This window comes from Myotis yumanensis, unplaced genomic scaffold (assembly GCF_028538775.1).
Source record: "Myotis yumanensis isolate MYYU_CA2020_CCGP unplaced genomic scaffold, mMyoYum1.0.hap1 SCAF_3, whole genome shotgun sequence".
Taxonomy (NCBI): Eukaryota; Metazoa; Chordata; class Mammalia; order Chiroptera; family Vespertilionidae; genus Myotis; species Myotis yumanensis.
Window position 1 is genome coordinate 59,237,584 of NW_027223754.1, and position 144,179 is coordinate 59,381,762.

At 39.3% G+C, this 144,179-nt stretch overlaps 1 pseudogene; it reads left to right on the forward strand.

The window, feature by feature from the left end:
• Positions 1-139,565: 139,565 nt before the first annotated feature.
• LOC139004998 (high mobility group protein B1-like) lies at positions 139,566-140,435 on the forward strand (annotated as a pseudogene).
• Positions 140,436-144,179: the final 3,744 nt, after the last annotated feature.

The window sequence follows — 144,179 nt, forward strand, 5'->3', positions numbered from 1 at the left end:
CTCAGAGAACCAATATCTAGAGGCTGTTTCTATATACCGACTTCCCATAATAGATAGCATGATGGCAAAGGGAATATGGCTACCATACTCTGGCTCTCATGTAAATGACCTAAAATATTCCCTCCTTTTATTTCCATAAGAAAAATATGCATGTGGGTAGCTACATGGGGTAGGAGGGTTCAGTGAAGTACAAGTCTACCATGTAGAAAAGATTGGAGAGTATGCCTGAACATCTCTAAAAATACATAAAATATATAAGTAGAAATGCTGATGGATACTTGAGTGTGTAATCAAGGAGAGGGGTCAGACTAGAAATATGTATTTGTGATTGGTCAGCATGTAGATGGGATTTAAACCTGGATGACATCACCAAAGCAATGAGATACTAAGATTGAGACACCTCAATCTTAGTAGAAAGAGGCCTTTAGGTATGGTGTGAGGTGGGAAGAGAACCAAGAAAGATTGAGCATTCTATTATAAGTGCACACAACTTTCTAGATTTGTTTGAAAGAGAAAGTAGACTTTTTTGGGGAGTGGGGGGTAATGTCTATTTTCTCTGTGAAATAAAAGAAGTTATCCGCTAACACTTAAAATTGGGAAAATGTGAAGGAGGTTAGAGAAAGGAGAAAAGATATGCAGTATTGATCTATAAGAGTAAAGAGTGAATATCATGAGGAAATGGAGGGAATATTTAAGTTAGTCATCATTTAATTTAAAGATCTATCAGAACAGCTTTGTGATTGTTCCTTCACATGGTCAGCTACAGATTTGGGAGCAAATTAAATAAAAGGCCATATTTAACTGGGCTGTGTTTACCAGTCCAGAGTGAAAAGGAGGGCGAAAAACTGAGGTATATATGAGATGGCATTGTAATGACTACCCATGGGACTTCAACTGGATAAGCAGGGAACTGAAAATATGAAAGGAAGAATGAAAAGTAGGGTAAGAGAGACAGTTTGTAGAAGCCTAAGGGCTTTGAGAAATCACTGGAGTTGGGGCAGTAAAGGAAGAAAGCTTAAAGGATGAGAGGTGTCTATTAAAGATTTGTAAGGTATAGGCTGATCACAAGAGTGGGTGTCTCAGAATGGAAGACAAGATCTTTGTGGGAACGAGTGAACAATCTGGAAGCCAGTGTATTGAGTAAATCATTCAACAAAATCTCTAAGTCAAATTTTGGTATTGAAGATGTCAATTTTTGGAGAGAGAGAAATATTGACAAAAGCACTTAAAGTTAGTGGGTCTCCTCCTTAGTCACACAGATTACCACCATCTAGACCAGTGATGGCAAACCTTTTGAGCTCGGAGTGTCAGCATTTTGAAAAACCCTAACTTAACTCTGGTGCTGTGTCACATATAGAACTTTTTTGATATTTGCAACCATAGTAAAACAAAGACTTATATTTTTGATATTTATTTTATGTACTTAAATGCCATTTAACAAAAAAAAAATCAACCAAAAAAATGAGTTCGCGTGTCACCTCTGACACGCATGTCATAGGTTCGCCATCACTAATCTAGATCGATGGAGGATTTGCTTTTGTTTAAAGGAGAATGATACTCCACAGTGGGAGCAAGAATAGAGGGAACAATAATCTGTTCACCTTCACCCTTGTTCTAATGAGGCACCTGTGAGACGCTCAGATGGAGGTGTCTAGTAGGCATTTGGATACACAGGACTGGTGTTCAGATGAGATCATCACAATAAAGTCATATATCTGAATATTCACAACATAGAGGTAGCTGGTGCAGTTATGAGGATAAACGAAGTCAACATGAGAAAATATACAGATTTGGGAGAGAAAATACCAAAGGAAGAACACTAAAAGACAAGGAAATTTAAATGACATGCAAAGGAAGAGAATAAAAACTAGGAAAAGTATCAGAAGAGAATGGTTTTATTAAAACTAACACTTGACTCTTTAGCAGATGATTCAAGACTAAAAGGCTTTTTCTCCTGATCTTTCCTTTGCAAAAGCGAAATGATGATCTTACATCAAATACATGATGAGGCTGGCCTTGCCACATGGTTTTAGCCCTGGCTTGTTCCACTTAGGGATCAGGTGGATTTCTGTACTGCTGCCTAGACATGCTGTGCTGATTTCATCAGACCACACACCGTTAGCAAACAGTGATGCCATCACCTGCACCGGAGGATGGCACTGCTGTGTATGTTACCTTAAAAATCTTGCTAGACCCTGAAATGCCAGCACGAACAGACGATTGAATGCCATAGGAATCCATTCTCTTATTTTCAAAGAGAAGAACTTTCTTATTTTCAAATAAAAGAAATTTCATGTGCTGCAACATATTTTGAGTTATGAATTAAAACCTGATAAACTTCAGTTCAGATGATTGTATGTACTAATGTTTGTATGACATTCTAAAGAAAATATGAGGCTACTGTCAGAAGTTAATCGGCAAAGCCAGCTTGTTTGGGGTCTACAAGCACCATCTTTCTCAGGTTTCATAATTTATCTTAAACTTTCACATATTTCCAGTTTACTAAAACTATACTCTTGTACTCATATTAAAAGGTACTTTTAGGGTATATAAACAGATATGGCTTTAATTTGCTGTCAGCCCTAAAATATCTGAAAAAATCCTGTGACTCCTCTAGCAAGTCCCCTGACAACCAAACTAGTTCAAGTTAGGACAGTAATCATACTAAATTTGCTTAAACCTAAAGTAAATAAGAAAACAGCCTGCAAATTTGTTATGCTATTACCATATGAACCATTGGCAATTGCCTTCCCAATATAAAGTGCAGCATAAGATAACACCCTTAATAAAAGAGTAATATCAAACATTAAAGGGTTAATATTTGTCAACAATACACAAAGGAGTTAGAGGCATTTGTACCAATAAATATAATACAGGGTTGGGCAAAGTAGGATTACAGTTGTTCATATAGAAAATAACACAATAATCTACACTAATAAAAGAGAAACATGGTAATTGGCGTACGACCGCTACCCTTCTGATTGGCTAATCAGCGTATCCTTATGCAAATTAACTGTCAGCCAAGATGGCGGCCGGCAGCCATGCACTGAAGCGAGCAGGGAGGCTTCCTTGCTCCAGTGACTGCAGACTGCAACGTTCCCGCCTCACTTGCAGGCCTCTGAGCTGGCAGTTTGAAACATTCTAACAAATATAGCCGGCTGGGATCTCAGAGCTGAAGTTATACATTGTTTCGATTATAGAACGGCAAACAAACCAGCAGTGGAAGCCTCAGAGCTAGAGCCAGAGCTAAAGCTGGCCCAGAAGAAAAAAAAAAAGAAAAAAAGGAGTGGTTGGGAGCTTCCCGCCAGCCTGAAAGCAGTCAAAACTGCCAGCCTGAAAGCAGCCCTCAGCCCCTCACCCAGACTGGCCAGGCACCCCAGTGGGGACTCCCACCCTGAAGGGTGTGTGACCAGATGCAAACAGCCCTCAGCCCCTCATCCAGGCTGGCCAGGCACCCCAGTGGGGACCCCCACCCTGATCCAGGACACCCTTCAGGGCAAACCAGCCGGCCCCCAGGCCTCTATCCTATATAGTAAAAGGGTAATATGCCTCCCAGCACCGGGATCAGCGGAGCCGAGAGGTCTCCTGGCACCGGATCAGCATGACAGGGTGCAGCGCCCAAACCCCCTGATCGCCCTGCGGCTCTGTGTGTGACAGGGGGTGGAGCCCCAACCTCCTGATCGGCCCTGCTCTGTGTGTGACAGGGTGCGGCGCCCAAATCCCCGCCCCCCTCCACGGGCCCTGCTCTGTGTGTGACAGGGTAGAGCCATAACCTCCCCATCGGCCCTGCCCTGAGTGTGACAGTGGTGGCGCCCAAACCCCCTGATCCGCCCTGCTCTGTGTGTGATAGAGGGCGGTGCCCCAACCCCCTGATCTGCCCTGCTCTGTGCGTGACAGGGGTGGTGCCCCAACTCCCCTATTGGCCCTACTCTGTGCGTGACAGGGAGGAGCTCCCCAACCCCCTGATGGGCCCTGCTCTGTGAGTGACAGGGGGCAGCGCCCCAACCTCCTGATTGGCCCTGCTCTGTGCATGACAGGGGGTGGCACCACAGCCTCCCCATCGACCCTGCCTTAAGTGTGACAGGGGGCGGTGCCCCAACCGCCCAATCAGCCCTACCCTGAGCGTGACTGAGGGTGGCATCACAACCTCCCAATCTGCCCTGCTCTGTGCATGACAGGGGGCAGCGCCCCAACTCCCCAATCAGCCCTGCTCTGAGCCCGACCAGGGGCTGCACCTAGGGATTGGGCCTGCCCTCTGCCACCCGGGAGCAGGCCTAAGCTAGCAGGTCATTATCTCCTGAGGGGTCCCAGACTTCGAGAGGGCACAGGCCGGGCTGAGGGACCCCCCCTTCCCCCCCGAGTGCACAAATTTTTGTGCACCGGGCCTCTAGTCCTATATAATAAAAGGCTAATATGCAAATCAATAGAATGGTGAAACAACCCATCGCTATGACGTACACTGACTACCAGGGGGCAGATGCTCAATGCAGAAGCTGCCCCTTGGTAGTCAGTGTGCTCCCACGGGGGAGCGCCACTCAGCCAGAAGCCCAGAAGCTGGACTCATGGCTGGCGAGCACAGTGGCAGTGGCGAGAGCCTCTCCTGCCTCCACAGGAGCACTAAGGATGTCCTACTGACGGCTTAGGCCCACTCCTTAAGCTGGACATCCCCTGAGGGCTCCTGGACTGAAAGAGGGCGCAGGCCGGGCTGAGGTACCCCTCCCCCAACCCAGTGCATGAGATTCGTGCACTGGGCCTCTATTTAATAAATAATAATATAAGAATAAACTGTGAGTTTCAAATTCTCACAACTGTAAGCCTACTTTTGCCCACAGGTGTATGCTTTACACAGCCCATGGAAAATATTTCTATTTTAAACTTGTAGAAAACAATGTTTATAAGTATTGAGAAAACAAACTGACACACTTTCTTTGACATATTTTTGACATGTAGAAATGAACAATGTTTCTTTCCTTTTGAAAAAAATCACTGTCTTATTTGCTGAACAAAATTATTTGACCCTGAATTTTGCTCAGTTTCTGAGTAGATTCTCAACAGGAGCATTTTTCTTACAATTGCACTGATTTTTCAAGACTAAATTTCTTGGAGTCTGCAGATTTTCATCTGTACAGTCATACAACACAAAATTGAGACTCCCATTTTACTGAATTTTGATGAAAAGTAAAACATTGTTATGTAGAGACTTGAACTAAGCTGTCTCTACAATATAGTTTTACTAAAAGAGTCTGTATTCTAGAGGATAATATTATTCTTGATTAACATATACAGCTGTCTGATTAGGATGGTTATTTAAAGTCAGGCTGATCTATGGTTAGATAAGGCAAGTGAGCTATTTTCAGAGTGTGTTGCACACTTAAAGTGGGTAGAAAAAGAAAAGAAAGAAAAGAAGCAGGAAACCCTAAATGTTGAATCAACACAATGACACAAAAGTGACTTTGCACACACATTTTCTTCAGTGGCTCCAGTACCCTGCTATTTATAGAATGGAGTTCTAAATACTGTCCATTCACTTGAAGATCTTTACCCTTACCTATGGCTGGTTTAATGGTGCTTGTTTGGTCATATCTCCACTCCATCGTAGCTAATTCTCCTCATCCTGTAAGTAGCTGACAGAACTTGAGAGCAGCATTTCCCACTTTACAATGTATTTATCTGCTTCTATGTCTGTCCTCTGACCAGACTGAGCTCTGTTGTAGAGAAAAGAGGGTCTTATTCATTTTGTATCCCCAGTGCCTAACAGGGTTTACATTGAGAAAACCTCTACAAATGCCTGTATAATAAGATAATTCATTGATACAAATACAAATTGTATCTGTGTGTTTCAGGGTCTGGGTATGTGGGAATGAAAAGAGGGAGAGGACATATACATACATATACATGCATACACTTACACATACATGTATGTCCTCATAACATAAAAATTATAAAAATATATTTATAACAGGATATTAAAATACAGAATTTTCTCCCTCAGTTTTAGCTGAAGCCTCAAGACAATAGCTGGCAACAACCAGGACATTAAAAAACAGTAATCAAAAATTATAATCTTTAGATTATGGTCCACAATAGCTACATTAAGGCTATTTAAGCACTAAAGCGGAAGAGTAGAGGAAAATGGAAATGAAGGAGAGGTTTACTTTGGAGAGAGTTGTAAGGGTTTTGCGTCACAGCCCATGGGAAGGGCGAGGGGAACTTTTCTCTCATCTCATCTCACATATTGTGAGGAGACCTTCAAGGAAATCTCTTGGAAGTGGCGGGGGGGGGCGGGGGGGGCTGGATTTCAAGGATGCAATGGACAGATGTCTGACTCATGGGTGAGACGCTGGCTGAAGACATAGGCAGCACCGGAACAGAGGGCTCCGTTTGGGGAATAACTACATCTCCACAGTGGCAGGTCCAAGGTGTGTGTTCCAGATATGTAACCTGAAGGAGAGATATCAGCTCAGGGATGTTTTAAATAATACTCTTCAGGAGAGCTTCCTGTGCAAGGCAAGGAAACCTCAGTAAAAAGAGGCATAATATTAATAGTGCGGGTCTTCTAATGGCAGCCAAAGGCACAGCACCTTCCATATCCACAGTACTCAAGTCAGAGGAACCAAGAGGGAAATCTGAAGGAGCCTACCAACCACGACAAGGTTTGGTTTAAATATTAGCCATGGACAACGACATCCAATGCCAGGTTCATGGGTTTCAGTCAAGTGAAATCCATTCTTTTTTAATTATTATTGGTTGATTTATTTAAAATAGCAATCATAAGCCTACTACATACAAATAGCAAATATCTCTATGGAAAAAACTATATTTTCCAAACTAATAAATTAGTAAGAAGGATGCATTGTTTTTGTTTTTGATTAAGGTATTACAAATGTGTCCTTATCCATTCTTATCAGGTTTCAATCAAGGAGCCCAAGGAAGCCAAAGGCTGGCCAAGCAGAGTCAGAGGAGTGCTCTGAAGTAGAGGAGAAGCTGCCGGGCTCTCTTTCTCACTTGCAGGAGTTCACCCAGAGGCAAGCCCTACCTCTCAGCAGGAGAAACTTGAATTTGCAATAAAGTGCAGAGTTGCAATCATCACTCTGGACTGCATATTTTAATTATTAGAGCATCTTTTTTTTTTTTTTTTTTTGAAACTGACATGAAGAGAGGACTCTGATTTTTCAAGAGTCATAGAGCCACTTCAAAATTTTATGTCAGAGCGGAGTGGGGTGGGAAACAGTCCCTCAGGTGCATTTTAATAGTTAATAGGCAAAAATAAATTCGTATTCTGATTATATCCTATAAGTCCTGATTATTCAGAGTAAACTTTACATGTATGATTTCCACTCAATTTAGGGCAGCGGTTCTCAACCTGTGGGTCGCGACCCCTTTGGCGGTCGAACGGCCCTTTCACAGGGGTCGCCTAAGACCATCCTGCATATCAGATATTTACATTATGATTCATAACAGTAGCAACATTACAGTTATGAAGTAGCAACGACAATAATTATGGTTGGGTCACAACATGAGGAACTGTATTTAAAGGGCCAGAAGGTTGAGAACCACTGATTTAGGGGGAAAAACATATTCCTGTGCAGTACTGGAACTTTGGAAATTTGCTTAACTTATTTCTCTTCTAAGTAGGTACCCTTGCCCTAGCCGGTGGCCCAGCTGTTTGGAACATCTCCCTTACACTGAAAGGTTGCGGGTTTGATTCCCGGTCAGAGCACATACCTAGGTTGGGAGTTCAATCCCTGGTCAGTGTGCATCTGGGAGGCAACAAATCTGTGTTTCTTACATTGATGTTCACTCTCTCTCTCTCTCTCTCTCTCTCTCTCTCTTCCTCTCTCTCTCTCTTTCTCAAAATCAATAAAAAGATAGTCTCAGGTGAGGATTAAAAAAAAATTCATAATTGTGTTTAGTCTATCCACTAGCCCTCTACAAACAAACTATTCTTGTGTTTGTATATGCATGTGTATAAGCTTCTAGAGCATTAATATCATCCATAGAGTCTACATGTATGCTTACTTTATTTATAAATTAAATAACAATTTATTTTAAAACAATTAATTACATATTGAGCTTATGAGAGGCCCAAGACATTCTCTAACCTTGCTTCTCTTGATCTGCAATAAATGATGACTTTAGCTGATGACAGGGTTTTCACTACAAGAAATGTTTTGTAGAAAATGTTTTTAGGCTAAAGCATTTGCTACATAGCTGCTTTCTTAGATTCTCAGCTCAAATTTTCTCATCACTACTTATCATTCTGTACTTTCACCCCTTCATTCACACATTGTTATCATTTAATGAAACAAACATAATCCCAAAACATTTGAGATAAACAGAGTTGGTACTTTTAAAAATAATAAAACTCCTTGAATTTTAACATGATTTTAGGTTATAAATTTTGACTCCTTTAAAATGTTATATGCACATGGACACTCACACACATTCCAAGATAATGTAACTATAATAATTTTGTTCTAAAATATATCTCAAAGGATTTGTTTCATAAAGAAAGCATCTATTTTGCATTTGGTCTTAGCTCTGAGGGCTACATGTGTTCCCAGGGTAAAGAATTCTAATATACAATTCACTTTCAGACATGTTTCTTCTAGGCTGTCTTTTAATTTAGTCTTTCTGTCATCTGCTTTGATATAACAATGCTTCCCCCTGATCTTTAGATAACTTAAATTAACCTTACAAATTGTTCCATATAATTTTTCATCTTTACAAACATTCTCTATCCCACCTCTATTTATCAAGGGCACCTATCTCCTATTTCCAACTAACATGCAAAACTAAAAATAAACAAAAAATTTTAACTGCAAGCAGATTGAAATAGTTTAGCCACAGAAGAAATCCCCATCTTAAATAGATTAAATATTCTTGGAGAAGAGGCATATCATGATGCTAAAAGACTCACTCTAATTTTGTAGGCATTCATGCTCTGTGCAATATGAGACTGTACTAATACACCTGACAGATTTACACCTCTCAAATAATTTTTTATCAAATGTCCTGAGATCATATTGAATATCTTTGAGTTTTAAAAAATTATTATTGCTCAATCTTTCTAGCTATATACATTGTTATTCTCAGTTATTTAAAATAACATACATTCATGAAGGAAAAATTAAATCTGCTTTTGATTTATTTTACATACTCATAGCATAGCACAATGCCTGGTGTATGGTGTTGCTAATAAAGTTTTTTTAAATTCAGAAAAAAACAAAGTAGTGTAATAAATTAAGTAAAAGCTCTCAAATCCAAACACATAAAATAATCATAGTTACATTTTGGAGAATTACCCTCTGGGCATTTCTTTATGTATTTATATGACATGTATATTTTATATCATATGTAAGGATAAAATTGTATAAACTGTATATTCATTTATACTATTTTCATAAAATGGGATCACATTAAACATACAAGCCATTTTTCACTCAACAATGGATGAGATCCAAGTCATTTATATTTATGAGTCAGGGTTAGATAGGTATAGGCAAAATTGTAAAGTAGATAGAGTGCTGTTTAGTTTTTCAGCTTCTCTCTTCTCCTTTCTCAACTGCCATACCTAAACCTAATGTCAGAAAAGAATCTAGTGTATACAAAGTTTTGTTATTGTTATTTTTAGAAGAAGTGATGTCAATACCCTTTACATGATAATAAAATGCCTCTTTGACTCATTCATTTTCTTGGGTCTTCCTCATTTTTTATAGCCCACCTTTTTTATCTTTAAAGGTACATGCAAATAACATTTCTTCCCAATTATTCTTTTTTAAAAATATGTTTTATTGATTTTAGAAAGAGAGGAAGGGAGGAGAGAGAAACATCAATTGGCTGCCTCCTGAATGCCCCCTACTGGGGATCAAGCCCATAACTGGGGCATGTGCCCTGACCCGGAATGAAACTGGTGACCTCCTAGTGAGAGGGATGATGTTCAACCAACTGAGCCAATCCAGCCAGGGCCCCAATTGTTCATTAGACAGGAGAATAGCAATTTATTTAAGCAGATAAACTTTACAGGCAGAATGTCGTTTTAAATACAGTCATTAAAAGCAAATACTGTATCCTGTATATAGGTCATCTATCCCTTAGATTGAGTAAAGTTATTGTATCTATATGACCTTGGGCATTCACATTTTTAGCCTTATTTAATTACTAAAGGCCCAGTGCACAGATTCATGCACTGGTGGAGTACCTTGGCCTGGCCTGCGGGGGCCAGTGGACCTCCACGCCGCCGCAGCCCAGCCTTACCCACCAGCTCATCAGGCTCCAGCCCACTGTCTGTGTCAATCCCGCACAGCACAAAGTAGTGCGGGAAGTGACAGGCAGCCGCAGAGGAGCCTAAGCCCAGGCTGGGTGCAGCACCGTGCCACTCCTGCTCATCCCGGCCGCCCCGTTGCGCCTGCCTCCATTGCTACTCGGGCACACAGTGGGAGTGTCCTCTGGAGATGCTCACGTCACCGCAGCTGCACTAGCCAACCGCCGGGAGCCCGGTGACTTGTGCCCCTTTGTCAGCTGAGTGCTGTTCCCACTGTGGAAGCGCACTGACCACCAGGGGGCAGCTCCTGTGTTGAGCATCTGCCCCCTGGTGATCAGTGCACATCATAGCTCCAGCAGGTCATCCAGTCATTCGATCGGCCAGTCACTTAGGCTTTTATATATATAGATAATGTTCATGTCTCCAACCACCACCACCCACCCCATGGAAGGAATGTTAGGAAAGAGCCACCTTGTCTCCATTAGGCACATACACTGTTACTGCAGTAACTATTACACTGCATGGTGGTTCCCTTCAGGTGCCTTTCTCCCTTCACCACAACTCTTGTTGACAGAACTAGTGCTAGTCATCTTTGCATCTCAGAACCTAACACAATGCCAGGTTCATAATACGTACCAAAAATACTGCTGTTGAATGAATTAAATCACCTCCTATAGGCCTATATATTTTATAAGGCTGGTTATTTCCAATACAATGATTATAGTCTATTATCTTAAATCCAAATTTCTATGCAAAACATTCACCTTCCATTGAGAATATAAATATATTCCTTTTGGCAAACAAACAAGCTAGGCAGAATTTCTGCAGTAATTTGGGAGATGATATATATTCACAGAAAGGGGGGAAGTAATCCAGGAACAGAGGTAAATATTCCATGATTAAACTGAAAGCCAAAGGTGTTTAAGGTGACTTCAAGGGAAGCATGAGCCCTCAAAAAGGGAAAATTGATGTTTTCTGGACTGAAGCTGAAAAATCAAAGGGAACTACAGAAAGTTAGATGATTCAAGCCATGGCAATCCTGAAATAATCATTAAGATAGAAGTTCGGCTACAGGGGAAAAAGTTGCAGCATTCATTTTTCTGACCCCTAATTAGAGTTAGTGGAGTGATTCGGGAAAAATATCTGTAGCATTTCTCTAACAGAAATCTATCTATAATTGAGACATTTTCATAGAAATGAAAAATTGGAGCTCAGTCCTAATAAATGCAAGACAAATGCTTGACCATTTGTGCCTCAGAAATTGGCTGACTGAGGAATTCTCCCATACCCATCAGGAAGGCAGAGCTACTACCGATGAAACATTCTCAGACCTAGAAGCTTCACTTGGCTATTCTCAACCTGAGATAAAGCAATCGAGGGCTCCAGATATTAGTCATGTTTCATCAGTGGAAGGAACTGACATTACAATTGAGAGTGTGACTTCAACACACTATGGTCTTTAGATTAGTTTCTTGTCTTTTGAAATTCATTTGGAAAAGTTTGTGGGTTATTGTTTTTTACTTTAAATTTACTGTTAGCTATGCAAATCCACATAGATCAATAGGCTGCAAGTCTAAGAGAAATTAGATGAGCCCTACCCTAATGAAATCAAACTGTAGAAAAACATCACTCCATTTGAAATGATACCCAAGGCACTAGGAAAGTACTTTTTTAAAATTCTCTGCTCTTTTCCAAGAAATGCACCATGATGTGAATAATGAAAATGAATAATGCAAAGCAAAATGTGGTACACAATTTGCACATCAGTTACAGTTTTCCTCCTCAGCCTGATCGACTTTGAAAATTACAGTGCTCACTTTGGCAGCACATATATTAAAATTGAAAATTACAAACAAGGCCATTTAAAATCCAGACAAACAGTAGCATGAACATGGACTAGCAGCCAAATGAATACGTAGCCATGAGTAATGGCGCTGTGTGTAGTCATCTGAAGAGAAACAATAATGGAGATCAATAATGAATGTGGCAACAGACATGGGAAAGGACTGGTTTGGAGGATCCCATGACAGAGAGCAGGAAAATCTCTCCGTTCACCCTAAGACAACACAGTTTGGTGGTACTGTGAGCTTGACATTTTGAGTTAGCATTCTCAGAGAGTTTGGAACTAAAACACTGAAGAGAGTTTTTGATTATCAGCAAGATTTTTTGTGACCTGTGATCCCATTCATTATAATTTGGTCAGCCACTTCAACTAGGTCAGGCTTCTAATGTTCTTTTTATGCGCGGATGTAAAAGGGCTTTGATGGCAGAGCTTATTTGAATCTCAGTGAGAGAACCAAGAAAAATCCGAAATCTGTTTTCACAATTAATCATTTCATAGAGACGTATAAAATGATAGCAACCCTCAACTGCTTTACCCTTCATGTCCTTTCAAACATACACCATATTCCATAAAGAGCACTGCACATCTGCTCTTACAAGAAATGACTAATTGCTGATCTGTTAATGGGTCATTTGTCCTGTAGAATTGCCACCCAATTGCCTCTCTGATGATCACATCCTCTTCAGATCTTGTCCATTTCAACCTTTTTTTCCTAAATTATCATCAATAATCCTACCCTGGTATCTCCAAACGTGGGAATGAGTCTAGAGCAGTGATGGCGAACCTATGACACACGTGTCAGAGGTGACACGTGAACTCATTTTTTTGGTTGATTTTTCTTTGTTAAATGGCATTTAAATATATAAAATAAATATCAAAAATATAAGTCTTTGTTTTACTGTGGTTGCAAATATCAAAAAATTTCTATATGTGACACAGCACCAGAGTTAAGTTAGGGTTTTTCAAAATGCTGACACTCCGAGTTCAAAAGGTTCGCCATCACTGGTCTAGAGTAATAACAATGCCTGATTGGATTGCCATCTTCTTTAGGGGAAAAAAAATTAAAGTTTCAAACTTTTCCCCAAAACAAATAAACACACAATAATAATGAAACCTCCAAGCTGGGAACCTGGTGAAAAAGTAAAAAGTCTACTGACAGCTTGATATTGTAAAGACAAGTTTATACTTGATAGAAAATTCTGGACTTGGAAGGATAGTTCCTGAAATACTAAGGAACTTCTCTACAACCTGTGATAATGAATTACATAAATACTCAGTAAATACTCAAGGGAATCCTATCACTTCTTTTGAGCAGAGAGTTCACAGGTAAAGATAAAATAAACATTTTTTTAATTAATTATATACTCACTTTCCCTGGACTTTAACTATCATGGACAAATTTTTAATCAACTGGAGTTTGTTAAAGTCACAAATATTAAAGGTTAAAAAAGGAAGGAAGGAAGGAAGGAAGGAAGGAAGGAAGGAAGGAAGGAAGGAAGGAAAGAGAAGGAAAAAAGAGACTTATTAGCTTCTTTTTTATATAGTTTTATTTTGATGGCAATTATTAAAGTGAGATTATTTCAGGAAAAATAACACTCTGGTCAGATGCAGTTTCCACCTAGACCAATGTGATTTTTTTCTCTGTTGATAAATGAAAATAATACATTTGCATGGTAAAAGAAAATCAGATCATCTTGTATCAGGATTGGAGAGAGAAAACAGAAGCTGCTCTAAGAATTCCAATGACAAAATTTTGATGCAAAAATTTAAAGATTGCATACTGTTGGAAGAGTGAGGTAGCAAAAGTCATTGTAGCTACTGCCACCAACGCCAGCTGCCTGAGCATCAAAGTGGATGTTCCTCGCCAGCTCACCTGGAAGTTTCTGTGAACTTCTATGAGTCCTCAAGGCTCTTGGCAACTGCTGCTAGAGAATAATGCCTTCTCCTCTACCACCTTCTAATCTAAACCAAAAATTTGGGGAGAGATTCTGGTATGTATTTATACAGAGCCTTTGGTCTTCTCTAGATGGCTAGTCATATTCCTGAGAATGAATCTTAGTAATTTAACTTTCAATGAACAGCCTAATTCTTCCTATTTTGCAAATTATTGCTTCATGTGCACCAGTAGCTTTTGATTGGCTCTGCAACATTCCTAACATTTGCATATTTTATTGGGATTTTTTTAAACAGCAATTATGCTCTTAAGATATAAACAACTGATATAGTCCATAAACTGAAAAGAAAAAGCTATATTCTAGTTTCTAAATATAAGGTAATAAAATTTCTGGAACTGTAATTAAAGTATCATGCCACTAAAAAGAAAAAACAGTGTCAGTTCTAAAATATTATGAGTCAATTAATATTTTAGTGTAAGGAAATGTCGTTTAATATAATAATAATATTTCCATGGGAACACCACTGCATATTTTATTGCTATGTAAATTTCAGCTAATATGGTATTTAAGATGAAATATGAATGTACTATAATAGCTAATTTCAAGTAGCTCTGATAGATACTAGAAGTTTCTGTTAAAATTATAACCACTAATTAGATATTCAGGTGACAATTCTGTTGGGAGGAAAACAGGCTCAGGGACAGCCTGATGTCACTTGGTTTAGAGCTCACAGAGCTCATAATGTCCACTTCACATCACTGGTTTTCCTTGGCCTGGCTAAAAATCACAGCAAAACTCAAACATCTGGCTCTTCAACAGGAATTGCGTTGACACGCTCTGTATAACAGCCTGAAAGTTTACAAGGTACAAAATAGCGTGGAATTGTTTTTCATTGACCACATAATTCCTATAACTAACTCCATTCCTGTTTTTATGCAGCACATGACAGGTACTGAGAGCCAAAAGGATTTGTGAAATACAGAATCAGATTGGATTCTACAGCCTCTGATGAAAAAAGCTTATATTTATGTTTATAAATATTCTTTAACCAGGAACAGCAATTTTTGTAAGAATGAGAAGACAGGGCCTCTGGGAGGTACTCACTTGGAAAATACAGCCAGTTGTGTGCATTTATTAGATACATAAATTTCTGCCTACATTTGCATGCCTCACTGTTTGGTTCACTTCTTTTATTAAAAGCGTGCTCTTTCAGCTTCTGTTAAAGAGGTCCTCAAGGCTACAGAAGCACAGGTCGCTGAGAATTGGGATCCCTGAGGGAACTGAATTCAGCATGGGTGATTTTTAAAAGGTCAGTGAGTGTCTCAAACATTGGCATGTGCTAGAGCAGTGGTTCTCAACCTGTGGGTCGCGACCCCTTTGGGGGTCGAACGACCCTTTCACAGGGGCCGCCTAAGACCATTGGAAAACACATATATAATTACATATTGTTTTTGTGATTAATCACTATGCTTTAATTATGTTCAATTTGTAACAATGAAAATACATCCTGCATATCAGATATTTATATTATGATTCATAAGAGTAGCAAAATTACAGTTATGAAGTAGCAATGAAAATAATTTTATGGTTGGAGGTCACCACAACGTGAGGAACTGTATTAAAGGGTCGCAGTATTAGGAAGGTTGAGAACCACTGGTCTAGAGAATATAAAGCCTGGATCCCTAGAGTGAAGGTAGCCTGAGAGCAAGGGACACCCAGATGATCTGATTTAAGGTAAGAATAGAACAAAATCGGGGCTGAAGAAAAGAGTTCAATTCACATTTCTATCTGGGGCCAATCCTAAAAAGCAATATTGAAAAAGGAGACAAATTGAGCAAAAAATGAAAAGGAAAAGTTGACTGTGACAAAGATAAGAATTTAAGAACAAGGCTATTCATGAGAATACTATACCCCATATTGAGCCTCTCATTGTACCATGTCCTGTTTGTACATGTCAACCTGTGATTTAATCCTTGTGCCTCTTGCAAGATCTCATGTATATTCCTTGATAAAAATCTTATCCATCAGGAACTGTTATCCTATCTAATAAAGAGGGAATATGCTAATTGATCCTCACACCACTACAAAGATGTCAGTGCCCACAGCCAATAAGGAGGGGATATGCTAATTGACTGTCCCACCCTCAAAGATGGCAGTGCCCATAGCCAATAAGGAGAGAATATGCTAATTGACTGCCCCTTCCTCAAAGATGGTGGTGCCCACAGCCAATAAGGAGGGAATATGCTAATTGACTGTCCCACCCTCAAAGATGGTGGTGCCCACAGCCAATAAGCAGGGAATATGCTAATTGACTGTCCTGCCCTCAAAGATGGTGGTGCCCACAGCCAAGAAGGAGGGAATATGCTAATTAACTGTCATGCCCTCAAAGATGGCGGTGCCCACAGCCACAAGATGGTGGCGCCCAGCCCCCTCAGCCCCACCACACGCCTGCCTCCTGAGTCCCCCAGTCTCCTCAGCCCCCCAGCCACCCAGGGCCGGCCCAAGGCGCAGGCAAGCCTCAGATGGCAGCTGCCCAGCCACCCAGGGCCGCCCAAGGCTCAGGTAACCAGGGCCAGCTGAGGCTTGTACCACCGGCAGTGGCAGCAGCAGAGGTGTGATGGGGGTGTCGCCTCCCACCCCTGAGGGCTCCCGGACTGTGAGAGGGGGTAGGCCAGGCTGAGGAACCCCACCTCCAGTGCATGAATTTTCATGTACTGGGCCTCTAGTCTAATAATAATTTTATTAAAGTAAATGACACTTTTTATATCTTGAGTATATTTTGATACAGTTTTTAGGAACAGAAATTATTTGATTGTGAACATATAGATATACATATATATGCTCACATATATATGTATTCACATCCAGAGTAAGATATATATATCAAGTATTGTTATTGATTAACTAGTTGAAATGCAATTAAGTTTCTATGCTTGCTAATTAATTATATTGATCAATATCTCATTAGTAGTTCCAAGTATAGCAAATGAGTACTCTTTCAGGAGCAGAGTTGAATAAAGTGACAGAGTGGGCATTAAGCTCCTAAACATCAAAATCAAAACCTTGCTCGAGTAGAAAAGATAATCAAGGTCTCCAACCAGGCAGTTATTGTGACCTCAGGAAAGGCCTTTGTAGTAGGAAGCGTCAGTCACTTCTGGGCTTTGATTAAAACACAAAGTAGGGTTTTTTTTTTTCTTTTCAATGAACCCTCTTTCTAACAGTTCACATTTACAAACACCTGTTCTCAGAGGAGTCGTGTGGTGGGGTCTCACCTGCTTTCAGTATTTAAGTATCAGTAGACTCAGAAAGAGCTGTGGTCCTAGAAATGGAGTCACAGTTCGTTTCACTAGCATGGAGTTCCTGAAGCTGCAGACAGGAAGTCTGAGATATAAAAGGCTCAGGCTCTCACTGCCTCCTAGGGTCTACCTGTTCTCCTAGTTTCCTAACCAGGGGCACCTCGTTACACGTAGTTACCTCTGGATATTACTTTAAATTAGCTGGAAAAAGTTGAAGGTTCTTGAGCAATGGTTCGCAACCTTGGCTGCACATTAGAATCACCTGGGAATCTTTTTAAAATCCTGATTTCTGGACCTCATCCTCCGGAAATTCTGTTTCTTTGTTATGGGGTGGGGCCACAACATTAGTAACAAAGAAATAGAATTTCCAGAGGATGAGACCCAGAAATCTGATTTTAAAAAGATTCCCAGGTAATTCTAATGTGCAGCCAAGGTTGAGAACCACTGTTCTTGAGGGTGGGACTATGTAAATGTAAAAAAATAAACAAATTAATAACTATTACATGGGATGGGTTGTGTTCCAAATTCTTCCAATATATGTCTTTATGAAATCTGTGGTGAAAAGAACTCCTGACAGGTTCAGTTAAAGAGTCATATTAATTGGGTTAGCCTGGCCTGGATGTGGAGTCATTATCTTGTGTCCTAACTAGGTAAGCAAAGTTTTTGAAAATAGCACCAGAACTAGGACAGTTCCCACCTTACCTGACACAGTACAGTTTGATGTGTGTTGAAAAGACAACAATGAAAAAACTAATGGGAGCAGTAATTGTCCAAATTTATAATTATAACCTGCCTCACCATTCTTTTAACCTTATTTCTGTAAATGATGACCTGCTAACTAATATGTGACTGCAGATAAACAGCCTGTTTGCTTTGGAATTCTAGGAACTAACTTCAAAAGGAGCACACACTCCAGCTTCGTGAGATTTGCTGACCTTCAGCCAACTAGTTATCTAAACAGACTGTGTTGGCTTGCACGTAGTCCCCTAAATGGAGAGCTCTCAACCTCTCCTTTTGATTCCTTTGTTCTGTTTTTTTTTTCCCCCTTCTTTTTCCTCCTTACAAAAATCCCTGCCATGTCCCGTTAGTAAGATAGTCTTTGCTACGTGAGTCTTTCATCTTCTCAAGCTTCCAGCTCTTGGATACACCTACTTTTCTTCCACTAGTCCTTGTCTCTTGATTATTGTCTTTGGAGCAGCAGGCAGCTGAACCTCGGTTTGGTATCACTACATTTTAAACAAATGGGCCACAGTTACTATTGGATATGCTCCTGTAAGGTTGGAGTCATTCAAGGATATAGGCGGACCCAGCAAGCAAGAAGGGAGTTTATTAGTGGGAATGGGGATGGAGCCACAACGAGGAGAGGTTAGGACTAAATTTTCACTGTCCTTGGGGTTGAATTTTATGCGCAAAAACTGCAAAGGGGGGAGGCTGAGGGATGTAAGTGTTCTAGTCTGATTAGATGGAGTTCATTGTCCTTCAGACCAATTTGTGCTGGCTGTTGAGGCTGTGGGCTGTAAGCAGCCGTTGTTATAGGCCTGCTATCTTGCTCTCAGTGCAGCAGCCTCCTGTTGTGCGGGATAGGGTGACCGCTGGCTGTTCCACGAAATGAGGCTGGGGCCACTTTCTCATTCAGGACTTTCTAGTCCGCCTGAGCCAAATGTCCTCTGCTGGCCTGTCAGCTCCATCAGTCCTCCAAAAAGGTCTAGTAGTCTCTAGACCAGTGGTTCTCAACCTGTGGGTTGTGACCCCTTTAGTGGTCGAACGACCCTTTCACAGGGGTCGCCGAAGACCATCCTGCAAATCAGATATTTACATTATGATTCATAACAGTAGCAACATTACAGTTATGATGTAGCAACGAAAATAATTTTATGGTTGGGTCACAACATGAGGAACTGTATTTAAAAGGCCAGAAGGTTGAGAACCACTGCCTAGAGCAGCCGTGGGCAAACTACGGCCCACGGGCTGGATCCGGCCCGTTTGAAATGAAAAAAAAAAATAAATAAAAATAAGACCGTACCCTTTTATGTAATGATGTTTACTTTGAACTTATATTAGTTCGCACAAACACTCCATCCATGCTTTTGTTCCAGCCCTCCAGTCCAGTTTAAGAACCCATTGTGGCCCTCGAGTCAAAAAGTTTGCCCACCCCTGGCCTAGAGTCCCGTGGTCGGCAAACTGTGGCTCTCGAGCCACATGAGGCTCTTTGGCCCCTTGAGTGTGGCTCTTCCACAAAATACCACGTGCGGGCGCGCGTACAGTGCGATTGAAATTTCATGGACCATGCGCAGAAGTCAGTTTTCGGCGTGGGCAAGTCTATTTTGAAGAAGTACTGTTGATATTTGGCTCTGTTGACTAATGAGTTTGCCGACCACTGGAATAATCTGATCCATACCAATCTGAGCTCACCTGGTTGGCATCTCATAAACTCCTCCTGGCTTTCTCCTCTTTTGCCTGAGAGCATCACACTACCCTGTTTAGTTACTGCTATCCAGAGTTTGAGCCTGGCCCTCTTTACCCTCACTGGCCAGGCTTTGGTCTTCTCAAAATCTCCTTGCAGGTAATCACGGTCCATTTCCAAGCTTTAGCCAACTTATTCCCAGTTCATTGCTAGAAATGCCATCCCTCATCCTAATCCACACTGGTAATAGAAAACAAACTCCACTGTGACACTCGGTTTCAAGGGCAGCATTGCTTTAGTATCTCAACACACTGGTGTCACTTTTTAAAATATTTAATGTTGACATTTGAAGGACTTGGCACATGCCAAGAGGTATGTTGTCCACATAAGGACATCCAAACCTACAGAAAATTTTTATAAAAGTTTACTGGAGTGTATTTGAGCCAAACCAGAGGGTATACCTGAAAGCAAATCTCAACAAACTGAGAAAATGCTTCTCAGAATGGCAGTTTGCAGCTTCTTAATGCGTTTGGAATTAAGGAGGGAAGGTAAGGAAGATGACACTAAGGTGGGAGAAAACAAGGTAGGATTGGATTATAGGATGGATAGTTAACAAGATTATGTGCTCCCTTAAGGGTAGTTACTTTGAAAAAAAGGCTTTCCAAAGGTGAGTTAACCTAAATGCACAGAACAATGAACAGGGTTTGCTTAAGCCTTCCACTGAAGGTTATATATGCCTGGGGCATGGCTATCCCCCAGGGCCTGCCCTGTGAGAACCTTTTTAGGTCCACAATCTGTGTGTGTGTGTGTGTGTGTGTGTGTGTGTGTGTGTCTTTAAAACTACTAAAGCTCACCTGCTTTTAACTTTATTAACAAGCTTGAGTGATGAAATTATTATACTTTTGTATTAGTAAATCTTAACTACAATAGCAAAGTACATATTAATTAGACTAAAGCATAATATTGATTTGAATATTCTGTTCCTAACAACCCTTATTTCCCTGCTACTTTGTCAGCATCTCAATTATTTTGCTAGTCTAACTTTCTACCACAACAGATTGCTTGGCAGTCAAGGAAAAAAGACTTTACTATTTATTGCCGTCTAAATAACCCCTTTGTGGTTTTTAAAAATTGGATTCAAACAGTAAGAAAATAATGATGCCTCTCTTCTAATTGGCTTCAGGTGCAGTTTTTATTTTAAACTTGAACTTCTTTGTATTCAACACAGTAATCAGTTATAAAAAAAAGTGTGGAATTATCATCCTGTGGTTTCTTTTCTTTTTGCATTCTATTTAAGAATAGTTCATCTTGAATGATGTAGGTACACCCAGGGGAAGTAGTCTGAAGCCAAACTCCTGTGTCTCAAGGAAATCACAGATTAGAACCCTTAATGACAGGACTAGATCCTCAGTCACCGCCAGAATTCTCCTCTCATCTCCTCCCAAGTGGAAGTATTTAGTTAAAGAACTTCTCTATAATTATGACCCAATTTAACAGACTGATACTCAACATGCTTGGGGAATGGTTGACCCAGCCTGTGTCCTCCGCTGGGCAGACAAGAGCACATCAGTCCTTTTCTTCTCCTGGGTACTGATGTCCAGCTGTTCTGGAAGCCACCCATACTCACCCCTTCAGGCTCAGATCACATGTCCCAGGCACAGTGGGGACAGTGATTTTCACTTACAATAGCCTCTCCTTAACCCATTACTTTCTAAACACAAAGAATATATCAATCCTCTTATTCCATGTTTAGGTACTGTGACTGTAACTAAGTGACATTCTATTGTATATGACAATTCAAAAATGCCCTCCCCATATGCAAACAATAATACTTGGACTTTGTGTAAATACTTCAATGAAAAAATTATATTAATGAAAATATAAAAGATAAGTTCTCATAGCATTGTTCAGCGGAATATACTCTATTATATTAAAGACTCTTTAATTAGTGTTAAAACCCTATATGTATAGCCCGACCAGCATAGCTCAGTGGTTAAGCATCAATCTATGAACCAGGAGGTCATGGTTTGATTCCTGGTCAGGGCACATGCTCGGGTCACAGGCTTGGTTCCCCAGTAGGGGGCGTACAGGAGGCAGCCAATCAGTGATTCTCTCATTGATATTTCTCTCTCCCTCTCACTTCCTCTCTCTAAAAAAAAATTGTAAAACCTGTATGTATAGAACAAGAGCAGAGCAGACTTTTTGAACACTTCTGATAATCAATATGGAGTCACTGTCAGCCATGAGAGCTATGTCAAGTGCTATGTCAAGACAGGTAATGGGGTGCAATAAGAACCCTTAGGAGGGGCCCCCAAAGGCTCAAGGACACTTAGGTAAAGACTCCATCTGGACACCAATATAGTTGGACCTCCACCCATTGTGAGCTATAAGAACTCAGAGTTCTGACCACCTGACACTTGAGCTGGCTTTACTACAGGTCACACTCAGAGTCCTGCCAAACCTCCACTCCTCTGGACATGTGCCACCACTCTAGCCACCTGGCTTGAGATCTCCACCTGTCTCTCCACCAGTGACCTGAACTTCACACCAGATGCTCGCTCTGCTAGCGTCTATCACATAAGCTCTCCCTCTCTGTGTGTAACCTGTGTATGACTTCAGTGGCTTATTGGGGGAGATCTCTTCTAATAATTGTGGAAAGACACAAATGGGTGGGAGTGACTCCTTACAGGAATGCTCCCTTGCTCAAGACAATATCCATATGCAATGTGGGTGAGTTCCCATTGCTAAGGAAACCTTAACAATCACATTTCCTGGACTTGCGTGGTTTGACATTAAGCAAAATTCATATAGCATCATGTGAATTCATTTGGATATATTAGTTTAAATTGATTATTTCACAAGTTGATCCCATTAGCTGTCCTAAGCTTCAATGAGATTCTCAAGGGAGAGCTTTGCTGTATATGTTGATTTCTATACATGACACAATGCTCCAGTAGACAAAACCCATGGCCTAAATCTGCTTTAAAAGTTATATAGAGCATTTATTTATTAATGAGACAAAATCTCTGTCTTTAAGGACTTTATATTCAAGTAGGAAACTAAGTAATGCATTCCAGTGATCTCAATATAAGATAGTTTAGTCCCTTTGAAAATATAAGATCTTACAGCAGTATCATACAAGATAAAAATTTAAATTCTTTAGCAAAGAATATAAGACCTTTTATGATACTGTTTGCTTATGCCATTCTAGCCTTATCTTCATCCACTCTGCTTTATCATACATCAAGCCCTAAGGATAACAATTTTGAGAGTTCCCTTAGTAATTTGCTCTCATCTCTATTATAATGTGTGTGACATAATTCAATAAATGCCATATGAACAAATAAATGTTGTTTAGGGAAGAGATCACTTCCATCTGGTGTGAGCAAAGAAGGGTTAATGGAGGGTATGGCACTTGGGCAATAAAGGATAATTAGGATTTTGACAGAGTTGAGGCTGGAGGGTATTTGAGATATGGACCAAAAGGCTGGGAATTTCAGCTGCAGAAAGTAGAGCAGGTTTGGTTTCTGCAGCAGAAAAATGAAGGCCAGACTGAGAAGGCAGATTGGAACCAGAAAGAGATAATCTATTTTGAAATGTTAGAAAGCATCATTGTTGATATAGCTGCAATATGAGATTATTATTTAAGGGCAAAAATTGGAAGCTTAGCTAGAGATTTTGAAAGATTAGATTTTCTTATACCCTAAAAGAAATGAATTCACAAAAAGTGCTATTCAATATAAGGAAATGGATTTTATAATTGGAAAAGTTGGTCAGGGGATTGCAGAAGCTTAGGTTATGCATTGCTTTATTTGTCTATGAATTTTTCCCTGGATGTTTCATGCACACATCCTGCTTCCTCTCAGCACAGTTTGTGATTGGCTCAAGGGCAGAGTCTTTAAATTTCCCATGATACCCAGTCCAATAAAATAGCTGCTTGCTTATAATAATTATATATAATGTATAATAATATTATAATAATAAGCCATAAAGTAAGTTCTTGCTTAGTACAGCAAAACATTTTCTTTCATAGAAGGCATAAATTTATTTCCATGACCATTAACATCAGAGAAAAAGGGTGCATGAAGTAGAATGAAGATCCATCCAATGTTTCATTTCAGAAATTTCTTTCTTCCTGGCTTCTTCCCTAAATATGAGGTAGAACTGGATATGACCAGATTATGCGCACCTAAAGAAATTTGACTGGACAGGGAAACTAAGTTGATTTGGATAAAGTTGGTGTTTCTATCCTTTCAAACTGTCCTGATATCCTCAGGAAGAATATTATCAATTCAGAAATTGATTTTCACAAATTCCAGAGAAACAGCCAAATATGCAGTCTACATTTGTTGTCCCACCACTAACCTTTTGATTTTTTTTTATTTCTTCAGTCTTCCTAATGACGTATATATGTTTATGTTCTTTCTGATTATGAAACTTTCCCCTATTTAGCCATTCCTACCCTTTTATTTTATTTTTTTAATTAAATCTTTATTGTTGAAAGTATTACATAGGTCCCCTTTATTCCAAATTACTAATAGGTGTTCCTTATTCCAATAAAAAAGTTCTACTCTTATGAAATAGATTAATACTAGTATTACAGTATAATCATTCTTTCCAGAAGATTTTGTGTTGAAAAAGTCCAATCTTTGGCATATTTCCAGGGGGACATAGGAGAAAAGACAGAACAGAATTTAAATGCCAGTTCTGCTACTTACTAGGTGTGCAGTTTTTATCTGTTTATTTGTTGTTTTGCTTTGTTTTACCTTTTTGAGACTTTGGATATTGTGAGAAAAGGAGATTACATATTTGTATGTGTAAAATTTGCCACAGGTGTATACTAAGTTCTCAATAAATGGTAACTATATTGTTATCCTGAGTTTCATATTTTCCTATATAATAAAAGCCTAATATGCTGTGTCCGTTCATTCAATGTTCGACCAGTTGCTATGATGCACACTGACCACCAGGGGGCAGCCGCTCTGACCAGTAGGTTAACTTGCTGCTGGGGTCCAGTTGATCGAGACTGGGCAAGATGGGCTGGACATACCCTGGAGCCCTCCTGAGGCCCCTCCCTAGACCCAATCATGCACCAGTGGAGTCCCTCGGCCTGGCCTGCACCCTCTCGCAATCCAGGATCCCTTGGGGGATGTCGGAGAGCCAGTTTCAGCCCAATCCCCACAGGCCAGGCCCAGGGACTCCACAGTGCATGAATAGATGCACCGGGCCTCTAGTACTTATTATAAAAAAGGCTGAAGAATACAATGACTAAAAGCTGAACTTGGGAACTAGATGAGATGTGTTCACATCTACGAGTTGATACTACTTAGCCATATGATCTTCTTAACCTCTCATTTTTTCTAACCCATAAAGAGAAAATAATATTTGCCTATGGGGTGGTTGGAAGGATTAGAGTAAGTGTATATGAATAACTTGGAATAGTGCTCTGAATAATGTTCATAGAAGTCTTAGCATTATTATCTTCTTTTTTTTTTTTTTTTTTCAGCAACCCACTCTCATGACCACTCCCTGGACAAATCTATGCCCCAGAATCACTTCATCTTTAAGATCTTAAGCTCCAATATCTCATTTTCTAAAGATAACCTTTTATTGTTTCAGCCCCCTTATTCTCCAATTTATATCCCACTTTCTTATAGATCTCATAGTTCTCAACTTTGGCTGCACATTAGAATCACCTGGGAATCTTTTTAAAATCCTGATTTCTGGGCCTCATCCTCCAGAAATTCTGTTTCTTTGTTACTAATGTTGTGGCCCTACCCCATAACAAAGAAACAGAATTTCCAGAGGATGAGGCCCAGAAATCAGGATTTTAAAAAGATTCCCAGGTGATTCTAATGTGCAGCCAAGGTTGAGAACCACTGCATTAGAGGTTTCTTGAACTTCCTTTTCTCTTGCTGTCTGGGTTTCTCCTTGGTCTCTAAGTTCACTTTCTTTTTTTTTTTTAATCTTTATTGTTGAAAAGATTACATATCTCCTCCTTTTTCCCCCATTGACCCCTTATACCTTTCCCCCCACCCTGCCTTTCCTCTGAGAGTCAACAGTCTCTAAGTTCACTTTCATCTTATCATTGCATCACTCCACACAATTCCTTTCACCTTCCCAATAAGGCAATATAGAAATAATAAAATTCAAGTTCTTCTTTTGTAATCAAAATAGTTCTACACATTCTTTGCATACTTTTTCCATTTCTTTTAATAAAAACCATCTATTAAAAGATTTCTAGGTGTTTTTTTTAGATAATCATAATTCATGTAGATGGTACTTTATTTCAATAAAATATGAAGAGCTTTCCCTGAAGTTGGCAAAAATGTGAATGCAATAATGTTAGATATTACTTGGCTAAATACAATCAATAGATATTTATCAATATAGACACCCCACTCCTTCTTCTTCTCCCTGCTAATATTTTAGTGGCACAGTTAGTGAGGGAATGGAGCAGATCAGCTCTGTTGTGTCCACCTCTTTGTACTTGCCTTTTTGCTTTATGTTGTTCACCATTGTGGGAAAAACTAGGGACCAAGTAATCCTGGATTGAGAATACACTTCAAACTTTCATCATTTTGATTCTTTTTCTTTCTGCCTTTCTTTCTTTAAAAAAAGATTTTTTTATTGATTTTTAGAGATAGAGGGAGAGAGAAACATCCATGTAAGAGCCAGATATTAGCTGCTGCCTCCTGCATGCCCTGACAGGGAATCAAATGGGCAATCTTTTGGTACACAGGACAACACCCAACCAACTGAGCCACACCTGTCAGGGTGCTATTGTACATTTTTTAATGTTCAATTTATTAAACTCATATATCTAAAACTAATTGTTGAACAGTTAACATTGATTATAAATGTTATCAAGTAATTTTTATTAATTTATTTAAACTTTAATAGGTTTATTATAGCTGGTGGTTTTGATCATTTCGGTGCCTTAATATTATCCAAACTTATGAAAATACAGTAATTTAAAACATATTACATAGCCTGCCCGGTGTGGCTCAGTGGTTGAGCATTGACCTATGAACCAGGAGGCTACAGTTTGATTCCCCTTCAGGGCAAATGACAGGGTTGTGGGCTCAATCCCCAGTAGGAAGTGCCCAGGAGGCAGTGGATCAATGATTCTCTCTCATCATTGATGTTTCTCTCTCTCCCTCTCCTTTCCTCTCTGAAATAAATAAAAATATATTTATAAAAACATATTACATAAACTTGAACTTATACTAAAACATGCACATTGTGTGTTTATTCAGTTTATTATTTACATACTTCTAAAATATCTTCCAATTTTTAATTTTTATTTTAACTTCCAGAGTTGCATTTTGATAGTATTATTTGGATCCTAAGGTGGCAGAGTCTTACCAGACCCTAAGAAAAAGACAACATTTCACAGTGCCTGAGGTTATGTGTTTATCAAGCAAGTAATTCTTGGTTGGAGTATATGACAGGATTTCTGCTCTTCAGGTAAATTTTTTGCACTCTTCCTTTAAACTACATATACCTTTAACTTCACTTTGAACACTTGGTGTAATTCATTGACTTGTTAGGATTTTTAGCTTTCTCTGTTAACATTATTAAACATGTACTCTTTATTAATACATTATTATAATTAGTAGAGCCATGTAGAGCTTTTATAAGCTATGTGCTGAGAGATGGGAACTACACAGTTAATGCACTTTAGGGCTCTCTTTTAGTTTAGTATTATATGTAGCCTTTGCTACTAATCAATCTGCCAGGTCTTGATACATGCATTGTCTCTACAGCTGGAGACATGCTTGGCTTCCACACAGTTCTTTTTGTTTATTATTTACTGCTTATGTAGATAAAAATAAGTACAAAATATGAATTTAAATAATATAAAATATAATTTTATAAATCATTATATTAACTACAAGGTATTCCAAAAAATGTACACATACTTTAACAGATGATAACTCAATTTTGAAAATGAAATGTAATTTAATAAACACTGCCTTTATAATTATTCAAAGTGTGTATATACATATATATACATACTGAGTGGCCAGATTATTATGATCAGCCAGATTATTATGATCACCCCATCAATATAATGAAGTGAATTAGTTATGCAAATAATAATAATAATAAAATATTGAGAGTATTTGCTTAGGAATTTTACAATATTCAGTATTTTTGGAAGTGTCAATGAAGTACTGATGGGGTGGTCATAATAATCTGGCTGGTCATAATAATCTGGCCACTCAGTGTATATATATGAAAAAAATCCACATATTTTAATCAGATGCTACAGAATAAATTTTAAATATATCCTGTTATATTCACCATCTTTGCATATTACAACTAACATTTCCTTCAATATCACTTGATTTTTATAACTTTTGCAGTTAATAGCCAGACATTTTTATTAAAAGTTTTTCATTTTTTATAATTCAGAAAAGTTACTTTTTTCTAAAATGTATTTGAATATACTTTTTGTTCCATTCTCTCTGTTTCTATATAAAAATTTTAGCTATAAATTTAAATACAATACTTCTTTTGGCTCCATCTTTATTTTTTCCATATTCTGGATGTTTTAAAAAATGGGTTTATTGAGGTATTGCATTGACATACAAGCTGCACTCTTGTAGCATGTGTAATTTGATGTAAATTTTGAAATAAGTATATACCTGTGGAATCTTAACCATAATCAAAATAATTAACATTTATTACTGAAGTTTTCTTGTGTTGCTTAGTAGTCTTTCTCCTGCCCTTCCTTCCTTTCTCCCCTTTTCTTCATGCTCAGGTTAACCACTGATCTACTTTCTAAAATGATAGATTAGTTTGCATTTCCTTCTGTTGAAATCACATAACATGTACCCTTTTTTCTGGCTTTTTAAACTCATCATAATCATTATAAAATTCATGGGTTTTCCTTGGTAAATCAATAGCTCAGTTATTTTTCAGTAATGTTTTTATTATATGGAGATAGCATAATTGGTTATCCATTTACCTGTCCTCCAGGACTCATTGTTGGCTCTGTTTTCTTTCCATCCACAGTCCTATGACATATACTGTATATTGACCACTCTCAAACCTGATGCCACAGCCCCGCCACTCTCCCCTGTCCCAGGCCCACAATTCCCATTATCTATTAAGCATCTCTTTCTGAATGTATAGTTGGCTAATTGAACTTAACATGACCAGGACTAGCATCTCCTCTTCCCTCAAAATCTGTCTTCTCTCCCTCTGTTCCTTTACATTGGGTCACTGCCTAGTTTTAAAACCTTCCAAAGTTTTCTCAGTGTTATTAGCTATAACACTGTGTAATCTGGACCCTGTATATAGCCCTAGATCTGTGGTTGGCAAACTGTGGCTCTCGAGCCACATGCGGCTCTTTGGCCCTTTGAGTGTGGCTCTTCCTAAGCCTTAGGAGTACCCTAATTAAGTTAATAACAATGTACCTACCTATATAGTTTAAGTTTAAAAAATGTGGCTCTCAAAAGAAATTTCAATCGTTGTACTATTGATATTTGGCTCTGTTGATTAATGAGTTTACCGACCACTGCCCTAGATTAATCATGGCCTATCTTCTTTTCTCCTACACTTTAAACATCCTCAAATAAACTCTATTTCTGGACCCAGGTATGTGTCCTAGTTGGCTTTTGTTTTTACTGGTTCCCTTGTCTCTGTTCCTCTTCCACTGGCTCTTACAAGGCTGAGTCTTCATCACTCTGTTTTGGGCTCAAATATTCCCTCCCCAAATATGGGGTTGGCAAAAGCAGGTTTATAGTTGTTCATATGGAAAATAATATAATTAATAAATAATACAAGAACAAACTATTTTTACATACTCACAACTGTAAGCCTACTTTTGCCCCACCCTGTCTATCTTCCTCACCCTTGCCCTTACAACTAAAATACCATCTCCCTTGCTTTGTTATCAGCCTGTTTATTTCTTAATTGCACTTGCTACTGCAGCTCATGTTGTGTTGTTTACTTCATTAAATGCTGTTTCCCTTCTCTAGGATGTCACCTCCTGAAGACAGAGACTATGCCTGAGCTGTTCAGTGTTACATCCCACACTTTGCACAGTGTCTACCACATGAGAGCACTTGACAAATATTTATGCATAACAATGTATGAATAAATATCACCACCATCCACTTAATAATTCTAGACTGTTATCTTTCTCAAACCTGCATATCTGATTTGTCACTAGTATTCTGAGTCATAAATTCTCATTCCTTGGCATATTCTATTATTCTTTACTTCCTCCTCTCCGATATTCTAATAAGGTGTGTGGCACTCATTAATATCCACATACTTTCTGTACCTCAATTTCCTCTTCTGTAAAATATGAACAAAAAGAACACTGGCTTCATGAGATAACAGCAAGCATCCTGCATATGATAGTTTTGCCTAATGTGACCACTTCCTCCTTTGTGTCCCCTCCACATCATCTTTCATAGTATCTGTAGCTTCTCCCCACATCATTTGCTCAACCTGCAGGAAGTCAGCAAATGCTTCAAGGACAGGACTCTGTCTTTGTGTCTCATCATGAAGATATGCTCAATTAATGTTAGTTAGATACGTGGATACATTCATTAACAATGAAATTACTGCTCTAACTGGTTTGATACAGAAAGAAGAATTCAACCCTCCCCCCTTCGAAAGGACTGCTTAAATTTCATGCTTATTTCAGGTGATCCCAATTACCTGTCTGTCCAAAAATAAAACCCAAAGAATCCATCTAGTAGAAATATATTTAGCATGTTCTCATTCTGCAAATAGCCCATGGGACTATTTAATCTATGGGACTCAAATGTATAAGGCTTCATACATATGCTTGAGTAATGAATAAATTTGATGAATGAAGTGGAACTAATTAGGGCAAGTGCTATTTCTGTCTCTATTTTCCCCAAGTTTTTGTGTGGGTCCCTAGGGAATCTTGCACTTGTCCCTACTCAGGGTATCAGAGGAGCATGTTGGGGCCCTTACGAGCTCCTCCCCTGGGGAACCCCTTATTCCTAAACTGACTGGTCAGACCTAGGCAACAGCTGGACCCATTTAAGTAGAGCTCAGAATCACTGTACCTTAATGGCAGAATCTGAGGCTAACATCTCTCTCTCTTTCATCTCCAGCACTCAAGTATAATGCAAAACGCAGGTACCAGCTGCTAAAGTCTCACTTGCTTCTGGTTCCTGCTCTATGTGGGTGGCAGGGTAAACTGAGGTAAAACAGTGATTCTCAACAACTGCTTCATATTAGAATTTCCTGCGGAGCTTTAAGAATTCCGTACCCCAGGCCACACCCCAGTCTAATGCACAGTCTCTGCAGGTGGAACAAAAGCATTAGTATTATTTTGGGAAAAAAAACAGGTGATTCTGATGTGAAGAAAAGTATGAGAAACACTTAGAAAAATTAGGAGGTCTTGGTCAAACTAGAAGTACCATTGAAACATAACAAATTATGTTGTCATTTAAAGTTCAGCAATTGCTAAACATTAGATGTCTTAGCCATTTATTGACTTGGGTGCAAAAAGAGCACCTTCAGTGTCCTCCCCACTTACTTAGCTTCTCCAGGGACCAGGTGAGCCCTGATAACACTGGTCTGCCTAGTCTGGAAACAGTGATGTCCTCCCTCCAACTTCTCCTAACACAATGCAAGTAGAAAATGATGCAGCGATATCTGGGAATTCGGGTGGGGTCAGAGAGAAAACCATATGTATGTTCCTTGAAAACTAAAAATAGAACTACCGTATGATCCAGCAATCTCACTTCTGGGTAGGTATCCAAAAGAATTGAAATTGGAATCTCAAAGAAATAGCCGCACCCTCCATAGCATTATTCACAATATCCAAGACATGGAAACAACCTAAGCATCCATAGAGTGGATAAAGAAAATGTGGTACAGAGATACAATGGAATACCTTCAGCCTTTAAATTTAAAAAAAAGAGAGAGAGACTGAGAGAAAAGAGAGCCCTGCCATTGGCAACATCATGGGTGAACATGAAGGACATATGCCAAGTGAAATAAGCCAGACACAAAAGAAAAAACACTGCATGACTCCACTTATACGAGTTATCTAAAATGGTCAAACTCCTGGAAACAGTAGAATGATGGGTGCTAAGTGCTGGGGAGAGAGGGTTGCTGTTCAAGGAAGATAAAATATTAGTTATAGAAGGTAAATAAGGTCTGGAGATCTGCTGTACACATAGTTCCTATTAACAATGCATATTATGCACTTAAAAAACTTTAAGAGGCCCAGACAGGCGTGGCTCAGTGGTTGAGCATCAACCTATGAACCAGGAGGTCACGATTTGATTCCCAGTCACGGCACATGGGGCACTGGGGTTGTGGGCTCCATCCCCAGTGTGGGGAGTGCAGGAGGCAGCCAATCAATGATTCTCACTCATCATTGATGTTTCTATCTCTCTCTCCCTCTCCCTTCCTCTCTGAAATCAATAAAAATATATTTAAAAAAACAAAACCTTAAAAGGTTGGATCTCAAATGAAGTATTGTTACCACAAAATATAAATAAAATCAACACATTCTGTTAAAAAGAAGTGTGTCCATATGTATGCTATCTACTTGGCTACCATAAAATTTGAATGAAGAGTGTACTGAATCTGTCTAATAGAGGTTTGTTTTGTTTTATTCTTCCAAAACACTTGAAATAAATAAGATGATGGCCCATTACTAAAAGGAAAAAAATTCGGGCTCTGTCATTTACTCAGAGGGAACACAGCTAAGAAATAAACGACGAACAGCTGGAGCAGACATGCTAGGTTATCTGCTTTCTCTTTAAGAAGCAGTTAGAGCTGCTAGGGAAAAGCAGCAGAAAACATGTCTGGAGAAAGAGGGATTATATTGGGAGAAACACAGAATCACTGAGGGACTTCTGTGCTCAGAGCAGTAGCTGAAACGTGCTAATGATCAATTGAACACCTGCCATTTTAATTAGCACCTAAGGATAAGCTGAAATTGAGAGAGAGGGCTGGAAACAGGAAACTGGCCTGAGAGGCAGCCCAAGGTCAGAAGGAAAATAAAGAACCACTGTTTATGGAAGCAGGTGATGACAGGTTGTTAGCCAGGGAGCACAATTTGTATTTAGGAGCTATTTGATTTCTTTATTAGTGATATGTTCATGATGTAGAATTTGGAACAGAAGCTAATTTGTAAATTGTATCAAGAAAATTAGATTTGATATACACTGTTTTAAAACTTGCCCTTTTTAGTCCAGTGATTTTAAAGAATCAAAACAGCAAAGAGAGCATGAAACCCAGCCTAGTCTTTCAGGAGTCAGTCACACTTCTGTTAATTTGAGCTACTATCCAGCTGATTAGTAGCAAGTAGATACAAACTCTCATGGCTTATCAGCCTGGTGGCCAAAATATATCAACTTTAAATCAGTAAAATCTCATGTATTTAATAATATGTATAGGGCAGCAGTGGGGGTGGGGTGTCAGGGGTGTATTCAGCGTAATTCAGAGTCAAAATGTCACCGGCTTTGGGAAATGTTGCCTCATACTAAGACCTACTGTATGCACCTAATTTCTGACTAGCCGGGCCATTTGATCACTGATTTGCTCCAATCCTTTAGGTCCATGCAGTGCAGTGTAGAACTACTCTGAGCTGGTACCAACTCCATTCACACTTCTGGTAAGCCTTTTCATGCAGAATTGTGCATGTCTGGGGACAGGTACCTGTCACCAACCGTGAACCCATGCTCAGGGAAGATCACCAAAGCAATGCCATGGTTCTCAGCCTTTCTAAGATCATGAGCATGAAGTTTAAACCCCAAGTGAGGTCTGGAAAGTCCCTTCTAAGCAGCACATAAATGGTTTGGTGTGTTCATTGATCAAGTTAGGAGGAGAGAAGGACATCGGAGAATATCACAGGGCTATATCCCTTATGAACTGTTTTCCATATGCAATCCTAGAAAAAAATTGCCAAAATGTTCCTTGTAAGAATAAATGTGAAAGCACTAGGACTTTCACAGTTTTCAAAGGCACATCTCAGCATATTCTCTGTGAAGCAATGTCTTTGTTTGCTTTGGCTCAGATCCAGACACATCAGGAATTTAGGAGAACAATAATAGATCAACTAGTAGAGTTCCTTGTTTTTAATTTATTTTGGTTTTGTTTTATTTTTCAAAGATACTACTTGAAATGGGCAAAGAATAAAGAAACTAAAAAGGTACCTATAGTACAAGTTTATATAACAAATGGTAAAAAAATTCATTGGATGTATATTACAGGTATCTGTGTATGGGTGTATATATATATATATATGTGTGTGTGTATATGTATATACACACACACATATATATATACACATATACACATGTGTGTGTATACATATATGGCCTATTACAATGTAAAAGTCTTTCTCCAATTCTGTGATTCTAGGAGCATTTTCCTATCCTTTTATTCATTTGGGCCCGCAAAATTCTTATATATAACAAATGAGTCTGGTAAAAATTTAAAAATTCATTTATTTGAGTAGATTGTTTCTCTAAAAAAGTTATCTTAAAAAAGCAATTGTACACAACAAAGACTTCTATATCACATGTTTTTACTTAGGTTAAAATGCAACTAGATTTTTACTAACACTTGGGAAGAACAAACAATTTTTTAAAAACTAGAGAGAAATTCCCTGGCCTACCATTTATCTGCTCTGCAAATATACATATCACATCTCTTTAAACAATGGGAGGTGCCATATGAATTAGCACATCTTTAAAAATTTTGAATATGCCAGAAATATTCCAAAACTCTTTACTGCTCCAAGATAGTTAATGGGGAATAAATTATTGAAATAGTATTCTATATGCATGAGTATTAATTAAAGTATATAGATAAAGATTAATTTTTGCTTACATTTAGAAAGTTCTTACAACAAAAGTTTTTTATGATTCTATGCTTTAAATCATAAAGATTCTGGCTTTAATTTTCTCCTACTAAATGCTGTAAAGATGGCCCAAAGTTATTGGGGATTTCATAAGAAATAAATTGATCTTTAAATGTTTACTTAAGTTCAGGGAACCTATTTGAAGCATATAATGCAAGAAACAAAGATCAATAAGTCATGGTCTCATCTAAAATGTTTACAGTATAATAATCAAATATATATAAAATAAAAGGACCCACAAATATATACATGCAGACATGTATCTGTGTGCAAATATTTACATATAAATAATTATATATTAAACATATAGTATATGTAGCTATTACTTTAAATAATTATATATTAAAATATAGCATATATAACTATATATAAAATATATAATATATGATTTTATGTAACTAATTTAAAATATAATAAGATAATAAATTATTTACCTATAATAAAAGGACCCAGAAGAGTGGCATAAATAAGGAGCCATGGAGGTGTGGAGAGAGTGATAGCTGGTTAGAATAAACCAAGGTAGGCCTCTCCAAGGCTGTGGGACCTGATAATGATCAAGATCTTCCAAAATGGTAAGTTATCAACACAGAGATGAGTTCATATTCAGGTATGAAAAAGGAATAAATGAGGCACACATTAAACAGCTAAAATGCAAAAAATGAAAATACACAGTAGTCCAGTATACTGTACTAGTGTATTAGTAATAGTACACTGGACTATTGTGTATTTTGACAAGAGGGTATCATATGATACAGATAGGCCTGACATACATCTTGGCCTCATATAGCATGACGGACATCTGAAAGCCAGGCTGAGGTTTGGTTTTAACCAATTGGCGGAAAGAGCTGAAGGTTTCAGAGCTAAGTTTTGGAACGTTTCTGTTTAATATATATGACTAAAGAGATATAGGAAACAGGACTGCTACTCAGAAAAACTTGTACAACAGTCCAGGAGATTAAGAAGAAGAAGAGGAACTGGAGTGTTGGGAGTGGAAGAAAAAAGAGAGTTTTATAAGAAAAGAGAGAAAGGAGAAAACAAACATGAGGTCCAGATGACTAACATATATGGGGAGCTAATGGTTGAGACATGACTGACTTTTGTGAGCCAAAAAGCAGTGCAATGATTCAAAATGTAACCAGGTCAGCCCAACAAACGTCTCCTGAGCATTTGCTACCCACGAACTGTGCCCACAAAGATGAGTGAGACAATACAGACGGTGCACTCCGGGGTTTGGTAAACTCGTAAAGGAGGAAAGCAAGCAAATAGCTTTTCCTACAGTTCAAAGCTAATCACTGCTTAATAATCAGAGGGGGGATTTTCATGGTGGGCCTGGATCAAGAGTAGGAGCCAGAGATATTGATGTGAGGGGGTAGGGAACATTTGGGATGCATGACACAAAGAAAGAGGATTAGCTAAGTGAAAAGGAATGTCTGGGCCAGATAGATATGAAAAGTATAGGAGGAGAGGCCAAGAAGGAGGTTGGCACTTTGGATAACATGGAAGATGGGATGAAGGAACAGGGTGTTGACAGAAGCAGGCTGGAGGCAAAATCTGTTCATATAAAAGAGTAATGCCAAGTAGGCAGAATTTTGTTATTGAATTAGTCTGCAATAGAAACCACCTCCAAACCAATTTTCTTTGGAATCATATTTTTAAATGTGGGTCTCGACTGCCTGTTCCCCTGCCCTGATGGAGAAGGTGAAGGTTTCAATTATTCCTGGCTGGTGGGGAGGAAGTAGAGTATGAGCAGTAGAAATCTCATGTTTCTCCCTGAAATGTGCACAAGTCTAATTAGCTTCTTAGTATTGATAGCTGATGTGAAAACATGATTTTATAAGTCTATCTTGTTTGCATTTGAAATATAATTATTTGAGTGGTATTTAAAAATTATTTTGGAGGCATTTATAAACCATTCCCCATGAATAAAGCAAAGTAGAATAACCTCAAATTTTATCCTATATAATAAAATTCTAATATGTTAAGTGTCTGATCGACTGTTCAGCTGTTCAACCAATCAAACCATAATATGCTAATGATATGCTAAGGCTGCTCAATCACTCGTAATGACATGCACTGACCACGTAGGTTAGCTTGCTGCTGGGGTCAGGCTGATTGGGACTGAGCAAACAGGTCAGACAGGCCCTGGAGCCTTCACACCCTGGAGCAGGGGTCCTCAAACATTTTAAACAGGGGGCCAGTTCACTGTCCCTCAGACTGTTGGAGGGCCGGACTATAGTTTAAAAAAAAACTATGAACAAATTCCTATGCACACTGCACATATCTTATTTTGAAGTAAAAAAACAAAACGGGAACAAATACAATATTTGTATTTGCATGTGGCCCGCAGGCCATAGTTTGAGGACTCCTGCCCTGGAGCCCTCCTGCCATCCCCCCCCAGCTAGCCAACCTCCTGCAACACTCCCAGACCACGATTGTGCACCCGTGGGTCCCTCAGCCTGGCCTGCACCCTCCTGCAATCCGGGACCCCTCGGGGGATGCCGCAGAGCTGGTTTTGGCCCAATCCCAAAGACCAGGCCAAAGGATACCACTGGTACATGAATTTGTGCACCGGGCCTCTAATATATATATCATGAAACAAAGCAGTTGTTTAATTTTAAAAAATGGATGAGAGGTAAACCATTTGACTTGAAGTGATTTCCACAAAGAAACTAAGTGAAAAACAAGATAGAGAAATGTGACTAATAAAATGCAGTTTTTTGTTTGTTTTAATCCTCACCCGAGAATATGTTTTTATTGATTCTTGGGGGAGAGGAGGAGAGAGAGGCTTGTATGCGCTCTGACCAAGGATTGAACCCCCAACCTAGGTATGTGCCCTGACTGGGAATTGAACCTGCAAACTTTTGGTGTACGGAACAATGCTCCAACCAACTGAGCCACCCAGCCAAAGCTGATGGTGTTTTTTTGTTCATCAAACTAGTGCAAAACTCCCTTTACAACTATGATTACATGAGTTTGTGGAATATGTGGAACACACACGAGGTGTTCACAAGGATTACTGTGAATAAACAGTTATGGGGGTACAAGGAAGACTGGGCTGTAGTCGAGCCAACATAAAAAGAAAAACAAACGACTGCACTTGAAAAGCACATATGCAATAATTCCATTTGTGAATGCATGTAAAGTTTTACATGTATACAAGTATATTTGGGGTGTATTTAAAAGAAATCTGGTTCATTAAATGGGGAAAAGCATAGCAAATTTTAATGAGAGGGTATATTGAATTTCAAACAAGATGAAGGGGGAGCAAAAAACCTGGATTCACTTTCAATTTATTGCCCCATTAGACTATTTCTGTTTCTTCTTGCGTTCAAAGCAAAGTCTTTGGAAACTGAGCTCCCTGAACATGTCAGTTTTGTTTCATGTACGAGTTATTCCTGTGAAATCTCCGTTACGCATCAGCTTTAACTGAGGAACACTGGCTTTCCCCCACCCCAACTGTGACAAATTCTCTTTCAGTGGAGCTCTCATCTCTGTGTCACTAGCTCAATCATTATTTGCATTCTGCCAGCACCTGAAAGGCAGAACAACTTCAGTTGTAGTCACCGTCCCTACTTACCTGCAGATCTTCCAAGATTTCCTCCAAATCTGTATGCTGCATCGATTTGTATTCTTAGCTACACTTCTGTGATAGTACAGAGCCTTCATTAATCTGGTGTTTTTTTTTCCTGCATTTACCAACAAAGTAGTTAGAAGCATCAGACTGCATTAATGAAGAACTCTTGTTCTCTGCTGCTGTTGCCAAGCTGGGGCCAGTCTATGGAACAGATGACTGAGTCAGAGTTACAGCAGCAGAAATAATGTGAAGGTTATAGCAAATACATGAACAACGTTCTTGAGAGTTCTGAGGATCCTATGTGTTATGCCTGTGCTCCGGTGCTAGGATACACTTTCCTTCAGCATTGCATATTCAAGTCCTTGTCATTCTCAAGGCTCCGCTCAAAGGCTCTCTCACACCACGCCCTCCCTTATTCCTCCCCAGCTGTAAGTAATCTTTTATTCTTCTGCCCCTTTTCTGTTCTGCAACAGGAATTAATCTGTACCCTTTTCTGACATGTGTCGCCTTCCACTTTCTATAAAAATTAAGTAGCTTGTGTGCACTTTCAGAGTTAACCTCTAAAAGAATAGGAATTCTTTACCATCAATTGTGTTACACCACCACCACACTATGCACGGTAAGTACATGATATATATTTGCTGACCAAGGGGAGATGGTAGGCCACCATCTTCAAGAGGATCTTGGAGATTTTGCGACAGTTGGATGTTCACGCACAACAGTGTGCTCTATCCAAAGATATTGTGATTGGAACTTTCCTCTTGATCTTCGGTCAGTTCTATCCATGCAGAGACATGATTAGAATTGAACCCTCTCCTCCTCCTCATGGAGCAGAGTTTGCTGTTCGCGCTGTGTCTTTCCCCACCTAGCAGCATAATTAGTGCTGCATTTTTACAATCTGTTGGTATTCTAAAAATGAGAACATTGACCTTTGTGTTAATTAGTTGATACAAGAGCCTGCTGGGACTAGAAGAATAAGACTTAATGGAACTTGAGATTATGTATTCCGATCATAACTGTGGAGGTAATAACTAATGCTAATGATGAGATCAAATAAATATACATCCATACAAATGTGCTTTTTAATCCCCTTCCTCTGACTGAGATGTTCTCAGAATTATCTAACAGTATAATAAACATACAAAAGACTGCTCAAAAAGTCTAGAAACATGAGGAAAATACCTTATTGTAGCAGTTTTTAGATGAACAAAGAGTCATTAATTTTATAAGTGCATCATCTGAAAAAGTGTTCAAAATTTAAAGAAAAAAATAGAGAGTTCTATTTGAAAATATAACTAACATGCTTTTAAAATAAGCATAGTTCATGCTTCACAATTTTTTGCAGACCCTTGTATCTGGTGGTAGTAAGTATTTTTGAAGAAGAAATAAAGAGTGAAATGATATAGAATCAGGGAAAAAGAGAGGTTCTATTTTAGGTAGGGTGTCTGGGAAGAGAAAGCAAGCATAGAATGCTTACAGTGATTATAATTCCTCTAGACCCGTGGTTGGTAAACTGTGGCTCGTGAGCCACATGCGGCTCTTTTGCCCCTTGAGTGTGGCTCTTCCTAAGCCTTAGGAGTACCCTAATTAAGTTAATAACAATGTACCTACCTATATAGTTTAAGTTTAAAAAATTTGGCTCTCAAAAGAAATTTCAATCGTTGTACTGTTGATATTTGGCTCTATTGACTAATGAGTTTGCTGACCACTGCTCTAGATTATGCCTGCTCCAACACCATACATACCTCTATCAGAAGTGTCTGTCCTGAGCAAGGATGGTTCACACTATCAGGACCGAGTGTACAATGAACCCATCTTTAGCCCATCCAGAGGCCTCTGGGAATTGTATGAGATGTTCCATCACTGACTATGGGCATTTTACACAAGAATATAAAAAAGCTTAAGAGGCATAAAGTAGAAGATATACAACAGGATACTTATTTTTTATCCTGTTGTGTAAGCAAGGGGAAATGACCAGTCAACACACACACCAGGCCTTGAAGAACAACATCCCTGGAGACAATCACGAAGACGAGAAGATGTAGGCATCCCCCATTGCCTACTGCATTTCTGGAGCAACAGATAGCGGTGTTTGGGAGAAACAGCCTTGTATTGTTGGTATTCAGCTACATAATTAGAGAAGCACCAACACTCCCCCATGTAATCAAGGTCTGGGGTTCAAGCCTCATGGTCACAGCTGAGTGTCCTGGTAAATCCTTGAGCTCCAGCCCTACTCTGCTACTGTGCCCTTCATTTGTTGGGAGAGGTGGGAGAGGACTGATCCTCCCTCTAATTAAGTCAGATGTAGTCATGAGCAGAGGGAGGGGTGTGTGGAGGGGTATCTGTGCTATGATTACAGCTGTAAAGGAACCTCTGACCTGAGCCACACCTACTGAAAGGTTTAGAAAGAGCAGGGAAGGCTGTAGGATATCATGGGAAAACTCTGGTTCCCTGTTTCTCACATAGTTTAATACCTGGCTGGCAATCTCGGCTTTTGGGGAAAAGCAGATTGTCCAATAAATCACTTGAGTTGTTCTTCATTTCAGGTAAACATTGGTTGTCCTCCTTTCTCTCATTTTGATGTTGCGAGTGTCTAAGCATCTGTCAACAGAGAGAAGCCACGGGCTCTGCCCTTCCCATTCCCACTGTCACAGTCCCTAATGTCACCACCAAGGAAGCTGTTATTATTTATTCATTTAGTTATGTTTATTTATATCCTGATTTAGATCATGAAAAATGTGTGGTGCCCCAAGGGAGCTTTTGTGATAAGAGCTGGCTTCCTAGTGTCTTTGTGTTCAAATGAAAAGGCTAGGAAGAAGCTGAGGAAAGCAGGAGGGGCTTTCAGGGGAATGGCTGTGGGAGCCAAATCCTAGGGGAGCTGATGGTTGTGGTGGCAGCCATGTAACTCTGCTCATATATTATTGGATTTTTCCCTTCATTTTATTCTCTGCCTAACATGCTAATTGTAGGCACCCTCTTTTTTAAATACATAATTGGGTATCTGAAGGAGGGTTGAAGATTAAATTATACTCATTTAGGAGTGAATTGTCTCTCCCAATTTGCAGTGAAATTCAGACGTGTGGGTGGTTGGACAGGGAGAGGAAAGAGAGATTTTGGACTATGAAGCCTTTTGGGGTAGGGCAGACCTGGGAGGTTAGGAAGATTAGAACATCAGCTAGACATTGTTTATCTGGACATCTGGGAAGAGAAACACAGGAGCTGTGAACTGAATGAATAAAAATCAGTGAGAAAAAAAGACAACCATACTTATTTCAGAATTTCACATGGGGCTGGTACTGCCTTATGATATCTAAAGGAATCTTTGTTTTCCTTCTCCCTTTTCATATATCCTCTTCCTCTTCTCCCACATCTTCCTCTCTCTCCTACTCTTCCTGGACCCCAGAACCACTGGACCTTACTGGAGCTCAGGGGAGACTGTTGATGCTATAATCCTGCTACTATTGGTTAAGTTAAATCATTAACGTGTTAAGCAATGGAAGGGGGAACTAGCGAGCATCCGCTCCTCCAAGTGGCAAATAGGGAACATAAAGCTTCAAGAAGGGAAGTCTTCTAATTAGTACAAGGTCATTCTGGGACTAGAATTCAAGTTTTCTGACTCCCAATTAAATGTTCTTTCTACTCCACAATAGAATTTCCTGGGTAAACAAAGTACTATATACCACATATAATGTTATTTTACTCATGATCAAACAATTTAATTGCTTATTTTATGCCAAATTCATGTTAAAAGTTAAAGACTAAGGTGGGCATGATTTTAATTTTAAAAGCACTTTATAGTGCTTTGTTCAAATTCCTTGAAATTATAAAATTAATTGTAATGCATTTTCATTGTTATAGCTGTAGAAACAAAAAGAAGTCAAATATACTTCACCGATAACCTAAAATACAATTTCAGTTTGGATGCCCTGAATTTATTTTTCTTTTTGTTTGCCTTTTCTGCATTCTACTTAAATTTCAAAATGAACTGATCATACCTATGAAAGTGAGATGCTAGAGCAGGGGTGGGCAAACTTTTTGACTCAAGGGCCACAATGGGTTCTTAAACTGGACCGGAGGGCCGGAACAAAAGCATGGATGGAGTGTTTGTGTGAACTAATATAAATTCAAAGTAAACATCATTACATAAAAGGGTACGGTCTTTTTTTTTTTAGTTTTATTCATTTCAAACGGGCCAGATTCGGCCCGTGGGCCATAGTTTGCCCATGGCTGTGCTAGAACCTCCGGAATGAAGCCAAGAAATCAGGATTTTAAAAAGATTCCCAGGTGATTCTAATGTGCAGCCAAGGTTGAGAATCACTGTGCTAGAGGTAAAAGGCAGGAATACAAAATTGAAAAGCCTGTTGTTAATTCCTGGAAATCATATGGTTTGACTTAATTATCCCATCTTTCCATCTTATATGAAAATAATGGCTGCACATAGACTGACTGAGGATAGGCTGAGATGCATAAATATATAACAGATGTTTTATAGAAAATAACAGCCCTGGGTATATAAAACATAATAGCTAACATTAATAATAGTTACAATACAGTATTTATTTGTCTTCATCCCCATTTGCATTATATCCTCCCTGCAACTAAAATGTCTCCCAAATTATTTCCAGGAATGGGTATTGTGTTGGTTGAGTAGAGACAGCTAGGACTTTATATAAGCCCCTAAGAAGTCCTTCTGGTTAATATGTATGCTGGTCCCATTTCCTCTTGTCTATTCAGCTCAATATTAATGCTGCTGGCAATGAGTAGTAATGAGACACTACGTAGCCACAGTACCCATCAGAGCCTAACACCCTGTATCACCATGGTCTATGGGGTAGAAATTAGTATCTCTATTTCAGACTTGGCTCAGAGAGTGTAAGGAACTTGGCTAACATCACACAGCTAGTACCAAAGAAGAATTTAAAAGAAGCCAGTCTGACTCCAGAATCTGCCCTACTAACATTACACTAAATGTCTAAATTTTATGAGTGAATTGGATACCAGCACTTGTCTGGATTTGGCCTTCCCCTTGTCAACTGGCTGTCTGGAGAAGAGCTGCTGGTGCTAATATGTTAGAATAGCTGTGGATATGTGTAAGCCTGGTTATCTTAGCATAACATTTGTTGTCTGAGTGAAGCACTAGCAAATAGAATTATCCTCTACAGAAGAACAGCTAAGGCAGAGAAAATCTCCTTAATACACAAGTTTGGGACAAGGGGAGATGACTTGGCCCCCGTTATACTGATTTGGCAAGATAATACTGCTTGGTTTCAGTAAGCACATCATTCTAAATGAAAGATGGATTTAAAAGAACTCTAACCATACAAGAGACCCCACTTCAAGTTTGAGCATGATGCTTGACCAAATATAGCTCTGGGGAGATAAGATATTGTTCTTTCCCCGCCCCAAAGCCTTCCAGCATAAGCAAGTAGAAAATCCCACCAGACTTCCTATAGGCTCCCAAATCCAGCTCACCAGCCAGGAGACCCAGCAGCCTGACAGACTATTCCTGGCCAGTCTCTGGGGGGCGGTATGACCTTTTCCAGGCTCAGCAGGCATGTTCCCAGTGCTGTGTCAATAAGAATATGCAGGAGCCTGTTTTGAGGAAAACACTGATGCTTATTTTTTTAATTAGATAGTTTCAGTGAGAAGGTTAGAGAAAGATATAGAAGATCATTTATATTCAGGGAAGGCACCTGAGTGCAAGCAGTAAACTATTTTATTAATTACTTTTTAAACTAGTTGGAGAAGTATTTTCAAACTCCTATCTGGGCAGAATTGTTTATGGCTCAATGGAATGAACAGGATTCCATTGCCACTGTGACTTAGTTTTTATAGTCTATCGTAAATACCACTTGTTGAATATGAGATTAAATTCATAGATTAGATGTTCAAGGTATTTATTCCTATTTCTTTAAACTCATGCTAGGCAAACATTTTCCTGGAGAGGAGTAATACCTAAGTTGCTGATAATGCCATAGAAGAACGGACCCTATAATTAATTCATTTTAACAGGGTAAGCAATAAAGCAAGTAACATAATATAATAATAACATGATAGTGATACTTCCACTAATAACTTTATTGTTGCATATTCTTAAGTAAGTCAAAATATTTTCACCTGTATCATCTAATGACTTGTTTTCTCATCTTGTAAATCGACAGAACAAGTACCATTGTGCTCATTTACCAAACAAGAAAATAAAGCTCTCATATAGCTTTTAAAAAAAAAAAAAAAAAAAAAAAAAAAAAAAAGAATATGCAGGAGCCAAAAGTCTTCCCTCATTTTCACCCCTGGACACTGATGAGTATGTTGGGATCCAGGAGTCTGACACATGAAGCTTTGAATATTCACTTCAGGAGGTGAGAGTGAATTCTTTAAGGCACCCCAGATATACATGTAAGTAATATCCATGGTCCACATCCAAAAATCAGGGAAACAAATGTTGAAAATTTCTAAAGTTTTTACAACTTGGAAGATCCGTGACATCTCATCTCTTTATTCTAAAGCAAGACCACTATAAATATGAATTCTCAGGTTGTAAGTTTCATCCTATAGACTTTAGTTTCCAAGCACCACTTCAGATCCCCTTAGAACACTAATGATTCCTTCCACAGACCAGCTGCTATTCCACTCTGCTTTGGCAGTAGTTTTAATTTGTCTCCATCACCCCTGTGCCCCAACATGCTCCTTTCCCAGGGGTGCCAGGAATCTCATTCTAGCCCAGTTGTCACTGGCCTAGGTTTTTGGCTAGGAGCGACGGAAGCAGAGGTGGCATCTGCTCGCAATCTGACAGGGAGTTTCTCTTGAACCATGGGTATTAAGTCTCTACAGACAAAAAGAAGAGTGAGCTAAAGCAAAAGGCAGAAAAGGGACTGGAGTTACTGGCTCTCACTGAAAGCAAGAATGCCAGGTGGGTGGAAACATGAAACCTGTGATTACCTGACCCTGATAAGAAGGTTGGGACTTGTGATAGAGCCTGGCAGGTCTTTTGCTGGTGGACACACCTGACAGAAGACAAAAGAAGGCAAACAAAGAATGTTCATGGTCTCTGAAGGACCATTGTTCCTGTTACAAGTTTTTTTTTTCTTTTTCTTAGTTCATTTTATTAGTAAGTAGTGATCACATTCTAATATCTCAATGCAAATATTATTTTGACAATGTAGTTTACAACTACAAGATGACTCAAAATCTTGTTCTCTTAAGGAAAATAGAAATAGTCTTGGTCATTCTTTGTATTGCTAGATTAAAATAAAGCTTTAAGAGACATTGTACTATGTCACCCTTTTTGATGTAGTTGAATGAATTTGGGTTTTTAAGTCAGGGTACCTGGGTTTAAATGGTTGTATGATCTTGGACAAGTAGTTTAACATATCTCAACCTCAGTTTCCCCATCCAAAAATGGGACCATAGTCACTACTACATCATGGAAAAGTTAAGATTAAATTAGATGAAATTGTAATGCACTCAGCATGATGCCTGGTACCTTGTAGAAGCTCAATAAATCCCTACTTATCTCTCTGTCATTTGAAGTCTAAAGGTACCTACTTGTACAGTGAACAGAATGTGTCCCCCAACTTTCCTACAGAGCTTAGGGTGTGAGCAGGATTCTTATAAAATTAGAAACTTGGAAACAGAGAGAGGAAGAATAGAGGAAGCTGCAGTATCATGGAAGAGCTGTGGACTGGAGTCAGAATCCTGGACTAAATCCTGGCTTTGCTCCTTACCAGCTATAGGATTGTAGGCATAATGCTTAATATCTTAAAACTTCAGTTTTCTTATCTATATCAAGGATATAACATCTTCTTTGCAGACATATATTTAAGACACCCTTCTTATGCACAGATGTTGGGCTTGAGATTGGGTTTCCCACCAAAAGAATAAGACACATTCATTGCTTTGAAAGAGCCTACAGCCTGATAGAGTAATTAGTCACCTAGCCACATAACAGAAGCACACTCACTGAATATGTGATTATCTTTTGAATTCCTTCTCATAAACAGTAGAAGATAACAATGATAGATACAGATTTATGCCAGATAACTTTAATTCAGGCTCTTCTACATTCTAGCTGTCTGAATTCAGGCAAGTTATTTAACCTAATTTTGGAAATGAGGAAAATAATGGAATTGGTGTGAAGATTAAACAAGATAATCAATGGGAGGAAGACAGTAACCATTCAATAAAAACTTAGCTCCTTTTGGCTTACTGTAGGTACCCATTGTATCTGGAACTCAAGGTAACAGATTTGAGGGGCTCTTGTGAATCCTATATGTCTCTTCGCACCAATAATCCATGTAGAAACATCTCCTAGTCTCCACTCTGACAAATAGAATTAACTGTCTTGATAGTGTTAGGTATGTCTACAATTTCAAATTTCCAGACTTTGACATTTGAGCTTTATTCCTTGAAAGAACATAATTATGGGAGTTACTTCTATTTTCTTTTTTATGTAAGTGCTATCTTGCATACTTTATCTTGCCACTTTTTATTTTTAAATCTTCCATTTTTTACAATTTACTGAGAAAAGCACAAACATTACATGCTGCAAGGAAACTATGATATGACAAAGAGCTTTAGGGAGAAACACCACATACAAAGAATTAATTAGGAAAGGGAAATGTTCAGGATCACATTTTCAAGGTCCTTGAAAAAAAACCTATTCCAAAATAAAAGGTACTCTTTTCCCAAATGATAGTTTCAGTCCCCAAATCCTACCTACTCTAACCTAAGCCCCAGCTGTGTTCATTTCCCTTCAAAGTGGAGATAAATAAGGATGAAATACTTCGCATATGTAGCATCTTGTTTCCAAGGCGTCCAGTAGCCTTTAAACATATTATTCCATTAATCTTCCCAGCAGTCTGAGAGAGGGAAGTGACATGTCTAATGTTTCTACTCTTGCAAATGAGGAAACTTAGGAATGACAAAGAGCACTGAATGGCCAAGAACACAGTAAAGGGAGTAACAAAGCAGGAAAAAAGAAATTGGGCCTAGGAAATTGTGGTTCTTTCAAGGGCATAAGAATATCCATAAATTATAAATAATAAGATAAAACCCAACTGCTGATTGCTTAGAGTGCATTTAAATCAAATTAGGGAACATGTGAGCTTGCAAATATGCGCAATAGACATGCTCCTCCAGGTGCCTGAGGTGATGGTAACAGATGCCCTATTGGGCTTCGTCTTTTGGCCCCCACAATTGTATGCCACCTCTGATACTGTGATAAAGTTTCCGCCACCTGATAACTGGCTACAGATTTCTGACTAATTTCAGGGTTTTGTTTTTTAATTATTTTTTTCTCTTATACTGCAAGTCAAACCACATACCTATTTTCTTTCCAAAGTAAACCTATATAAGAGCTGATTAAATTCCTGTCATTTTCCTTTAAGTTAAAAAAAAAGTAAAGTGGTCTTAACAACCAAGTTTTCTCAATACAGGCATAAGTGAAACTTAATTAAATACAATATATAATCTTTTGAAGCTATTTTTTAAATAAAACTAGAGTGGCTTTTTTTTTAGTCCACTGGAGTCGTATTTTATGTGTGAGGATAATGTTATAGCTTGGCTATTAAGAAAGTGAGAGAATTTTTATAAATTACTATTCGGCTAAGAGTGTCAAGGTATCTCTTAAAATAGTGTAAAAGAGTATTAGTTGAGAAGATTAAATTAGAATGGATTTGTAATGCACTTAACAATATTACTTTTATTTCAAAGTCAATTCCCTGAGAGAAGAGTGGGGGTGACTTAGGGATGGGCACAATAGTCAGCTGCTTACTTACAGGGGATTCAAAGGTGCTTTGAAGGAACTTTTGCCCCCAAACTGCCCCCTGTGCCTGTTCACTCACCAATGACCAAGAGTCCTAGACTAAGAAAGAAGTTCTTACTTTTCACAGTTAGTAAAGAGACAGAAAATATCAACCATCTTATAAGACAGCATTAAGTTCATCCTGAGAGTGTTAGGAGAAAGGAGAGGGGAAAGGCACATCACTAAGTAGCTAAGTGAAATGGATGTCTAAAGTGATTTTGGAGGCATTATAGTGTAGTTAAAAGCACATAGAATAAAGGATAGGTCAGAACTAAGTAGAATCCTAGATCAGCCATTTTCTAGCTGAGTGACCTTTCAAGGTCATATAATGGTTAGTGATAATGAATTTAAGTTCCTGGTTAGAACCACGATAAATAGTATTTTAAAATTATTATACTCTACTGTATGTTATTTCCCCTTCCCAAGACACATGTATTATCTCTGTCACCCAAAATTTTACCAATTAAATTTTAAGGATTCAGAGAACATAATAACTAATTGTAATTTTATTTTCAAACTAAATATATGAATTTGATATCTACTGCAGGTAAAGTGTGGCCCAGTATCTTCTATTTAGAGGCCTGAGGTTTAAGCAAGGTAGGAACAGTTGTTTTCATTATAGTACAAAATGTCTAAGTATTTGTCATTACTTATATCTAATATATGTACATGTTTTACTCCTACCTAAAATATGCCGAATATTAATATAATAATCATAATATCCTTTTTGTTTTCATCTTGTCCTTCTTAATCTTGTTTTTCAGATACATTTTGAATGGGTCATCCTGCAAAACAATGACCAGGCAACACAATGTGGCAAAATGTAGACCATCATACCTCTAGAGCAGTGATGGCGAACCTTTTGAGCTCGGCGTGTCAGCATTTTGAAAAACCCTAACTTAACTCTGGTGCTGTGTCACATATAGAAATTTTTTGATATTTGCAACCATAGTAAAACAAAGATTTATATTTCTGATATTTATTTTATATATTTAAATGCCATTTAACAAAGAAAAATCAACCAAAAAAATGAGTTCACGTGTCACCTCTGACACGTGTGTCATAGGTTCGCCATCACTGCTCTATAACCTTGCCTGCCTGTGATAGCTTTTGATATGTCTACTTGTCTGAGCTGAATGACAGTCTCAAGAATTCCCTCTCTAGAATGTTTCTGGTTTGACTGGGCTGAAACAATATTCTCTCAGAAGAGTTGGAGGAAAGAAGGGATAGTGGGCATTTTGCAGCATGACTGGTTATTCAATCAAGCCCTAATCTGGGTGTTGCTGTGAGGAAATTTTGTGGATCTGATTAAAGTCACTAATCAGTTGACTTTAATTAGTTAAAGGAGGAATTACCCTTTATAAGTGGGTCAGACTTACTCACTTGAGAAATCTCTTAAAAAGAGCTTAAGCTTTTCTTGAGTTGAGATTCTTGCCTGTGGAGAACAAACCACAGCTAATGCCCATGGGGTTACAGCCTGCTCATGGTCTTTCCTTCCTGACCATCTGCCTTACCCACTTTGGATTTGCTTTGCTTAATCAGGCCCCATAATTGTAGAAGTCAATTCCCTGTAATATATTTAGATAGATTGATTGATGAGATATTAAAGTAAATACAAATAAATAGAAATGAAGAGATGAGATAGAAATAGAGCTAGAGGGAGAGGGTGAGATAAAGTGAGAAAGAGAGATTAATCATATTAGTTCTCTTTTTTCAGTTGAACTCTGGTATCTTTCCATATATGCTGAGATCCCTGTGGGATCACCTGCTATACCAAATCTTGAACACACTGACCACCCAATGGCTGTTGCTCTCCATCCATAAACTAGCGCTTTCTCTCATTGACACATTTAAAATTTAGTCAATTACTTAAGAAAGGACTTAACGAAGATTAATTTTACTAAATATTTTTGTTATTGTTCCCAGTCCTATTTTCATGGGCTGAACTTAAAATGTCTTTTAAGCCACTTTGCATACAGAATGATTACTTTAAACTTACTAGCTGTCTGACCTTGGGCAAATAATTTAACCTCTCTGTGCCAATTTAATCAAAATGGAAATAACATTTATCTCCTTAGATACTTGTAAGAATTAAATTAATTCATATATGTAAAGTATTTAGAAGAGTGCCATGAATAGAGTAAAGCATATATGTTAACTTTTATTATTATTCAATCAATTTATTTTAATAAACTGCACTACTTTTTTTAAAAAGTTGTATGGAGGAGGATGACAATAATATTTACAAGTCTTTGCAATTTAAATAACCTGAAGAGATTGGCTTTAAAAAATAGAAGAGCAAGATGTCTTTATATATTCAAGGATGGTTACAGGAACAGATTGGTTTTGTTTGGCTCCAGAGTTGCTCAACACGGCCTGAGGAAAGAAGACAAGTGCTGGTGTGAGGTGCACCCAGTGCAATCCTGGTTCCACCCGTCTCTTACTATTTCTGAGCTCCAACCCCTCTGTTGTAAACAGGCTTTGCGGCACCTACTTTGCCCTGTGGGCATAAAGACTGGGGACTGCCATTGTAATAGTTCCTTTATTATTGCAGCATTCTAAGGAGAACTACGTGATAAGAATTAAGATATACTATGTCGCTTACAATTTTTAGATTCTGCAAGTTTCATTAAGTTTCTTTCCCCAAGGGTTAAATCCAATAGGCATGTATTGAAAACCTATGTTTTTCAAGCTCTGCTGAGTTTTGTAAATACATGAAAAGGTCCCTGAAACATTAAAAAAATGTTTGGTTGCCTTTTCATAAATCTCTACACTAGATTTTCTTATATTTGATTTCTTCTCCTTTCTAAGAAACTTTTTAAAATTCTTTTTTTTCCTGTCCTGAACATGCAGATATTCTTCAATGTTCTGCCCTGGAAATTCTTTCTCTGCTTGTATTTTATAATCATGTGTGCCTTTTCGTTTTCACAGCTTCATATCTGCATTGTTGACTCCCAAATAGATATCTACAATTTGAACATGAACCTGTTGGTTCCTGAAACTCCAAAAGTCCAACACAGAACTCTGCTCCCCAAACCAGACCCTTCTCTTGATATGTGTATGTTATTGCTCCAGCACGAAATGTGGAGCCACTGTTGACTCCTTCTCTCCCTTACATAGCCAATTAACTTTGAGGTCTTATGTTTGGACTTTTTTGGTATTTTTTTTTTAACTTGAAGAATGTCATGATCCATTCTGTTCTTTTAATTTTCCCTTCCATTACTCTTGCCCAAGTGCATACTCTTTACTTCTTTTTCAAATATTTTAATAGCCTCCTAATTAATCTGCTCTTTGAGTTTTTCCCTCTTCCCATCCTTCTAATGTCTCATTGCCAACTTAATATTTATAAATTTCAATTAACAATTTAACCAAAACCCTTTTTTAGTTTCACAGCACTGACTGAAGTAAAAAAGAATGTGTTAGTGTACAACAACTTCCCAAAGATATCTCCAGTATACCATCTTAGTATCATCTGGGATGAAGAAGAAAGTAACTCTTGCTGAATATTGACTGTTGACATACATGAATGAGCAGTTATAGCTCTGCTAGTGGCCCAGTGCACAGATTTTTGCACATTGAAAGGAAACTAATTAAATTGCCAGTGCACATCATATGTACCGGCCGGTCAGTCAGACGGATGGATGTTCAGACGTTCGGTCACTTAGCCTTTTATATATATAGATAAGTGTATACAGGTGGCATGATGTGTGTGTGTGTGTGTGTGTGTGAGTGTGTGTGTGTGTGTGTGTGTGTGTGTGTGTGTAAATAGGGAAGGGTGAATTGAAAGAATCAGTGAACCATACATAGGTCAGATAGTTCCAGTAAAACTATTATAATGGCAGAAACAGGAAAGGAGTGGATAGAATTACCATGAGCTAGTGGTAGTTACTATTATAGTACAGGGCATGGACCACAGACTAGATGCCAGAGAGCAATTCCAGCATGACAGCAGGGCTGCATCTGGGAATGGCTAAAGGCATTTCCCCAAAACTGAATAAGATACATTAAATTGATTCTTGGCTGCCAGACAGTTAAAGGACATCTTAATCTACATGTTATTGCCTCCTACTGGCCAAACACCTGAAAAGCCGTAGGCTAATTCCCCCATTCTGACAACGGACTCTGTACAAACCCTGACCCTATGAAGTATATATCTCTGCCTCGCCTCAGGACAAGTTGTGTTAATAAAAATCATGGGGTTCTGGGGACGGAGAGAACCTAAGACCTTAGACTTAAGACCTTAGAACTTAGCTCCTTTGGCTAAGCTCCTCTGACCCCCATATGCTTTTCAAAATTATATTTTGTTTCTGGACTCTTTGTTGGTCCCCGGATTCCTATTTAACATCTACGCACAGCCTTCTCCAGATTCCCGAACCCTTCTTGATGATGGGACAATAACCCCAGCAACTAGAAAACAATTGAAAAGACAATTTGAGCATCAACTTTAAAAGAGGTCTTGTAGTAGGTAGTTGGTTGATAGCAGTGCTAAAATAATGTTATCCAGGGAACAGCATTGGGGAGCAAGGAGTTTCTTTCCTGCTGTCTTTGAATTGAGACAAATAAGAAAAGGAGCAATCTACTTTGCCTTCTCTATGGATGGAGTTTTTACTTTTATGAAAAGCCACCTTTGGTGAAATGTTATTATTTCACTGTCCACAAAGTGACCAACACCTCAAATGCCATGGTAGCTTCAGCAGTCTTCAAGCGTCATGGCCCTATTTTCAGAAAGTGTCCACTAGGTAGAGAGGTTGCATTGTTTCACTTCATAAGATTTGGAAACCAATTTTTCAGCTGTATAAAATTTGAGGAATCACATTTCCTTTCAAAAAAGAGCTTTATTGATAATGCATTGTTAGGGGTTGAATTGTGTGCCCCCAAAAAAGATACATTGAAGGTCTAACCTCCAGTACCTCAGAATGTGACCTAATATTTGGAACGTGAATCATTACAGAAATAATCAAGTGAAAATGAGATCATTAGGGTGGGCCCTAATTCAATATGACTGTATTTTTGTTTTGTTTTATTTTTTAAATATATTTTTATTGATTTCAGAGAGGAAGGGAGAGGGAAAGAGAGACAAAAACATCAATGATGAAAAAATCATTGATCATTTGCCTCCTGCACAGCTCCCACTAGGGATTGAGCCCACAACCTGGCCACGTGCCCTTGACCAGAATTGAACCCGGGACCCTTCAGTCTATAGGCTGATGCTCTATCCACTGAGCCAAATGGCTAGAACAATATAACTAAGGTTTTTGCCAACAGAGGAAATTTGGACAAAAAGACAAACAGACATAGAAGGAAGACAATATGAAGAGACAGAAACACAAAGAGAACACTATCTATATATATAAAACCCTAATTTGCAAATGGGCTGAGCAGCGGAACAACTGAACAATCGAACAACTGGTCGCGATGATGTAAACTGACCCACAGGGGACACTCGCCGAACATAGCAGGCATCAGCAGCAGGCAGCAGAGTGCAGAACATGGGAAGCATTGGTTGCGGCGGGATGGTGGGGCAGGTAAGCGGGGTGCCAGACTAAGGCAGGGCACCAGTTGCTATCATTGGGGTGAGCCTCTGGTGGTTACTGAACATTCTTTGCTCCCAAGCACAATGGTCCCGCCCAGCACTCGCACCTCCTGCCAGGGCCGGCCCCGCTTGGACCTGCTGCTGGCGCTGGAGCCGCCACTCACACCCAGTGATGGCGCCAGGCGATTGGGACCAGCGCAGGGCACCAGCAGTGGGTGCAAGCGGCGGCTGCCAGCCCCAATCACCATTCAGGGCTTCTCCACCTCCCCCTGCTCCCTAGGGGCAAACAGAGCAGCAGCCATCTCTTGCACTGGCCCCAATGGCTCCACACTGACAGCGAGTGGGAGTGATGGCGGCAATGGGAGCAGGGCTGCTGGCAGACAGGGGACCAGGGGGCCCATGGCGGGAGGGGCTGGGTGGGGACACAGAGGATGGGCAGAGACCCGCCCCTGTACCCACCACAGCCTCGAGGCCCACAGTTCCTTTCAAGGTGCACAAATTCATGCACTGGGCCCCTAGTGTAAAGATAAAGACATGATGCAGCTACAAGCTAAAGTGTACCAGCAGTCCACCAGAAGCTAGGAGAGGGGCATGGAAATGTTTCTCCTTTATAGTTCTCAGAAGGAACCAACCCTGTGATTTTGAACTTCTAGCCTCCAGAGATACTACATCTGTTATTTTAAGCCACAAGTTGTTGTTACTTTATTACACAGCCCTAGGAAACCAATATACACATTAATATATAACTTAAATTCTTAGTTTCTAGTATACAAAAAAAATAGACCTGAAGTAAGTTTTTCAAATACCCTGTTTTTATTTCAAACATGAAGCAATTGCTTTTAGTCTCTCAGAAAAAATATCTTTATGTTTGAGCAAATACATTTATGTTTCCACAGGTAAGACTTCTCACCAAAATCTCTCTAGAAATCAAACTATCTCTCCAACTTCCATCTCAGCTACAAACCACCATACATTAACTCCTTAATTAGGTCCTTTGCTGATATGAATGAGTATTCCTTCTTGCTATGGATCCCAATACAGCAAGGATGGCAATATCCAATTCAAACTACAAAGATGTGACTTTGCTAGCCTTCTTATTTTTTTAAAATTTTCAAATCTTTATTGTTGAAAGTATTACATATGTTCCCTTTCTTCCCCCATTGATCCTTCTAACCTCCCCTCCCCCACCCTAGGCCTTTACCACCTGATTGTCTGTGTCCATGGATTATGCATATATGCGTACAAGTTTTTTGGCTGATCACTTCCACCTCCCCTCCTGTGCCTTCCTTCTGAGTTTCTGCAGTCTGATAGCCTTCTTATTTTTGAATTTTCTGCAGAGATGAAGGAGAACCCCAAGTACAGCTTGCATGATTTTAATCTGATTGCTCTTTTTAATGTTAGTCTTCCCAGGTAGACTCAGACAGAAAGTCACTAATTGAGATTTCTGTCGAAACTGCAAGCAGTTTAGCTCACTGGTAGCCAAATAAAATTCCTATTGCAAGAAATGTCTTCATTTTGTTGCTTAAATGTGTACTGCATTCAGAGCACAATGTGCAATTTCCACTATATAAGAAGTTAGCCTGTGTTTTTCCCCTTGAGAGTAATAAAGTTATTGCCAAGAGAATTGCCTGAATGTTTCAGATCAGATGAGAAAGCGAATCCTTCTTTCTGAATGGCTTAATTTTGTCTGTATGTCTCACTATTGTTCTTTTCCCCAGGACTGTGAAAAGGAAGAATTTTATTTTGGTCTTAATCCAATCACAAGAGCATCTTTGCTGAGCCAATTACTGTTGTGTGGGTAGTGTGTGTGACAGTTGAGTGAAACTGAAGACATTTGACACTGCTGTGAAGAGCTTTATTCAATCTCTTGGCAACCACTAAGAGTAACTGCTTGCCAGGGAGGGCTTGCTACCCCGCCCCCCAACTTGAGATTGCAGAGTACTATCTTTGCAAGAAACCCTGTCTTCGGTGAAGGTGCATCTAAGCCCATATTTTCTTTTCATTTTCTACGGATGTCATTCCTTTCTATGTGTCTACCTTCCATGCATATTTGATCACTCTTTTCATCTGTTAAAAAAAAATGTCCTATTTCTTTCTGGGTTTTGATTGTATCTGTAAACACTGACAACATTTTTTGTTTCACATCATTTTCTAGACATGTTCACTTGGCTCTAGGAAAAGTAAAGTTCCCCAGAGAGAAGAAAATGAGTGACATAATGCTGAAAACGGGCCAGCCTAAATTTCAATTTATTAGATCAAATCTATAATTTAAGCAAAATGAATAATAGTTTATTTGCCAGATGAATTGCTATATTTGCATAATTTTTTAAAATCCCAACGTTTCTATTCTTGATTTGGTAAAGATATATGAAGTAGCTGAAAACAGCACATGAATTACTTTTCTATTTTTCCAGGAAAAATATTGTTTCTCCAAGTCTTTCTAAAGTTTCCCAATCAACAATTCCCAGTCACAAACAAATATAAATCGATCTCTGTGAGATGGAGGAATTTGTACAAATTAGTAAGTGATAAGAAGAGGACATAGCCAAAGTCTGGTCTCATATGAGCAACATAGGATTGAGGCAATTGTATATTTCAATTAATGCACTAAAAATAATTAGCCAATACTGTACATATAAGACATACAAAAGATACAGATATTATCCTGAAGACTCTCATATTAGCTTGAAGTTAAAGTTCTGACCTCCCTCCCATAGTCTAGCTTCTATGACTGTCAGACACTTGGGAGAAGAAAGGGCCCCTGGATTTTCTCCAAAGGAAGACAAACATGGTGAGGCTCCCTCAGGTCCTACCAAGGGGAGTGGGTGCTCAAAAATAAATACATGACGCCTCTACAAATTAAGTACATTTCCAAGTACCTAAATTCTCATGAGAGAGAACATTCTATAAATGCTGGTATCCAACTGTGCTAACTAGTGTGCAAATAAACCAAAAAAAAAACCTAATAATTTTGCTAAAAACTTTTAATCCCTAGTTGGTTTGAGGGGTTGAGAAAAAAGATGTAGATGACAAATATATATTAGGAATTAAATGGTCTTGGGCTTCAATCCAGGCTCTATCACTTATAAACTGTATGACCGCAGGAATTTTCCTTATCTTCTTTTTGCACCTTAGTTCCATTACCTATAGAAAGTGGAAAATATCACTATCTACCTCATAAGTTGTGATGATTAAATGAGATAGCACCGCCACCGTACTTAATTTAGAATGTGGCCCATAGTAAGCATAGATCAATATTAACTCTATGTACTAGGAAAACACAATTATTGTATGCACGATGTACAATAAATAATTCAGTTCTGTAATTGACTAGATATAGTTAACTTCCAAAAGGCAGTTTGCCTGGATCAGATGATCAGTTACCCTATTGATAAGAGCCAATCCTATCATTTTCTGTCAAAGGAATAGACGAAAGCCTGGACTTATTTGAGTCAGACAGACCTAAGTTAGAATCTTGATTCAAACCCTTAATACATATGTGACCTTAGGTATAATGCTTATTCTGTGTCCCTCATTGGTAAAAGAAGAATCTCTCTCATAAAGTGTACATTTTTATTTTTTAAAAGAGTTTTTTATTGATATTTATAGAAGAAGAAGGGAGGGGGAGAGAGAAAAACATTGATTAGGTGCCTCCTGCACACCCCCTAGAAGGAACTGTGCCCACAATCCAACATATGCTCTGACCGGGAATGGAACCAGCAACCTTTCAGTACATGGTATAATGCCCAATGAACTGAGCCACAGTTTTAAAATAGGAAATATATATATATAATGCTTAACCCAGAGCTTGGCATATATTTAAACACTCAATATTAGTTACTATTAATTGTTACTATTTTAAAAGTTCTTTGGGTATCAACTTTTTAGGTTGGTGACATAGGTGTTTCTTCAGATGCATCCTCTCTTTACTGAGAAGATCAAAAATCTGGGGCCATAAATGGAATTGGTGGACACTAGCCAACTAAAACACTTTAGCAGTGTCAATGGGGCCAATGGGAAGAAAGGAATGTTATTTCCAAAAATGTTCTGATGAGATGACATATATTTTATAAGGTGAGACAAAAAAATAAATAGGTTGTTTTATAACTCACATGTCAGCATTCTTCACTTCCCTTTGTAGCAGAGGTAGCAAATAAAATGTGGGTCGTGTCTCTTTCTAAAGCAGTCATTATTGAGCAGGAATTTTGTGGTAAGTGTAGTGCTAGGCACTGGAGACAAAAAAAAAATTTTAAAATACCAACTCTTCCCTTGTGGAATTGAAGTCTAATAAGGATGGTAGACACTTTTAAAATATTACACAACTTAAGTATATGATTATAAATGATGTATATGCCACAAAGAAGAGTAAAACTTGCAGCTGGGGAGCAGATTGTGTGGTCTATCTTCCCAGTTTGCCTAGAACTATGCTGGTTTTAGCACTGACAGTCTCATTATCCACAAACCCCCTCAGTTCTGGGCAAATGCTACCAGGATAGTAACACAGAGGTCTACCTGATAGAGGTGGAGGTCAAAGAAAGCCTCTCGGAGAGGTGACCTCATTCTTGGTGGTTGAGCAGCTGTGTAGGGCCTGAGATGGGAAAAAGTTCAGTGAAAGAGGACCAGAGAGGGAAAAGGCCTTGAAAGGCGGCTGGTGGATTTTACCTCAAAAGCAACAGAAAGATTCTGAAGGTTTTGGGGCAGAGGGGCAACCAAGATAAAAAAAATCCTAAGGGGGATAGTTCATATTTTAAGATGTTCATTCTGGCTACTATGGGGAGAAATGATAGTAGACAAGAAATGGATATGGTAAACAGTGGGTGAATTTGAGGGCAATTTTGACATTTTTTTTTTTTTTTGGACCATTTGTTTTTCATCTCATGAGAGCAGAACACCTGAGTAGCAGTACTCCAATCATGGTCACAGCACTAGCAGCAGCAGCTGGAATTGACTAGAAATGCAATTTCTTGAACCCCTGGGCAGACCTACCAAATCAGAAACTCTTGGTTTGGGCAGCAATCTGTGTTTTGACAAGCCCTCCAGGTGATTCTGATACACTGCCAAAATCTGAGAACCATGGCTTAAAAAACACACACACACAAAAATACTTCACAGCCCTTAAATTGCTTTTAAAATTTCTTTTAAAGACAAAACTTAGAAAGGCATGGAAATATAGTGTGACTACACCTCAGGGTCAAGATTCTGGAAAACAAGAGTAGACATGGAAAGAAAACAGAGGCCTCCATTATTTGTATTGGCAAACACAATTCAGATTTTTCATATTCTGTTTTACTAGGGTAGCCTGGAGGGATAATTGGCAGCTTGAGAGAAAGGTATTTAAACTATAGTTTGAAGGACAAGGTAAAAATAACAAGTTTAAGGTTTGTCAGTAATTATTAGGAAAAATAATGATTTTTACATGAAAAGAAAGACCATAAAATAATTTCCAGAACTACCCAAAACCAAAAACCCTTTTAGTCCTGTATTTCTGTGAATCCATGGACACAAAGAGAATTTTGACTCTGGTATTTAACTCTTTAGTAATTAGACCCATATGACACTATGTGAATATTCAAAATTCCAGACTAAATTTTCTATCTCAATGTTTATCCAAAGACGTACACCTGAACAGAGAAATATTATTAAAACTTGATGGATAAAACTCCTGATGTACAACAGTGAAAGGAAGGCAGGGGTGGGTGTGGGCGGGAAGAGATCAATCAAAGACCTTGTATGCATATATGCATAACCCATGGACACAGACAATAGGGTGGTAAAGGCCTGGGGGCGGGGGACAATGGGGGAAGAAAGGGGAAATATGCAATACTTTCAACAATAAAGATTTAATTAAAAAAATAAAAAGACATTTTGAAAGGTCAAAAATAAGAAAAGAAACAGACATAATAGAAAAAGAAAAGAGTTATACACTAGAAACATGGTAGAAAAACTTTTGCATGTCAAAAAGAAAACCAAATGTGAGAGCAACAATGGAAGAATACTACAATCTTCCAGACCAGAGAGAGAATTATGGATGATGCTTTTTTTTTAACAGATAAAATACTTGGAAAAAGTCAAGATATAGTAGCGATGGTGACTCTTAACCCTTACAGCTCCTGGGAGACGTGTTCAGTTCAATAGCAGAGTATAAAATACATGTTTTCCCATCTTACTGGCAATTTTATCCTTCAGACAGAAAAAAAAAAATCACAAACAAACAAGAAACCCTGGGAATCTATTACTCTGGTTCTGATATTGATTAACAGAGAAGTGGTTTGTTATGTAAATCTAGTCAAAATTTTAGAAGAAGCCATTTTGCTTCAAGGGATTACAGTGACAGGAATAAAAACATTCACAAAATATTCTTCAGAAGAGCATTTACTTTTGGATATGGATACTTATGCCATGTCACTCATTATTCTTGGAAGGTTCTTAGAAAAATATACCCATTATTTAGTAAATCCCTACTTTTCTGTCCCCTCAGCCTCTGGAAACCACCATTCTATTATTTGATTCTACTAATCTAACTTAGATACCTTATATAAGAGGAATTATTCAGTGTTTGTCTTTGTGTGACTTGCTTATTTCACTTAGCACAATGTACTCAAAGTTTGCCCATGTTGCTGCATATTGCAGTTTGTTTTTAAGCTGAATGATATCCCATTGTAGTTATATACCACCTTTTCTTTTTCCACCCCTAGGCTGATGAACTTTTAGGTTGTTTCCACATCTTGGCTATTACAAATAATGCAGTGAACAAAAGAGTGATAATATCTCTGTAGAATTCTGATTTCAGTTCTTTTGGAAGTGGGGCTGTTGTATCATATGGCAGTTTTATTTTTAATATTTTGAGGAACTTCCATATTGTAAATCCCTACTTTCCTGTCCCCTCAGCCTCTTTCCACAGTAACTGTACCAACTTACATCCCCACCAACAGTATGCAAAGATTTCAATTCTCCACATCTACATCAATACTTGTCTTTTGCTTTTTTAAACTTATTTTTAAATTTTGTTTTTCAAATCTCCATATTTATTCAAAGTATTGTTAAATAATACTTAAATCAAGCTCTCCATCTATTTATTTACTTAGCCACATGTGTTAGGCCCACCAGATCAAGACTAGTGATTAGAAGATTTAGCAGATAGCATCCCTCTCAAGTCAATAAAATAACCCGAGGCCCATGCAACCTAGTTAATTGAGTCATTTTCCATCAGTTTAGGAATATGATACTACTACAATACGACTACTGGCTAGTAATATAACTAAGAAAAAAAACTACAAAATAATACTTCCTATTCCCTTTCATCCACTCAGCTTTGGTCACGAAGCTCTCCATTTTTAAAAAAATATTTGTTGAGAAAATAAGCAAAAATCTTATATTCAGCCTCCTATTCCAAGGAAACTGGCACAGTGATGTTGATTTGATGAAGAGTTGAGAGAGAGTTGACACTTTCCAAAAGTCAGTGTTGCATAATGAAGGAAAATTAATTCAAATGGTTGCTCAGAACACAGTCACAATTTTTATTTTAAATTTGCAATGCAAAATTTAAACCAAAAAAAAATGTTCTGCAGAATTTTCTTTTCATTCACAGACTACTGTTTAAGAAGGAAAGGAGCTCTGGCCTGTGTGGCTCAGTTGGTTGAGTGTGGTCCCATGTACCAAGAGGTTGCTGGTTTGATTCCCGGTCAATAAAAGTATTTTTTAAAAAGGAAAGAAAGATAGCAATTAACAACTGTTTAACAAATAGAGGCAAATGACAGCACACAGTTCAGAAGCACTGAACCATGGGAATTTAGGCTCACAGAGTGGGCTTTAAATGATTGAAATATACAAGTGCTCTTGTGTGCTATTCTGAAGTGCATTTGTGTAAGCCAGGAATTGCAACAAGAGAATTGCTCTTGGCTTCTATGAACTTTAAAAATCCTATCTGTATCTTTATGTACACAATTACTACAATGGTAATAACAGCAGATAGTGTTTGAACTCTAAATCTCTAACCACCTGGGATTTCTTTTATCCTTAATTTTTGTTATCATAAGCTTTTCATCAATATACTATGTAAACAGATTCCATTTATAGGTATTTGGAGAGCAAAGGGAAAGATTCTATGTAATATCTACTGTCAAAATCTTTTGGCTTGCTTACCTAATTTAAGAACAGTAGTATGTTTAGATATTTAAAACTATTTTGGTGAAGTGATCAAAAGAATGAAAAAGAATAATATAAATCTTCTGAAAGTCTCCATTTTCCTGCTTTGGGGAAGTGTCAAAATAACCATAATATGTTCCTGTATTTGTTTTTCTTCTCTTAAATTTTATCCAGGACATTCTTTTTTTTTAAAATCTTTATTGTTGAGTGTGTTACAGACAGCCCCGTTTTTTCTTCCCATTGTCTCCCTCCACCCTGTTCCCACCCGCCCCAGGCCTTCACCATCCTAATGTCGGAGTCCATAGGTAATGCATATATGCATATAAGATCTTTAGTTAATCTCTCCCTGCCCACCCCCTCTGAGATTTCTCAGTCTGTTCCATGTTTCCAAGCCACTGGTTCTATTTTATTCATCAGTTTATTTTGTTCATTAGATTCCTTGTTCTTTAATTTTAATTTTTAGATTCAATTATTGCTAAATATGTATTTATTGCCATTTTATTGTTCATATTTTTTATTTCTTCTTCTTCTTCTTCTTCTTCTTCTCCTCCTCCTCCTCCTCCTCCTTCTCCTCCTCCTCCTCCTCCTCCTCCTCCTCCTTCTATAATACCATTCAACATTTCATATAATACTGGTTTGGTGCTGATGAACTCCTTTAATTTTTTCTTGTCTGTGAAGCTCTTTATCTGACCTTCAATTCTAAATGATAGTTTTGCTGGCTAGAGTAATTTGGTTGTAGGTCCTTGCTATTAATCACTTGAATATTTCCTGCCACTCCTTTCTAGCCTGCAAAGTTTCTGTTGAGAAATCAGCTAACAGTCATATCAGCTAACAGTCCTATCAGCTAACAGTCATATTAGCTGATTAGTCCCTGGTAGGTAACTAACTGCTTTTCTTTTTTTTAAAAATATATTTTATTGATTTTTTACAGAGAGGAAGGGAGAGGGATAGAGAGTTAGAAACATCGATGAGAGAGAAACATCGGTCAGCTGCCTCTTGCACACCCCCTACTGGGGATGTGCCTGCAACCAAGGTACATGCCCTTGACCAGAATCGAACCTGGGACCCTTGAGTCCACAGGCTGACGCTCTATCCGCTGAGCCAAACCGGTTAGGGCTAACTGCTTTTCTCTTGCTACTTTTAAGATTCTCTCTTTGTCTTTAAACTTTGGCATTTTAATTATGTTGTGTCTTGGTGTGGGCCTCTTTGGGTTCCTCTTGTTTGGGACTCTCTGTGCTTCCTGGACTTGTAAGTCTATTTCTTTCACCAGGTAGGGGAAGTTTTCTGTCATTATTTCTTGAAATAGGTTTTCAATACCTTGCTTTTTCTCTTCTCCTTCTGGCACCCCCATAATGCAAATGTTGCCATGCTTGAAGTTGTCCCAAAGGCTCCTTAAACTATCTTCATATTTTTTTATTCTTTTGTCCTTTTGCTCTTCTGATTGGGTATTTTTTGCTTCCTCATATTTCAAATTATTAATTTTAATCCCTGTAAATAATTCTTTATTTCAGTTAATGTATGCTTAATTTTTGACTGGCCCTTTTTTGTCTTTCACATTCTCACTAAGATCCTTTAAAGTCTCATTAAGTCCCTTGAAGCTCTCATTAAGATCCTTGAGCAACCTTATAACCATTGTTTTGAATACTGTATCTAGTAGTTTACTTCTTTCCATTTCATTTAGTTATTTTTTCTGGAGAGTTCTTCTGTTTTTTCATTTGTGACATGTTTCTTTGTCTCTGCATTTTGTTTGCTTCCCTGTGTTTGTTTCTATATGTTAGGTAGAGCTGCTATGTCTCCTGGAGTTCACAAAATGGCCTTGTGAAGTAGGTGTCCTGTAGGGCTCAGGGCTCAGCCTCTCAAGTCCCCTGTGTGGGCTGTGTGCACTGTCTTGTTGTAGTTGAGCATTGACTGCCATTGGTGCCTGTGGGAAGAGTTGACCTCCAGGCCAATTGGATGTGAAGACCAGCTATGCTTGTGGTGGAAGAGTTTCTGTGCAGGAGACACCCCCATGTAGCAGGACTTGCTTCAGTGGGGTTTTAGTGCTCACTGAGTCTGCCCCTTCAGTGTGTTACTTGTGGATGTATAGAGCTGTAATCTGGTATGGTCTGAAGATGTCCACTGGGTGCACTGGCTCTGGTGCCTCCCAGGAGGTGCAAAGTCAGCCACTGTCTGGGGCCTCCTGGCAGTAGCTACCCAGTGACCTGCAGATGGTTGTTTTTTGTATTGGGCTTAGAAGTGCGCAGGTGAGGCCAAGCTGTGAAGCAAGGCAGGCTGGTGGCAGTGCTGGGTCTCGGGCTTCTTATTGATAGGTATGAGGCATGCTGACACCAGTTGTTGCTCATTTAGGAAATTTTAGGAAAGCCTGAAGCTTGGTCCAGGACAAGCCACTCATATGGAAAAATTCTGCAAACATCTTGGATGGGGCTGAAAGTTGGATGGGGCTGAAAGTTGGATGGGGCTGAGTCTCAGGGAATCACCAGGGCTAAGTGAACAATGTGATGGAAACGCAGGTATGGCTGCCAGTCAGCTCTAAGAAGGGGAAGTCCCAGCACAGGAACAATGACCCCTGTGAGCACCTCTGTCTGGGACTAAGCCACCCCCAAGTTCCTGCCCCAATGCCAAGCAATCCAGTTCCTCTCTATATGGCCCTGGTTCCCCAAATACCACTTCTCAGTGCTGGAGCTGAGAGAAAGTGGAACCATGTAAGTTCTTGCACCGGCCCTTTAAGAGGGACTGCCTGAGTCTCCAGCAGCCTCCATGTCACTCAACCACAATCCTTGCTGGTTTTTACAGCCCAAAGTTATGGGGTCTTTTCTTCCAGCTCTGGAATCCTGGGCTGGTGGGCTGGTGTGGGGCTGGGATCCTTTGCTTCTCACAGGAGGCCCCCACAGACAAGATATTCCCCCCAATTAAAAACACACCACACATAGGTGTTAGACCAGCTTGTTTCATGCCTCTGCCCCTCATACGTCTTAATGCACTCTCTTCTTTACTTCTCTACTTTTAGGGCTTCCATTAAGCCAGCCTTCAGGCAGTTCTGAATAATGGTTGTTCTGTATTTTAGTTGTAATTTTTATGTTGTTGTGGGAGGCGGCAAATACAGGTGTTAACCTACTCTGCCATCTTGGTTCTTTCTATCCCTGACATTAGAGATAGAATTTCCCAATGACCCCCAAATCATGAGTTTTTCTGGGAGATATATAGTGTCATTTCTGTAATGTTAATTCATCTAAGTAATTTTCTAATAAAAGGAGTTTTAGATAGAGCCTGAATGCATATTGAAAACTACACCAGCTTCATACCTACCTAGTGATAGAAATGAAGATGAAGACAGACAGAGAGAGAGAGAGAGAGAGAGAGAGAATTCTTGAGATTGATTGATTTTCAAGGAAATATGTGAAAGCATAGACCAAATATAGTTGGCACCTCTCAGAAGTTTTAGAGTATTTAGGCTTTTAAATTACATAGTATCATTTTTAGTTATCTCACTGAAATAAGGAATTTGTTGAATATGGATTAAAATATAATACTTGCAAGAAAAATGGCCAAAATATGTCAAGATATCAAAAAACAATAATAATAGGCAATAACCAAAAATAAATAGATTACACAATATGCATAAATTTTCTTATCAGATAAGAGAATTTGGGAAGCCAATAATAACATGTAAGAGAAATATTTTAAACTTGAGGCCAGGTGCATGAAATTCATGCACAGGGGTGTGTGTGTGTGTGTGTATCCCTCAGCCAAAACTGCACCCTCTCCAATCTGGGACCCCTCGAGGGATCCAGGACTGCTGGCTCCCAAATGCTCACCTGCCTGCCTGATTGCCCCTAACCACATCTGCCTGCCAGCCTGATCACCCCCTCACTACTCCCTGCCAGCCTGATAGATACCTAACTGCTCCCCTGCCGGCCCATTTGCCCCTAACTGCCCTTCCCTGTGGCCTGGTCACCCTTAACTGTTCTCCCCTGCAGGCTTGGCTCCCCCCAACTGCCCTCCCCTGCAGGCCTAGTTCCCCCCAACTGCCCTGCCCTGCAGGCCTGGTCCCCCCCAACTGCCCTCCCCCTGCAGGCCTGGTTGCTCCCAACTGCCCTCTCCTGCAGGCCTTGTCCCCCACAACTGCCCTCCCCTGCAGGCCTGGTCACCCCCAACTGCCCTGCCCTGTTGGCCTGGTTGCCCTCAACTGCCCTCCCCTGCAGGCCTGGTCACCCCCAACTGCCCTCCCCTGCTGGCCTGGTCACTCCTAACTGCCCTTCCCTGCTGGCCTGATTGCCCACAACTGCCCTCCCCTGCTGGCCATCTTGTGGTGGTCATCTTGTGACCACATGGGGGCAGCCATCTTGTGTGAGGACATGACAGTCAATTTGCATATTAGCATTTTATTATATAGGATGTTCTCTATTTATTGTTATTTATTTACATAACTCTGTAGGTTACAGTCTTGTTTTGGCATATTAATATTTTATATATCTTCAATGAGAACTTTATTATTTCCCAGTAAAATAATTCAATATTGAAATTAACTTCAGGAACAAAATGGAAGAACATAATCCTGATTTCTATATCTACTTCACAATTTTTCTTTTCTTTTGGCTCATAGAAGTATCCCCTCTCTATTTAAGATTAATCCTTAGATGTATTATCTTTGCATGATTTCTTTCCAACTCCATGATGATAATAACCTAGCATTGATTCCTTCTGTCTCCCTCTGCACTGTTGCCTGAAAGATGCTCAAATTCCCCCATCTTTGAGCAATCATTTATCTATCTTTTTTATTTTGCTAAAAAATTTCACTGTGTGTGTTCCTCCTACTTCCAGTTCAAACTTTGCCACTCACTTTTCCTAAAAATTGGTTTTTGCCTCTTTCGCATCTGAGATGACTCTCCATAAACTCTTATTCTAAACATAAAATCCAGTTGCTTTCTAAATCCTCATTCTCTTCCTAAACATTCTTGACAAACCATTTTTTTTCATGAAAAAATAAAAAGCAAACTTTCATTCCCTGACATCATGAAAAATTGCCTTCCACTGGTTCTATCTACATTATTAGGTCTTTTATTTGTTTGCTTTTTCCAACTTTTCTTCTCATTCCATTTCCTGCTCTTGTCCCTTAATTGTCAGTGCCCTTCATCTTTATCCATTGACCTTCCTTTTAACAGTCTCTTCGTTTATTCCTATAATCTTCATTTATTCCTTTAATCTTCATTTAAAGTATGCCCAACTACGTATATCCAGCAGCTGCTGACCCTTCTGGGATGTTGCACTGACATATTGAACTCAGTGTTTTTAGACTATATGTTTTCCCCAAACTGTGACTTCTCCCAAGAATCCTCAAAATTTTCAATTATCTCTGACTCTTCCCTTTCCAGAAATCCTTTCTGTTATGTCCAATAAACACTCAAATATAGTGCATTTGTTTTCACAGTATAATTCACATCCACCGCTTCCTATTTCCTTTTGCTGCCACTACTCACTTTTGGGCCTTTATTAACATAATCTCTAATACTCCCTTCTCCTCCAATGCATCTGTCACTATATCAGATATTCTTAAATATAGCTCAGATTATGTTTTCTTTACCAATTTTCAATAGTTCAAATGAAGTTCAGAATCCATCTGTCATTCACAGACCTTGTTTGTGTATATAACAAAGTACTCCAAAACGTAGTGTCAATGAATAACTCAGGTAAGGAATTGGGACAAGGCATAAAAGAAATGGCCTGTCTCTGCTCCACACAGCTGAGAGCCTCCTATGCAAGACTTAAAAGCTAAAAGCTGGATTCAGCTGAAAGCTCATTCACTCAAAGGTCTAGACCAGTTGTTCTCAACCTTGGCTGCACATTAGAATCACCTGGGAATCTTTTTTAAAATCCTGATTTCTGGGCCTCATCCTCCGGAAATTCTGTTTCTTTGTTACTAATGATGAGGCCCAGAAATCGGGATTTTAACAAGATTCCCAGGTGATGCTAATGTGCAGCCAAGGTTGAGAACCACTGTTTTAGGTTGCCCTTTTTATGTGACTCTCTGCATGGGCTAGTTTGAGCTTTCTCATAGTTTACTGGACCTAACCCTAACCATCACCAGAGTCCCAAGCAAAAGAGAGCCAAGCACAGACTCTATATTTTTCTTTATGACCTAGCCTCCTAAATCACACAGCATCACTTGCACAATACTTCATTGGCTAGAGGAGTTTTAAGCTCACCCAAGTTCAAGGGGAAATAGAATCTACCTCTTGGTGGGGAATGACAAAATTCTGGAAGCCTGGGCACCAAAAAATATCATTGTAATTATTTGGGGAAAATATAATCTTCCCCAGATCTCCACCAGCTGGCCTTAGCCTTCATTATCAGTTGGGCTTTACACTAATTCCATATAGAATTTTCTTTCCCCCACCCTCAGCACCTCCCTATACACATATCTTCATTTTTAGGTAGAGCACAACACCACTCCTTTCTGGAATTCTGGCCCAAACTCAACTTATATAATCAAAGCAAGGACAGAAAAGAGAAATTAACTTGCTTTATAATAATGACCTGGTCTCATAGTAGTTATACAATAAAGAGATTGTCACTCTTTGTCACATAAATGATTTTGGGCTATACATTCTTAATTCTGAGGCTGGGATTAAAATGTGCCTTTTTTTCTTCAACCCTGTTTATCTTATTCACCTAACCTAAAATGACCTTTCCCACCCCCTACTCCAATGTCTGTCCCAAGTCCCTCTGCTGCTCCATTCAAGATAAACCTGAACTAAATCATTAAAATCCCCAAAGAGGTTGAGAGGAAAGAACCATCAACCTGGAAGAAGGAAAGAATCAAAGACCAAGAGGATCATGATAGAAAACTCATACAATGAAGAAGAAAACAGAAATTCAGTGTTCACCTGAATTGAGCTCAATTGTCACCTTGAGGAGAGAAGCAAAGACAGGTTTCAAATTATCCTTGGGACTCAGTCTGTATGCCTGATGGACTAAGAGAAGATACTGTTAGAGATGGGATAGAACATCCCAACATTTTGTAGCTTAAGAAGAATGGCTAAGAGGTTAAATAAATTTCCTTTCTACTTCCAAACTCAGCAGATGCCGGGGTTCTTGTCTCAGCATCAAGAAGGGTTCAGGAATCTGGAAAAGGCTCTGTGCGTAGATGACATAGGAATCCAGAGACTAATAAAGAGTCCGGAGACGAGATATAATTTTGAAAGGCGTTGGGGGTCAGAGGAGCTTCAGCTAAAGGAACTGAAGACTGTCTCCTTGTCTAGGATCCTTGCTTTTATTAACACAATTTGTCCTAAGGCAAGGTGGAGATAATACACTTCAAAGGGTAAGGTTTCAAAGGGTACACAGAAACATTGTCAGAATGGGGGAATTAGCCTATGGCTGTTCAGGTGTTTGGCCAGTAGGAGGCAATAACATGTAGATTAAGATGCCCTTTAACTGTCTGGCAGCCACAATCAGTTTCCTGTTCAGGTTTGGGGAAATGCCTTTAGCCATTCCCAGATGGTGACTACATGTGTGACTCAACCTGTTGAGTCCCCAAGTCTCATCAACCTTTTGATGAAACTCTTGAAATTATGACATGCTGGAATTGGTCGCCAGCAAGCAGATAGTAAACATACTCCTCACTTTCCTCCCTCTTCACTTCAGCTCCATTTGTTTCATCTGGAACAAGTGTATTCCACAAATAAACATGTTTCTCTTTTCAGGTCCTATTCAAATGTCATCTCCATGCAACTATCTCAAAAGGAAGTGATCCTTCCCTCAGGCAAATGTGTACAGTGTTTTCCTGCCTCTGAACTATGTGGACACTACATAACATTTTCCATACCCTCTGCCAAATCGAAAGATCCTAGCAAATATCAGAATCTCTCTTCTTTCCTCCCATTGCACTTGAGACAATGCCTCAAAATATTCACTTCTCAATAGAGAGTTGCTGAATTAATGCATAATGAATTATTCAAATCCATGAATAAAATTTTGCTGCAATCATACTAAGTATTTTGAGTATCATTCTGGCTCGTGCTTCTCATAAAGAAATACACCAAAGTTGAAGGAGTTACAGATAAAAGCAACTACAATGATCAAATTTTTGCCTTTAATAGGAAGATAAAATTCTTAAAACAAACAAAAAGAAAACTAAAAATAAAATGAAGGTTGTAAACACAAGACTTAATGTATAAAAATTCAAAAGACAATATGTTAAGTAAATTTATGTGTATACAATAAATCTCAGTGTATTATTATTTTTAAAAATCCCTAGAAACAAAAAAATCATAAATCAAGATCAATAAAGTAAAAATTTTGATACATGGTTAAACTTTCTCCATTAAGTTATAATTTACTCTGTGACTAAGATGGCCTAAATATCCAACTCATCTTAGTTAAACTTTTTACAGTGTTCCTCCTAGTGATAAGTCCCTGACCTCCCTTTAAATTGTTTAAAGAATTTACTTTAAAAACATGCAATTGGGATCTTTTTTTCTGGCCCTTTAAGATATAAATCTTCTCCCAGCCTCTGGCCAGTTTTACAATTTAGGAATACCTTTCTCATGGACCTGGTAGCTACCCCTTGGAAATGATTATATTTCAGCAAGCAAGATAAAGCCCCTATCTCCCAGTTTGTGTGGAAGGGAAGGAGGCTAAGTTCAATAAGTATCAATGAGCAAAAAATGTTCCAATCACGTTGACCAACCAGCCCCCAACAGTCACCAGTGCTTTTCCACTAGCCAATCCAGGTGCTTGACAACTCTCCCAAGTCTTTGTTTCAAAGTAGTTGAGGTCGATCTCTCTCCCTTATTGCAATAATGTTGAATAAAGTCTTCCTTGCCTGTTCAAAGCCATCAGGTGCAATTTTTTTTTTTATAACTGTCACCTCAAAGAATTATTAGCTTAAATTATGCATGCCAGATTCAAAAAGAGTGATAAAAAAATAAAACTGTTTCATAGCTATTCTGAACTAGTCAGTGAAAGACAAATCCATGTTCTTTAATAACTTGTCCCTTAGTGTTATTATTAAAGAGAGAAGAGTGTACAGAAGTGAACAAATGCTGAATGCAGGATGTAATAGATTTATTCAGTCATTTTTTCATCCATTCTGTAAGATAGTTTTGGCAACTTCTAAAGCACTGTGAACAGGCATTCAGTATTAAAAGAACGATACTACCTGGTCTCTTTCCACATGGACCAAGCAATCTAGATGGGGTAACAAACTGTAAACAGCCATACAGTACAATGTGACAAGTGCTCCTCAGAGCTCTGATGCCAGCAGTTATTCCAACCTCATCCCTGTCACACCCCTCAAACTTCATGTGGTTAGTGCCGCTTTCCTTAAGTGCCTTGTGAGGGTGTCCAATCCCAAAATCAACCAGCAGGGGGGCTTCTAAATGAAGAGAAAGGCAGAATTCACAACTCCTCAGGTGTTTTGCTTCCAGATTCCAGGAGGTCAAAATTCACCATCCAGGTGAGCATTCTTCTCAGCCTTGTTCACTGACTATTCAAATACAAAAGGTTCTGTAAGATACTCTTCTGACCTCTAATGTTTCTTGTTAATTTACATGCCTCTTTCATCTCTTATGCTTTAACCTGCATAGATGAATAGTAATTACCTTTACTTACTCTGCCTTGAGCAATTTGTATATTAAGGTTAGAAGATGATATTAATAGGTGGCATTGCAATTTAAAGCAGTTAAAAAATGGTCTTCCTCAAAACTAATATTCTATCACCTAGCCTATTTTAATTTTTAGGCCAAGGGAATAAAATGCCAGAAAGTATGAGACTCACAACTAATATTAGTCACCTTTACAATAGGGTTATATATTCACTTTGTAAAAGTTGAGTTTGTTGATACCTATTTGCTTGTGGAACAATAAAAGAGCATTTTTTTCTTCTGTCCTTGCTGACTGATTTATTGTGCTTGTTGCCATGGTGACAAATCCATAACTCCCAGGAGATCACTATTTTGAACTGTGAATCTTCTAACCCTCTGAAACCAGCAATATAGAAAAGGTAGAAAAGCAAGCTCTAAAATCCCTCAAGTGGACCAATTTATGGAAATGCATGTTCTGCTGCTATGCTCCAAACTATATCCAGTGTAAATCTCTAGTATTTTAGAAGAGAAAAATACAAATAGGCTCTGTGCCTTGACTTATCAAACTATTGTGAGATTAGTTTTTATGAAAAATTCTGTTAGAACCTGTCCCCAGCTTTCAAACATAACTTTGACCTCAGAAAAGGCATCATGATTAACTTTTTAGACACTCAGTATTTGAGTTTAAAAACATGCAGAAATGTGTACAAAATCGGTCTTTTCCTACAGTAACTTTACAATTAACTAGCATATTAAAATAAATTCCTTACTAAAAAATATTATAGAAAATAAATACTACACCAATCAGAGAGAATATATGCACCCCTATGTTTATAACAGCACAATTTACAATTGCCAAGATTTGGAAACAGCCCAAGTGCCCATCAGCAGATGAGTGGATAAAAAAACTGTGGTACATTTACACTATGGAATACTATTCAGCAGTAAAAAAGAAAGAAAGAACACTTACCATTTGCTACAGCATTGATGGTACTGGAGAGCATTATGCTAAGTGAAATAAGCCAATCAGAGAAAGATAAGCCAATCAGAGAAATAAGCCAATCAGAGAAAGATAAGTATCACATGATCTCACTTATATATAATGAACAAAATAAACTGATGAATAGATCTAGAGACATAGAACCACGAACAAACTGAAGAATTTCAGAGGGAAGGTGTGTGCCTGTGGGGGCGGGGGGAGATTAACTGGGGAACTTATATGCATATATGCATAGCCCATGGACACAGACAATTGGGTGGCAAAGACTTGGGAAGAGAGAATGGGGGGAGGAAGGAGTAAATGGGGAAAAAAAGAACATCTGTAATACTTTCAACAATAAAGATAAGTTTTAAAAAAAGAGAGAAAAAAGAGGGAAGGTCTTTTAAGGTTAAGGTACAAGTTAAGGTACAAATGAATTGACCAGATCATAATATATTTAATTTATTTATGCATTTACTTATTAATTCATAAAATATTTATTGAACTCCTACAATGTGCCAGTATTGTGAGCACTGAAGACATTAAAATTTTGAATTATATCAATTGTCTTTGGTCTTGTAAAGCATCCATTCTGTAAGGCAGAGGAAAAGCAACAATAAACAAGCAAATATGTGTATATATATGCTACTACATATACAGATATATGTATTTAAATGTGCATGTGTACATACTCACAAGACAACTTTGGATAGTCATAAATGATAGGAAAGAAATAAAACAATAACATGATAGAGTTGACAGTAGCAATGTTCCAGAACAAACAAAAGGCAATTATGTCTGGTAAATAAAGTGAGTGAGGGAAGAGGGGGAAAGGGAAGTAACTTGGCCAGAAAAAGAGGAAGGAGTCAGATTATGGAACCTTTAAGGGTATTTTAAAGTGTTTAAATTTACTCAAAGTACAGTGAGAAGTCACTGGAGCGTTTAGAGCAAGAGAATAAACGCAATTAGATTGGCATTTCTAACAGTAGCTGCTGGAAATTTTATTATTTACAGCCATAATTTGATTATATTTTAAAATTATGAAGCAATTTAATTTTGCACAATTTTGTATGTTTTGGACATTAAAATAGACAGATCACCCATGTATAATCCCAATGATTGCTGGAACCAATATTATGTCTAGACACAACATCAGTATGCATCCCCTTAATTTTTGTCTGTACTAAGTCCTGGCTACTGTAAAGCTTATAACAGATGACAACAATGATTATAATGATACCACTGCTAATAGTAGATACCATTTATTAAGAACTTTCCATGCTTCAGGCATCATACTGAATGCTTCACATAATATATTACCTTCCATCCTTACCACACTTAATGTCTATTTTTATAGATGAGTAAACAGAATGATTAAGACTTGGAATGATTAAGTGTCCTTCCTGACTTCAAGAGGAGTGGATAATAAATCAGGATTTAATCCAAGATATGTCCAACTCCCTAAAGCAAACTCTTAGTCATTATACATTTCTGCCTTGATGTGTAATCTGGTGATTAATTAAAATTTCTTTTAAAAAATATGAACACAAAATATGATTTAAATGGAAAGGTTGAAATGTTTCCACTAAGTAGATATGACAGCAATATTTGATTTTGAATAGAAAGCATATCTAGGAACCCATTAGTATTCTCACCGCCCCCCTTCAAAAACATAAGATTGGTACAAATTACAATACTGACACTGCCATTCAATCTACTAAATTTTGGTTCAGACAGTACTTGGAAGTTATACTGATTCACTGAAATGTATATTTTTTAAAGTGGTTGACAACAAAACAAATCCATTATAAATTAATGGTATTTCAAGAAATAAAAAAAGAAAAACACAAAGAAATGAAAACTGCCATGGTGTTTTCTGTCTTATTTACTTTGTGCCAACCTCATAAATCAGGGAGAGATTGATTCACATTTTACCCATTCTCCAAATTCTAACAAGTTAAAATTCTTAAATTGTTAAATGTATCTCTCCTTAATGACTAATTCATCTGGTGCTTTCTCCCAGGAGGATTGGGGCCTGGAATACAGTCAAAAAATAAAAATAAAAAAATCAGTTTTTCCCTTAAAAAAATAGTACTAGCTGCTGTTGCTTCAGTACCAGCTTTACTGGTAAGTTAAACATCTGCTAGACCTCTAACCAGCACATCATAGGGACCACTTTTTGCAGTTTGATTTTCGACTTTTATAAATGCCTTTGAATACTTTTTTATTTAGTAACAGAACAGTATTTAATTGCTTTCTATTTAGCAATAATCTTCTAATATTCAGTACCATACAGTGTCTTTAAAAATAATCTACACTAATAAAAGAGAAACATGGTAATTAGCATACGACTGCTACCCTTCCCACTGGCTAATCAGCATATCCTTATGCAAATTAACTGTCAGCCAAGATGGCGGCCGGCAGCCATGCACTGAAGCGAGCAGGGAGGTTTGCTTGCTCCAGTGACTGGTGGACTCCAACGTTCCCTGCCTGCCGTTGCCGGCCTCTCAGCTGCAAATCTAAGCAACTATGTACTATGTTGCAAATAAGAAGCTAAACAAAACCCCAGAAACTGGCTTTCATTCACTTTCATTCAGCAGGGCTTCAGCTAGCCGGACCGCAACATTGTATCGATGTTTTCAGCAGCGAGGGCTCAGAGCTAAAGCTGGCCCAGAATAAAAAAAAAAAGAAAAAGAAAAAAAGGAGCGGTTAGGAGCTTCAGTCACCTGCTTCCGAAAAACAGTCCTCAGCCCCTCACCCAGACTGGCCAGGCACCCCAGTGGGGACCCCCACCCTGATCCAGGACACCCTTCAGGGCAAACCAGCCAGGCCCCACCCATGCACCAGGCCTCTATCCTATACAGTAAAAGGGTAATATGCCTCCCAGCACCAGGATAAGCGGAGCAGCAAGGCTCCCGGCACTGGGATCAGCGTGACAGGGGGCAGCGCCCAAACCCCCTGATCAGCCCTGCTCTGTGCCTGACGGGGGGAGCTCCCCAATCCCCTGATCTTCCTGTGGCTCTGTGTGTGACAGGGGGTGGGGCCACAACCTCTCTATCTGCCCTCCTCTGTTCATGACAGGGAAAGGCGCCCCAACCCCCTGATCATCCCTGCCATGTGCCTGATAGGGGGGAGCTCCCCAACCCCCTGATCGCCCTGTGGCTCTGTGTGTGACAGGGGGCGGGGCCACAACCTCCCTATCTGCCCTGCTCTGTTCGTGACAGGGGAAGGCGCCCCAACCCCCTGATCAGCCCTGCTCTGTGCCTGATAGGGGGGAGCTCCCCAATCCCCTGATTGCCGTGCGGCTCTGTGTTTGACAGGGTGCGGTGCACCAACCCCCTGATTGGCCCTGCTCTGTGTGTGACAGGGTGCGGCGCCCTAACCCCCCCCGACCCCCCATGGGCCCTGCTCTGTGTGTGACAGGGTAGAGCCATAACCTCTCCATCGGCCCTGCCCTGAGTGTGACAGTGGCGGCGCCCCAACCCCCTGATTGGCCCTGCTCTGTGGGTGATAGAGGGTGGCGCCCCAACCCCCCACCACGGGCCTTGCTCTGTGTGTGACAGGGTAGAGCCATAACCTCCCCATTGGCCCTGCCCTGAGTGTGACAGGGTGCAGTGCCCCAACCCCCTGATCCGCCCTGCTCTGTGTGTGACAGGGGGCGGTGCCCCAGCTCCCCTATCGGCCCTACTCTGTGAGTGACAGGGGGGAGATCCTCAACCCCCTGATCGACCCTGCTCTGTGTGTGACAGGGTACGGAGCCCCAACCCCCCTGATGGGCCCTGCTCTGTGAGTGACAGGGGGCAGCGCCCCAATCCCCTGATCGACCCTGCTCTGTGTGTGACAGGGTATGGAGCCCCAACCCCCCTGATGGGCCCTGCTCTGTGCATGACAGGGGGCAGCGCCCCAACCCCCTGATTGGCCCTGCTCTGTGCGTGACAGGGGGCGGTGCCCCAACTCCCCAATCGGCCCTACCCTGAGCGTGACTGAGGGTGGCATCGCAACCTCCCAATCCGCCCTGCTCTGTGCATGACGGGGCAGCGCCCCAACTCCCCAGTCGGCCTTGCTCTGAGCCTGACTAGGGACTGCACCTAGGGATTGGGCCTGCCCTCTGCCACCCGGGAGCAGGCCTAAGCCAGCAGGTCATTATCTCCCGAGGGGTCCTAGACTGCAAGAGGGCACAAGCCGGGCCAAGGGACCCCCCTTCCCCCGCTAATGCACAAATTTTTGTGCACCAGGCCTCTAGTCTACACTAATAAAAGAGAAACATGGTAATTAGCGTACGACAGCTACCCTTCCCATTGGCTAATCAGCATATCCTTATGCAAATTAACTGTCAGCCAAGATGGCGGCAGGAAGCCAGGCAGCTGGAAGCGAACATGAGGCTTGCTTGCTCCAGTGACTGCAGACTCCAATGTTCCCTGCCTGACTTGCCGGCCTCTGAGCTGCAACTCTAAGAAACATTGTAACAAATATAGAAGCTAAACAAAACCCCAGAAACCAGCTTTCAGCTGGCCGGGATCTCAGAGCTGGAGTTATACATTGTTTCGATTATAGAATGCAAACAAATCAGATACCTGCTTTCAGCAGCGGAAGCCTCAGAGCTAGAGCCAGAGCTAAAGCTGGCCCAGAATAAAAAAATAAAAAAAGGAGCGGTTGGGAGCTTCAGTCAACTGCCAGCCTGAAAGCAGCCCTCAGCTCCTCATCCAGACTGGCCAGGCACCCCAGTGGGGACCCCCACCCTGATCCAGGACACCCTTCAGGGCAAACCAGCCATCCCCCAGGCCTCTATCCTATATAGTAAAAGCGTAATATGCCTCCCAGCACCGGGATCAGCGGAGCCGCGAGGCCTCCTGGCACCAGATCAGCGTGACAGGGGGCAGCACCCAAACCCCCTGATTGCCCTGCGGCTCTGTGTGTGACAGGGGGCAGTGCCCTAACTCCCCTATCGGCCCTACTCTGTGAGTGACACGGGGGAGCTCCCCAACCCCTTGATGGGCCCTGCTCTGTGCATGACAGGGGCAAGCTCCTCAACCCCCTGATTGGCCCTGCTCTGTGCATGACAGGGGGGAGCTCCCCAACCCCCTGCTTGGCCCTGCTCTGTGCGTGACAGGGTACGGAGCCCCAACCCCCCTGATGGGCCCTGCTCTGTGCGTGACAGGGGGCAGCGCCCCAACCCCCTGATCGGCCCTGCTCTGTGCGTGATGGGGGGTGGCGCCGCAACCTCCCCATCGACCCTGCCTTGATTGTGATAGGGAGCGGTGCCCCAACCCCCCAATCGGCCCTGCTCTGAGCCCAACCAGGGGCTGCACCTAGGGATTGGGCCTGCCCTCTGCCACCCAGAAGCAGGCCTAAGCCAGCAGGTCGTTACCTCCCAAGGGGTCCCAGACTGCGAGAGGGCACAGGCCGGGCTGAGGGCCCCGCCTTCCCCCCCCCCGAATGCACAAATTTTTGTGCACCGGGCCTCTAGTAAACCTAATAATCTTATAGTATTTCCATATTTGTTTCTCCCTCTTGGCTCTTTATCAGCCAACACTCATATCTACACACCTTGACATCACCCATTTACACACATTGTTTTGGGCGGGGGAAAGTACAAACATTTAAAGAGGAAAAAATATCAAATGATTCTTCAGCTCTCTGTTTGATTCTCATTAAATTTTTTCTGATGATTCCTCTAATAGCAGTGTGATTAGATTAACATTTAGAAAAATGGCAATGAGCTATTGCTACTCTCATTGTATGATGATGTAAGGTTAGTTGTTAAATAACAGAAGTAGACATTCATGGTAAACTTTCAAGGTATTTAGTTTGGGCTAAAGAAAAAAGTAAGCCGTGGCCAGTGTTTCTCGGTGGTTAGAGGGTCAGCTGGTGCACCAAGAATTCCAGATTCCAATTCCCGGTCAAGGGCATGTACCTGCATTGCAGGTTCAATTCCCAGGCTGGTTGGGTGTGTGCAGTAGGCAACCAAGGCAACCAATCTCTTCCCTCTCCTCTCCTCTCCTCTCCTCTCCTCTCCTCTCCTCTCCTCTCCTCTCCTCTCCTCTCCTCTCTCTTTCTTTCTCCTGCCCCCTCCTACTCTCCTCCCACTCTCTCTCTAAAAAAAAAAGAGAGAGTCAATGGAAAAAAATGTCCTCGGGTGAGGATTAACAACAGCAACAAAAAGGCAAGCTATTCAGAGCCTGTCTTCCACTCCAGCACACATATGCTATGGAAGGATAGGCTAACAATTACTCTTGAGTGACTCAGTATTGAGCCACTTCTGTGCCTTCACTAAAATATTATCCAAGTGATTTCAATGTGCTAACCACCAAAAGGATGACATAGCTCCTCCTTGTAAAACACATAGATTTTTAGGAGGAGGAAGATAACATGACACAAATGCCACAGTACAGAGCTGAATGTAAGTTCATGAAGAGAGGTGCAGAATTTCATAATGAAGTACAGAATGAAGCCCAGCTGGTGTGGCTCCGTGGTTGAGCATTGACCTATGAAGCAGGAGGTCACGTTTCAATTCCCAGTCGGGGCACATGCCCGGGTTGCAGGCTCCAACCCCAGTGTGGGGCATGCAGGAGACAGCTGATCAATGATTTTCTCTCATCATTGATGTTTCTGTCTCTCTCTCCCTCTCCCTTCCTTTCTGAAATCTATAAAAGAAAAAAATGAATAATAAATTACAGAATGAAGAGTTCCCTTTGACTAAGAGGATGAGGGGAAAGCTTTGCTGGAGAGTAACATTCAATCCCTTTAGGAAAAAAGAGAATTTTGACAGGAAGATTAGGGAGGAAAGGATTGTTAGGAAAAGCATTAAAGCCAAAAGAAAAGTAGTCAACAAAGTAAATTTAGTGTAGTAGACATTGAGTGGGCCTGCAAGTCTGAGATGCAAGTGTGAGTGCAAATCCTTCTTACTAATAATCCCATGGTCCTCAATCTCCACATCTGTATAATGAGGGTTGAACTAGATCATCTCCAAGTTTGCTTTCAATTCTAAAATGCTATGATTTTCAACATACAGAGGTGGGAAATCACACAGCATATCTGAAGAACAAGGAGCACAGTTTATTTGAAGACTGTTTGATATACACAGGTAGTGAGCAATGATCTTGGAAGAATTGATTTGGGACATCAGGTACGTTGAATTTGAGCTGTATACAGTAGTCTATGGATATCCAGTGAAGATATCCCTTACCAGCCAAGATTTGTTTCAGATCAATTTGATAACAGTTTGTAGGGTAGAATGGGACCAGAAGGTGTGATTAAAATTTAAGTGACTATTATAGAATCAAGTTACAAGTGGCAGGGCTGAGAACTAGTGCTACAGTGGTAGAAATGGAAATAATGGTATACCTCTGAGAGAAACTGTGAAAAAGTTATAGCTATCCAAGAAGAGCTTAATTTGCTAAGTCATTTGGAGATACACCTCGAGGAAAGTATCCTTTTGTCATTAAGTTCATCCTATTTATGAGTTTCAGGCTGGAATGTTTTAAGTCACTAGAAGTTGTTTCTCTACTCATATTATCTCTTATTCTTGGCTTTCCTCTTGCTTATCATATTTGTCTAGGTGCAGGGGTGGGCAAACTTTTTGACTCGAGGGCCACAATGGGTTCTTAAACTGGACCGGAGGGCCAGAACAAAAGCATGGATGGAGTGTTTGTGTGAACTAATATAAATTCAAAGTAAACATAATTACATAAAAGGGTATGGTCTTTTTTTTTTAGTTTTATTCATTTCAAATGGGCCAGATCTGGCCCTCGGGCCATAGTTTGCCCATGGCTGGTCTAGGGCCTTATGGTGATTTTTTTTAAAAAGAGCATGATGTGTTCCTGAGAAAGTAGTGAAGCAGTGGCTGTTGGCTCTTTCTCCCAACTCACTCATGAGCATCAGAACCATAGCATTTTTGGTAAGTGTGTTTCTGCCACAGCAATAGGCAGAAAGGAAAAGATGGAACAGAATATGGAGTCCAGAACTGTGTTCAAGAAGACGTGAAATATAGTAAGAATGGCACCTCAAAACAATGAGGAACTGATGGATGGTTTCATGAGTTGTATTAGGAGAATTTTCTCATTGTATAGAGAAAAACAAGGCAGTGTCCCTGCCATATACTCTATACATAGATGAATTACAGATGGAATAAAGGCCAATGTAGGAGGCATAAATCCAAATCTATTTGAAGAAAACTGTAAGAGAATATGTTTGTGAATTAAAAATTGAAATAAGTTCTTAAAAACAAAGACTCCAAAAACACAATATAGAAATACAGAAATTATATATATTGCATAAATCAAAATTAAGGTGTACTGTTTAATGATCCCATGTACAGAGTTAACAGAAAAATAGCAGCCAGACCAAAGATATAACAAATGTTGCAAATTAACCATGAATTAATCTCTAGGTTTTACAGAGAACTCTAACAAAACAATGAAAGTATAGTAAGCTAGATTTTTAAGATGAGTAAAAGCCAAAAAGAATCAGTTCATAGAAAGATGTCTAAATATCTAATAATGCTCAAATTCATTACTAATCTATGATACACATTAACAGCACACATAAGTATCTCTTTATAACTATAAAAATATACAAAATTAGAAAGCTAGATAACTAAGTTTTTGGTGAGAATTTGGGGAGAAGAGAACATTTATGCTGGTAGAAATAAAATCTGGATATAGCCATTCTGAAGATCAATCTGATAAATTAAATATCAAATATTCTAAATACAATCACACTACTGGGTATCCATAGTATGTATGAGGAGGCTCATCAGATCATTATTGGAGTCAGAGAGAGTTTAAGACAAACTAGGTATACCTCACTGCAAGAAAAACTCTGGCTATAACTCTGAAATACTATGGATACCATGAAATATGAAATGCAGCAGTTGGAAGCAACAATTTAGATAAACACACAGTGATTTGGCTATATCTTCTGAACAGGTTTGAATGAATAAAGGATAGAACGAATATAGCTATACACTGCAATATAATTTATGCCCGCTTCATATAACTCACTTGTGCCTTCAGGCCTTCTGTTTGATAATAGAGTACTATTGTGCATGCCCACTTGTATGGTTTGGTGGGTCAGATAACATCAGTTCATGATGGACAGCTCAGGTCACATGGTAACTTGGTGGCTCAGGGTTAAGCATTCTGTCTCTATGAAGGCCCAGTAGCAGGCCAAGACTTGTTTCTCAAAAGGAAAGTATTATCTGCAATGGATGGAAGGGCTTTGCTCCAAAATTCTAAGAGATTGTGCTGTGATTAACCTATAGGGGACTGCCAAAAGCTTGGAACAGCATCTTTATATGCTACTGACCTTTCAAGAGCCATTACATCTTCTGAATCATATGGCCCAAGTGGTAGAGCAGCCTACACAGCAGCCTGACCTGTTGCAGAGCCTCCTGTGTTCTGGCCCATTCAAAACTAGTAGCATTTTGGGTCACTGGGTAATTGGTCTATAGTAAAATACACAAATGAAGAATATATTACTTCCAAAATCTAACGAGGGACCCTAGGCATTGTGCCTCTCTGTTGGTTGTGGGAGAACACAGATGCAACAACTTGTGTTGATTTTTTAATTTAAATTCTTTATTGTTGGAAGTATTATGTATGTCTCATTTTTCCCCCATTGACCTGCACTATTACTGAGTTTATAAGGTAAAGCATTATGTAAGTGGCAATCACAGAAACATTACCACGTAACCCATGGTGGGGTTTGAATTGGAACGAGACAAGTAAAACAAACAAACAAAAAGAATAAATGATAATATACTATGAACTAAAGCACACAAATAGTTTACAGAAAGAAAGACATAGAATGAAAGACAGAAGAAGGAGATAAAGGGAAAAGCAGAGTGGGAGGAATACTAGCATGAAGGAACACGAGCCAAGAATTCTCATGGTTCTGTCCTCAGTCGTATCATGACCTTCCCAACCACACAGCCTTCCTAACACTCCCCAGTTGTAGCACCTCTGTAGGCAGGTGGGTGCGTTCTCAAGGGTGTCAGAGCCTCAGATGACCCTTGAGTTTACAAAACAGTATAATATGATGGAAAAGCATGTTCGTATATGGACTTTGGTGGAGGCCTGAGGGCTCTGAATCTGAACTATATAACAAAAACTGGTTCCCGTTTTAATGCAGGCCTCAAAGCACTGTTTTTGCCTAGTATGATCTCATTACAAACCTCTCTGGCTTATACTTCATAATCATTTATATTCAAAGCATATTTAATTTTACTTGGTTTCTGGCTATCTCCCCTAATTATCTTTGAATTTTCATTGCTAACAGCTATATAGGAACTGACAGCAATTCAGTTTCCATGCCTATCTTCCCTTTGGGTTCATCTCATAAATATAGTGATTTAAAGTCAGATTTTCTTAAAAACTCCTATCTTTATCCTCAGATACATTTGTTTAATTTCTCTGCCCATCCTGCAGAGATTATTTTTATCTCTAAAGCAGGAATTCTTATCTCAGTGCGAATACTAGCTGGGGCCAGATAATTTGCTGTGGGGAGCTGTCCTGTGCATTTCAGAATGTTAGGCAGCACCCCTGGCCTCCACCCACTAGATGCCAGTAGCTTGCCCCTTAGTTGTGACAAACAAAAACATCTCTTAGACATTCCCAAATGTCCCATAGAGGCAACATTGTCCCTACCATAGTTTACTAGGTTCATACAGACTTCAATATTATCTTGGGAATTAATTCTACAGATCATTAACCAAAAAAATGAGAAATAGAGAGCTTTATGGAATTCCTTGCCTCACTACCCCAATTATCAGGGGTATGATTCAACAGGACAAGTTATTATTAATCATTAATCATTACACTTTGTTGATGGTCTCACTCTACTATGCATAACCAGATCAAACACTTCTAAGACCATAGAGAGATATCTCACATTCACTCATCTAAAGTGTACTCACTTTACTTCATAGAATTTATTGAAGCTCCTGCTTATTTATTATTAAACTGGTTATCTGTCCTTGAGTCATCTTAAGCCAATACTTTATGCTAATGAAACAAGTACAAACACTACATCATTCTTTCATTTGTTGAGAAGCCCCTTTTGCTTAGGAATTTTTATCAAAAGTTCTACTAAAATGTTAAATACTCAAGAATTCAGAAAATTTGTGCTTCATATGTGAGCTAGATATTACCATTAGAATAATTTTTCAAAGTATGCCTCTTATGAATTTACTAGAGGCCCGGTGCACAAATTCATTCATGGGTGGGGTCCCTCTGGGTGGCCTGCAGGGATCGGGCCAGGCCAAAACTTGCAGTCCAATGTTGCCTGCAGTTCCTACCTGGTGCTCCCGCTCATCCCAGCCCCACTGTGCCTGCCGTGGGCTTGTGCCCAATCAGTCCCGATCAGGAGAGGCTGGTGCTGCCACAGCAGCACTCACCAGCCATTAGCCCTGTGTCTGGAGCCCTCCCAACGGGAGTGGCCTGCGGGATCAGGTTGAAATCAGCTCTCCTATATACCCTGTGGAGTCCTGGATTGCAAGAGGGTGCAAGCCAGGCTGAGGGACCCCACCGGTGCACAATCGGGCCAGGGAGGGACTGCAGGAGGGCTCCAGGGCATGTCTGGCCCATCTCACTCAGTCCCAATCAGCTGGACCCCAGCAGCAAGCTAACCTACTGGCTGGAGCGTCTACCCCCTTGTGGTCAGTGCACGTCATAGCAACTGGTCAATCGTTCAACTGTCTGCCCCCTGGTGGTCAGTGAATGTCATAGTGACTGGTCAACCAGTTGACTGACTGCTCCCTGGTGGTCAGTGCACATCATAGCAAGTGGTTGAGCACCCTTAGTATATCATTAGCATATTATGCTTTGATTGGTTGTCCAGATGTTCTGTTTGTTCTATTTGCATATTACCCTTTTATTATATAGGACTAGAGGCCCGGTGCACAAAAATTTGTGCACTCGGGGGGGGGGGGGGTCCCTCAGCCTGGCCTGTGCCCTCTCGCAGTCTGGGACCCCTCGGGAGATAATGACCTGCTGGCTTAGGCCTGCTCCCGGGTGGCAGAGGGCAGGCCCAATCCCTAGGTGCAGCGCCTGGTCGGGCTCAGAGCAGGGCCGATTGGGGAGTTGGGGCACCGCCCCGTCATGCACAGAGCAGGGAGGATGGGGAGGTTGCGATGCCACCCCTAGTCACGTTCAGGGTAGGGCCGATTGGGGGGTTGGGGCACTGCCCCTTCACACTCAAGGCAGGGTCGATGGGGAGGTTGTGGCGCCACACCCTGCCACGCACAGAGCAGGGCCGATCAGGGGGTTGGGGAGCTCCCCCCTGTCACGCACAGAGCAGGGCCGATCAGGGGGTTGAGGAGCTCCCCCCTGTTACGCACAGAGCAGGGCCAATAGGGGAGTTGGGGCACCACCCCCTGTCACACACAGAGCAGGGCCGATCAGGAGGTTGGGGCGCCGCCACTGTCACACTCAGGGCAGGGCCGATGGGGAGGTATGGCTCTACCCCATCTCACATAGAGCAGGGCCCATGGGGGGGGGGGGGGTTGGGGCACTGCCCCCTGTCACACACAGAGCCGCAGGGCAATCAGGGGGTTGGAGCGCCGCCCTCTATCACCCACAGAGCAGGGCTGATCAGGGTTGGGGCGCTGCCCCCTGTCACACACAGAGCTGCAGGGCAATCAGGGGGTTGTGGCCCCGCCCCCTGTCACACACAGAGCCGCAGGACAATCAGGGGGTTGGGGCGCCGCCCTCTATCACCCACAGAGCAGGGCTGATCAGGGGGTTGGGGCGCTGCCCCTATCACACACAGAGCCGCAGGGCAATCAGGGGGTTTGGGCGCTGCCCCCTGTCACGCTGATCTCGGTGCCGGGAGGCCTTGCGGTTCTGCTGATCCCGCCCGGCCGGGTCACAGATCCGGGTCCCAGACCGCAGACAGCCTTGCCTGCTGCCACCTGCCTTCAGTGTGCAAATTAGCCGCCATCTTGTTGCTTCAGGGTGGGGTCCCCACTGGGGTGCCTGGCCAGTCCGGGTGAGGGGCTGAGGGCCGTTTTCAGGCTGGCGGGCGACTGAAGCTCCAAACCTCTCCTTTTTTTTCTTTTTTTTTTATTCTGGCATTTATTTACCTTCTATGGCTGTCACTGGAGCTGAGAGCCGGCTTTCTCTCTGAGGCTTGGCTGAAAGCAGGTTTCTGGCCTTTGTTTTCTGTATTCGAAACAATGTTGCGACTCCAGCTCTGAGATCCCGGCTGACTGACAGGAGCTTTCTGGGCTTTTGTTTATCTTCTATAAATGTTACTATGTTTCCAACTGAAGCTCAGAGGCCAGCGGGGAACGTTGGAGTCCTCTGTCACTGAAGGAAGCAAGCCTCCCTGTTCGCATCAGCTGCCTGGCTGCCGGCCGCCATCTTGGCTGACAGTTACTTTGTATATACTCACTGATTAGCCAATGGGAAGGGTAGCGGTCGTACGCTAATTACCATGTTTCTCTTTTATTAGGGTAGATTATATAGGATAGTCAGAACATAGATTTTTTTTTTCTAGCTTTATTGACATATATTTGACAAATAAATACTATGTACATTTAAGGTATACAAGTGATTATTTGATATATCTATACATTGTGAAATGATTACCACAATCAAGCTAATTAACACATCTATATCTTCACATAATTACCAATTTTTGTGTGTGGTGAGAACAATTAATAACTACTCTCTTAGCATACTCAATTTACAACACAATATTATTAACTACTAGAGGCCCAGTGGATGAAATTCATGCCCCAAAGGAGCGTCCCTCAACCCAGCCTGCGCCCTCTTGCAGTCCCAGGACTCCTGGCTCCTTAACGCCCACCTGCTTGCTGCTCCTTACCACTTGGCTTGCTGCTCCTTAGCGCTGCCGCAGAGGCAGGAGAGGCTCCCACCACCGCCACTGTGCTCGCCAGCCGTGAGCCCAGCTCAGGGCTTCTAGCTGAGTGACACCCACCCTGTGGGAGTGCACTGACCACCAGGGGGCAGCTCCTGCATTGAGCATCTGCCCCCTGGTGGTCAGTGTGCATTATAGTGACTGGTCATCCTGGTCGTTCCATTGTAATGATGGCTTAGATTTTTATTATATAGATAGTCTCCATGCTGTACATTATATTCTAAAAACTTACTCATTATATAACTCTGCCCTTTGAACATCTTCCCATTTCTCTACCCTTTAGACCTGAAAATCAGCATTCTACTTTCTACTTCTATGAAAAAAAGAGAAAAAAATTTTAATATTGTAACCCATATTCACTTTATAGGGCCCATATGAATGTTTTATTGAAAATAGTGATTTGTAATAGATCACACTCAGGGCCCAGGATTGTTGAATGTCACTCATTCTGAGTCAAGCATAAATAAAGGAATTATTTCCTCTTGACTTTTTTTTGTTAATAAATTTTCACAAAACCTTATTTCCATGTGGTAAATTTAGTATAAAAAAACTTGGACAGATAAAATTTGCATAATTATATAACTTCCGCACAAATTGTGACGACATTGATTCTAATGTACTTCACTACAGCTGACTGCACTCAGTCATATAGAAGATTGTTAGATCATATTGGCCCAATACTTTGTCTTAGCTAATGAGATGAAAAGTAATTACAAATGTATGTTTATAAAAAAACTCCTTGTTGAAAATGGGATGCAGCAATTATTACCATTTGGCCACTGGTTCCATGTTTGATGCTAAAAACAACTAACCACTTAGCAAAGTGGGTGGGAAACATATCTTCCAAAATTGAAAAATAAAATTATAATATATTTCTTTATGAGCTCTTTATGAAATCAAGTGTGCTTAGGGTGGTAAAGTAAAAGAATATGTATAAGTAGAACTTTAGACAATGTAGGCTGGTGGTATAGGCTACCTGCCATCCCCTTAGTGCTTAAATGCTGTGCTTAGAATCTGTACCTTCTGGGGCAGTGTTACATTATGAACTCTTTTCTGTATATTTTGATCTTTCTAAAAAATAGATTAGACTTAATGGAATTATTTTCCAAAGTACAAAAGACTCCTCTGAATCCTGACTTACCCACTAGTTTTAATTTTGTTTGTTTAACTTAAGTTTTTCTTTCCAACTAAAATCAGAGGCCACCTAAGTTTGTGAGTTATATAAAAGCATGTTTTGATTTAGCAGAGAGAAGTTCAGAGGGCTAGGAGGTGTATAAAGATACCATTGAGGACTGGAAAATAACAGTCTGGATAAAACAGAGTGCTTAAGCCACAACTGGCCCATTTCCCTATCCCACCAGAAATCAGCCAGATGTATCCATTGAAGTATTGAGAATAGAGCATACATTTGATATTAGACTTTTCTGATGGGCTGACTCAAAATAATTTTATGTAGTATTTATATTTATAAATAACTTTCAAGTCATTTTTATTAGCAGGGGTTCACAACAAATGTTGAGGGTGTTGAGCATCATCACCATCACTATAACCTTGAAAAAGTTAATTCAAGCCCTAGCCAGTTTTGCTCAGTGGATAGAGCATCGGCCTGCAAGACTGAAGGGTCCTGGGTTCGATTCCAGTCAAGGGCACATGTCTGGGTTGTGGGCTTGATCCCCAGTAAGGGGCAACCGATCAATGATTCTCTCTCATCATTGATGTTTCTCTCTTTCCCTCTCCCTTCTTCTCTGAAATCAATAAAAAATATATATTTTTGAAAATCTTATTCAAGTGGTCTTCCCAATATATTGTAAAATTTGAAGTTAATGAACTAGTATTGAAATTATCAAGGAAGTTTTTAATGTTTAATTTCTCTTGACTTGCCAATTTTTCTCATTGTATATGAGCCAGCGGTTTGGCAGATAGAGTAGATGACAAAGAAGGCCTTCTCTTTGACTTCTTTCTAAAATTTATTTTTAAATTCTGTACAATTTCACAGTTTTCCTTTTCACATTTTTTAATCACAATGCCTGTATCAGCATGCATAATACATTTCATGTTCTCTTCAAAACCTAGAAACCAATTATGCACTTTAAATATTAAATTTTTGAACTGATATGAACCTTTCCTATAAGAAAGAGGCCATGGCTATATTGCCTAATGAAAAATATTGTAATTATTCTATCTTCCTTGATGTTAAACTTTAGGAGCTAGAGAGAGAGAGAGCCATACTTAATTTCAACCACTTTAATGATTCCCTATGTAAGAGAGATCTCACTCTGATTATAGCAACATGCTGGTTTATAGATCTCAAGTGACTTGATTTAGAAAAGTGTTATGCATGAAGTTATCATGGCGATCTATGGTTCCTAAGTGAATTCATCAGGGAAAACATCAGTAAAACTCAAACATCTTAGAACCCTTAGTTTCATTTTCAGCATATAAATCTTCAGGCTTGGGGGAAACGGCTTTAGCCACATACAGTCAATCAGCAGCCAATCATCTTGGTAAATATTTTAAAGAAGACTTAAGATTGGTTAAATCTTTGGCTCTGACTCTCCCTATCCCATCACTATCTAAGTAGACAGTGATTGCTGACATGACGTTAATGACAAGAAAATTGACCCTATAAACACATCAAAATAGAAAGTTACAATTTTGTGACTATTTTTTAAAGGATCTGAAACGTTAAGATTGAAGAGTTAGAATACCATCCAGATGATTTTAAAGCCAGTATCTTAGACACACTCTTAAAAATTATGTAGGAACAAGTTAATAGCAAGACCAAGCAAATGTATTCTTAATGTATCATTTCCTTTTAATATAGAAGTACATTTTCTTCCTTCAAGCAAGTCACTCATCATAGTATGTAATTCTTTTATCTCAATATTAGGTTTAAAAGGTTTTAAGTTTTTAAAAATGTCATTGTTCTCCAACAATTTAAAGATGAGTTCAAAATTAGTTTCCCATTTCTCATCCATGTTGTAGCATGTGTCAGAATGCTTCTTTTTTAAAGCTAAATAATATTTCACTTTATGTATATACCACATTTTCTGTCCATTTACCATATCTGTGAATTGACATTTGGGCTGCTTCCACTCCTAGGCTATTGTGAATGCTGCTGCAATGAACATGGGGGTGCAAGTATCACTTTGAGATCCTGCTTTGAATTGTTTGGGATATGAACCCAGAAGTGAGATTGCTGGATCATATGGCAGTTCTATTTTTAATTTTTTGAGGAGCCTCCATGCTGTTCTCCATAATGGCTGTACCATTTTGCATTCCCAGCAATAGTGCATAAGAGTTCCAATTTCTCTGCATCCTCACCAGCACTTGTTATTTTCTATTCTCTTTCTTTTAAATTTTATTTTATTTTATTGTTTAAGGTTTTACAAATAGTAGTACATATGTCTCCTTTTTTTCCCCACTGACCTCCCCCCAGCCTCCCCTATCCCCCAGCACTTACCCTTGTCCCCCCGGCCCCAGTGTCTTGCATCTGTTGGTTGTGCTTATATGCATGCATACAAGTCTTTCAGTCGATCTCTTACCCCTCCCCTGCCCCCACAACCTTCCCCTACCTTCCCTTGATAGTAGCCATCCTAATGGGTATAAATCAAGATAGGGAGAGAGGCAAGGATCTGGCTTTCTGGTACTTCAGCTAACTCTTGTTGACCTTATGTGAACCATTAGTGTAATGGCTAATATAATGTTACTTTAACTTTAAACAATGTGAGTAGAATTGTAGTGTCCAAACCATGGTAGACTGATAGGACTCTCACTCTGTCCTGAACTGATTAGATCATCTTACAGCATTATTTTCAATCCTTAGCATCGTATTATAAGGCACAAAATAGAACGTGTTCTGAGAAATTCTATCAGGATGATGAGAGGGTTGGTAATCTTTGATTAAGAGAAACAATGGAAGGAAGTGGGAACTCTACTAGGCAAAAGTTCACCGGGAGATATAATAATTATTTCAAACAAATAAGGATATAAAACAGAAGTTTATTTGATCCTGTTGCCTCCAAAAATCAAAATGGAGACTAAAATATTGAAGAACCTAAGAAACTCCTACAATTTAGAATTGCCCAATGATGGAGTGGGCTCACTTGGCATGCTGATTTTCCCTTTTTAAGTTGATGGTCCAAGGAGAGAGTTGATAACATTTCTCCAGGATATTGTAAAGAGGAAATGACAATACTATGGACTCTAACTCACTTTCACTCAACATACCATAATTACATTTTTAAGTAGTGGAATAAAATTAGTTCTGAATCTCATAAACTAGCCTCTTTCCCATTTCTGACATGGGGCATATGTGTGCACACACCCACACACAAAGATTGTTTTTTTAATTTTCCAAGTAACCAGTTTCAATTTCCCTTCTCTCCAAATCTCTTTCCCTCTCTTCATGTTAAATAATTACCTATGAGCACTGATAAATGGAAAAGATAAAAGTCAACATTAGTGCCCATTAGTATTTTTCACATTCTCAGCTTTTGAAATGTGATTGGTTGTTTTTGTGACTTTCAAGATGTCTTCAAACAAGCTATCTTTGATAAAATGTATTATCTAAATGCTGCTGACATGTAGCATATTGCAATTAAAGTTAACTGGACATGACTATTTTTTATCCATCAGATAGATATAGTATGCACAAGTCAGGGCTTTTGCCAAACAAAACATTACCTTCAATTTCTCTGGAATAAGGCAGACATAGGTAAAGTGGAAATTACAATAACATGTTGTATATTAGATTTATAGCACTGAGAGTTATTACTGTAAAGTCCCTTCACAATGTTTAGAAATATTACATCGACAGAAACCAATCACTTATAAGACATTTTGAAATTGGGCATATTTTATTAAGTGTTTTCTCTTTGGGAATGATCATAATAAATGTGTATGTGGAGCTAAAGATCATAAAGAATGGAGGAAAGCTTCTACTCCATATTTGATACAGAGGATGAAATTAAGTAAAGAATTTTAGGCTCTTCTCCTTACTTTATTACTAATCACTTTCACCCAAGACAGACCATTGCTTGCACAAGTCAAAAAGTCAAACTTCTGTTAGGAAATTATTCCTGTGTGTGGTCCACAGAAGGGAATTGCCATGTCCTTGTAATAGAGCCACATATGATGTATTGCTATTAACCTGCTCCCTTTGTGGATGGTAGAGGAATTCTATTTAATAGATATGTTTGAGTCAAGTGATTTGAGTGATTATTCCTGACTAATTTATCTTCTCAAAATATCACTGTACGTTTATCACAACCTAGTGAACTTTTTATGAGAAATATTTATTTTATATCACCATAGCATCATTGAAAACTAATTCATATTCCTCCTACCAGTTAATTTTATGGAGTTGAGTAAAAGCAAGGCATTTTTCATATGACTCTCCACTTTGAAATTAAGATTTTTCAAGAGTTTTTGTCTTATTTATTTGTTGTTAATCCTCACCTGAGGATATTTTTTCCATTGGTTTTTAGAGAGAGAGTGGAAGGAGAGAGAGAGAGACAGAGAGAGAGAGAGAGAGAGAGGCATTGATGTGAGAGAGACACATGGATTGGTTGCCTCCTGCACGTGCCCTGACCAGGACCAGGGGTCTAGCCTGCAACCAACGTATGAGCCCTTCACTGGGATCGGACCTGGGCCCCTTCGCTTTATACACTGAGCCAAACCAGCCAGGGCAAGGGTGCATACATTCTTTCTAATTGGTGTTTCTGGCTTCTTATGATATATTTCTAGACGTGGGATCACTGGGTCAAATGGCAGTTCCATTTATTTATTTTTTGAGAAAACTCCATATTGTTTTTCACAGTGGCTGCTCCACTCTGCATTCCCACCAGCAGTGTACTAGGGTTCCCTTTTCTCTACATGCTCGCCAGCACTTGTCATTTGTTGATTTGCTGATGGTAGCCTCTCTAGCAGGTGTGAGGTGGTACCTCATTGTCATTTTAATTTGCACCTCTCAGATGATTAGTGACCTTGAGCATTTTTTCATATGTCTCTTGGCCATTTGTATGTCCTCTTTGAAGAAGTGTCTATTTGGGTCCTTTGCCCATTACAAACTTATCTCTTGTTTGTGATTCATTTTCTTAATTCCAGTATGTAGAGCTTTAGGTAGAGACAAAGGTCACATCACTTAAATTTATTGAAGATGTTGAGACCAGACCCAGAGGTTACACCACGGAAATCCTCACAAGGACCATCTGAGCAGCCAAAGAAGGAAACTGAAAATAACCAAATATTAAGCAACTACAAACAATTAATAGGAAAGAAAAATTGACATGCTTCCAGGGGAGTAGACAGAAAAATGAATCAACATTATATAGAGAAGATGTGGGGGGAATGGAACCTTTGTGCACTGTTGGCAGGACCATAAATTTGGTAAGCCAGATAGAAAACAGTATGAAGTTCATAAAAAAATAAAAAATAGAACTACCATATGATCAAGCAATCCAGCAACTTCTGGTTACGTATCTAAAGGAAGCAAAATCACTATCTCTAAGAGATCTGCACCCTCATGTTCATCAAAGCATTATTCACAATAGCTAAGACATGGAAACAATCTAAGTGTCCAGCAATAGATGAATAAATAAAGAAAATGTGGTATATATGTACAGTATAATATCATTCAGCCATAAAAAAAGAAGAAAATCCTACCATTTGGCAACAACATGAATGAACCTAGAAGGCGTTATCTATGTGAAATAAGTCAGACAGATAAAGGCAAATACTGTCTAATCTCATATGTGCAATCCAACGAAGATGAGCTCATAGAAACAGAGAGGAGATTGATAGTTACCAGGTGCTGGGTGGTGGGAGAATGAGAGGATGTTAGTCAAAAGGTACAAACTTTCAGTTATAAGATGAGTAAGTTCTGGGAATCTGATAATGTACAGTGTGGTGACTATATTTAACAATGCTGTACTGTATACTTAAGTTTGCTAAGAATATTTATTAAATGTTGTCACCACACACACGAAAAAGATACCTATGTGAGCAGGTGTTAACTAAACATGTTGTGGTAATTATTTTACAATCTATACATATATCAAATCATCACTTTGTATATCTTAAATTTACATATTGTTATTTGTCAATTATATTTCAGTGAAGCTGGAAATATGTAAATTAAATAAGGTGTCCTTACACAGAAACACATAAAACAAAAGCAAAGTTGTGTATTAATCAGTTGATGAAAATGTGACAAGAGGTTTACAGGCATCTAAACCTATATTCCCCTAGAAACCACAGCTGAGTACTTACTTATTAAGTATCTGAGCTGACTTTATAGAACACTAAAGGCCCGGTGCATGGATTTGTGCACCAGTGGGGTCCCTCAGCCTGGCCTGTGCCCTATCACAATCCGGGACCCCTCGGGGGATGTAGCAGTGCAGGAAGCTGCAGGCAGCCAGGACGGAGCCCAAGCCAGGCCAGGTGCCACTCCCACTCATCCCAGCCCCACTGCTTGGTAGCGCTGCTGTCATGGAGGCCAGAGAGGCTCCAGCTGTGCTCACCAGCCATGAGCCCAGCTTCTGGCTGAGCAGGGAGAGCACTGACCACCAGGGGGAGCTCCTGCATCGAGCATCTGCCCCCTGGTGATCAGTGCATGTCATAGCGACCAGTTGGCCAGTTGTTCGGTTGTTCAGTTGTTCAGTCACTTAGGCTTTTTTTAAAAAAATATATTTTTATTGATTTCAGAAAGGAAGGAAGAGGGAGGGAGAGATAGAAACATCCATGATGAGAGAGAATCATTGGTCAGCTGCCTCCTGCAAGTCCCCCACTGGGGATCGAGCCCACAACCCAGGCATGTGCCCTAGACTGGAATCAAACCTGGGACCTTTCAGTTCATAGGCCAATGCTCTATCCACTGAACCAAACCAGCGATTTTAATCACTGTAAAAAATGAGAATCAGTTGTTCTGCCTTTCAGTCTATTTGCATATTACCCTTTTATTATATAGGATTTCTTTTAATATTAATAGACAGCTGGCAACACAAAAATGAATGAATTCTAATATATACTTCAATTTCAATAAAATATCACTGTGTAGAAAAAGAAGGAAAAATATAAGAATGTACCTATCATAAAGGTCTTATAGCAATCTTTAACCTCAGAACCTAGAAATCACCATCTCCAAAGCTATGCAAATCAGGATTCCCAAAACTTCATATTCCACTGCCTCTGCTTGAATCCCCTTGATTCTCTTCATTGCTGGCATCCACTGTGTTAGAAATGGAAGCATCCCTATTCAAACAACAAATCTTGTTCAGTACCAACAAGAGGCATTATTGTTTACACATTTCTGAAATAATTTCTCCCGGTCTCTTGTTCTATACCATCTCTTAAAGTTTTAACTTACACAGACGCTGGTTCCTTCTTCTTATTATCAATGCCACTTAAAACTTTTGAAGCCTGTAGTTAACACCAATTCCACAACTCATTTGAATCCTTTAAATAGCTTAATATGCCAAAAGGTTGCAATGGATTTACACTTTCTTGGGGTTAAAGTGAAGTGAGTTTTTAGTGGTCCAAGGCTCTTCATAACAAGTTGAGTTAAATGAGCCTCAAAGGATCTGGGAGCAAGGCCGGTGATTTCTTCATAAACTTGTTCTTTCTCACATACAGACAAGATTATTTCTCCTTAAAATGTAGAGAATGCAGTACTGATTTTTTTAAAATAAAGGCAACATTCTGGTGTTTGGATTGCAACCTTAATTAGTGAACTGAAATTGCCAAGTTTCTTTAACATCCATTCACTCTGACATTTTCCTTCCATTATAGCCACTTCACAGTTCCTGCAGGGAGCTCATGTTTGATGTGTATAGCACCTCTTAGTTTTCCTTTTTCTTCAAGTCTTTATATTTCGCAGTTCTGCAGCCCTGTTACCTTCTTCTTTCATGAAGTCTTACCATTCGTTATGAACCTAATGTTTTGGCAATATCTCTGTGGTTTTCAGGTAATTAGTTATGATTATATGAAATTTAAATGTATAATATGGATAAATAATGAAATCCTATCCTTCAAATTATCTGTGCAACCTGTCATTTCTAATTTTTTACAGCTAATTATAACTAATTATTGCCATGTTTTGTTTTATCTTTATTTTGGTTGCTATGCTTCCACATTAGAGAATTGTATAACTACTATATTTTTTTTTCATTCTCTCAGCTGAGCCTTACATCCATTAACAATAGTGCAAGATACTTTTTAGTAAGTTTGGTGAAGAGGTGACAGTTGCCCCAACATTATAAAATCAGGACATAATTCTGTCCCCATCTTTGCTGCCACAAGTCCCCACCAACCAGGCTGCGCGCACAGCAGGCTCTGGTGGGTGGGGACTTGTGGCAGCAAAGATGGGGACAGGGGAGGTGGGGCCGGCACTCACACTCACTCACAACCACACACACACACACACACACACACACACACACACACAGTGCCCACCAGCTCACACAGCCTTTTCTCCCTTTCTTTCCCTCCCTCCTAGCTTGCTCTCAGAGCCTCTCTCAGAATGAGGAAACAAAACAGATTGGGCCTGAAGAGGCATGGATGGAAGGGAGGGCCAGCAGAGGGTGGAGCGGCCCCCACTGGCCCCACTCCCTCCCAGCGGGGAAAGAGGAAGAGGGACACAGGAAGGCAGGGAGGCCTGGAGGACTGGTGATAAAAACAAAGAGAGACAGAGGCTGGGAGAGATTGGGTTGGAGAGATGGAAACAAAACAGACTGGGCCTGAAGAGGCCTGGATGGAAGGGAGGGCCAGCAGAGGGTGGAGCAGCCCCCACTGGCCCCACCCCCTCCCAGATGGAAAAGAAGAAGAGGGAGACAGGGAGGCCTGGAGGACTGCTGAGAAAAACAAAGAGAGATAGAGACTGGGAGAGATCAGTCCGGCAGGGGAGGACAGTTGGGGGCAAGATCAGGCCTGCGGGGACAGCAGTTAGGGGCGATCAGGCAGACAGGCAGACAGGCAGAGGCAGTTAGGGTCGATCAGGCAGGCAGTCAGAGGGGACAGCAGTTAGGGGCGATCAGGCAATCAGGCAGAGGCAGTTAGGTGCAATCAGGCAGACAGGCAGGTGAGCGGTTGGGAGCCAGCAGTCCCGGATTGTGAGAGGGATGTCCCACAGGGATCAGGCCTAAACCGGCAGTCGGACATCCCCCAAGGGGTCCCTGATTGGAGAGGGTGCAGGCTGGGCTGAGGGAACTCCCCGCCCCCAGTGCATGAATTTCATGCACTGGGCCACTAGTCTATTATATAAAAGCCCAGCAACCATTAAGGCAGAATGACCAGAGCAACCAGTCACTATACCATGCACTGACCACCAGGGGGCAGACGCTCAATGTGGGAGCTGCCCCCTGGTGGTCAGTGCACTCCCACAGCAGGAGCACCACTCAGCCAGATGCCAGGCTCAGGGCTGGCGAGCACAGCGGTGGTGGTGGAGGGAGCCTCTCCTGCCTCCACAGCAGAGCTAAGGAGCAGTGAGCCAAGTGGTAAGGAGCGAGCAGGCAGGCATTTAGGAGCGAGCAGGCAGGCAGTTAGGAGTGAGGGGTCCCGGATTATGAGAGGGCACAGGCCGGGCTGAGGGACACCCCCCACACCTGCACAAATTTCATGCATTGGGCCTCTAGTTTGATAAATTTGTCTTGAATTCTACTTTGATTTAATCTTTTTTTTATCTATATCGATATCTTACATATCTACTCCATTGCTTTTTTCATGCTATATTATTTTGTCTTCCATGTTGTTTGTAAAAGATATGACTTGCTTAGGCAATGGTATTTTGAAATAAGCTTTGGGCTTGGGAACTATAAACCCACTTTTGTGTCATTTCTCTCGCAATTCCAATTATAAACTGTTCTCACCTAGGGCATATAATTTAACCTTTCTACAATGAGATCTCTGATCTTTAAAATTGGGGTGATAGTACATGCATCTCACAGAGTTGTTATGAGGATTAAACAGATCAGTTTACTTGAAAGTAGTTTGTAAACTGTATAGTTCTAGGTAAATGACAAAATTATAGACACAAATGTAAGAGCTGTGACTAACTGCTGGGTCATCTAATTCCCAGAGCCATGTACTTTTGACCCATGCTTATCATTTTAAAACAATATGCTAATGTAGTCTTTTGGGAAACCATGGATGTCTCTGTCAGTTATAGACCAAGTCAATCCTTTAACAATGGCTGAAAGGAAGAAGGAAAAAATTGGGGAGAATAGCAGTCATATGTTATTTCTGCATGCATTTTTCTCTCTGTGATTTTGTCTTTCCATTGCTTCCCCAAGTTCAAACAAGCCAGAAGCAAGTCTCTAGGATTACTGATTACTTGAACAGAGAATATGAAATAAATTAGGTAATATCACCATGACAACCGTGAGGCTATTTGGTCCTCATTCACACTTTCTACAGTGTATGTTTGGTAAAACACTGACCTAGAAATGTTTGTGCAATGAGATTTTTGTACTATGAATTCTACTTCCTTCTTAAACCACTTTTCATTTGGTTTTCTGTGAGGTCTCATTTTTACTATTTAGAATTATATGGGAAATAGAAAAATGATTTTGTTGTAATACAATTAAGCAAGACAAAACTATAGAACACAAAAAAGGAATGTTTCTCTCTTCCTTCCCACATCAAGATATTGCTTTCCCAGAGTAGCCACCATTAACAGTTTCATGTATATCTTTCTAGGACTTTTCTTAAAGCATATATAGTATACACTCACATTTGCACTCATATTTTTTAATGCTTTCACATTATATTTGTGTGTGTGTTCTTTATTGTCTACTATTTATCTCTACAGGATAGCTTTCAAAAATGGGACTGCTGAGAACAAAGATATAGTTCTTTATTTAGAAAATGTTATCAGTCCCGTCCCCCCTCACCCGACCTCATGGACAAGGACAATAGTATGGTGATTGCAAGGGAGGGGTGGAGGTGGAAAAGAACATAGAGGGATAAATGGTGATGAAAAATGAAAATCATTATCAGAATATTTTTCCAAAATCTAAAAATAACTACACTAAATACATAAGAGTAGAGATAAGAATGGAAAGTGGTGGCCCAGCAGTCATGTATCAGTGGTTGAGCATTGACCTATGAACCAGGAGGCCACGGTTTGATTCCCAGTCAGGACAAATGCCAGGGGTTTCAGGCTTGATCCCCAGTAGGAGATGTGCAGGGGGCAGCTGATCAGTGATTCTCTCTCATCATTGATGTTTCTATCTCTCTCTCTCACTTCCTCTCTGAAATCAATAAAAATATACTGGGGGTTGGGGGGTGAGGGGGAAGAATGTAGAGAGGTGGGGAGAAGTAAAGAGGACTGGAGATAAGTAGAAAAAGAGCAACTTTTTCAGTTTCTTAATACAGAGGTCCCTTGAGAGTTCCCTTGAACCCAAACACACTTCCCATTCTGCACTTATGTGAGCCAGTAACATCTCTACTTTTCCTGAAGCTAATTCAAATATGTTTTTGCACTTGCAGCTGAAATGGTTCTAACTAGTAGCAATCTAAAAGGAAATGGGGTCACCATTGTGGGACATGCAGGAGGCAGCTAATCAATGATTCTCTCTCATCATTGATGTTTCTATCTCTCTCTCCCTCTTCCTTCCTCTCTGAAATCAATGAAATATATTTTTAAAAATCTATACTAATAAAAGGGTAATATGCTAATTAGACCAGGTCGACCAGACATCTCCCAGTTGTCCAGTCCTCCTTCCAGACAAAGCCACAGTGGCGGGGGCCAAGGTAGAAGTGGTTAGGGGCAATCAGGCCAACAGGGGAGCAGTTAGGGGTGATCAGGCAGGTAGGGGAGGGCAGTTAGGGGTGATCAGGCTGGCAGGGGAAGGGTGGTTAGGGGCAATCAGGCAGGTAGGGGAGAGCAGTTAGGGGTGATCAGGCCAGCAGGCAGAGGCAGTTAGGGGTGATCAGGCCAGCAGACAGAAGGTTAGGGGTGATCAGGCAGGCAGGCAGGTGAGCGGTTAGGAGCCAGCAGTCCCAGATTGCAAGAGGGATGTCTGACTGCCGGTTTAGGCCCCATCCACAGGGATCGGGCCTAAACCGGCAGCCGGACATCCCCCAAGGGGTTGGAGAGGGTGTAGGCCAGGCTGAGCTCTCCCCCACCCCCCGTGCATGAATTTTGTGCACCGGGCCTCTAGCAAGTAAATAAAAGGAAATGGAGTCAGGCCTGTGGTTCTGGGAAACCACAAGATGTCCACTATTTTTCTCATTTCTGCTCCAGGTTCATTCTCTGTGTACTGTCTTTGAGGTTAGGTGAAGGTACTCGTCACCATTGTACTATTTCCCACCACAAATGCCACCTTCTCTTAGTGAGTGTTAATTTCATCTCATAGCATTGAAGTGGCATGCTCACTTAAGAATTTCTAGAATTCTTTTTTAGTCACAACATTAGCTTTCACATTTTGTCATAAAATACCACCTTGCACTTCCAATTTACATTCACAAGGATTATATATACCAAAAACTCTTTCAGTATCTACTCATGGTCATTTATTCCCCGGGGCTTAGACTCAACTAAATGATCAATCTGGCCAGAGGACCAATCATCAATAAATAAATCTGTCCTCCAAAATTTCCTCCATTGGTTCCCCAGAATGCCCTTCTTCTACCAAAGCCTTCCTTCCCTCTTTCCTGCACAAAGCTTGTGCGTGACTAGTTTTTGTTCCCACGATAAATGTCATTAAGCATATTTTCTCCAATGACCTTCAAAAGGAATGAAGCTCATAGATCCAGTATGTGTCATTCTCAACAGTGAGTCAATGGCATTTGCCCAACAACATAACTTTTGATGACAGACTTAATTCTGTCATCACAAGCACAAGTATACACTAAGTTAATGTACTGGTTCTTACTGGCACTGACACAGCTGTGAGGAGTCACAAAATCAAAAATAACCATTGGAAATATTAACTATAAAGGCCCCTCCTAGACAAAAAATTATGACTCCGACAAATATATTTAACTGTTTAGTGATTATTCATTTTTGTATATTTGGAATGCTTTCAAAATATTTAATACATTTCTGTATATTGATGCATTCAAAAACTACATTACATTTATGTTTATCCAATATCAACAGAAACTTGGGAGAATTGGATGAAATTATAACATATCTAGCTAATTATATACCATTTCTGCTCCACTATTTCATTCTAAAACATAGGTGAAACATTTTGACTATTTGAGGTCTTCAGCAGTTTCATAGGAATTTTATGATTATTTTTTCTCTTTTTCTGTGAAAAATGCCTTTGGAATTTTGATAGCAATTTCTAAGAGAGTAGATCTTAAGTGTTCTCTCCACACACGAAAAAAAGGTAATTATGTGACATGATGGATGTGTTAATTACTTTATTGTGATCATTATTTGTATACCTTAAAAACTCAGATTATGTAACCTATATATAAACAATTATTTTCTAATCATACCTAAATAAAGCTCAGGGGAATAAAACATAGGTGAGACTCTACTGTCCATATAGCCTAATGTCCAAAGTATTTTATAGAAAATAATTAAATTAAGTACTTAAATATAGAATATTTTACTAGGTGCAATGATAGCCAGGTGAGGGGTATTTTCCTGAGTATAATATGTGCCTGGCTTTGGTTTCATATAGTTTTGGCGATTGGTTGAATCATAAATAAGATAGTCATAAATAAAACAGAATATCAGATTGGTAATGATAAAATAGTCATGGGATGTAAAGTTCAACATACATGAGTCCTGGAAATATTGAGGGAAACACTTTGTAAAGCATATGATTGTTTAACCACTACCCCGTACACCTAAACCTAATACAAAATAATATTAATGTAAACTGTAATAGAAAAATAAAATTTAAAGTTCTTTAGAAAGACAAAATGTCAGAATCGTTGGTACCTCTGTCACTATGGTGCAGGGCTAAGAAGATCAAAATTGGAAAGATACAAAATGGATGCCCAACACATTTTTTTCAGCCAACATAATTTGTTTAAGAAAAAAATACGAAATGATGTGGAAACAAGCTGATGTTAATTACAGACAACACTAGAAAGTAATATGCAAAAGAAACACCTAAGGAAGAATCAGAATGGATAAAACTAAGAGAATCATTAAAAGAAATAAATATTGGCTATAGTCACTAGGGTAAATGAAAGTAATTCTGATAGGTAATAAATCTCTCTCATGTGGACAATCTTGGAACATTAGTTACTTTACTATGTCTTGAATTGTGTCTTTAGGCCTATTGCCAAGTTCATATGGAAGAAATGAGATTTTGAGGATGCTAAGGAAGAGGTACCAAAGGGACAAGTGTTTCTATGGTGGGTGGTCTATTAAATTCACAGAAAATGAAATGTATATAAAAAGTTGAAGAGACGATAACCCAATTTGGCAGTAGAACATAAACTATGTCAATGACACGAACATGCACAAGTCCATAGCCATTTATTCATCTATCCAAATATATATATGTCCACACTAATGTATTTATCAAGAGAGAAAGACCGTAAAAATGAAACCATCAGAATGAAATTCTTTATTGTCTTTTGGCAGAGACTGACCAATCTGTAGTGAACTAATCCGTACACCACGAAGAACAATGGATACAAAATAAAAACCATCTGAGTGAACACCAGGAAGCTACCATGGCAGCCACAGCTTTCTGATGAAGAGAAAGAGAAACTCAAAATTCCACATGAATGTGAAAAAGTCATATACAATTGTTTTCCAAGATCATTCCTACTGCCTTTAATAAGGTATTAAATGGTTAAGCTGAGAATTAAACAACCATGATAATATTTTACACTAGAATACAAGATATTTTGTGGTGAAAGATGAACATTGCAAGTATGACATTTTACAAGTCACTTTCCTTTATATATAAGCTCAGAATTTTGAATTTCATTAATTTTTATGACAGCTAGTTAAATTTTATGTGAGAAAAACAGCAAAGTGCATAATAATTAGGTAGTCCAGCTTCTTAAAATTTTCAGAAAAGTATTAACATAATTCGATCTAGAAACTTAAAATTATACTAAAACACCTCAAAATTTACATAGAGGGGAAAACATCAGGAAATGAAAGCAGGTCATAAATGTTTCAACAGCCCTAACCAGTTTGGCTCAGTGGATAGAGTGTCTGCCTGTGGATTGAAGGGTCCCAGGTTCGATTCGGGTCAAGGGCATGTACCTTGGTTGCGGGCACATCCCCAGTAGAGGGTGTGCAGGAGGCAGCTGATCGATGTTTCTCTCTCATCGATGTTTCTAACGCTCTATCCCTCTCCCTTCCTCTCTGTAAAAAAATCAATAAAATATATTTTAAAAATAAATAAATAAATAAATGTTTCAAAAAGTGGAAAATATTTATGGTCTAACATGACAAAGACCAAGACTGTGATGTAACCCCACTGAGAAATTCATCTCTTAGTAGTTACAGATTCCAGGCAGCTATTACAATCTCTGCAAACTAGGAAATCCTAGGGTTCCTTTGTAAATAATGTATAAGTCATTGCATTTTAATTCAAACTACAAAACAAGTGAAGAGAAAAATAGACCTTCAGCAAAATGACAATCCTAAAATGAAACACTTTTCAACCTATTATAGAGACTTTATGAATAATATGTCATCCAAGGCAACACTGGTAATGACTAAATGGTAAAATCTGACATAAACCACCAGAAGAAAATTCAGAATCTTAAACTACACGACAAGGTCCACATTAGTAAGTGGTTATTTAGCTCACTCTAGAATTTCTAATACATCCAAAATGTCAAAATGTATTATAAAAACATTTTTCTACTTCTATAGTTTATATAATACTTCATTATACATTTCCATAACCAATTTAATCAGTTATAATTTCATGAGCCTAGTTATATACATAATACATGTAGACAGTGCATGACAAGAAGGAAAAAAAGATGTCTTTAAAGTTTTTACTGCATTGTCCTTATTGTAGTAAAATTTATACTATCAAATTATATTTATGATACAATACAATTATAATTCACAGGTAATAGTTATTATACTAATTCTGGATATTAAGCCCTTCATCTTTCCACTTTACTTGGGTTGTACATTATTGAACTTATATTTTGACTAGAGGCCCAATGCACGAAATTTGTGCAAGGGGCTCGGCCCCCGCCGCCGCCGCAGCCGGGGGCCTATGCCGCCTCTGGCCTCTGCCACCTCTGCCTCCTTTGCCTCAGCCCCTGCCCACCATGGCAGCCTCTGCCGCCTCTGTCTAGGCCTCCACCACCGTGGCTTCATCCGGAATGTCGTCCAGAAGGACATCTGGTCTAATTAGCATATTACACTTTTATTATTATAGATAAGAATTTGTTTATATGTTTATGTCATAACTCAGTGAACACTTTAAATGCCTAGGTCATATCTTCCTCAGCTTTGCATCTCTCCATCAGCATCTGGTCCAAAACTGTTAAATAGATATATGACCACTTCAGAGTCTGGCTCTCTTTCATGGTTAAAAATGGTATTTTGTTTTAAAATCCATTAAATAATTTTCAAATTTTTAAAACAAATGTCAATTTTAATGTGAGCATCAATGAGCATGTCAATGGTTTTCACTTCAGGAATTCACAGAACTTTCCCTTCCATTCAAAAATATGGATAAATTCTCTACTGCCTGACTCATTCAATCTTATAGTCAGAAGAATTAAGTAGTTGCCTACATGACATGTCCCTTCTTACCTGCTAAAAAATATTTGGATCATTTAATAAAAATGTATTTTTCAAGATCTATCAGTGTCTGTCACTGGGTAAATACATGAAGTAAGTAGAAACAAACCTCAACTTTGTTTACTATCCAGTTGGAAAAAAAGAGACATACAACTAATTATTAAACAAAGAACTATTCTATACAGCACAAGTGCTGGAACTATATTCAGGAACCATTTTCTTATTTTAACTGCCTATATTGTTCCCAGAACTGATCATCTGTAATTTGTAATTGTTTACCTTGAAAAATTAGTCCAACTAACTGTGGCAATGCTGCCACTGTTCAAGTGCAACTGAAATTCATTGCTTGGTATTGTTGTTATGAAATTTTTCAAACTATACACAGGAGTCAGTTTTACTTCTTTATAATGTTGGTATACCCAATTTCCAGTTGCCTGGGTATCCATAACTCATGCAGACTCTTCCCTTTATTATGAACTAGGGACATTCATGCACTTTGGGGCGGGGGGCATCCCTCAGGCCGGCCTGCGCCCTTTCGCAGTCCAGGAGCCCTCGGGAGATGTCCAACTGATGGCCTAAGCCACAGTCGGACATCCTTAGGGCTGCCTCAGAGGCGGGCCGCTGTGCTCGCCAGCTGTTAGCACGGCTTGTGGCTAGGCAGTGCTCCCCCTGTGGGAGTGCACTGACCACCAGGGGGCAGTTCCTGCATTGAGCATCTGCCTCCTGGTGGTCAGTGTGCGTCATAGTGACCGGTCATTCTGCAGTTGGGTCAATTTGCATATTACCCTCTTATTATATAGGATTACTAAATGAAGTTAAATTAAGTGAATATAAATATTTAATTATTATATCTGTTAAAATACATTGAGTCCCTATCCCATATATGGGGGAAATCCAACCTCTAAATATTTTTCTCATTTTTTATATTCATTCCTTACTCTAACTCTTTGCTTCTGACCATTATTCTGAATCTTACTTCACTTCATGCCTATTCCCTCTGTTTAGCCACCTGGACCCAGTAGCTCATTGTCCTTCTTTTCTCTTATAAAAAAAATAAATTATAGGCATTGACGTGTACTAGGCTTTATTGAAGCTTAGGCAATAAAGTAAAGGGTTATTTCACAGCAAACAAAAATATTAGACCTTTTTTTAAGTCTTTTTTATTTCAACAACTAGATATTTTTCAATCAATTAATGTTTAGTAGGTCATATATTCTCATTGCAAAAGGTACAAAAAAGTACAGATGGAAAGCAACTACTCCCACCCAGTCCTCCAGTTTCTTTCCCAGTGACACTCACTACTACTGATTTCTATTTTCCCTTCCAGAAATATTCTTTTCTAGGAGAATTTTCACTTACTGGTCTTTTTCTTTGATAGTCTAGTGCAGTGATGGCGAACCGTTTGAGCTCGGCGTGTCAGTATTTTGATAAACCCTAACTTAACTCTGGTGCGGTGTCACATATAGAATTTTTTTGATATTTGCAACCATAGTAAAACAAAGACTTATATTTTTGATATTTATTTTATATATTTAAATGCCATTTAACAAAGAAAAATCAACCAAAAAAATGAGTTCGAGTGTCAGAGGTGTCATAAGTTCGCCATCACTGGGAAGGCTCCTTCTTCTTCTATGACTTTTTAAAAATGATAAATGGGTCACTTTATTTCCTTTAGTTGGGTCTACTTTAATTAAATTATAAGTAAAATAAACAAATTTCTGAAGATAAACCAGTGGTCAGACTAAAATCATGTTCAACTCAGCAACTTTTTTTGTGGTATAATAGATATATTGCAAAATTTATGATTTTTAAGTATACAATTCATTGTCATTAAGTATATTCTCAATGTCATGTAACTACCCCTATCTAGTTCCAGAACATTTTTATCATTCCAAATGGAGACCCCATACACATTAAGCAATCATTCCCCATTCCCTTCCATTCCACCCCTCCAGCCCTTGAAAACCAACCACAAATCTGCTTTCTGTCTCTATGAATTTGCCAATTTGAGAATTTCATGTAAATGGAATCAAACATTATGTGGCCTCATATTTCCAGCTTCTTTCACTTAGCATAATGTTTTCAAAGTTCATCCCAGTTGTAACATGTATCGGTATTTTATTCCTTTTTATGGCCGAATAATATTTCATTGTATGGATAGACCACATCTTGTTTACCCATGCATTCACTCATGCATATATGTCTTGTTTCTACCTTTTAGCTCCTATTGTGAATAGTGCTGATGTGAACTTTCATGTACAAGTTCTTGTTTGAAAGCCTGTTCCTAATTCTTTAGAGTATATAAGTAGAAATGTAATTGCTGGGTCATATTGCAATTCTATGTTTAACCTACAGAATCTCTCTTATAACTTTAGCACTTTCTTCCTCTCTTTCAACATTTTCTCAGAAATTTCAGTACATATTTCTCTCTAGTTTACTGTGAAAAATCTCAAACTCACCTCATCTTCTTGTGCACCACAGTTCAATACTTTACTTCCATCATCTCCTTTCAGCCCATAAAATAAATCCACCTTTACTAACCCAAATTGTCCAACAAATGGTAGGCTAATGATAAGATCACTCTCTTCCTAAAAGAAATCTGGTAAGTATTTTCTCTATACAGTCATAAACTATAACTGTAAATAGTAGTATTATAGTTCTTTACCTATTACATTCACCATAATTAGATATATAATGGAATTAGGGCATTTGTCCATGGCACAAGGTTGCATAACATAAATTGAAGTATACAATTGATTAATTAAGAAACTTTATTTGCATTATGCCAACTGGTTTTGGTTATGACATGATTGTAGACTAGAACTGCTTGGCATCTAAAGGAGAAAAGTTTTAGGCTTAAAACACAGGTGGATTAATACAAACTTCATTTTTGAAATGGCTTCAAGAAAAAATAGCTATATACATTTTTAGTCTGCAAGTCTCAAGTTTATGACCCACTTTTCAGAAAAATAAATGGATTTTTATGACATGGTTGTTGGTAATGGATATTTTCTTGGAAATCTGATGAGTGCCTTATATAAGAATTAGGTCATGAGGAAAATGTAATAAGTTTAAAAAGCAGACATTTTACTAGCCTCATTATCTGATTAAAGCTCAACAAAAATAAACTAATAATATAAATTTCAACCAAAAATTACAGCATCTTTTTAACTTAAAAAAATTACTGTCCTAAATGACTCTGAGTCAAGGAAAAACACTACCAGTTATTTTTGTAAGTCAATAAAAATAAGAACACAGTACATCCAAGGTTACATCTGTGGAAAATGCTGTGTTCAAAAATAAAGGCCTTGAATTAAATGTGTTTACTAGTATTGTGGGGGGTGAGAGAGAACGCAATGAACTCATCTTTCAAGTTTAAATTTTATAGAAAATAAAAAGAACCAGTTCTAATGGAAACTACTAAAATCTACAACTGAATTTTATATATTACACAGTAGAATAAATAAATCTAAGCTAGTTCTTTGAAATTTTAATGAAATGTTAAAAGTATAAGCAAATCCATCAGCAAGAAAAACAAAATCCATGACCTAATCTTATAATGGAACACAAAACATAAGAAAAATAAAATATTTTTAAATTGCCACCATACCGTGAATGATTTACTAGAAAGTAAATTCCCAATGCTGACTAGAAAGAAAGTAGAAATCGAAAGATAATTGATGACTAAACTGAAAACACTTTCCAACAACCATTCTAAAATTGTTTCACTAGAAAATGGTCATTAAAATCATGAATCAGTAATGCTATTTAGTGGCACTATTATTTAATATTGTTTGAAGCAATGAACAGTACAGTAATACATGAAGTAAAAATAAAGTTTATGCAGGAAAGAAAAAGACAAAAATACATATTTATTTGCTATTGATGAGACTATTTCTAGCAGACTTGATGGAAACATCCAAAACTATGTTAATTAATAAAATCGTATGTAAAGTAGGTTGTATAAGGTAACCTACAACAAGGGTTACCAATTGACATTCACATCCTTCACTACTTGAATTATTGTGGTCTGCACCCTGTTTCTAAATGAACATCCTCAAAACAAATTGTTTTTTAGGTCATCCAAATATGGCTCACTTTTCAAATTTGATCCTTAAAATATTCTCTCCTAGAGACTGTTGTGTATGTTTTGGAAGCCATATGCTGATATTTCCCTTCTTATTGCATATTAAGTTATTGTCATTTAGGGTGAAAACCCTACTCATTATATTAGAAAAAAAGGGAATTATTTTAAAAAGTGCTATAACTTCCCAAGAGCCTTTAAGTGAAAACTCATAAACTAAAGGGTAGGGATGTGAAGCAAGTCTGAGTAAAAAAGCAAATCCTGCCTCATGCAACTAGCTTCTTGCTTCTCCCCAATTGGAAGTTCAGTTGCTTTCCATTAGCCTTTAGTTTTCTTTATACTGATCTCTAACTTAATTACATTATGATTAATGAACAGTGCATTTCTAATATAAATTATTTGCAATTTGTGGAAACTTGTTCTGTGAACCTGCAATGTGAACTGTTTTTGTAAAGTTTCTACATGTATTTGAGAAAAACATGTATATTCTCTAATTTTGGGGTATAGATCTCTTTGTATGACCATTTGATTATTCTTGGTAATTGTGTCAAATTTCTAAAAAGGCTATATTATTCTTTTGCAAATCAGGCCTGCTAATATCATCCTTGGGTTTTGTGTTTTTTATTAATAGCATCGTAATTTTCATTATTTAAACATACTTGTTTCATAATTAATATTCAATAACTAGAGGCCATACTCATGAAAATTCATGCAAGGATAGGTCTGCGCAGCCCTGGCTGCCTCGTGGCCCTGCCTCCCCCTCCCCCCGCCTGCACCTGCCTTGGCCTGGCGCTGCCTGCGTCCACCGTCACACACTCCTGGTTCCCTGGTTGCTTGGAGCCCCCCAATCAATCACCCTGCAGAAGGTGGCATGGCCTTCCTCTTTGGGGCAATTGTGGAGCCCCCCTATATCAATTTCCCCCCCCCCCCCCAGCCAGTAGCCTGGGCCTCCTTCTGCAGGGCGATCAATCACGGAGCCCCCCTGACCCTCATCGATCACCCCACAGAGGGTGGCCTGGGACTCCCTCTTTGGGGCGATTGTGGGGTGATGGTGGGCCCTCAACCAATCACATCGCACCTGCCTTGGTTGGCCTGGTGCCAGTGCATGTCAATGCATGGTCATCCAGACAGTCGTCTGGATGGTTGTCCTGCTGTTCGCCGTTCAGTTGATTTGCATATTATGCTTTTATTATAGATAGCTATTTTTGAAGTTTTTGGTATTCTAATGACTATGGCTAACTGATTATTTCAATTTGTATTTTTTATTTTATGTTATGAACTAATTTTTTATGAAATTTCATCCACAGGAAACTAAGGACATGAATTGGAGTTTTCCAGAGAGATTTTACATCTGCTTCTACCAGGTGTTCCATGAGTATTGCTAGTCAAGAACCATTTTCAAATAATAATTTTTATTTTTTGCTAATATGACATAGGCACATGAATTTCAAATGCAACCCATGTGAGGACAGGAGAGAGTGATAAATAATGACAGATTTTTTAACAGAGGTCCAAAGTATAAGTCAAGATAGGCAAGTTTACCTGTCATCTTCCTTAGCCTGTAGCAGATATCTATATATATAAAAGCCTAATATACGAATTGTCCCCTCTGGAGTTTGACAGGGAAACCAGGAGTTCAATCACTCGCTATGACATGCACTGACCATCAGGGGGCGGCACGGAATGAAGGAAGGCCCCAGCTGGCAGCCAAGCAACCAGGGAAGGGAGGCCCTGGCTGGCAGCCTGAAGGAAGGCCCTGATCATCAGCCAGGCCTAGGGACTCTACCTGTGCATGAATTTCGTGCACCAGGTTTCTGGTATTATATAATGATATAGTCCTTTAGAAATTCTAGAATTTGTGAAGGTTTTAATTTAAATGCCCTCTTTATAAAAGCCTAAAATTTTATCTAACCCCACTTCCATGAAGCCATTACTATTTAAGTCCCTTGATCATTATGATCTATAATGCTTCCCTAAACCCTGTAGAACAGCCCAGATTCAGTTTCTTTCTATTCCCCTTTCCAAATTCTTCTTCATCATTAGCCCTTTCAAATTTTCTATATTTCTTTTGAGCTCAGTTATACATTTAAAGAATGTAGATTAAATATCACCCAACATGCCCAGGTGTTTTGTGTCAAGGCTATTTTAGGATATTTAATCTGCCTGGCATTACTGAAAACACACCAAAATATTTTTCTATATCCATTTTTCACATTTTTTTTCTCAGAAGGACCTCAGTGAACACCTGACTCTTTGCACCTGTGTTCATCAGGACAAGGTGTTCTTATAGAGCAGTGGTTCTCAACCTTCTGGCCCTTTAAATACAGTTCCTCATGTTGTGACCCAACCATAAAATTATTTTCGTTGCTACTTCATAACTGTAATGTTGCTACTGTTATGAATCGTAATGTAAATATCTGATATGCAGGATGGTCTTAGGCAACCCCTGTGAAAGGGTCGTTTGACCCCAAAGGTGTCTCAACCCAGAGGTTGAGAACCGCTATTATAGAGGAATTCCCTTCTCGTGACTACAAATATACTCACCTTCATATGAGGGGCTAATTAAACACAACCAAGAACATAAAAGAGAATAAAAAGTAAATCATTTCTTTTCTTTCTTCTTGTAGTTCTCCTCTCTCTCTCTCTCTCTCACTCTATCTATCTCTATCTCTATCTCTATCTCTATCTCTATCTCTATCTCTATCTCTCCCTCTCTCTTGTTATGAAGAATTGACATTTAATCATTTTAAGCCCAAAGCAAATCCAAAAACCCTCTCTGACCATCTGGAACTCAAACACTTTTTTGTGATAATATTCCTTTTCATCAGGCACATTTTAGAGATTTTAGAGGAATTTTTTGTCTTTGCCTACATTGCAATATTGCTATACTGCTTCTTTCTACTATATCCAGTACCCCATTTAGAAATTGAAAAGCAAACATGACAGTCATTTTAAAATGAGGTATTTTTTTTCTTTTTTTTCTCTTTTGGCAGGAAACAGTTGTAATCTGATGGCAGCATATCCCATGGGAATAGCAAAGGCAGGATGTGACTTGATTACTATTTCCCCCACACCACCTGGTATGTTCTATGCATACAGTGAATGTCCAATAATAACTTGTTCGTTTATTTATTAAATAATTTTTCAACTAGCATAAATTTCCAAACACCTCCCATATGTCAATGTCTTCAGATAACTAAAACATTATTTATATTTTTGCAAAATGAAGTCAAGTGTTCAGAAACACTGCACATTTGCAAGGTGGTCATGAACCAAATTTGTCATTTTAGTTTTCCCCTGGTGAGTTTCTAGATCATGTTATCCTTGGGCTTTGCAATTTTATACAGCCTATATAAACCTCTCTACCTTGTTCTTGAATTATTGATGACTCCATTTGAGGAAAATGTTCACGTGCTCTTAGCCTTTTAAAAATGTAATAAGCAAGCCCTCACTTTTAGGACCTTTCAAATCAAAACAAAAAAGAAATAAAGGAAACTTCCAAAAGTCTTCCTTTCTTCAAGGAATAATTATTGAGAATGTTTTCTATTTCTAAAATGTTTAAAATATTCTTTTCTGACTGATATGATTAGATTTTTCAACATTATCTGAGGCCTCTGCCTCTGATGCCAGTTTTCACCATCTGAAAACAGGTAGCAGTTTCTTTATCATTCAAAGAAAAGTGGATGCCCCTTCTTTTATTCAGGATTTGTTTATCTACCAGTCTTACATTCCATTATCAGAAGTCAGCTGAAGATACTATTGAATGGCCAAAATAGTTTACCAAGTTTATGTGAGAACTGTGGAATAATGATGAGAGTGAGAACAAGAAGGAATTGGGAGACTGCTAAAGGCTAGCATATTGAGAGAAGTAGAAGTGACAGGTGGGATTTTGACAGTGAAGAAGGAGATAGAAACACCTCAAAAACACACCAGACTGACATCATTTATAATTGGGACAAATGAACTTATACAGGTATATCTAAAAAAGCAATAGAGAGCATCAACCTGTTACACAGTTACTGATAATTACAATGATATCAGTGGTCAAACAAAAGAGATTTACTATTGCCCTAGCCGGTTTGGCTCAGTGGATGGAGCATCGGACTGAAGGAGGAGTCCTGGGTTCGATTTCAGTCAGAGGTACATGCCTGGGTTGCAGGCTCGATCCCCAGTTGGGGGCGGGGGGTGCAGGAGACAGCTGATCAATGATTCTCTCTCATTGATGTTTCTCTCTCTCTCTCCCTCTCCCTTCCTCTCTGAAATCAATAAAAATATATTTTTAAAAAAAGAGATTTACTATTTGAAAAGTAAATAGAAGTTTAAACTATTCAGTATAATAGGATTACAATATATTTAATTAATTTTGGAAATGTTTCTATAGAATTTGGTTATTTAATTAGTATGAATAGGGATGGCCCTACTGTGTCCTAAATAAATTAATGTCATGTCTTGATCTTGACAAATAATTGTTTCAGCTTCAGATTAATTTATTTAAGATTGCATTTTCAAGTGTCATGAACATAAACATAAGAAAGACCTCCAGAGTTAAAACAGCCAACCATAAAAGCTTTAAAAAAAAGATAAACATTAGTCTCTTGGCCATCTGTATGTCCTCTTTGGAGAAGTGTCTAGTTAGGTCCTTTTTCCATCTTTTCATTGGATTGTTTGTCATCCTTTTGTTAAGTTCTATGAATTCTTTATATATTTTGGAAATTAACTCCTTATCAGATGTATCATTGGCAAATATGTTCTCCCATACAATGGGTTCCCTTTTCATTTCAATGATGGTTTCTTTTGCTTTGGGGGGGGAAAAAAAGCAGTGGTACATTTACACAATGGAATCCTATACAGCTGTAAAAAAGAAGAATATCTTACCCTTTGAGAAAGCATGGAGGGACCTTGAGAACATTATGCTAAGCAAAATAAACCAGTCAGAGAAAAAATATATCACATGATCTCACTTATCTGTGGAATCTAATGAACAAAATAAATTGAACAAAATAAATCCAGAGACATGGAAGCATGGAACATACTGATGAATCTCATCGGAAAGAGTGGGGGAAGAAGAGATTAACCAAAGAATTTATATGCATATATGCATAACCCATGGTCACAGACAATGATGATGTGAGGGCCTGGGATAGGGTGGGAGCCAGGTAGAGGAATAATGGGGGAAGTGAGAGGCATCTGTAGTATTCTCAACAATAAAGATTTTTAAAAAGATAAACATTATTGAAATATTTTAGAGAAAAATTCCTCTGCTTTCAAATAATGGGAAAAAGTCCAATATGATAATGAAATTTTCAACTGTCCAACATCTGTTCAGAAATGCAGCTTCATTTCCTTTAAATATTACATAAGAGCTAATATATAAAAGGTTATAAGTAAGTAATTATATTAATGCTTCAAGGACATTTTAAATAATCCCTATTACATCACACTTTTCAAAAACATAACCTCTTTAATATAAAGTAATTCATTGTTGCGCGTCTCAGAGGTGGCTCTCCTTTCTATGGAGTTCTTTGCTTTGGGTAATTTCCACCAGTTCTCATACCTGGGCTACTCAGGCCTCTCTTAGTGCAAGTGACAGAAATTCAGCTGAAATCCATCCTATGAAATAGGTAATGCACTTGCTCACATGACTGAGTCAGGACTAGAGCTAGTCTCGGCCAAACCTAGATTCAGGGATCAAATGGCCCAATGATTGTTCCCCCTCTCTCTCTTTCTCCTTAAGATGAGCAGGAGGCAAAGTATGGCCACTAACATTTTCAGTTATTGAAACAAAAAAAAAAAACACAAAAAGAGAGAAACTCTGTTACTCTCTGTCCCTCAGTGGTGTGCGTGTGTATGTAGGGGAGGGGTTGATGCATCTATAAAATGGAACTCTAACTGACCCAGCTTTTGCTAGCTCTGGATCATAAGTTCACCCTTTTTGACCATCATGATGGTCACCCTTTTGACCATCAAAACAAGCTATTCTCTTTGCTGGCTTCACTAGAGCGGTGAGGGAACAAGACCGGGGATGGGTGTTGCCTATACTAGACAAAGAGGGGAAGAAAGGATATTAGGCAGACAGCAAAAACATGTCAACTACATGTATGTGGTTTCTATTACAAAGGGGGCTTTGGATCCCACTGTTTTTCCAGTGGACTTCTAAGAAAGAATTTTCTGCAGATCATGAACATAATTAAAGAAACCTCAGTTGTCTGTAATTCTTATGTAAGTGGGAGCAGCATAATGCCTTGTTTGGGGAGATGATCTCAACCATTTATCAGCACCTTAAATTCCCAACGGAAGCACTAAACTTCATCGGAGAGGGGTTAAGATGAGCAGGGAAGGTATCCAATGTCATGGCCTGCAGAAGGAAGATCACCTGCTCTAACTCCCAGCTGTGTTAGGGGACTGACGTTCACCGTCCAAATGAGACAAAGTTATTACCAAGAAACATAAACTTGAAAAGCATCTGGGATTTCCCAGTCTCCACTTTCGTGTCATTTTCTGGGTGACTCCCAAACTCAGCAGGAACAGTTCAAGGCTGTTTCTAATTAAAATGGCTGACTTATACATCTCCCTTAAGGCCCCTGACAACTCCTTACTTATAATAGGGAGAAAGGGATCAGAGGTTTGGAAGGAAAAGTCATCGGAGGCTGCTGTGAAATGAAGAACTGGGGATGATTGGCAGTTTTCAGAAAGGTGTCTTCATTTGCAAGTTATAAACATGCACACAAAGGGAAGTAAAGAGTGCAGTTTAAAGTGGAAGTTCACATAGAGAAAACAGCACGTAAATCAAAGCAAGCAAACTGAGTGGCCCAAAAGCCTGTTGGCGGTGACCGGCACTAGCAAGTCTGACCAAGTAAGCTTGCACCCATACCTAGTGAACAGGTAATGGCACTAACTGGAGTGCACAATCATCTTGAAGTCTTTGTTCACTGACTTCAGTATCTGGATTTCCTGTGGAGCTATGTCTGCCTTCTATTTATGTTTCCATCCTTTCCAATCATGTAATCTCATTTCCTCCCATGCTTGGTAATTTGTGATAGAAAGCCAGGAATTTTATATGAAAGATTGGATAGCTAATTTGAGTCTCTGAATGATTTCGCTGGCAGGCAGATATGGTCAAGGCATAATAATCCATCTGATACTGAAGTGCTTCAAAGCAAAGCTTCAGGCTTTGTGAATGCTGCTGTTTATAAAAGGTCACTCTTGCTCCAAGGGTCTAGTCCTCCATGAATACCAACGGGAAGCCTGCATGAACACTAGGCTCTTCCGTCTTGGTAGTCCCTAGACCAGGGGTGGGCAAACTTTTTGATTCGAGGGCCACAATGGGTTCTTAAACCGACCGGAGGGCCGGAACAAAAGCATGGATGGAGTGTTTGTGTGAACTAATATAAATTCAAAGTAAACATCATTACATAAAAGGGTACTTTTTTTTTTTTTTTTTTTTTTTAGTTTTATTCATTTCAAATGGGCCGGATCGAGCCCGCGGGCCATAGTTTGCCCACGGCTGCCCTAGACTCTAGTTTCTAACCCACAGCCCTCTGAGTCTGACAGTTTATCTCAGCTTCTAAGCATCTCCACAATCCCCATGAAAATGGATAAGTGCTTTGAAGGAAAAAGTCATACAAAGTGTCGTTTTTTCTCCCTTTTCTTCTTTTGGGCTCTTGGTCCCTTGAATCCTTGTTGACTTGGTGGCTACATGATACTTTCTTGTAGACTTTTTTTTTAAGTTTGTCTAGAAGATAGTCTCTTTAAGAGAGTTTGTCTATAACAAGCTAGTCCTACCTTTATAATTTTAATATCCCTGAGCAGAAGTCTTCTTTGATCCTAGAGCCCTTTTGATTTTTCATACCCCTAAATTTCCATTATAATTTCATACTCAATACCACCTAAAATAATACTATTTATTTGTTTGTTAAAATATGAAATTTTTATCTTCCCCATGCACATGATAATATGAGATTTAAAGTCTGTACTTTTTATATGCCCCCTGAGGGTTGAATGATTTCATCGGAACATCAAGGTGAAATATGTAGAAGGAATGAACTGAATATTGAAAAGATTAGGTTCCATTTGTAGTACCAATCTGGCAAGTCCCTCATCATCTCTTACCCAGCATTTCCACTCTTAGAAATCTATGCTAAAAACATATGCACATCTAATACACTGGCCATACCCACATAACACTAATTTGTTGTAATTTTATTTTTGAAGTATATATGTAAATATGTGCATATGATATGTGTGTATCATTATCTTTACAGTAAACAATATGTAAGTGCCAATGAATGTGTATTTATATTTTTCCCATGCCTTGAGTTCTGAGTCAGTGAGAACTGGTGAGATATATTCTACTGAGAATCCCAGCCAAAATTATGAATGCTGCAGCCAAGACTGCTCTACCATTTTATCTAGTGATGAGTATATTCTTCAACAAGTGCTGTTTGCTCAGCTGTGGCCTCTTTTTCTGTCATTTACTTTGTGTTCTGGCAAACAGGATTGACATTACTGGTATCAAAAGTATGCAAGTGATAATATTGGGCCTCCTTCAAAGAAAAAAAAAGGAAATGCATCAGGCTGTGTCTGAGAGTGCAAGATTTTCTTGTGACTTTATAATTTCAAACTCAGTTGTCTTGGTGAATGAAGGGCATTATGAAAAGCACTACAGCTGGAACAACTGACCAAATATCTTATGGAACACATCTGGAAGAAAATAGGACAGAGATAGATATCGGTTTCGGAGAAAGGGATAATGATTGCTAAAGGATGAAACAAGAATATATTTGCATAGAGATGAGGCTCCATCCAGAGCTTCTAAGTGCTCTGTAGCACTGATTTGGCTGGTGCTTCCATTTACATTTTTGCTTCTTCAGATCCCAATTCCTCACAGAGATTGTAGAGCCAACTCTAGTAGGTCATGGTTTAAATAACAATGCTATTTAAAAAATAAAAAACTAGCACTTAAAATATATATTAGCAAATATCAAGATATATTTAAGCAACAAATCATTTGCAAAAAAAGTAGGGATAGTACGACCTTATATCCTTCTAAGATCTTAGAACCACATATCTATATCTGTATCTATATCTATGTCTATGTCTATATATGGCAAAATTCTAGAAGTACACATGCTAAATTTCAACACTGATTAAATCCAGGAAGAAAGTGGATGGGGTGAGGTGAAGAAGTAAGATAATACTATATTTTTAGTTAAATGTAAGTGTTTTGTGAATTTAAAACTTTGTATCCCTAGTTTGATTGATGTGTACTTTATGGAACTATCTAATAATTATGCACAGTTTTCTTTAATAATCTAAGATGGTATAAAAATTGTGTAATATAACTACTGTATTATAAAGAACTCTTTTTGTTTGGTTAAATAATCTACAGGATTTTGTGCTAGAAAAGTAAGTAAAAGCCACATAATACCATATCACCAAATATTTTATAGAAATATATTGCCCTGTGTAATATTAGCCAGTGAAGACTATCTTGTTTACCTCTACAAAATTAAATTACTTTCTCCAAACTTGAGCTTAAGTATTTCATATTTGTTTCTTTTTGTTGCCATGTGGGAATGTAGGAAAATGCAATTTCTCTTTAACTATTCAAACAATAAAAAGAGAAAAGGTGGTTTATAAAATGCAGTATGTAAATGATGTCAATAACCAAAAGTCAACAGCTGGAAAATATAGTGCCTCTTCACTGAAGCATCATTACAAAATAAGTTCACCTCTTTCAAGTTATTATGATACTGACAGCAGCATGAGATATTTTCTCAACCCCCAAAAATGTATTTTCAAAATACCTATAAAAAGTTATTATTTCATTTAATACATTAAATTTTTATTTTCCATACTTGATGATGGGCTTCCTACTTTGCTGAGAGAGGATTCCATTAGAAATTTTCAGAGCCTTGAGAGCACTCACTAATCATCATCATTCTTTCACTCTCCTCACCATACCTCCTTCCAAAAAAGAATTACCATTCAGTGGTGAAGCACTCTAACCACAGACTTAAAGTTGGTCAACGGGGATTCTTACAAACATCAGATTCAAAACCTATTTTCTCAATATTATTTCTTCTGTTGCTATTCATATCGTTTAATGAAAGGCTGCAGGATTTTGTTTAATTAAATTATACTCTACCTATTCTGTTAGCCGCATTACATTGGACAACTTACTTAACCGCTCTGGGCCTCAGCCTCATGTGCTAAATTTAGAAAAAAACCCACACATTTCATAGGATAGTGGTGAGGATTTAACTAATTAGTATATCTAAAGTGTTTAGAATGGTACCTGTTATGTAATAAGCATGCAACTGATATGTTTATTATTGCTGCTTTTGTTCTTATTATCAACAGTAGCTCAAGAGACCAAACATCTTTGCCCGTAAGTTTCCTCTCTTTATTGCTGATATACCCAATGGGAAATATTAGTTGTGTCTGAATAAAATCTCAACCTTGACAAGAGGAAAAACTTATAGTCCTCATATCCCAGAATTGCATTCTAAAATAACTCAGATGGATTGGATTGCTTTAGTCAAGTGTGCATTGCTTAAATGATGCACTTCTCCAAATTCAACATTATTTGGAAGGGAAATAAAAAAACCTCCATGTTCTTCCTATCTAGCAGTCTCTAAACTCCTCCTTTATAGGCCCTCTAAACTCAAAATTTTGGAGAGAAAAATGAGAAAATTTCTTAGTCTCCTTTTTTTGTCTCATTTCTAACCACTCAAATACTTTATTAGGCACACTGAAGAAAAATTATTCCCTCTGACAGGGTGCTGCCCTGGTCACTCTCAGGCTTTCTTCCTATCTGGGGGTTTTCAGTCTTTTGAATTCATTTTATTTTTAAAACTACTCTCTTCACCCTAAGCTACTCCAAATCAATTCTTTAATTTGACTTTTCTGCATAATGAAGTTCTATGCAAAGAATAACTATAACTTGATAGGGAATGGTCCCCTCCCCATTAAATTCTAGGTTCTGAAAAGATAGAGAGGTTGAACAGATATGGTCCAGAATTGCTACTGATAAGGAAAAGCAGCAAATCTGAATATATTATGTATTTTTGGCAGCATCATTCCTGATGTCTGTCTAATAACAGAATAAATCAAAATATATTATGCTTTCCAATCCACAGAATCATCACTTGAGCAAGTCCTCAAATGGCTGGCTGAAATATCTGGATGCACATGCATTCGAAACCTTCACAAATGGCAGTGATAAAATATGTCACTTATAAAAACAAAAAAGCAAAGGATAAAAATATACCTTTGGGTGTTTAATATCTGAGAGAAAAGACAAACTATAAAAAAACAATTTATATTAGGAGCATTGTTTTCTTTTGTTGAAAGTGAATATATTAAAGTTTATTTTTTATAAAAATCATCTAAAAATTAGATTTGTTAATAAATATAAGTGGCAAAAGAATAAACGTAGGAAAGACAAAAGCAATCCATGCAGTATAAATTTAGCTCCTTTATGGTATTTTTATTTCTTTGTATATGGAAAAAGGATTTATCAAAATATCCTGAAACATATAACTTAGTATATATTGCAAAAGCTATTAAAATTGTTGAAGAAATATGTAAACATTCTGAATGAAAAAAAAAAAGATGACTGGACTATTCAACTAAAAGTATTAGAAAAAATCTACTGCTGGGGAAAAAAATACCCACATCATAAAATACATCAGATTAATTCCATTCTATTAAAGAAATTACTGTAAATATTAAAAGTATGAAAAAAGTGTTATCTGGATAGCACAGAGCTTTCAACTCACAAAATCATTCCACCATTCACCAAAACAAAACAAAAAAGGCAAAATTTCTACAGCTCCTAAAAAGCAATGTAAAAATTATTACATGGAAACAAAATGGAAAAAATAGTCACCATAACTATAGCAATGGATTAATAAATTTTAAAATCTTACAAGTCAAAAAAAAAGATTCAAAAAAACATTAAGCAAAAGACATCAACTAATTCTTTATTAAAATTAAACACAAAGCAAACCCAGTCAGTGTGGCTCAATGGTTGAACCTATGAACCAGGAGGTCAGGGTCTGATTCCCAGTCAGTGCACATACCTGGGTTGCAGGCTCATTCCTCAGTAGGGGACATGTAGGAGGCAACTGATCAATGATTCTCTCTCATTATTTATGTTTCTATCTCTCTCTTCCTCTCCCTTCCTCTCTGAAATCAATAAAAATATATTTAAAAAATAAAATTAAACAAAGCTTAATATATAATATATGCATGATGATAAATTTATATATGGTGATCTTAAACAAAAAAGTCAGCTAGTTATTTCTCCAACAAAAAGGGTTTATTCGGGAAAAAAGAAAAAAATGGTAATCTTGAACATGCAGCCATGGCGAGCCTCCTGCAAGTTCTATAGAAGAGGAAATTCTTTTATAAAGGGGAAGAGGAAATTAGGAGGCACTGTTATAACCAAAAGTTTACTCCTGTAGGGCTTTGCAATCACTGTAGGGTATGAGAGCTCCCCCTATAGGCTCCTGGATTCCAATCTGGGTTGAAATCTTTAGTAATTTTTTTGCATATACTTTTATAAGTATGGAAACATTTTAAATATACAAATTTACTAACAAGGAAATGTAAATTAAATAAGGAGTTACCAGTTTTCAACAAAAATGTTAGCAATAAATTTTTTAAGTGACATAGAATATTGGCATAGAGTGGTATGTTTGTCACTCTAATATACTATAACTAGAGGCCCGATGCACAAAATCGTGTACTCAGGGGGGTCCCTCAGCCTGCCCTGCGCCCTCTCACAGTCTGGCAGTTGGACATCCTTAGTGCTGCCATGAAGGTGGGAGAGGCTCCCGCCACTGCTGCTGCACTCACTAGCCGTGAGCCCGGCTTCTGGCTGAGCAGCGCTCCCCCTGTGGTAGCACACTGACCACCAGGAGGCAGCTCCTGCATTGAGCATCTGCCCGCTGGTGGTCAGTGCATGTCATAGCTACTGGTCAACTGTCTGTGCCCTGGTGGTCAGTGCACGTCATAGCGACTGGTCGACTGTCTGCCCCTGGTGGTAAGTGCACATCATAGCAAGTGGTTGAGCGGCCTTAGCATATCATTAGCATATTATGCTTTGATTGGTTGAATGAATAACCAGATGACCAGACACTTAGCATATTAGGCTTTTATTATATAGGACTAGAGGCCCAGTGCACGAAATTCATGTATGGGGGGGTTCCTCAGCCTAGCCTGCACCCTTTCCAACCTGAGACCCCTCAGGGGATGTCCCTGTGGGATTAGGCCTAAACCGGCAGCCGGACATCCCTCTCGCAATCTGGGACCACTGGCTCCTAACCGCTCACCTGCCTGCCTGATCACCCTAACCACTCGGCTTGTCTGCCTGATGTCCCTAAGCACCTCTGCCTGCCTGCCTGATCACCCCTAACCACCTCTGCCCCCACCATCATGGCTTTGTCTGGAAGGACATCTGGAAGACATCAGTCTATCTGGTCTAATTAGCATATTACCCTTTTATTAGTATAGATGATGATGTAAGTCTTTCCAGAAAGTAATTTATCTATTGTATTAAATTTTGATAATTTCTAAGCTTTTGACACATAAGTTTCTCTTGTAGGAATTTATTCTAAATTTGAAGAAGCAAAGAATATAAGTACCAAGATTTTATTACTTAATCCTAGCTAATAATAGACAAACATGGTAATTAACCATACCTCTGACACGCTCCCCATTGGCTAATCAGGGCGCCATCTTGGTTGCAAATTAACTGCCAACCAAGATGGTGGCTGGTAGCCAGGCAGCTGAAGCGAACATGAGGCTTACTTGCTCCAGTGATGGAGGAAGCCAAGGTTCCCCGCCTACCGCTGCCAGCCTCTGAGCTGCACTCTAAGAAACAATGTTGCAATTATAGAAGCTAAACAAACCCCAGAAACCTGCTTTCAGCCAGCCGGACCTCAGAGCTGGAGCTGCAACAGTGTTTCAATTATAGAAGCCAAATAAACCCAGATACCTGCTTTCAGCAGCCGAGGTCTCAGAGCTGGAGCCGAGCCTCAGAGCTAAAGCCGGCTCTCAGTTCCAGTGACAGCCATAGAAGGTAAATAAATCCCAGAATAAAAAATAAAGAAAAAAAGGAGAGGTTGGGAGCTTCAGTCACCGCCAGCCTGAAAATGGCCCTCAGCCCCTCACCCAGACTGGCCAGGCACCCCAGTGGGGACCCCCACCCTGAAGGGGGTGTGACCAGCTGCAAACAGCCATCATCCCCTCATCCAGGCTGGCCAGGCACCCAAGCAGGATCTCCACCCTGATCCAGGACACCCTTCAGGGCAAACCAGCCAGGCCCTACCCGTGCACTAGGCCTCTATCCTATATAGTAAAAGGGTAATATGCAAACTGACCCTAACAGCAGAAGGACTGGGAATGACTGGTCACTATGACACACACTGACCACCAGGGTGCAGATGCTCAATGCAGGAGCTGCCCTCTGGTGGTCAGGGCGCTCTCACATGGGAGGAGCTCTGCTCGGCCACAAGCCAGGCTGATGGCTGCCAGTACAGCGGTGGTGGTGAGAGCCTCTCCTGCCTCCTCAGCAGTGCTAAGGATGTCCGACTGCAGTTTAGGCCTGCTCCCCACTGGCAAGTGGACATCACCCGAGGGCTGCCGGGCTGCCAGAGGGACGTCTGATTGCCATCTTAGGCCCAATCCCCCAGGGAGCAGGCCTAAGCCAGCAGTTGGTCATCCCCTGAGGGGTCCCAGACTGTGAGAGGGCACAGGCTGGGCTGAGAGACCCCCCCCCCAAGTGCACAAATTTTTGTGCACCGGGCCTCTAGTCTATATATAAAAGCCTAAGCGACCATTCGACCAAACAACCGGTCAACTGGTCACTATGACGCACACTGACCACCAGGGGGCAGATGTTCAATGCAGGAGCTTTCTCTTGGTGGTCAGTGCGCTTCCACAGCCAACCTCTTGCGGCCGTCCAACCTCCTGCGGTCCCTCCTCCCGGACTGGGCGAGACGGCCTCGATAGGCCCTGATCGCCAGCCAGACCAAGGGACCCCATCCATGCACAAATTAGTGCACTGGGCCTCTAGTAATTTATAAAAATAAAGAACCGACATATTTATTATTATGGAATGTCTAAATAAAATTAAGAACACCCATACCTTGAAATATTATGCAAACATTAAATGATACTGTTATAACAATTTTATTGATGTTGGAAAATGCTCATTATATTGTGAAGTAAGAAAAGAAGATAACATATTTTATTACATACTAGAGGCCCGGTGCACAAAAATTTGTGCACTGGGCGGGGGGGTGTCCCCCAGCCCGGCCTGTGCCCTCTCACAGTCTGGGACCCCTCAGGAGATAACGACCTGCTGGCTTAGGCCTGCTCCGGGGTGGCAGAGGGCAGGCCCAATCCCTAGGTGCAGTCCCTGGTCAGGCTCAGAGCTGGGCTGATTGGGGAGTTGGGGCGCCGCCCCGTCATGCACAGAGCAGGGCCGATCAGGGGGTTGGGGCGCTGCCCCCTGTCACTCACAGAGCAGGGCCCATCAGGGGGTTGGGGTGCTGCTCCCTGTCACTCACAGAGCAGGGCCCATCAGGGGGTTGAGGAGCTCCCCCCTGTCACTCACAGAGTAGGGCCAATAGGGGAGCTGGGGCACCGGCCCTGTCACACACAGAGCAGGCCCATCAGGGGGTTGAGGAGCTCCCCCCTGTCACTCACAGAGTAGGGCCAATAGGGGAGTTGGGGCACTGCCCCCTGTCACACACAGAGCAGGGCGGATCAAGGGGTTGGGGCGCTGCACCCTGTCACATTCAGGGCAGGGCCAATGGGGAGGTTATGGCTCTACCCTGTCACACACAGAGCAAGGCCCGTGGAGGGGGATTGGGGCGCCACCCTATATCACCCACAAAGCAGGGCCGATCAGGGGGTTGGGGCACCGCCACTGTCACACTCAGGGCAGGGCCGATGGAGAGGTATGGCTCTACCCTGTCACACACAGAGCAGGGCCCGTGGGGGCGGGGGGTTGGGGCACCGCACCCTGTCAATCAGGGGGTTGGTGCGCTGCACCCTGTCACACACAGAGCCGCAGGGCAATCGGGGGATTGGGGAGCTCCCCCCTATCAGGCACAGAGCAGGGCTGATCAGGGGGTTTGGGCGCTGCCCCCTGTCATGCTGATCCCGGTGCCGGGAGCCTCGCTGCTCCGCTGATCAGGGTGCCGGGAGGCATATTACCCTTTTACTATATAGAATAGAGGCCTGGTGCACGGGTAGGGACTGGCTGGTTTGCCCTGAAGGGTGTCCTGGATCAGGGTGGGGGTCCCCACTGGGGTGCCTGGCCAGGCTGGCTGAGGGGCTGAGGGCTGTTTTCCCACTGGCAGGTGACTAAAAGCTCCCAACTGCTCCTTGTTTTCTTTTTTTTTTTTTTAATCTGGGCCAGCTTTAGCTCTGAGGCCTCGCTGCTGAAAACATGGATACAATGTTGCGGTCCGGGGCTGACTGAAAGCGGTTTTGTTTAGCTTCTTATTTGCAACATAGTAATAGTTGCTTAGAGTTGCGGTTGAGAGTCCGGCAAGTCAGGCGGGGAACGTTGGAGTCTGCAGTTCCTGGAGGAAGCAAGCCTCCCTGCTCGCTTCAGTGCATGGCTGCCGGCCGCCATCTTGGTTGACAGTTAATTTGCATAAGGATACGCTGATTAGCCAATGGGAAGGGTAGCGGTCGTACGCCAATTACCATATTTCTCTTTTATTAGTGTAGATAAATTATATATACCCTTGAACAATAAGGGTTTGAACTGTACAATTCAAATTTACATGAATTTGTCTTAATAAATACATACAGTACTGTATATGATTTTCTTTCTTTTTTTTTCACACACCAAAAAATTATTTTATTGAGACTAGAACAGTTTAAAATACGTACACATTACAGCACATTGGAAAGACTCAAGTTTTGCAAATTTCACATTCACAAATACAAATCACTTTTTGTTCTGAGGCATGATTTTCTTAACATTTTATTTTCTCTAGCTTACTTTATTTTAAGATATAGTATATAATACATATAACATACAAAATATGTATTAATCAACTGTTTATTACATTGTAAGGCTTCTGGTAAATAGCAGGCTATTAGTAGTTAAGTTTGGGTTGAGTCAAAAGTTACATGTGGATTTTTGAGTGTGCAGGAGGAGGTCAGCAACCCTATGCTCCATGTTATTCCTCAAAAATAGAACTTCCTGCACTATATCTCTGCACCATCAAACTGTCAGTGACTTGTGGGCAGAACACACACACACAAATTTCATTCAGTTCTCTCACAGTGTGTAGGACATTGTCCATGGTCAGTGCATGTTTTTAAACCACTTGAATAAACTAGGCAAGTAAGTTTATATAAATACTTAAAGATTAAACACAATTTATCAAAAGTGTGATATGGACTTTTTCTTCTTTTAAGTTTTTTACAAGAAACACTCATTTCATAAAATATTATAGAAACAACCCAATTACTAATTTAAAAGAAATATTTCACAGCCAAATATAAAAATTAGAGAGATCTGAACAAGCCTACTACCTTTTAGGCATATATAAATTTGACATTCGATGCAGTTCGAATTGATTTTTTTTAAAGGATTTAGGCAGTGAGTGGAAGAAAGACAGGTATTCTCATTATTTCATACTGACAGACAAAAGATGAGTAGCTTCAGTCACAGTGCTTTATATTACAGCCAAAGAAACCTACTGAATAACAACAGACCCACAAAGAAACCTACTGAATAACAGAGCAAACTAACAAATACTGGGTAGAACAAATAATCCTCATATTGAATCCAGGGCTCCCTGACTAACGGGACTGCTGCTCATTCACAAAGAAGAACTTGGATTCTAGTCGAAGTAATGTGGTATGTAAGAAAAAGAAATCAGGAGGCAAGTCTTCATGCCACTCTGCTACAGCCTGTGTTGATTTTTGCATAGGACTCAGTATGTAGGCTTGGTTTCCCATCTGACAAATAGGGAATATAAAACTTCATCTGCTTAAAGAGAGCCCACATTTTTTGAAATATCCTCTAACTACCTCATGGATTTATTGCATAACCTGAGTTCCTTATAACATTAGATTATCTTTATTAGATTAGAACATTCTCATCCAAAATACAGCAACTGTTCAAATGCAGTTATTAAAAAGCCTCCCAATAAGGTGAAATTGATGCCGTTGTAATAACCTGGTTATTATTTAACAGAAAAGGAGGAAAGGGAAGACTAGATATAGGCATGACATTTATACAGCTTTGCCAAAAATTTTGTTCCGCACTGATGGGGGAAGGGACTGGACAGCAGCAGATTAGACACATGCCCAGTAAGGTCTGAGTGACATGGGAAGGTGCTTGTTTGTCAATCACACCTAGAAACAGGTAATTGGCCAGGATGGGTATGGCCACTGCAAGCATGGGAAACCTAAATATTTAAACTTCTAAAAAAGGATTGAACTCTCTCATGTGCTTGCCCTCTTGGGACTCCTGCTGCAGGAGGCTGCGTGCCCCTGTGCCCACATGGCACACAGCCATATTGGACTCCACACCTGGACTAATTGGCCTGAACGCTGAAGCACACTTGGCTGCAACATGGAGCGGAAACTCTGGACAGTGACCCTGTTTCTGGCTCTGAACTCCCAGCTGCCCCCCTTTCAGGACTGGCTTGAGGGGCAGGGGACTTTGGAACCTGAGAAATGTAACTCCACACCAATAAAATCATCCACATCCTATCCTCCTGTGGAGGGCTCTAAAAATGCTTATGTCAGCGGTGGCCCAAGAACCTCCACCTCATTCCCACTCGTATCTGGGAAACCTGGCCCATTAATTCCTCCTGCATCAAAATGATGTCTTTGAAAGACAATACATATTTCATGGATGACAGGAACTGTGAATTGTTTTTGCACTAATATTCATTTAATAAGCACTTCAGTTTGTTACAATTGGCTAATACATTTTTATTTCCTATACCACGAGTCAGGCCCATAAGTAACTGGCCTCTAGACAATTTCACATGCAATGCAGTTTTTTAATGCTGGTCTAGAAAATGTGTGCTATCTTATAAACTATAGACTAAGCAGACTACATAAACAGTCTGCTTATGAAAAAAAATTTCTAATGTGATATCCATGTCAGATGGTGTAACCTGGAGCACTGCCCTCTATGGTGTTGTTTTATTTACTGAGAATTAAAATGAATCTCTGTAAAACCAGAATCAGCAACTCCACATGATTGAAAGAGGTGTGGGGTGAAAATACCCAATTTACTTGTAATGGGAGCATGCCTTCAAAAACAACACTTATATCTCAAATGCAAGCTCAATCAACACCAAGTAACAAACCTTTTGCTTTTAAGAATTTGACTACTTGTGAAATTTTCCAATATTGGAGTGGCTTTTATTGAGAAGTATATTAATGAAAAATATGTATTAAAATGTATTTAAACATTTATTTTTTAAAATAAGGAAAAGTTGATAGGCTCAAAGTAATATTCAGGCTCCTCCTAAAGAACTATGGGAGAGATATTAAACCTTCTGAATGAGTAAAGCAGGTCGTCCAATAATGTCATTTCCAGAGGAACTTAACTCTTCTTTGTGTTAATTAGCATATGGTAAAATTGGTTTCATTATACTTCATTTTTTTTTAAAGTCATAGAACCTTTCAACAAGGTTGAATGAGGACTTACTATATGTCAGGCACACAGAATGCTGTTTTATCACTTTTAGATCACTGAACCAGTATTTCCCGAAAGGACAATAAAGACATCCAAATTGACTTAGAGGGTTAATGCTTCAAACAAAATGATTCATTCCCAGAGAGAAATCATAGAGGGGAAAATACAAAAAGGATGTCTTATTTGTCATCTTTTCACTTGTTTTCAGAGTAAAAATATCAGTTTTTTTATTTACATTTGTTAATTAATTAATCCCCAGAATATCTTTTCTTAACTCATAATAACTGGTAGTAACAAATTGTGCTTTGTGCTAGTGCAATTTGAAATTAGAAAACATCTGACAAAATCTGTTCACTGAATTTGTTAGGCACATCATAATTTGACATATTAACAATTTAAAAATAAAAATTGTACTTAAAAATCCTAAATATTACTTTTAGTATGTTTATTGTAGAAATATATTCTCATTTCTACATTAGAGAACATAGAGTTAAAGGAGAAATGTGAAAACATTTCTAAATCCACTTAAAACACTTAACAGTGATTGATGTTGCTATATTGTCTTTGATTATATATATATATATGTGTGTGTGTGTGTGTGTGTGTGTGTGTGTATACTTAAATAATTAAAATCACAATATACTTCTGGTAAATTCTACTACATAATTATTTCATTCAGTTAACATTACTATTCTTTAATATGTCACTCTAAATGACCATGTATTATGATATCTCAATATACTATAATTTATTTAACTCTATTGTTGCATATTTATGTTGCGTTCAGTTTTTTATTCTTACTAATAATATATTTTTACAGAAATATTTATTCAACGTTTTTAAAGGATTCTTAGAATAAATCCTAAAAGGGAAAATAATGGACCAAGAGACTCTTGGTACATATTGCTAAATTGTTTTCCATGAAGAGTCTTAATAATTTACATTCTGAGTAGCAATGTAAGCCCCACCCTTGTCTCATCAGCATTGAGTACCAGCATTTTTAAAACATGCTATTTTGGTGCATGAAAATGATATTATGAATTGGAATGACTACCCCTGAGCTTTAATACATTCCCACATGTCTGTTCTCCTATATTTATTCTTCTATAAATTTTTTTGTTCATGCCTTTTCCTCAGTTTTTGGAATATTTGCTTTTTCGTGTTTATCTTTTCTTTATCTATGGGTATTCATCTCCTTCTGCACAGCTTAAAGGTGCAAAAAGATAAAAAACAATGTCAGTTACGTGTAATGAATATGAAGGAAGGGCATGGAGAGGCTTCCTATCACCCCTTGATTAGAGCCCGGGAGAGTTCTGTTCAGTTCAAACCTTAGGGTCCATTTAAAAAGAGAGAGCAGGAGAAAAAAGTGAGAAGGAACTCAGTAGAATAATATATTTTAGATACTTTTTATCTTACAAATAAGAAAAGCGAGGCATGTACTAGTAAAAGCTGATCAACAGCAAGACCAAGACTAAATACTGAAACCCAGGACATCAGACCTCAAATTAACACTGGCTCACATTTGGAAAGACAGAACCTTCTAGATCCCTATGGCACTGTGCTCAGGCTTGTCCTGTCATAGCCAGAGCTCATCGTCGACTTGGGGTAGAGGGAAAGGGGTGTTGAGTCCACAAAGTGGGGAACACAGCTAATTTGCCATTTTTCCCTCTCTTTGGCTGTAAGATTTCATTGATGTGCAAAGTGTAATTAATGTACTGAGATCTTTTGGCTGATTTTGTCCTGGGGCTTAAAAGTTGGCCTTATTTAAGGCCAATTCACTGCACCTGCACCAGAAGGAAGCATAACAAAAACAGATTTTGATTTGCACAGGACCCTGCCCAAAATAACGATGATGCAGGAGTGTTAGAGAAGATTTTGGCAAAAACCCAATGAAATTTCAATCTAATGTGCTGATATTTAAAAAGGAGCACTTAATAGCACAAAGATAAATTATAGTAATTAAGCCAAAGACGCAATTAGCAAAATGTTTGCACTGGAAATCCACCTGGTTCTTGAACATTCCTGTCTTTGAAAGATCCAACTGGGGTTTCCAAATATACTGGTACTCTTATGAGGTTTTATTTCTTCTTGCACAAAGACAGCTAGTAGGTTATATTATGTATTTCAATTCTAATCATTTGGATCATAGTGTATAGAAGAGTTCTGAGCTGAAAATAGGAAACTTTAAAGTTACAATGATCTTGGGCTACACATGCTGTGTATCCAGAAAAAAAGAAAGTAATAGCCAATTACTTGTCACATCTCTGTGCCATCACCAATATTCAAAAAAGGGCATGACAGAAATGGTGCTGATGGGCATTAAAGAGTAAAGATTACTTAGTTTTCCTACATTGTGGGTCCAGTAGCCTTCATAAACTATATACCTTACATCTGATCTTGTTCAGGGATCGCTTATGGAAAAATAAAAGCCATCTTGAAGCTTTCTCTCCATGAATATATGACTTATTTTTCTTTTTTTTCTTTAGTGATTAAGGTATTACCTATGTGTCCTTATCCCCCCATTGCCCCCCCACTCCCCACTCATTCCCTCACCCCCCTGTTGTCTGTGTCCATTGGTTAGGCTTATATGCATGCATACAAGTCCTTTGTTGATCTCGCCCCTTAACCCCACCCTCCCCTACCTTCCCTATGAGGTTTGACGGTCTGATCGATGCTTCTCTGTCTCTGAATCTGTTTTTGTTCATCAGTTTATGTTGTTCATTATATTCCATAAATGAGTGAGATCATGTGATATTTATCTTTCTCTGACTGGCTTATTTCGCTTAGCATAATGCTCTCCAATTCCATCCATGCTGTTGCAAATGGTAAGAATTCCTTCTTTTTTACTGCAGCATAGTATTCCATTGTATAGCTGTACCACAGTTTTTTAATCTACTCATCTATGACTTATTTTAAAAATATTTTTTTATTGATTTCAGAGAGGGAGGGAGGGAGAGAGAGAGAGAGAGAGAGAGAGACATCAATGATGAGAGAGAAACATTGATCGGCTGCCTCCTGCACGTCCCCTACTAGGGCATGTGCCCTTGACCAGAATTGAACCCAGGACCCTTCAATCCTTGGGCTGACACTCTACCCACTGAGCCAAACTGGCTAAGGCATATATGACTTAATTTTAACTGTACTTTAAAAAAACCTCTAATTTTTCATTTATTTCCTTGTGTAGCTTTATATCAAAACTGTCCTCCAACATTTCAAACATCTGCTATTGAGAAGACTTTATTTGGTCCTCTCCAGTTTATAGTAAGTTTATTGATATGAGCAATCAGCCTAGATGTACCTCCAGCATTTAATCAGTATTACATACTAGAAGGGCTGATAGATGCAGTTATAAAGTATGAACTACTATTATCTATTAAATCAAATAAAGATATAATCCCAAATTAAGAGTTATATCTATCAAGAAAAATAATTTATAAATGAAACACAAATATAACTCTGAGATAACTTTCACATTTCTCAAACGAAGGCAATTTATACTTTTTAAAATTTGTGATTTACTAACAGCTCCTATAATCACAGCAATTCTCACATTAGCATGCAGCACATGCTCATGACTTTGTAGTCTGGTTGTTCATTGAACCAATCCTTTTTGTTGCTGTTGTTGCTACTTAAATCTTGATTTTAATACTCGTATATCCTAAGAGGCCATAAATGAATGATTAAATTGAGTTTTATTATTTAAAGTATCTTCATATTCAACTCATATATCCCTTTTGAAGTAAAATCCACTGATATATTACTATTTCCATTACACATACTATAATTTACAAGGCACACATCAGACCCATGAAAGAAAGTAATTTATTAATACCCAATCAAAACAGCTCTGAAGTCCATTCACCTAGAACTTCTCTTCTGAGTTTTAGATGCACATTTTCACCTTTGTGGTCGACACCTGCATCAATACCTAATATCCCCATTTTTATTAAAGTATCAACAACCACATTTAACCAGAAAACTCTTCAGTTTTCTGTTCTCTCTTTTCCCATTTAGTACACATGTAATATGTCACCAAGTCCTTTTCCATAATATTATTTCACCCCTATTTTATTCCTGTAAGAAGTACCATACTAACCACAAATCAGGAGGCAAATTCAATCATTAGCCCCAACTACATTCTTGAGAGTACAAAAAGCACACAACAGATATTAGCACATAAAACCCTGGAAGACTGCACTTAGAACTTCAGTTTAAAGATTTCATGTCCAAGTTCTCTCATGAAGAAGCTCTCAATATCCATTGTCACACCTGTGACCCTGCTAAACTCAGAGGTCAGTGCTAGGAGAAAATTGCAACAATTCCAGCGTTGCTGTTCTTCCTTCTTTCTCATTGATAACAGCTAGGAGAAATGTTCCAATGACAATGGCCTTTTGGGAAATGCCTTAAAACCTCCTCCCACCTGAACAAAGATATTGGAAAGACAGTGCTCAACAGAAAGTCTTAAGAGGAACCCCACCTACTTATAATTCCAGATGAAAAATGCTGTTTGTCATACCTTTCATCCAGATCTTGTGAAATGTGTTTACTTTCTCTAATATAAGAAACCAGCACTCCTTGGAGAAATGGCTGATTCAAAGACTGAAGCAGTAAATAATATATAAGATGAGCCTGGTGCATTTTGTAGTGTCAGAGACTAAGAAAGTGCCAAAACAACAACAAAAATCACAATAACAGAGATATGTCAAAGGACACAGGAGATATCAGACAGGTGGAGCTGAGGGACAACATGGGACACACAGATCCAGCCACACTGGCAGGGCACACAACCTACAATGTGCTAACCCAACGCCCACCTATCTGCAGTAAGATCGGGATACATGTACCAACGGCAGGAACTAAAAGTCATCTGAACATCATAATAGTCAAGTCACTCTTAACCTCAAGAAGTATAGAGAGGAGTTAGAGGCTTTCATCCCAGATTGACTCAAACTTTTGACATGGCGTAATAGCTTAGAGTAAAAGCAGAGGCAAATCAGGCTTCTTGATTTGTTTTGCTAAAGAAGAGATCTTGCCGAAACCGGTTTGGCTCAGTGGATAGAGCGTCGGCCTGCGGACTCAAAGGTCCCAGGTTCGATTCCGGTCAAGGGCATGTGCCTGGGTTGCGGGCACATCCCCAGTGGGGGATGTGCGGGAGGCAGCTGATCGATGTTTCTCTCTCATCGATGTTTCTGACTCTCTATCTCTCTCCCTTCCTCTCTGTAAAAAATCAATAAAGTATATTTAAAAAAAAAAAAATAAAATAAAATAAAATAAAATAAAGAAGAGATCTTTTTCGAGCTAACTTTGTGTATGAAAGGCCCAGTAAAACCTGATGTAGCAACGTAGGTAGAATATGAATGGGTGGACAAAAGTAGGTTTACACTTGTTCGTATGGAAAATAATACAATAATTGATAAGTAATAATACAAGAATAAATGCTCTGTTCTACGACCTCACAGATGTAAATTTACTTTTGCTCATCCCAGTATATTGAGGTGATGTATATACTCCCATTCCCCCAACCTTAATCTAGCCGCTTTCAGCCCTCTGTACTAATACATGCTTCTGACCTGAGCAATAAACTATTTCTGCATTATGCAAGCTTCATTGAGAAATCCAAAGCAAATAATTGCCTTGGATATATGCAAATATGCTCAGCCTTGAATAAACAACAAATCCAATAGTAACAATAATAATTGTATTATATTTCTAGAAATGTCATGAGGAAATGCACCTCTGGTTCTTAACTAGATGAATTTGTGTCTCACAATGATGTTGCAATTCTTGCATCATCTGACAAGATTATGATTTTTTTTGAAGATTTATAAAGGTAGGGCCTACTTTAGACATTAGAGGGTGAGTAGTCCTTAAAGGGGCAGGTAATGTTTGATGTCACTGAACCAAGTGAGAGGAAGAACCTCAGACAAAACAAAACCATAAGATTTAAAGATGATCATCCTTAACTTTCCTCATTCATCTGGAGGTTGAGGGATGCCAATATCCATCCAAAGGGAAAACTTGGGTGATGGAGCTAGTGAGGTAGAGAACTTGTCAAGATCTTACCTTGCCCATGGGAATGGACCAGATCTGGCACTCTAGAGCAGGGGTCTTAAAACTATGGCCTGTACGCAAAATTTGGCCTTGCCTGACTTTTTAAAACTCTATTGGAACACAGTTCATTAAGTTACTGCTTTCACACTACACTGCAGTTGAGCAGTTGCAACAGAGATAGTTTGGCCCATAAGCCTAAAATATTTACTACCTAGCCCTTTATAACAAACTAGAGGCCTGATTCATGAAATTTGTGCACAGGGGTCCCCTCAGCCCAGCCTGCACCCTCTCCAATCTGGGACCCCTTGGGGGATATCCGATTGCCGGCAGTCGGACATCCCTCTTACAATCCTGGACCACTGGCTCCTAATCACTCACCTCACTGCCTGCCTGGTTGCTACTAACTGCCTCGCTGCCATCCTGATCGTCCCTCACTGCCTCTGCATGCCAGCCTGATTGCCCCTAACTTCCCCCCTGCCAGCCAGGTCACCCCTAACTGCCCCCTCCCTGCCAACCTAGTTGCCCCTCACTGCCCCCCTGCTAGCCTAATTGCCCCCAATTCTCCCCCTCCTGCCAGTCTAGTTGCCCCCAACTGTCCCCCCATGCCAGCCTGGTCGCCCCATGCAGCCTGCTTGTTCAGTCGTTTGGTTGTCCCTCACTAACCCCCCTGCTGGCCTGGTTGTAGGCAGCCATCTTGTGAGGGCATGAGGGAGATATTTGCATATTACCTCTTTATTATATAGGATGCTTGCCAATCTGATGTAGAGAACAAAACGCAAGATGGATTATTTTAAAGAGGCATAGTATTCTCTATCATTGTTTTCTTTTGTACTCCTGAATATAGAAAAATATTCTACCACGTCCCAGTTAAGCTATAGTGAAACAAAAACAAAGCCCTATCTCTAAATATGGAACAGGAAGTCAAAGGGTAAGTTGTGCCCCTGGCAGCTATAATGGGGATAGCAAATAACACCAAGGGCTGATGGCAGCCTCAGGGTATAGCTCTGCCATTATCTTCTCCTCTAGGGCCAACCTCAAAAGGCAATGTTTCTTTTTCCTTATTTTACCCAACAACAAAGATAGACTTATTTGTTTGTTTTGTTTTTAATTGGCATGGAATTAACAGATAATAAAATTTACTAATTTTAGGTGTACAGCCTTAAATATATATATAAGGCTATCACCACCACTACAATCATATTAACACTTCTGTCACCCCAAAAAGTTCAAATATAGCATTTCTTTGTAGTCAATCCCTTCCTCTTATTCGTGGCCCTGGCAACCAGTGATCCACTTTCTGACATTATAGTTTTGCCTTTTCTAATTTTTCATACAAATAGAATCATAAGATAATGTAATATACAGCATGATGACTATAGTTAATAGTACCATATTGAGTACTGGATATATATTTTTTTAACTATGTAAGGAGATGACATGTTAATTTGACTGTAGTAATCATTTCACTATGTAAAGGCATTGTTTCTGTACATACTAGTATTCTTCCTGTGTCTTCAATTTATTATTTACAATATATTTCTAACCTACTTATGAAAGAGGCTTACAAAAAACACACATAGAATAGTTTATAAAGAAGATTGTAGAAGAGATTCAAAATCACAGAACAGCTTTTTATTAAGAATGCTATTTCCAGTTGACTACATGTTTAGAACAAACTCTACCTTCAAACCGCTGTTGCTAAGACCATATTAACATAATCAGGATACAGCCTGCCAGATTATAATTGCATTTACAATCCTAGATTCTGTTATAAACTATGAATTGCCATCATGTACGTTCAGTAGGGCTGACTCTCATTCTCTCTATCTTTATTTATTTATTCATTCAACATTCATTGAACTTCCCCTGTGCCACCGGCATTCTGGGAAGCACATCCGCAGCACTCATTCTGCAATTTTCCTGCATCCGGTGGCCTCCTCTGGCAGGGAAGAAATTTTTCAAAGATATATGACATAATGATGAGGTGCTGACATTTCTGTTTTGTCAACATTGATGAGCTCAGAGAAATTTCCCCTGTGTTCTCTGCCTTTTAAAAAATGAGCTTAGTGAGTAGAAGGAATATGAGCAATCAAAACAAAACCAAAAGAGTAAATACTTGATGTAGGAAATTGCGTCAGTTTTTGAGAGGATTGGGGAAAGCAGAGGAAGTAAGTATGCATTGGCTAAAAGGACAGAAAAATATTAGGCAAGTTAATGAGAACATAATAATGAATCTACTCACTGTTCCTGGGGAAGGATTATACAAAGAGTGGTTTTGCAGTGTCTCCTAGAAAAGAGGGAAAAATCAAGTCATTAAGTGAAGACTTCTGCCACCCAAAGTATCACTACTCCTTCAATGACTATTGATGAGAGCATTATTATTACTGTACCAAAGTGAATTGGCCCCCAAATGATCACTTTCTTTAGGGCTTTGATTATTCATCCTGGGAGAGCATCTACTCAGTGCCCTCATCTGGATGGTGGGTAGACCACATGCTTCAAAGGGGGTAGGCACCCTGGTTAACACACAAGCACAAACTCTAAAATGTTATTCCTTCAAATACTTGATTGACATTTAATGATTTTAAAAGGAAATATTTATATTTAATGTTTATATCCTAGTGCAAATTAACATGAAAGCCCTTTGCCTTGGAAGCAGAGCCCATTTGGATATGCTATGCTAAGGTTGTCAAACACATTCAGCTTTGCAGAGAAGGAGCTAGAGGAAGTTGGTGAGAGTAAGAGCTGGTGGGTTAGCTAGGGTCTCCAAGGTTATCAAGAAAAAGTCAGAAAATTCTGGCCAAAGTGAATGCTTTTGAAAATAAAAGAAAAAAAGCCACTGAAATCATAAAAGCTGATTGTTTACATAAAAGAAAGTAACTCCAAGTAGATTTCATTTTTCTTTCTTATTGTTATTACTTATACTTAGCTTTCCATTCAAAGCTTCCTAGTCTATACTTGATCTGCAGCACCAAACACATTTAACGTTAAGTAGTTAGCTTCAGTATAAAATTAGTCACTATGTAATTACTGGAAAGACAAGTTCATAACTGTAAAAGAAACGACAGAACTCTTTAAAACTCCTTCCATGCTGAGGAAATGTTTGTTCCTTCCAGGGTATCATTTTTTCAAACTGCTTTTCAGACTTCCTAGATTTTGTGGAGATTTTCAAAAACAAAGCAAGGTTTCAAATGGTTATGTGAAATTCTATAATTTGCTAGAGGATATATTTCTTATTTATTCCTTCTTATTTTTTTTATATCGCTGCCTCCAAATTCAATTTTACCCACACTGTGTCACTGCAGTTTTTCCCCAAGCAAGGTATGAGTGAAACATTTGTTTAGTAAATATTTATTGAATAACTTGCAGTCAACATAGTATCTCACAAATAGTCAGTGCTCAATAAAAAAAATAATAATAAGTTGGCTACATCTGGAATGTGTGTTTATTCTGAGGGCACCTCGTAGCCCTTTAAAGATACATGAAATGCAGATTCTACCTCCAGCTAGGGTCTAGAAAATAGAAAAGTCCACGTGAGTAGTATAGAAAACCATCATGGAATTCAAAGCAGGAAGAACACTTCCTTATGGGGGGTTTCAGAGAAGTACTTCTGATAAAGGAGGCCTTAGAGCTTGAACAAGAAAGATGTCTAGAATTCAGGTCTCTGGATACATAGCAAAAGGTCACAGTGGGTTGAGGGAACATGAGAGAACATAAGCAGAGTCGTGAAATGTGTACGGCACTTCAGTCCCAGCTATAGGTAAAGAATTATAACATACTAGAGGCCCAGTGTATGAAATTTGTGCGTGGGTAGAGTCCCTAGGTCTGGTTGGTGATCAGGGCTGATCTGTGGGGGTGACCAGTGGGGTGATCAGGGCACACCCACCTTGGCTGGCCTGGTGCTGCCCGCTCGCCAGCCCTGCCCTCCACCTCCGCCGCTGGTCACCTCCCTCTGAGGGGTGACCGGCAGAGTGATCGGGGAGGGGGGGGCCCCCACTGGCACCCGCCTTGGCTGGCCTGGGAACTGAAGGCTGGGGGCAGCTCCTGCACTGAGTGTCTGCCCCTGGTGGTCAGTGTGCATCATAGCAACGGGTCCTTCTGCCAGTCGTTCTGCTGTTCAGTCAATTTGCATATTAGGCTTTTATTATATAGAATGCTACTGAGAATGAAAAAAGGAATAACATAAAAGGCAAGAGAGAAAATTATCAATCCAATATTCAATTTAAAATGTTTCATTCCTTCAACTAGCATTGAGTACCTATTAGATCTACGAACTTATTATGCAAAGACCAGTAAAACAAAATTTTTATCCTTGAATTGTTCATAGCTTAGTGGTGAAGACCAACACATAACTCAATGTTTTCAATATAAGTACTATGTTAAAGTAGACAGAGAAGGAGCATATAACTCTGACTGGGGAGGAAAGTCAAGGAAAGCTTCTTTAGAAGATAAAATGAAACTTAACCTTGAAGGTGAAAAAGCAGTTAACAGGTAAGTGAAAAGGTGTGGCCAGGGAGGCCTCAGACACGGTGCAGGGGCTGCAGGTGCAGGCAGGGAAGTAAGGTTTCTTACAATTCTATTTCTACACACTCCATCCAACATACATGATTAACTACAAACCCATTTAAAGTTTGCTTTATCCGTACTTGCTTTATAAATAAACTAGAGGTCCCATGCACAAATTCGTGCACCAGTGGGGTCCCTTGGCCTGGCCTGCGGGATCGGGCCGAAACTGGCTCTCCAACATCCCCTAAGGGGTCCCAGATTGCGAGAGGGCACAGACCAGGCTGAGGGACCCTACTGGTGCAAAATCAGGGCCAGGGAGGGATGTGGAAGGTTGGCAAGCCAGGGAGGGACCGTAGGAAGGCTCTAGGCCAGCGGTTTTCAACCTGTGGGTCGCGACCCCTTTGGTGGTCGAACGACCCTTTCACAGGGGTCGCCTAAGACCATCCTGCATATCAGATATTTACATTATGATTCATAACAGTAGTAACATTACAGTTATGAAGTAGCAACAAAAATAATTTTATGGTTGGGTCACAACATGAGGAACTGTATTTTAAGGGCCAGAAGGTTGAGAACCACTGCTCTAGGGCATGTTCAGCCCATCTCGCTCAGTCTCGATTGGTCAGACCCCAGCAGCAAGCTAACCTGCTGGTTGGAGTGTCTACCCCCTGGTGCTCAGTACACATCATAGCGACTGGTCAACTGCTCCCTGGTGGTCAATGCACATCACAGCGAGTGGTTGAGCAGCCTTAGCATATCATTAGCATATTACACTTTGATTGGTTGAATGGATGACCAGATGATTGGACACTTAGCATATTAGACTTTTATTATATAAGATAGGACATTAACATTTCATTCATTCAATAAATATTTATTGAGCCAAGCTTGTCCGCACAGTCTTCTCTGATTTTTAAATTCCTTCCTAGCTTTTCTCATGTAGTTTTCTCTCCCTGGCTTGGCAATCTTCTCCATCTCCACCCACCAAACTTTTACCCATCCACCAAGGCCCATCTATTCAAAGCTATAATTTTAGTGAAACCTTTGTTAATATCTCAAAAAAAATTATTTCTACTTACATACGCTTTCCTTGCCCTACATTGTTATACTACATTTTGACTTCTATAATTATGTTGATACCAAAATTCAATAGAATATTGTGATTTGTTTCTCTTTTTATCCTGTACAAGACCAGAACAATGTTTTACACCACCAACTTTTGCTGAAGTGAATTGACAAGATTATTTCAAGAATAAATCAAGTATATATGTGGGTCTATATTTATAGGTCTATAAATAAATGTAGCATATATTTGTATATTCAGATCCTTACATAAAAATCAACTGACAGACACAGCCATTTCAGTACATAGAGACAGCATCAGGGCAAGTGTGAGCCAATTGGGCACTGGGTGACCTTGTGCTTGCTGAGGAAAAGTAATTAAACATGGGCAAGAGAGATCCTATGAAGCCAAGAGACAAAATGTCATTGTATGCTTTCTTTGTGCAAACTTGCTCGGAGGAACACAAGAAAAAATACCCAGATGCTTCAGTCAACTTCTCAGAGATTTCTAAGAAGTGCTCAGAGAGGTGGAAGACCATATCTGCTAAGAAGAAAGGAAAATTTGAAGAGATGGCAAAGGTGGACAAGGGCTGTTATAAGAGAGAAGTGAAAATTTATATCCCTCCTAAAGGGAAAACAAAAAGGAAATTACAGGATCCCAATGTAACCATAATGCCTCCTTCAGCCTTTTGTTTGTTTGTTTTGATCTGAGTATAACCCAAAAGTCAAAGGAGAGCATCCTGGCCTACCCACTGGTGACATTTCAAAGAATCTGGGAGAGATGTGGAATAACCCTGCTGCAGATGACAAGCAGCCTTATGAAAAGAAGGCTGCTAAGCTGAAGGAGAAATGTGAAAAGGAGACTACTGCATACAAAGCTAAAGGAAAGTCTGATGTGGCCAAAAAGGGAGATGTCAAGGTTGAAAAAAGCAAGAAAAAAAAGAAAGAGGAGCCCTAACCCGTTTGGCTCAGTGGATAGAGCATTGGCCTGCAGACTGAAAGGTCCCAGGTTCAATTCCGGTCAAGGGCAGGTACCTTGGTTGTGGGTACATTCCCAGTAGGAGGTGTGTGGGAGGCAGCTGATCAATGTTTCTCTCTCATCGATGTTTCTAACTCTCTATCCCTCTCCCTTCCTCTCTGTAAAAAAAAAATCAATAAAATATATTTAAAAAGAAGAAGGAAGAGGAGGAAGATGAAGAGGATGTGGACAAAGATGAAGAAGATTATGAAGATGAAGGTGATGATGATAAATAAGTTGGTTGTAGTGCAGTTTTTTCTCGTCTATAAAGCATTTAAACCCCCTCCTCCCCAACACAATTCACACCTTTTCTTTTTTTTTTTCAGAGAGGAAGGGAAAGGGAGAGAGATAGAAACATCAATGATGAGAGAGCATCACTGATTGGCTGCCTCCTGCACAACCCCTACTGGGTCGAACCCACAATCTGGGCATGTGCCCTAGACCAGAATCGAAACTGGGAACCTGCAGGCCAACACTCTGTCCACTGAGCCAAACCGAATAGGGCAACTCACTCCTTTTAAAGAAAAAAATTGAAATGTGAAAAAAAAAAGTCTACTGACATATGTAAAAACAAAATGCACCTTCAGCAAAATTTTCTATAGTATTTTTACTACTTTTCTCATAGTTATTGATCTGTACAATGAACTAGTGATACTAGAGAATGAAACCTTGGAAACCATGCTAGAAGGGTGTTAATACTGAATAACTTCAAATATATGACATTATAAAAAAGATTAAACTATAGAGAAAAAAAGAATGTTGCCCTAATCCGTGGTTGGCAAACTGCGGCTCTCGAGCCACATGCGGCTCTTTGGCCCCTTGAGTGTGGCTCTTCCTAAGCCTTAGGAGTACCCTAATTAAGTTAATAACAATGTACCTACCTATGTAGTTTAAGTTTAAAAAATTTGGCTCTCAAAAGAAATTTCAATCATTGTACTGTTGATATTTGGCTCTGTTGACTAATGAGTTTGCCGACCACTGCCCTAGCTAGTTTGGCTCAGTGGGTAGAGTATCAGCCTGTGGACTGAAGGGTCCCGGGTTTGATTCCAATCTAGGGCACATGCCTGGGTTGTGGGCTCTGTCCCCAGTGTGAGGCGTGTAGGAGGCAGCTGATCAATGATTCTCTCTCATTGATGTTTCTATCTCTCTCTCCCTCTCACTTCCTCTCTGAAATCAATAAAAAATATATTTTAAAAAAAGAATGTTGACCGGCTTCAGGGTTTATGGATGGGGTATGAAGTTTGACTGCAAAAGGGATATGGGGCCACTTTTGGGGATGATGAATGTGTTCTAAATTTTAACTATAGTGGTGACTGCATGACCTGGTATATTTACCAAAACTCACTGACTTTATTTTCAAATGTTTGCTTAATAGTATGTAACTTATACTTCAATAAAGTTATTTTAAAACATATATTATTCTAAATATATATCCCCAAGTTTAAGCCTGGTACCCTGAACACCAAATATTTTTGTATGTTGATATAGCTTTTGACAAGTTGATGAAGAAATTATAATTCTTATGAGGAAAGATGATATCAAGTAACTTTTATATTATGTAGAAAAAGAATCCATAGGTTCATAAATAAAATACTAAATATTTGATGGAAGTTAGAAATCTTATATAACATTTATTCATTTTTACTGAAAACCCATATTCTTGAGACATGACAAAAACTTCAGCATGACTTAAAGGGAGAAAATAGAAAGATACAACAATCATCACAGCATCCACATATGGGGAATTAGGTACAAGATAAAAAAGAGTGGTGCTGGAAATATTAATACATCAAGAAACTTTTTTTCCCTCAAATAAAATGGGAAGAGCGGAAACCAGGGAAAAAAAAAAAAAAGGCTGGTGGCCAAGACACTAGAAAATTGATCACTGGAATTTAAATTACCCTAAAATTAACTTTAACACTGCATTCCCAAATTAATGATGAAAGAACATACATTTGAGGTTGCATATGGACAGAACAGTTAAACAGTAGGACAATTATAAAATTGGCACACAGGAAATGACTTCAGGATATTAGAAATGGAAATAGACAAGGGGAAGAAGCTCTGGGGCTCCAAGAAACAAAGGTCAGACATTATGCAGTAATATTCTAATATTAGTCTGCTGATAAAATTCTATTTTCAAATCTCATTACCGAAGAACTCCACAGTACATCCACTTTCTGTTGTCTAGAATTTCATTACAGTGAATGTTCTATTCCCAGTCAATGGATCTTGGTAAGCAAAATCCTCTCTAGTTTAAGCAAGTTACTGTGAATTATGAATAAAAAAATAAAATCTTCAAAATCAGCTACTTGCTTTTAAGGAAATACAGTGAGGCCTTGACTTATGAGTTTAATTCGTTCCGTGACGGAGCTCGTAACTCAAATTACTCATATGTCAAATCAATTTTCACCAATACAATGAATTGAATGCTGGGCTGATGTTATGGCGTTCACTGTGACGTTCACTGCGCCAACTAGCGGTGGGGTATCTGAAGCTGGCTCGTAACCCGAATTTTATCTCGAAAAACTCGTTAGTCAGGACACTCGTAAGTCAAGGCCCCAATGTATTAAGTATGCACCTAACCCTTGCTTAGTCACAAAATCTTGTGTGTGTGCTTTGCATGTGTTGGAAGATTGGGTGGATTTTTCTGAGTTAGTCATGAGATGAAGAAGTCTAGTGTTTGAAGTCAATTATTTATTAGTACTGCTGCTAAAGGGTCCCCCTCTCTTGTCCCTCCTTGACCATTCCCCCATTTCATTCTGTAACTTCTCAAAATATCTAGTACCAAAATGCAACATTGTAAAGACCCAGCTCTTTTCTTCAGTTGAAGTTTAATTACTTTAAAGTTTAATGTCATATTAACTTTGTTAACCCACTTCCACTAGGTCTAAGAGAGAATCAAGAATAAAGGAGAGAAAGGCTTGCTATGGTAGAGCTTGGACTTGGAACCATAGCTCTGGTTCAGATTCCACTGACTCCTGGACAATTCATAGAAATACATACCCCATGTGTTTTCAGCACCCTAGGTATGTATTAAGTTTCATTCACTAGTGTTTACCTCTTTATTTATCCTCCCCCCATCTCAAGACTGTAAATTCTTCTAAGGCAATGATTATCTTTGTTATCATTGAATCATTCCTATCCAGGTGACTGAAATAAATGACAGTAAACATGTCATTTCACCTCTTTGAGTTTCATTTTCCCATCTGTAAATTTTTGGGGAAAAAATGACTTTTTGTGGTGCTCTTGTGAGGTTTGAGTGTAGATACAAACATAATGAAAAATTCATCATAAGGTAGAAAGTTACATAGCATCTCTTTATTACTTCTAATTATTCAACTCTTAAAACAACTTACCCTATAGCAGATCAGTTCATGTTACAACAAATACCAATGTACTAAATCTATGTACAAGAAAATAATTTCAAGTTCTTTTTGTCAATCTATATATTCAGATTAGTTAAGCAGATAAATCCAGAAAAAGAAATTATAGAATTTGGTTGATCCTTTCAAATTGTATTAACAAAAATTGCCTGGCAGCTAGATTTTTTTTAAATGGCATTTATGTGTAGCTCCACTCTTCCAAAATCTGGGGATAGAAAAAGCCAAATATGAAATACATATCCCAAAGGAAACTACCAGGTATTTTTCCTAAAGACACATAGCGAGGTGTCAATTATCTTGCACAAGTGTTGCATGTAAATACAGTCATCAATTTATTCATTTATTCTTCCTTACAGTTCATCCATTCAAACAACATTAAATATTCATTCAATAAATAATGCATTCTACAAATATATTTTGAGCATCTACTAGATGCAAGTTGCAAGCGAAGACAATGACAAGTAAAACATACTCTGTGCCTTAAAAGCACTAAGAAGTACGGGGGCGGGGGGTACATTCTTGAATTTGTGTGCATAGAAGCCATGCTATTTATTTCAGTATTTAGTATGTGTGCTACATATATTGCTATAGAGA